Consider the following 144,179-nt stretch of genomic DNA (forward strand, 5'->3'; position numbering starts at 1 on the left):
ACTGGTATTCCTAGTAACAGAGTGGTCTAGTTCAGTGCATTCAATGAGTCTTGATTACAAAAATATTCTGAGGAATGATGAAACCAATAATTTAGCCAAAAACAATGTTTTAGAAACTACATCTAAGTGTGAAAGGAAATGAAATTAGAAAACTGAGAGGTTGCGTCAGAACTAAACATAGATTCTGGGGACTGCGGCTACCCTTGCCACCTCTGTGTCCCAATTTTATCTAGTTCTTTGGCCTTGCCTCTTTATTTCCAAGCAGAACAAAGGGAAATATTGTTACAGCCTGTTTTTGGGTAAAGCCTGCATGGAGAACAGATCTCAGACTTGTAAAAAGATTTTCAGTTTCAACTCTGCTGGTTGGCTCTGTCTTACATCTCAAAGAGATATAAGTTTTCTACTTTGTTTTTCATCAAAAGCACACTCTGAACTAATGTAATTGTGTCATGTATGTTCATAATAACTGTTTTCATCTAGTTATTACTATTGTTATTGAAATAAATGATAAGCAGCACTGGTTATGGTGCTGGTTACTGCTCGAAAAGGTCATGAGCCACGGCCACACTACCTGGTAGCAGAGAGCTTTATTAGGAGGAATGGTGGGGTGGGGGAAGAGGGAGCAGAACAGAGAGACAGAGAGAGAGGCTGGGGTCTGAGTCACGGCTCTTTAAGGCGCAGATGGGCTTACAGAGCCATGGCATGTATGTGCAGATTGTGCGACCACACTGTGCGTACGTGATCACCAGGGCATACTGATGACATAAGACACAAGACCCTTTGCTTAACTCCTGAACTGTGCATGTGCGGTCATGCAGCTGGAGTGAGAGCAGAATTCTAACAGTTATTATTATTATTATTATTATTATTATTATTATTATTATTATTATTATTATCTTTTTTTTTGAGAAAGGGTCTCTTAATGGAAGTCTGGCTGGCCTGGAACTCACTGGCCCCAAACTCAAAAGAGATCCACTAGTGCTGTGGGATGGACTGTATGTCAAATTGTTCTGATTGGTCAATAAATAAAACACCGATTGGCCAGTGGCCAGGCAGGAAGCATAGGCAGGACTAATGGAGAGGAGAATTGAGAGAACAGGAAGGCGGAGGGAATCACTGCCAGCCGCAGCAGGACAAGCAGCATGTGAAGATGTTGGTAAGCCACCAGCCACGTGGCAAGGTATAGATTTATGGAAATGGATTAATTTAAGCTATAAGAACAATTAGCAAGAAGCCTGCCACGGCCATACAGTTTGTAAGCAATATAAGTCTCTGTGTTTACTTGGTTGGGTCTGAGCGGCTGTGGGACTGGTGGGTGACAGAGATTTGTCCTGACTGTAGGCAAGGCAGGAAAACTCTAGCTACACACTAGTGTCTGCCTCCTTAGTGCTGAAATTAAAGACATGCATCACCATGTCTGACATTCATGAAAATGTTTTTGTGTGTCATTTTGTGTCTGGGACATCATGGGACAAAAATCACTCTGCCCTTAAAATGACTTAAAGTAACTGAGCTGTGTGTGTTCATATGTGCATGTTGTACGAGGGTACACATGTGCACTTGCATATGGTAGTCATAGGTCTATGCCAGATGTTTTCTTCAGTTACTTGTCACCTCAGTTTTTGAGTCAGGATCTCCCACTGAATCTAGACTTGCTTATTTGGAGAAGATGGTTGGCTGATGATCTCTGAGGATCCATCCATTCTCTCTTCAGAGCTGGGGTTGGGATTAGTCATGTGCTGCAATGCTTGACTTTTATGTGGATGCCGCAGTGGGGAGGGGGAATCCAGTTATGTCCTCATGTTCACACAGCAAGCACTGTGCTGACTGAGACACAGCCCCACTCCCCAGTTTATATTTTCTAAACTGACTTCAAACTAAAATCACTATTTCTTGGCATGCCTAATTTGAGATCTGTATGTTGTGAATATAAACATCTGTGGGGTATTTTGATATGTATGTGGCACACATGGGTAAATGCATGTTTACATGTGTGAGTGTGCACATGCATATGTCTACACAAGTGTAGCGGCCTGAGGTTGAAGCTGGAAGTTTTCTATGACCATTCTCCTTTGAGCAGGGTCTCAGTTGAACTTAGAATGCATTCACATGGCTAGTCTAGCTAGCCACTTGCTCCAGGAATGTCCCCCTTCCTGCCTTCTGAGTACCGAAATCACAGGCTGCCGCATGAGCTGGCATCATTTTGGTTGGGTTCTGGAGATCCAAACTATGGTAATATTTTATTTGTGCTGAAATGTGATTTCGTTTGTATGTTAATAAATAAAGTTGCCTGGGAATCAGAGCTAAAAGCAAGCCATTTAGCAGAAGTCTGGTGGTAGTAGCACTCACCCTTAATCTGATCACATGGCTGGCAGAGTCTCTATGTGGTCATGGACACAGCCAAGCAGTGACATGAACTTTCAATCCCAGTACCAGCCACAAAGACCTGGAGGTCTGTATAGACAGGCAGTGACAAGGAAGTCACGTGGTTGGGTTTAAAGCCAATAAGAAGGCAGAACAGAAAGGCAATAAAAAGATAGTCACATAGAAAGAAGGTCTCTCTCTCTCTGGGGAAGTGACAGCAGCGACTGGTAAGCTAAAGGCTTCACTAGTGCTCTGATCTCCTGGGCTTTTAACTCTGTATTTGGCTCTGTGTTTCTTATCTAACAAGACTGGTTACAGCCAGGCGGTGGCGGTGCATGCCTTTAATCCCAGTACTTGGGAGGCAGAGGCAGGAGGATCTCTGTGAGTTTTAGGCCAGCCTGGACTACAGAGTAAGTTCCAGGAAAAGCACAAAGCTACACGGAGAAACCGTGTCTCAAAAAACCAAACAACAACAACAAAAATAATAATAAGACCATTTAGAATTTCATCTACATTTGGCACCCAATATGGGGCACAAACCCAGGACCCTGAGATTAAGAGTCTCATGCTCTACCGACTGAGCTAGCTGGGCAGTGGTGGTGCCCAACATGTCTTTATTCTTTTTTTAACATATTTTTTAAATTGATTCTTTGGGAATTTCACATCATACACCCCAATCCCACTCATTTCCCAGTCCCTCCGTATCCACCCTTCACCCTTATAGTGCCCCCTCAAAAGAAAATTTAAAAAGAAATACAAATAAAACAAAATAATAAAAAAATATTAAAACAAAAACCACAAAACAACAACAAAAAAGCAAAACAAAATGAACACAAAAAACCCACTTTGCTCTTCCATCTTTCCGGCCTCTCCATCACCTCTTCATTCGTCTTAGGGGCACTGGGAGCTGCTGTGTATCATGCAGTATATCCTTTTATCTAAACAGCTTTGCTTGCAAATGTTCATTGTGTAATGTGTTGTCGGTCTGGTTCAAGGAAGGCCTCTGGCTTCTGATTCACCATCAACACTGGACCCTCACTGAAACTCCTCTCAGACATCCTGTTGTTGCCCTGTGTCATGGAGATCCTGCAGCCATGGTTCTGCAGGACCAGTCTCTTCATATGCTGCAGCAGACATAGATGTGATAGATGTCCAGGAGGCCAGCTCAAAGCCCTGGATGTGTGCCTGAGTGGTAGCTGAGTTGGTCAGTCCGGGTCACAGGAACCACCCCCCTCAGGTGAGTTGGATCCAGATCTCCCACACCTGTGGTAAGGGGTGGAGCCAGCTTTCTCAAGTGTGGGGTAGGGGTAGGAGGGTGGAGAGCAGTTCTCCTATGAAGGACAGTGCTAGCTCTCCTGTATGGGCCTGGTGGCAGCATGGTCCCTAGACTCCAACAGTAAGTAGCCCAGACCACAGGCATCTACATGGCCTTTGATGGTAACAGGAGCCATGGATATCAACACAGACCCTGGCTGTGCAGGACCACAGACCCAGACATGGCTCGCAGCCACAGCTCTGGCCTGGATATCACCATGGCCCTGGGTAGCAGCTCAGGCTACTCAGATTTGTATTGCCCTGGTGGCAGCATGACCCCCAGACACCAATATGGCTTCAGGTGTCAGCCTAGATCCTGGGCATCTGCATGGCCTTTGATGGTAACAGGAGCCATGGACATCAACACAGACCCTGGCTGCAGTAGAACCATGCCAGTCTTTATTTTTGCACAGCAATCATTTTAGCCACTAAGCCGCAGGATGAGGTTTTTACTGCTACTGCCACTTTTGAAAAAAACAAAAAAACAGGTTTGTCAGGTATGGTGGTGCATGCCTTTAATCCCAGGACTTGGAGGCAGAGGCAAGCCAATCTCTATGAGTTCAAGGTCATCCTGGTCTATATAGCAAGTTCCATGACACCAAGGCTACATAGTGAGACCCTGTTTCAACAACAAACAAACAAACAAACAAATATTAGATTTGCTTAAAATCTGTTTTAGTTGAAGTTTCTATTGCTGTGATGAAACACCATAACCAAAAGCAACTTGGGGAGGAAAAGGGTTTATTTGACTTGTGTTTCCAAATCACTGTTCATCATCGAAGGAATTCAGGACAGGAACTCAAGCAGGGCAGGGACCTGGAAGCAGGAGCTGATGCAGAGGCCATGGGGAGGGGGCAGGGTGCTGCTCACTGGCTTGCTCCCCATAGTTTGCTCAGCTTGCTTTCTTACAGAACCCAGGACCACCAGCTCAGGGATGGCTCCACCCACAATGGGCTGGGCCCTCTCCCATCAGTCACTAATTAAGAAAATGTCCTACAGGTTTGCCTATAGCCCAATAATATGTGGTCATTTCTTTAATTGAGATTCCCTCCTCTCAAATGACTTTAGCTTCTATCAAGTTGACCTAAAACTATCCAGCACAGTCTTTATCTTGTCCAACCCTAGATAAGATGCAATGCTAAAATAATTGGGACCAAAAAAAAAAAAAAACCATCATTAAAAACCCTGTTTAGGCTCCTTAAGGCTTACAAAGGCATCATGAGTTTTACAGATAACTCTAATGTATTTCATTAAATCATAAATATGGTATTTGTTATAATAATTTATCTTTGTGTCTTCAGATTTAAGGACGGATAAAATAATTTTGTAGCTATTTGCTAGATGATGAACATCCTACTACAAAAGAAAACAAGTGACCCCAAAGTAAAGGAGACTAAAAACAAGAGGAGACAGAAAGGCCAGACTTAACCTTCCTTTTGATTGCTTTGGTGATCCAAAGGAAAGGATCCTTGTTGGCAAGAGCAGTTTTGAGGTGGCTGTTAAGGTGTCTTAAATCTTTAACAAATAGTTCATTTGAGAGAACACAGAAATACCTCAATATTTTGCCTATATTTATGCTTAGATATTTAAGATACAGAGTCCATGTTTACTGGACTCTTCCTAGATTTTAACTGAAGTATAGTTATTTTATTTAGGAAGCATATTTCACACACACACAATCTCTTAGGTTTGGGATATATCCATTTGCTGAATTAGAATTTGTGCTACATCAGCTCTCTCTGCTTTGGTTTAAAAAAAAACACAAAACTATTTTGTGTGTGTGTGTGTGTGTGTGGTCTTTTTGAGACACAGTTTTACTGTGTAACACTGGCCTGGAACTACTATGTAGACCAGGCTGGACTCTAACTCATAGAAATCCTCCTTCTCGTACCTACAGAGTTCTAGGATGAAAGCTATGTGCTACCACCTGACAAAACTAATTTTGATGAAGGGTGTGGTGGTATTCTAATTGTATTGAAATGTGATTTTGATTGTATGTTAATAAATAAAGTTGCCCGGGGTCAGAGCTATTAGAGCCATAGACAGAGTGTGGCAGTGGTGGCACACGCCTTTAATCCCATAGATCTCTGTGTGTTCAGGGATACAGCCAGCATTGGAGACATATGCCTTTAAGACCTAGGGGGCTGTACATTCAGACAGTGACGAGGCAGTCACGTGTTTGGGTTTACAACCAATGAAGGCAGAACAAAATACTTAAAAAGACGAACAGACAGGATATAGCTCTCTTTCAGGAAGCTGGGACACCGCAGGCAGAAGGGTGAGATTTTAGCTCTGAGCTCTGACCTCTCGGCTTTCTCTTTTACATTGTTTCTGTGTTTCTTATTTAATAAGACGGTTGGTTACATCTACAGAAGGGTAAAGAAATGTCTTTTTAATTTAAAGTATTAATTTTTTATTTTTATGTCTATGAATGTCATGCCCACATGTATGCCTGCTGAGGCCAGAAGAAGATGCCAGATCCCCTAAGACTGGAGTTACAGGCAATAATGAGCTGCCACATGTGTGCTGGGAATCGAGCCTGGGCCCTCTGGAAGAGGAGCCAGTGCTCTAACCATTGTGCCTTCATTCCAACCCCACAAATACCTTAGAAAATTTTTTGAACTGGGCATGATGGTGTATTCCTTTAATCCCAGTGCTTGGTGGGGCACAGAGGCAGTTGTATCTCTGTGAGTTTGAGGCCAGTCTGGTCTGCAGAGTGAGGCCAGGACAGCCAGGACTGTTACACAGAGAAACACTGTCTCAAAAAATTTTTTAATTTAATGTGCCTGAGTGTTTTCTCTGCATGTGTGTTTGCGTGCACTTCACACGTGCCTGGTTCTTGAGAAGGCCAGAGGGTGTCTGCTCTTGTGTTGGTAGTTTTTATCACCTTGACACAAACTAGGGGCACCTGAGAAGAAGGAATCTCAAGTGAGAAACAGCCTCCACATGACTGGCTTGTTGGTGTATCTGCTGGACATTTTCTTGATTATTGATTGATGCTGGCAGATCATCTGTGGCGTTGCCACTCTGGGCAGGGGGTCTTGGGTTGTATAAAAAAGAGAGCTAAACAAGACAGTAAGCAGCATTCTGTCATAGTCTTTGCTTTGAGATTCCTGAGGTGGATTTCTTCAGTAATAGACTGTAATTTTGGGCCAATAAGAAAAATTAATAATAATAATAATAATAAATTTAAAAATCCCCTTTCTTCCCAAGTTCCTTCTGGTCATGGATTCATCCCAGCGTCAGACATTTAACTAGGACAGACCTCTTGCAACTGGAGTTACAGGCTGTTAGGAGCCATTCTGTAGGTTCTAGGAACCAAACCCAGGCCCTCGGCAAGAGCCATCTCTCTAACACCAGAAATGCTTTTAAGTGTGAAAGGATTTTAGATGAACTCTGTCCTTTAATCCCAGCACTCGGGAGGCAGAGCCAGGCGGATCTCTGTGAGTTCGAGGCCAGCCTGGACTACCAAGTGAGTCCCAGGAAAGGCGCAAAGCTACACAGAGAAACCCTGTCTCGAAAAAACCAAAAAACCAAAAAATCAAAACCAAAACAAACAAAAAAAAAAAATAAAATTGTTCCCAAATGGAAAATGAAATATGAGGAAATATTTAAAGTTAGTGGCTGGAGAGATGACTCTGTAGCTAAAAGCACTGGCTGCTCTTCCAGAGGACCCGATACAATTCCGACAACCTGCTTGTTGGCTGGCAATTCTCTGTAGCACTAGTTCCACAGAATCCGACTCCCTCTTCTGTCCCCTAAGAGCATTGCATACACGTGGTGCATGGACTCACAGGCCGGCAAGACATCCACACACACTGGGAAATCTTGGTTGTCAACTTAACGACATTCGGAAGCAACTAACCAACCCAGCTGGCCAACCCTGTGAGGGAGTTTCTTTATTGGATTATTTGTGCTGGGAAGACCCACCTAAGTCGGGGTCATACCTTTTGGCGGCAGCCCACATAAAAGGATGTGGAAGAAGGAGGCTTTTGATTTTTGCTTGCTTACTCCTCTCCCTCGTCACGGCAAGTTCTTCTATACCGTTGCTGAGGAACTCCTTCACTGCTCATAGAAATACTTTGAAATTCCAACACAGACTCAAGACCGGCAGCTTTCTAGGAATCCTCCAGATCGCTAACACCATGTTGGGACTGCTGAAACAACCATACTCGTGTAGACTAACTACACAACTACCCAATTCTTGGCCTTTTCATCACAAGACAAACATTGTTGAACTACTTGAAGCACAGCCTGTAACAGACTCTAGTAAATCCCGTGTGTGTAAGTGTGTGTGTGTGTGTGTAAAAATCAGTTCTCTTCCTTCATAGAACCCTGAGTAATACACACATAAAAACAGTAATAACCAGATTTCCGGTTTTTGAGTCCTTCCTCTGCTTTGCAGAGGGTCTTCTCTGTATGTATGCGGTGTGCCTGTTTCCTTATCCTCAATAAAATGCCTTCTTTAACTGCTGATTCCGTTTGCAGTGCTTGAGATTTCTCTGCTGCTACCTGTGTGCTTCAGATTTTTCCTGCTTTTTCATTTTTTAACTGGAAGAGAAAAATGAACCCAACCAAGACCCACAGACTGTATTGTTTCTAGACTGTATCATTTTGGGGGTTTGTCTACAGATTTCTTCTGAAGATGGTATCATTTTGGGACCTCATTTTAGGATTCCTTTTGAGGACCTCATTTTAGGATTCCTTTTGACTCCTCAAAATGGGGATGAAATACTCTAGGATTCTCTCAAGTTCCTCTCTGACTTGCCTCCTGAACAATTAGAGCAGGTTAGACCCTCAGGTGTATGACGATCTTAGTTTTGTTTCAACCCATGCATGGCCTAAATATCCTCTAGGAAATAATAAAAGTGGCCCGCAGGGGGAGCCGTTAACTGTGCTGTTGTCCTTTAATTAGAGTTCTGTGAAGGAGAGAAAAAGTACTGTGTTCCCCATGTTCAACTTTTCCTTTATTTGCAGCACCACCCAGGTCTTGCAAAAACCTGCAAGATGGGCAGTTTTTTACTTTAGCTATAATATGTGATATGTAATATGTGACCTGGGAGGGAGCTTGTACACAAGGCCGACAGGGTCTGCTGGACATCCTAGTACAAATGGGATCTGAATTAACTGTGGCCAATGGCCCATCCTTCTAAATGTTGAGGCTAAATCTAGCCGTATTTTCACTAATTATGGTACCCCACTCCTTCAGAAAACAACCTCCAATAACTTCAAGGCGACTTTCTGTATTCTAACCACCCAGTTTCCTTGATTAAAGGAGACAATTAAATATCCTATTGACAAAGTCACAGGCTTAGGAGAGATTATTCAAAACAAACAACAAACCAACAAAAAACGGGCTGTACCCACGGAACACTGATGGGCAATTCTACAAAACAAAACACAATGGGACTATATTTTTCTTTCAGACTGTCAACTGGAAAATGGCATCTGGCTTTGCCCTGAACAGGCATGGGACCCAGACTTCACCCAAACTTGGCATCCATTACCATCAAAAATTATGTATAGTACAAAGGAAATGGTATTTTTTTTTTGTTTTTTTTTGTTTTTTGTTTTTCGAGACAGGGTTTCTCTGTGTAGCTTTGTGCCTTTCCTGGATCTCGCTCTGTAGACCAGGCTGGCCTCGAACTCACAAAGATCCACCTGCCTCTGCCTCCTGAGTGCTGGGATTAAAGGCATGTGCCACCACTGCCCAGCGGAAATGGTATTTGTTATTGGGAGGGACTCACTACAATTACTCTCATAATTTCTCATTTGAGGTTTCCAAACACTCCTTCAATCCTACAGGGCTCAGCCAGTCATAGTCATATAGACAAAACGCATGTTAATCATGGCATAAAGGGACATTCCTCATTAACCTTGTCTCTTAATGTTCCCCATGAGGTTATAGCTGACTTCTGAATTTAAATTGGCTGATGAAAGGCTCTGTGAACTCTTGAATCAGACAAATGGTGTCCTGCATGGTGTACATCTTACAGTAGACAATGGTGGCAGAGAGATCATCAGTCTCATTGATAGCCACGACAAAGCCTGTTCAGGATTCTTGGGATGTTTTTCTTGCCTGTCTCTTGCTCCAATAAGGGCAAAACTGCTCCAACTATTTTCTAACTGCACTCTCAGTAGTAATTACAACAGTAACAGTCTCACTTTTTGTGTTTATAGATGTTACCACACTTGTATGACAAGCTCCAAAGATACACTCCATCACCAAATGGCTGTCTTATGCTCTGGATCATCACCGCCCATTAAGTTGTATCATGGCTCCTTAGAGGGCTCCTCTGAGGGACTCTGACTGCTGACCCCCATTAACCACTCTTTGCTGGCTCGAAGCATCTAATAGTGGCCATTGTCTTCAAACCCCCTAATAGCAGTTAGAGTGACCTCTGAGAGGGGGGATTGAGAGGCTAATGAGAGGCTAGGAGTTAGACAGACTCCCTGGTGGGCAGATATCTAGGGAGAGGGGCCATTGTTAGGTAAATAAAGGTGGTAAATTTTCTTTTTTCTTTTTTTTTTCATTTTATTAAGAAAATTTCTGCTGGGCGGTGGTGGCGCACGCCTGTAATCCCAGCATTCGGGAGGCAGAGGTAGGTGGGTCTCTGTGAGTTCTAGGCCAGCCTGGTCTACAGAGCTAGTCCAGGACAGGCTCCAAAGCTACAGAGAAACCCTGTCTTGAAACCCCCCCCCCAAAAAAAAGAAAATTTCTACTCACTCCACATGCTATCCACAGACCCCCCCTCCTCCCACCCCCCAGCTCTCTTTCCCAAGCCACCCCACATCCCCAGATCCCCCAAATCAAGGTCTCCCATGGGGAGTCAGCAGAGCCCGGCTCACTGAGCCTAGGCAGGTCCAAGCCCCTTTCCACTACACCAAGGCTGTGCAAGGTGTCAAGGTGGTAAATTTTCAAGCTAGCCAGCTTCTTCCTCAACCTCCTGACTTGACACAAAAGCCTGGCAGCTTTTGTCTCTCACCAGGAGGCCCTCAGCTGATGGACTGGTTCACCAAGTTCAGGGCCAGATCAGGACACATGGGTGATACAACAGTTGCAGGCCAATCAACCATCCTATCTATCCGACCAACCCTAAAATAGGGAGGGAGACTCTTCAGAGGCTTTAAGACCCCCCCCTCCCAGGCCCCCAGATGAGACTGCATTTTCAGCTTTCTGAGCCCCCCACACCCCTTTGCAGAGGGCCTTTCCCCCATATGTCTGTTCTGTATACATTTCCTCAGCCCCAACAATGCCTTCCTGTAACCGCTAAAACATGAAATGAAAAAATAATATTTAAAATATCTTAAAGGTTATAAAAAGGTAAAAGTTAAAATGTAAAGAATGATGGTACAGGTGTGACAAAGTTGTCTATAATTAAATGTATTAAAATTCCCAAGTTCAAAGTCAACACCCTAATTCCAATGTAGCCCGAGTCTCTGTTTACAATGAGATTTCCTTAAAGCAGTGGGAAGAATAAATAACGATGTCCAGTGACCCACCCACACCCATCTTCAGGTATGATATGAAGTCTAGGTTTAGACATAAAATAAGAGATAAATAAGGGGTCTCACCCATCACTGACCATCATAGTCTGGGCTCCAGTCTCTTTTACAAAGGAGTTGATTGGCTCTCAGAACTGTGTGATATCTCGGGTTCCTTCCTGGGCTGGACCAACCTTTTCTTTCTCCCAGCATGACACTCCTGGGGGAAGCCCAATTCCTTAGGGTCTGTCTGTCAACCCTCTGATAGCTGAAGGGAGTGTCTTTCCTCAGACAATCTTTGCTTCTGCCAGGTCGTTACGTTAGTAACACTTCCAAGAAAACCAGCTTAGAGAACAAGAAGTTTATTTTTTGCAAGTGTTGGAGGAATTTAATTTTTGTTTTTTAAGCCCCGGAAACAGTAGTGATTAAATAACAACAACAACGGTAAAAATACATAGAGTTTATTACTACTAGTTGATTCACATGACTTGAAATTTGAGACAGTGAGAGATAACCAGGTTGCAAACAACCTCCTTTAGGAAAAATTGCATTTGGAGTCCGCTTCATAGTTAATGCTATCCTTTGTACCTTTATTAATGAGAAGAGGTCAAACAAATCACATGGTCCAGGATGGCCTCCATGAGGCATCAGCTTCAATACCAGCTTTCAGGTAATTTATACATCCAAGTTCCAAGACTTCCAAGTCATGGATTTCCAGCGCAGCTAGTTATAGGTTTGTGAAAGTTTATGGGGTTCTTCAGTGTAGAATACATATGAATCGCTCTCTGGCTATATCCAACTCCAGGAAGTCTACCTTGGATGGAATGCTATTAATAAAATTTCATTTGACAACACTGTATGATCAGAGAACAAGGATTCTATGTTTTATCCTTTTACTGAATGAGCCATTCAAAACTCTGGTTAGATTTTATACAAATACTAAGTTTATATTTTCACTCTGGGCTAATACCTTCACCTGCCAGACACATACTGCCTTAGCAGTAGAAACACTCTATTAGAAAGAATTATTCTTACTTGAGGGCATTTTTGCTAAATTATACAGTAAGTAAGAAACTTTTTTAGTGGATAGATATTTAAACCCATTTGTAAAGTTGTCTATTGTCTGAGATTGTCATTTAGCCTATGGTCTTCAACCCTCTAGATTGGTGGCCAAATAAACAAAGACAGTAACTGAAAATTGACTAGAGCTTTGGCTTCCTACTTAGCCGAAGACATTCCCATTAGTTGGAAATTTAAGATCTACTCTTTTGGGGGCCAGCCACTCAGCTACATAGCAAGCCATGGAGTAAGAGTAAGATTTACAGAAGTAAGAGGAAAAGCCCAGAGCTGACAGGTAGATGGGATAATTTAAGTTAAGGAAAGCTGGCAGGAAATAAGCCAAGTTAAGGCCAGGCATTCATAAGCCTCCATGTATCTTTACTTGGGAGCTGGGTGGCAGGCCCCCCAAAAGAGTGAAAAACAAACAACAACAGGAAAGGTCTTGCCATGTAGACCGACAACCTGCATTCCATCTCTGGAATCATATAAAGGTGTAAGGAGAGAATCTATTCCATGAAGCTGTTCTTTGACCTTCACTGACACACCACGACTTACATGTATGTACTGCCCCCACACACATAAAGTAAAAAATAAAGTAAGATATACTTTGAAATCTTTTAACAGATATTTTAAAAATTATTAGAGATATTTGCAGTTTTCTTTGCTATATTTCTAAATGATAGAAATAATGCAAATCTTGGCTTTAGTGAAGCTACACATAAGGATGTTATTATGTTGTTTCAATAATCAGACCTAACCACATCAAGTGGTTGTCTGTTTTCTTCCCAGTTCCAAACCTGATCCAAGGTCTCCTAGGTTCTTTGAGAGAACTGGGTGGAGAGAGAAAGGAAGGGTGAATACCATGCTAGAGGGAGGGAGGAGGGAAGGATAGAGGGTGTGTGTATGATAGGGTGTTAGACTTGGGTTTAGAAGGTAGTTTGTATTGTTCAACCTCCCCTTAGTCTGATCAGGGAGGTGCATATATTGAATGGGGTTGGGCAGCCTCTGGGCCAGGAAGAGGAATCCCTGTCTGGGGGAATCTGTGTCTTTTCCTTGGAGCTCAGTTTGGCCTAGTTAGTTCCCATTCTGATCCTCAGTGCTCAACCCCCAATCTCTAAGATTTCTATACTGAAATTGATAGTCACTAGTCCCTTAGGGATGAGATATCACACGGATGTCCCAACACCAAGGCTTCTTACCTTGCTTTGTGCACAGTTTCCTGGCCACCATTCTCTCCTGAATTGTAAAGAAACATTCTTTCCTGGGCTTGGCAAATTCAAAAGAGTGTTATTTGTCCAAGGCCCTGGAAGCAATGTAATGGGACTGTGGAACCTGTCTCCACAAGGGGGGTGTCTTCGATAGGGTTTCTTTTCTTTTCTTTCTTTCTTTCTTTCTTTCTTTCTTTCTTTCTTTCTTTTTTTTTTTTTTAAAGATTTTATTTATTTATTATGTATACAGAAGAGGGCACCAGATCTCATAACAGATGGTTGTGAGCCACCATGTGGTTGCTGGGAATTGAACTCAGGACCTCTGGAAGAGCAGTTGGTGCTCTTAACCTCTGAGCCATCTCTCCAGCCCCTCGATAGGGTTTCTATTGCTGTGAAGAGACAACATGACCATGCAACTCTTATAAAGAAAAACATTTAATTGGGGTTGGTTTACAGGTTCAGAGATTTAGTCCATTATCATCATTGCTGGAAGCATGCCAGCATGTAGGTAGATGTAGTGCTAGAGAGGAGCTGAGAGTTCCACATGCAGAATGGCAGGCAGCAGGAAGAGAGTGAACCACTGGGCCTGGCTTGCGCCCACCCCAATTAATATACTTCCTCCAACAAGATCACACCTTCTCATAATGCTTTTCCCTATGGGCCTATGGGGACCATTTCATTCAAACCACCACAAGGAGTGATCCAGGCATTCTCATAGTTGGGCTTGAAATCCTGGATATGCCTCCAAATTGTTAGAAACAAAGGAAGATATGAAGTGAAAACAGCTCTGCACCTTCCCTGATATGTGTGCATGTATTTAGTTTATGTTGACATGACACAAGCTGGAGTCACTGGGAAAAGGAACCTCACCTGGGAAAATGCCTCCATCTTATTGGTTGGTAGGCAAGTCTATAACAGCATTTTCTTGATTTATGATTGATGCGGGAGAGCTAAGTCCAATGGGCAGTACCCCCGGACAGGTGTTCCTGAATGGTATTAACAAATCAGACTGAGCAAGCCATGGGGAGCAAGCCCGTGAGCAGCACTCCTCTATGGCCTCTGCTCTAGTTCCTGTGTCCAGGTTCCTGCCCTGAGTTCTTGCCTTGGCTTCCACAGATGATCAATTGTAACCTTCAAGGCAAATAAACCCTTCCCCAAAAGCTGCTTTTGGACAAGTTGTTTTATCACAGCAATGTAAAGAAACTGAAACAAAAAAAAGGGACCACGTTTGTGAAGGTATTGTTATGACAGCCACGACTACATTGTTTTGGGAAGACTCCAAAAGTGTTTGGAACTTGAGACTGGAAAAGCCTTGCCTGCTCAATAATTATGTATCGGTATGTCAACAGCTCAGAGCTTATTGAGCTGTTATGGGAACTTAGAAGATAATACAGAAGATGGAGGCCTGGCTTGTGAAGTTTCAGAAGCAAAGACTCTCTTTGCGCTATTTGTATATTATTTGTGCATTAAGATCTGTGGGTAAGGTCAGTTGGGACTGTTAATCAGCTGTGATTAACAAGAGACCAGCACCCCTGAAGTGTGAAACCTTTGCTTTCCTGGGAAGTTGATGCTGTTTAGTTGGAGCTGAGAGATTAGTGGTGATCAAAGAGAGACCAGCATCATTGATGTGAAATTTTCTGAGAGTATTTCCTCAGGGTCAGCATACAGAAACTGTGGTCTAGAGCTGGCCAAGGCTGCATCTCATGCTGGTAGCCAAACTGGTAATCTGTGGGTGTCTCCCATGATGTACTGATTTTGACGGTATGAAGGGAGTCATGGGGAGCAGGTAAGGACCAGGAGAGGCCGTTGGTGAATATGCAGCCTCAGTTGCAGTGGAGACCCCAGCATACTGGAGGTGCCAGGACTATGGGATGACTGCCAAGGACAGTGGCAGCTGTGGAATGGAGCTGGCCTGAGACTGAAACAAACTGTGTGTTCTGTAGGTGACAGAGCAGGCAAGTGGAGCTGCCCAGGACCTTTGTAGCCTAGAGGATGATGATGGGTCCCAGATGTCAAGAACTGAACTTTTTACACTGTTGAATTTTGATTTTGCTTTAATTTGATTGTGACTGTGCCCTAGTTCTTTCCTCTTGGAGTGATAAAGCATTTAAATTATTTTTAATTTTATAGGAGGAAACAGCTGAGAGACATTGGACTTGTAAAGAGATGTTGTATACTTTAAAGTGTTTTAATGACTGTGGGATTTAAAAAGTTATCTATATTCTATACTATAATATTGGTATTATGAGATATTGGCGATAAACAAGAAAGGGAAGGTTATAGTTTAATAATTATGTATTGGTATGTCAAATTGACAAGGGATTTGTTGTCCTGGTTGTTTTCTTGTCAACTTGATGCCAGCTAGAATTATCTGGAAAGAGGGACCTCAACTGAGAAAATGCCTCCATCAGATTGCCTGTTTGCAAGTCTGTAGGGCATTTTCTTGATTAATGATTGGCGTGAGAGGGCCCCGCCCACTGTGGGCTGTGTCCACCACCCTTGGGCAGGTCCTGAATTGTATAAGAAACGGGCTGAGCCGGGCGATGGTGGCGCACGCCTTTAATCCCAGCACTCGGGAGGCAGAGGCAGGCGGATCTCTGTGAGTTCGAGGCCAACCTGGGCTACCAAGTGAGCTCCAGGAAAGGCGCAAAGCTACGCAGAGAAACCCTGTCTCGAAAAACCAAAAAAAAAAAAAAAAAAAAAAAAAAAGAAACGGGCTGAGCAAGCAATGCAAAGTAAGACAGTAAGCCCCGTTCTCCATAAAATCTGCTTGAGTTCCTGTCTCAAGTTCCTTCCCTGGCTTTCCCCAGGGACGGGCCCCAAACTGAAGGCTGAAATAGACCCATTCATTCAAAAGCTGGTCTTGGTGTTTTATCATAGGAATAGAAAGCAAACTAGGACAGCGAAGCAATTTCTTTTGGCAAAATGGGTGTACCAAAACCCCAACTGGGTAACAAGCATGCTAGGACAGGAAGCTCACTTGATTTTTATCTTAAAGCAGGTGGTGACTGTGTCTCTTCCTCCATTGGCTGGGGTCTGACATCACAGCCTTTCATGAGTAACAAATTTTAAAAATAATCAGTGCAAAGAAAATAAAGGAAGAGTGGGAAAGGATAGGTGTTCCAGGCCACCAAGTTCCAGGAATGCAGTGGGGCCTTTTTCTATACAAAAGTTTTACCAAGTGATAGAGATTAAAGGTGGGGGAGATTTATGGAATACTGGCTGTTGGCATGCCAGCTGCTTTTTTTGTTTTACTCAAGACAGAATCTCTCTGTGCAGTCATGGCTGTCCTGGAACTCACTCTGTAGACCAGGCTGGCCTTGACCTCATAGAGATCGGCCTGCCTCTGCCTCCTAAGTGCTGGGATTAAAGGCACGCACTACCACCGCCTGGTTTGCAAGATGCCTTTGATAGGAAAAAAAAAAAACCTCACAGTATTGAAATTTTAACAATATCAATATTTTTCAATCCATGAACACATTTCCAATTATGTCTTTTTAAGTATTGTTACTGGTGAGTTTGCTGGGTCCTTGTGCTGTACCCAGATAAAAGTTATGAGTAGGCAATGGCTTTTCCAAAGCTGCCAACCAAGGGCCCTTGAGTGCTGAAGACCTAAGGGCTGGACTGGCAGACCCAGGGACTTACAGCTCCAAACTTTGAGGGTCAGGGGCAATTCTATGCTTTAAAATCTAGAGACTTCAGGCTCTAGGCACTCGGGTTGAAGGCTTGTTGCTCAGGCTGACCCCTGGCAAGTAGCCCTGTTCATAGATACCCTGTATTGAGTGTACTGAACGGCATTGCTTGGCAATGGCAGACAGGAGTGAATGGTACCTCCTAATGTTAAAGTTTTCCCTCAGACCTAGGGTAACAGCTATTATAGCTCTCAGGCCTGGGCTATCTGAAACCCTTGAAACATAAGGCTTGGCAGCTAGCTCGCTGGACCTCACCCAGCAACTAGGGCCTGTAGATTCTCATCTCCAGCTCTCCAAAGCCTACTACTTTTGTTCACCTTCATCTCTCCAGTCTCTCTTGCCTTTTCTCTGTACTGCAACTGTTCCTTGTTTCTACACTTCTGGTCCCTTGCACAGACCATAATACATTAGTGATTAACTCAAAGTTACCAATAATGTGTCAGCCAGCCTTACATAAAGGAGAGAAATAGAACACTTCCCCTCAGAGTCCTTTAACTAGGAGTGGGTCCAGATTTGGATTCTCTACTTCAGTTCCCCATGTCTTCTGTGTCTCTGTGTGTCTTTCTGTGTGTATCTCTACCCCCAACAAAGAGCTTCACTCTGTATTTATTGCACAGCACATGAGGAAGGGATGGGATATTTTACAGAAACCCTTAACAGAGCTTTATAAGGGATTAAGTTGCTGGCTCTACAGACCCCAACTGACTCCAGACAACAAACATCCACGATCTATCAACCAATATCCATAAACGGTTGCTTTCAAACTTTATAGTAGATTTTAGGAAATTGCTTTCAACTTCTGGATTTGCTGCTTTCAGCCAATGATGCACGTGCGTTGTGTGGGTCAGAGGCATGCAGAGCATATACTTTCAGATTGCAGGTGTGCCCTAACTTGTGTTGTAAAAGCTGATTACACGAGAAATCCAAGGCAAATAAGGTTGGTTGTTACATTGTTCTCCTAAAGATAGACTGAGAAAAGCCGGGCAGTGGTGGCGCACGCCTTTAATCCCAGCACTCAGGAGGCAGAGGCAGGCGCAACTCTGTGAGTTCGAGGCCAGCCTGGGCTACCAAGTGAGTTCCAGGAAAGGCGCAAAGCTACACAGAGAAACCCTGTCTCGAAAAACCAAAAAAAAAAAAAAAAAAAAAAGATAGACTGAGAAAACAGCTGGAGGACCCAAAGGCTGGCAGTATTAAGTCTTAAGTGACTTCTAGACGTATTATTCACTTGTCCACGTGGGTACAGCAAAGATCGCAGTCTCTTAGAATCGAGACGTGCTTTCGGATAACTGCACCCGCCACTTTCTGGAACCACTCTGCTGCTTTCTTGACAATATTGTGCCATTGCCACAGCTGCCACCGCTGCTGATCTTGCTCTTTGCCACCAGTGTGGCTCCTCTGCAGCTTCTGTCATCCTCTCTTCATGTTACCAGCTCAGTGCACGCTAATAATGATAAAGATCAAAACTAGGCAAGGTTGTTCCCTCGTAGTGGAGGCCCCAGCTCCAAATCTTAAGATTCCAGTACATAGCCTGCAGTTAACTACAGGATCCAGGAAGGTAAAATGGGATCATTGCCAGGATTGGGGCGGGGGGTGGGTGGGTGGGTGGGGGAGGGGGAGGAGAGAGGCTCAATAGAGAGGGGAATAGCAGGGTGCAAATAATCTGATCAGGAAAGTGGGAAAAGGGGGAGCTTGTTGTGGGGAGGGATGCTGTCTTAGTTAGGGTTTCTATTTCTGTGAAGAGACATCATGACTACAGCAACTCTTATAAAGGAAAACATTTAATTGAGGTGGATCACGTATAGTTCAGATGTTTAGTTCATTATCATCATGGTGGGAAGCAAGGCAGCATGTAGGCAGACGTGGTGCTGGAGTTGAGCATCTTTACATCTTGACCCAAAGGCAACAGGAAGTAAACTGTCTCACTGGGCATGGCTTGAGCAAAGGAGACCTCAAAGCCTGCCTCCACAGTGACGCACTTCCTCCAACAAGACCACATCTACTCCCACAAGGACACATCTCCTAATAGTGCCACTCCTTTGGGGGCCGTTTTCTTTCAAACCACCATAGATGTACATACAGAAGAAGCTGGGAAGAGAGTAAGGGGGAATGGCAGGATGCACGGGATCTGATAGGGGAAATGGAGAAAGTGGGGCTCCTTAGGGAAGGGGGAGGGCGGTAAATACAGGAAAAGGAGGGAAGTGGGTAAAACAACAATAAAGATGCCTGAAAAAGCAACAGGAATTAAACTATTAACTATTTACCTTAAAAATACCCATAATGCATATAATTGTCAATCTATCAATATCTATCTATCTATCTATCTATCTATCTATCTATCTATCTTTAATGAACTTTTCTTATCTGGGTTGATAGTTCTTCCTCCAAGAACCAAAGACCACCTAACAAAAACCCCAATACTACACATGAGAAACCCTCTTTTGAGTTGTTGGCCAGGGCTGTCTAAGGTTGTATTAGGGTTCTCTAGAGGAACAGAACTTACAGAATGAATCTTTCTATATATAGAAAGCAGACTTATTCGACTGGCTTACAGGCCAGCTAGTACAACAATGGCTGTCTACCAACACCACACCCAAGAATCCAGTAGCTGGTCAGTCCATGAAGCTGGATGGCTCAGCTGGTCTTCAGTCTATGCTGGAATTCTGAAGAAGTAGGCTCTAATAGCAGTGTATATTGCCACTTCAAATTGTTTAATTAAGAAAAAAACAAACCTCACAGGTGTACCCAGCTGCTTAGGTTTTAGTAAGTTTTGTCCCTCACGAAGAGACTTTCAAAAAATACAATCTATTGCCATAGTCATTGGTTACTCTAAACAAGGTAGAAGGTGAGTCCCCATTGCCAAAGACCTCATGCACTTAGAGACAGGGCCTAGAGATCCCTGAGCCAGACCTGCTGAATGGAACTCCCTGAGACTAGTTTTCCTGGTACCAGAAGGCATCATGTAAACTTCCAAAGGAGGGAGAGGCACCAACAGTCTTACTTAGCAATAATGTTTATGAACTAAGTCAGTGGTGTGCATGGCACAATACCTCTAGATGTGTGTTAGTGGCTATGGTGGTTTGTATGAAAATGGCCCCTTTAGGCTCATAAGGAATGGCACTATTAGGAAGTGTCCTTGCTGGAGTAGATATGGCCTTGTTGCAGGATATGTGACTGGGTATGGGTTTTGAGGTTTCAGATGCTCAAGTCAGGCCCAGTGTCACTTTCTTCTTCCTGCTGCCTACTGATCAGGATATATAACTCTCAGCTACCTCTCCAGCACCATGTCTGCCTGCACGCTGCCATGCTTCCCACCACGATGATAATGGACTCAACCTCTAAACTGTAAGCCAGCCCTGATTAAATGTTTTCCTTTATAAGAGTTGCTGGGTTCATAGTGTCTCTTCACAGCAATAGAAACCTTAACTAATACAGTGGTACACATAACTTGGCTCTCTAGTTGGACTCAATAAGAGGGATACCATACCTGGTACTGGAAGCCTAGCTAACCATGATTCAGTACTAGTGAAATCATGGTTGTTGGAGGAGAATCTACACTCACTAATTTATCAAGTCAGCATGATCCCTTACAACAATCTATAAACATTTGTCCTTACACAGACAGATGAGTGTAATCTTTACTCTTCATCAAGCAAACTTCTCTTTGCAACAGATGGAGACTGTATATAAAACCACAACAGTCAAAATGTAGAGTTGTGGAGCCCAGTCCCAATGAATATTTCTAAAAAATACTCCCATACCCCAAACCTAGGGGAAAATAGAGGGGACTGAAAGACTGTAAGAGCCAGAGGATCAGGGAGTTTTCTGTGAGATCGTATCACCTACTAACATCAGAAGCTCTACCTGTAAAGTCTCACCAACATGACTGTCAGAATGTGAGCTGAACAAGGATGACATCAGTGAACACGCCCTGGACAGGGAAAAGTCTATGAAACTCAACACTACACAAAGAACTATGGGCAACTGAGTAAAGCGAGGAGCAGGAGGTGGTCCTTTGTGGGAGCCCGTTCTGGGGTTCCTCGTGGCTTTACCCAGCAGGTCCGAATAGAGGATGATCAGGACCACGGGCCTGAGTGCAGGTGTCTGAGATGGCCTGCAATTGGCTGTGCTGGGGGAGGAGGTCTTTTGCTCCACCCCTTGGCGTCTCTATAAAAACCCTGGACCAGAGACAGTCCAGGCCCGTTGGAATAGGTTCCAGGCCCTCTCGAGGCTATCCTTTATTTTCTATCTGTTTATCTCCGCAACATTCTCCGCTATAAATCCTTCTATCTAATATTTCCTGCTGCTCGCACTCAAGAAAACTCTGGGAAGCTGTGGGGGTGGTGGGTAAACGCCCCACAGAATGGCGCCGTGAACAGGGACTAAAGAAAAAAGGGACTAAAGAAAAAAAGGGACTAAAGAAAAAAAGGGACTAAAGAAAGGGGGAAAAAAGGGACTAAAGAAAGGGGGAAAAAAGGGACTAAAGAAAGGGGAAAAAAGGGACTAAAAAAAGGGGAAAAAAGGGACTAAAGAAAAAAAGGGACAAAAAAAGGGGGGACTAAAGACAAATGAACAGGGACTTAAGACAAAGTAATAGGGACTAAAGATAAAGGAAAATAGTTTTATTACAGAGTTTTTGGTGAAAGTGCTGAGTCAGCCCTGCCAGTGGAAAGGCATGCCGGTGTTATGGAATATATATATTTTTATATATATATATATATTTGGTGAGGCAGGGGTTTTATCCTCGAGAGAAAAGGAAAGCGGACTGGAAGGATGTCCGATGCTGCAGCGAAATTCTCTTCTGTCAAAATTTTCTATCTTCTATCCCTTTCTCAATTTCTATCTGTGATAAGTATAAGATATAGGGTAGTAATATAGTTTAGGAAAAACTTAGAAGTATAAGATTGTGTAGGAAAAAATAAGTAAGGCAACTAGACAGAAAAACTCAATTTTCTAACTTTAGGGGCTTTGAAAGCAAACTGGGGAAAAAATCTTTCTTTGGGCTTTTTGGGTAGTAAAAAAGCTCTTCTTGGAGCTTATGGGGAAGGAAAAGTTTCCTATGGAAGCTTTTGACCTGGGGACAGCTGAAAAGCCAAATCCAAGCAGCAGGAGAAAGTAATTTCTCCCTGAGGCAAAAATGGGGGTGTAAGAAGTCAAAGTTTAAAGTTGGGAAGTTTTGGGAAAAGTTGGTCTTTCTCCTGGGGAAAAAAAAACCTTTCTCTTAAACTATAAAGCTTTTCTTGAAAAATTTGGGGGGAAAAATCTCTCTAAAAAGCCTTAATCTTTCTCTCTTAAGAAACTTAAAAACTAAAGCCTCTAACCTCTCTCAGAAAGAGGAGAGTAGAATCACCTGAAGATATTAGTATGGGGACCACCTGTGATTAGCTCTAAGGGAAAACAACAAACTTAAGACAGCAAAACCTCTCTCTAAGTTCTCTTTCAAGCTTTAACAATCCTCCCTGCAATGCAGGAGGGAAGGACAAGTTCCTAAAAACCTCTTCTAAGCTCTGTCTCTTCAAGCTAGTAAAAGACAGTGGGTCAGAGTACTCTGAGGGAAACGCTTGGGAGAGTGTGGGTGAAGAGCTACAGAGAGCCCAAAAGGGCAGGAAACTTTACCTGAGAAAAGCAAAAAAGCCAAGCTTTTCAGTTACAGCTGAGCTGAGGCAGCAAAGGTTCTGAGTGAGCATTTCAGAAGGAAAAGGTGCTCCTAATCGTCCAATGCAAAGATTCCCTGAAACGGTTAACATTGTATCCTCGCTTCTGAGCAAAAACCCAGAGGTGACTGGCCATCGTCTCTGAGTTGGAGTGCATTTCGGGGATACTAGGGTTCCTACAGTTGTAAACTTCCTGGAGCACAGAGCTGAGGCAGGAAGGTGCAGGACCCAGGGGAAGATTGCTAATGAACAAAACAAAACTAAAGCCTGTGGGAACGGCACAGTTGTCCACCTACAAGTCCCGGGTTGTTAGGTCCACAGCTGCAAAAAGAAATCTGAGAAAAAACCTTTCCTATCAGAGAAAGGACCTTTCTGGGAAAACAGTAAATCTGAACTGTGTCTGAAGCAGTTGTGCTGCTGAGTCAGAACGCTGTCTGGGGAAAGAGCCCAGCCAGGGCAGAACAGAACTATCCAGGAGTAAAGCTTTCTTTCTGTCAGAGAAAGCATCTCTTTGAGAAAAGCTTTGTTTCAACTGACTCCCTGAGATGAGGGAGTATAGCCCTGAGGGGTGATTGCCTCTGACATAAGCTCTGTCCTTGAGCACCCAGACAAGCAAACACAACCCATTGGGGGACTGGGCCAGGTGAAGGCCTGATGATACAAAGCACCTATCCTAATGGGAGTTTAGAAATGGCAAAAACCTCCCTTGTTAGATTTTCAGTCTGTACGCAAACCACACAGACCCTGAAAACAAACGGACAAAAAGCCCCTACCTTCAGTAACAGGGAAAGCCGCCACTGTAGTGTTGGAAACACACGTTGTAGTGTACTGTTTCTGGGGAAGAGGGGATAAATTGAGACCAAACTGGGAACTGTCTGGGAGAAAGACTCTGAAGAAACAGAGAGGACAGAATCCTCCCCAGAAAATGCATGACCTGACAAAGCTGCTGGAGTTTGAGGCAGATTCAGGGGGAGAAAAAAAAGCCCCTACCTCCAAAGGCAGCTAGCAGAGGTACAGAGCCGCAGACAGATAGCTGAAGCTCTGTATCTGGGGAAGGAAGGAGCAAGCAAAATGAGATAAATCAGTGGGAGAAAATCTCTCTGAAGGAGCTATGGAAAAGCTCTGTTGCAAATGTTTTTCACTGACTGGCTAAGGCAAACACAAGCCCCGAGGAAAGTTGCTATCAGAAATGCCAGCCTCAATGCCGGCTACCGAGGCAGGTGCGGTTCTGATCCGGGGGCCAGTGTCTGATGAAGGAGAGACACCTGTTGAAGCCAGCTGAGGAGAGACCAGAAACCTCCCAATGCCCCATAATTGAAAATGTAAAATGCTTGTTCAAATCTCCCACTGCAAAAGCAAAAAACTTTGTTCAAACCTCCCGGGCAAGAATTTGTAAGCAAGTCTGGTAAAAGAGAACCAGTTGACTCTCAGACCCAAAAAGAACTATGGGAAATGATATAAGGGACTGATATGGAACTGATATTATTATGGACTGATATAAGGGACTGATGTGGGACTGATATTATTATGGACTGATATAAGGGAAATGCATTCTGGGAAAGGTAGTTTTTCCGCTAAAGATGGCGACATTGCCCTGAAACACTTTTGTCAGCTCAAAAATACGTTCATGGTAAACTTAAAATACAGCCTTTAAAAAGAATAAGGAGGAAAATCATCTAAGGGTTTAAGTGTCAGTTCCAATGAAAAATTGAAAGGATACGGAACTAGGTGCTTCATGGTTTTGGGGCGCTGTTGGTAAAATGCCTTATTTACCCTAATAGCTGTGCAAAGTTTTTACGGCAGTTGGATGACAAAAAGCTACCTATAAGAGCAAACAAGTCACTTTAAAATCCTTAAAATACCACCTAATAGCTGTGCAGTTTTTGGTGAAGAGCTTTACAGCAGCTGAATATGGTAATTTCACCCTCAGTGTGAAGTGAAGTTTTTCAGTAGAGCAAACCAAAAGTACTGCTGTGATAGAAACGTTTGTTTGAATTGAAGTTCTTAGGGGAGCCATTATGAATTTGGGTGAAGGGACAGCCTCTAATTAAAAACTGTCTACCGCTGACAGTGCATCTCTGCCGGTTCAAAAAGGCCGACTTGCAACTTTGGGGTGTGGCTTTGTCCCGAGAATGTTACAAACCTCTAGCAACAAGTATCACAATTCTATAATGACAACACTCACTAAATCCCAGTGCTTTATAACAAAGCTGACTATAAACTCTAAACTTTAGAAATGATGTACGTACTTCCTGTCTAGTTAAGAGAATTTTTCTGATAGATGGTGATAATAATTAAGAGTAAGAAATAGAAAGACAAATATAAGATATGTGAGTTTATAAAAATTCTGCCTTGTTAGATCTGTTAAGAAATCTTTAGGTGTTTGCTAAGTTAGATATATGCTAATGGTAGACTATATAAGTTTGTAAAATAGATCTATAGAGTTCCTTTAAGAATATAAGCTTGTAAGAAATATCTAAGGTAGTCTTAAGACATGTAGTAATAAGCTTGTAAGACGCTAGTTGTAAATGTAAGTTTAAATAAGAAATAAGATGGAATGAATATAAGTATATAAGAATTAATAGAAAATATATTTGCTAAAGTAGTTCTATAAAGTATAGATAAGTAGATGTTAATATGTTGTATGTGAGTTTGTAAAAACGTGTAAATGTTGAATGAGTCTAAATGCTTTGCAAGGCAAAAAAATGTTATATGTGAGTTTGTGAAAAAGTGTAAATGTTAAGTGTGAGTCTATTAATGTATATGGTGAAAACACCTGAGACACAGGAGAATAGTGTCCTAGTAGACTGCAAGGTAGGCAGTCTGAATGGTTTCAAAAGCTCCAGAAGCCACTAAGAAGCTAAGAATGGCGGATGCCAGAACCAGCACAAGGCATCTGCAGCTGAGATCCGTGGAATATCAACGCAGCACAGAAAAACCTGAGCTAACAGCAAAACGGTGCGGTCTAAAATATTACTATAACTAAAAAGGTCTGTCTGTGAGAACAAAAGTTGCAGAGACGCTTGTTTGAACAAAAATTATTAATTGCAAAAAGTTTTGGTTAAAAAAGTCTCTTCATATTTGGAAGTAAAAGCCTGATACCAGAATTTATTTCTTATTTAAACTTTTTGAACTTAAAATGAGATAAAATTACAAAAACATTTTGGTTATGGATTTCTTCAAATTTGGAAGGCTAGTACCAATATTTATCATTTGAATTTTGGTACTTAAATGAAATGAACAATAGAGATTTCATTGCAATGGGACAATTTTGAGCTTACTTATAGTAATGACCTAGGAACGGTTTTCTGGAATTGGGTTAAAAATGAAACTGTTTAAATGAAGAAATGTATTTCTACTTAGAATCAAGATGCAATTTTGTGTATGCGTATATGCTTTATTAACTGGAGATTTATGAATTGTTTTGTGGAACTGTTTATGTAAAAATGGAATTACTTATGGAACTGGTTTTGTGTTACAAATGGAACTGTTCAAACAGATAAGTTTGGGTTCCTCTAACTAGGTTTGAGACTTTGTTTAAAAAATTATAAAGAAAAGGAGGAGTTATGAGATTGAATTATGTTCGCAGAAACCTATTGATATTAATGCACCCTGGTTTTGTGGAGTTAAGAAAATGTTTAAGTTTGATGTGAATACATCGAAGTTTTTCCTATGTTCTGTTAACAAGAAAATTCAAATGAGTGAGTTAAAGTTGTAAGACGGAGAAAATTGTTAACTCTATATAGCACCATATATGCTAATTCTAATGGTTCTGTTAAGAGTTTGCTTTGAGTTGTAAGATTGAGAGAATTGTGACTATGTATAGCAATATTTATGTTAACCTGTTAATGGTAATGATGAAGCTAAGGGATTCTTTAAGTTTGTAGTCGCCTTAAGAGTTTTGGTTTAGAAAGGGCTTGAGGCAGCTAAGACTGCTGTGGTCACCTTGGACCTAATTCAAAAGATAAATGCCATTTATATCATCCTCTACTCCCATACTGGGAGGTGTAACAGCTATGGAGATTGCTGTAAGCCATTAATTATTTTTTTATATATTAAGAAGGGGGGACCTGTGGGAGCCCGTTCTGGGGTTCCTCGTGGCTTTACCCAGCAGGTCCGAATAGAGGATGATCAGGACCACGGGCCTGAGTGCAGGTGTCTGAGATGGCCTGCACTTGGCTGTGCTGGGGGAGGAGGTCTTTTGCTCCACCCCTTGGCGTCTCTATAAAAACCCTGGACCAGAGACAGTCCAGGCCCGTTGGAATAGGTTCCAGGCCCTCTCGAGGCTATCCTTTATTTTCTATCTGTTTATCTCCGCAACATTCTCCGCTATAAATCCTTCTATCTAATATTTCCTGCTGCTCGCACTCAAGAAAACTCTGGGAAGCTGTGGGGGTGGTGGGTAAACGCCCCACAGTCCTTCCCGGGGAAGAGCACACCAATTGGTTGTCCAGTGTCTCACAGTACATACATACAAGTAACATATGGTTTCAGCAAGTTATAGATATTTATATATAAATACATATATGCACTCAATAACAATTAGTGAAAAAAGAGGCCATGGATTTGAAGAAGAGTATTTAGGATTCCATGGGAAGGTTTGGAGGGAGGAAAGGGAAGGGAGAACTGTTGTAATTAAAGCATAACCTCAAAACAAAAACGACAACAACAAAGCTGTTGTCAACTTCAGTTGTAGTCAAGAAAAGCCTAGTAGAGGTCTTCTGCTGGGCCCAATACCACAGTACCCAGGACTAGTAGAAGAAGGTGTGTGATGGGATTTTCAGAGCTGAGCTAAACAGACTGAAGTGGGGTGTAGCAAGGGATGGCAACAATCCTGGTGGTACTTTATGTAAATGAAGGGCTGTGTTTGCACCAATCACAGGCCTTCACCTGGATCACTGGGTGGGGGTAGAGGTCCCCTCTGGCTAGGATTAAAATGGCTCCAGAGTCACGTAGAGTTCACACTGTAGCCGGAAGTTTCTTTGGTCCTGCCTGGCCCCTCGGTTGGGATGAACCTCTCCCACCCACGTCCCACAGGTGCTTAGTCCCAAATAAACACACAGAGGCTTTTATTATTTACAAATTGCATGGCCTATGGGTCAGACTTCTTGTTAGTTAGCTCTTACAACTTAACTCATTTCTATTAATCTGTATGTTGCCACGTGGCTGTGGCATTACCAGTCTGCTGGCATCTTGTTACTCCTTGGGTGGTGGGCTGGTGTCTCTCCCACTCTGCCCTTCTCTCTCTCTCTCTCTCTCTCTCTCTCTCTCTCTCTCTCTCTCTCTCTCCTTGGATTTCCCACCTGGCTGTAAGCTTTCTTGCCATAGGCCAAAACAGCTTTATTTATTACCCTGTGGAGCCATACATACTCACAGCAGACAGAAAGACATCCCACAGCAGTTCACCAAGGCTTGTCTTTTGTAGAATGATGCTTTCCGCAGCTGGGTACAGTCTGTCTATAGCATGTCTTCAGCCATACTTATGCTGTTCCTGTACAGTTGCTGGAGTGTCATGAGAGTGACTGCAAAGTATCCAAACAGCTGCCATGAATGCAGTTCTGGCAGTTGCGAGTAAAGGGGCTGCTTGAAGGTCAGTTTTTTTTTTTCTCCTTTTTTTCGAGACAGGGTTTCTCTGTATAGCTTTTTGCGCCTTTCCTGGAACTCACTTGGTAGCCCAGGCTGGCCTCAAACTCACAGAGATCCGCCTGCCTCTGCCTCCCGAGTGCTGGGATTAAAGGCATGTGCCACCACTGCCCGGCGAAGGTCAGTTTTTTATTTAACACCATTGCGGTACTAGAAAGGGTCTAGTTAACAGGGGTTAATTAGGGAATCAAATCATCCTAGCCCCAAGAACTTAGCTTATTTAAAGGACAAATGAGCATTGAAATACTTATCTTAACATTAGCAGAGATTTAAGTGTATGTGTGTGTTTAGATAGGGTCAAGGCTGTGCTGCAACTCTTTATGTAGAATGACCTTGAATTTCAGATTCTTCTTCCTCCACCTCTGGATTACTGGGATTACAGTTGCTCCACTACACCCTGTTTTTAATGCTGGAGGTCCAATTCAGGACCTCTTACATATTAGGCAAGCACTCATCAACTGCACTAGATCCCCAGCCTGAGTTAACAGTGTATAACAGGGTTCTAAAAGTACTTACCTCCTGCCCCAAAGTCTCAGGTACAGGATACCTCCTTATGAGCCATTGGTCAAGGTCCCAGAGTCACGTAAAACAATACAGGGTATTGCTTTTGTCTTGACTACTTTTGTAACTAGACGGCAAGACTCTGTTGCTGAAGATACCATTCACTGTGGTTGCAGGACACAAAGAAATCAATCTTGAACTGATACAGCGACCTATGTGGTCTTGGACCTGATAAAATTCTGACTTTAGCTTCAGTTTCTGTTCTTGACCTGACCATTAGTAGATTCTAGTGCCCCCTCATTGATGTTGGCTGATCTTCAATGCTCCAGATGGCAAGAACATAACCTGGATGTCTCTTGGGACAGGAGCAAAGTCTTCCTGATTTCTCTATCAGTGTATTGTTGGGATGGGGGTCCCCAGTGATGTCATGCTTCAATAGCTCTTTTTTTTTTTTTTTTTTGTCTTTTCGGGACAGGGTTTTTCTGTGTAGCTTTGCGCCTTTCCTGGATCTCACTCTATAGACCAGGCTGGCCTCAAACTCACAAAGATCCACCTGGCTCTGCCTCCCAAGTGCTGGGATTAAAGGTGTGCGCCATCACCGCCCGGCTTTCAATAGCTTTATATCACCTGGGAAGGCTATGATAGTTTGCCTGGATGTGGAGATTCAGCAGCATTGGGTCTTTGTTGATTAGGAAGTCTTTCAGTACCAGACTGTACTGCTAAGACATCCAGCCTTGTGGGTTGAACAATTAGCCAGCTACAAGGTTCTCAGCCTCTTCAGTGTAGAAACAGTTTCAGTTGTCAGCTTAATAAAACCTAGAGTCAACTGTGGCAATTCAGTTGAGGAATTGCCAGATTAGATTAGTTGATGGGTATGTCTGTAAGGGCATTGTCATGACTGATGTGGGAGGACCCAGCTCACCTATCTGTAGGCAGATGGGTCTGAGCTGTATAAGAAATAGATCTGAGAATAGATCTGAGAACACGTCAGAAAGCAAGGTTAGGTAAGCAGCTTTTTGCCATGGTTTCTGCTTCAGTTCCTGCCCTGACTTCCCTTAGTGATGGGTTATGGTCTGAAAGTGTAAGCCAAATAGACATTTTACCCGCCAACCCCCTCCCAGCTGCTTTTGGGCAGTGTTTCTTTTTGTTTGTTTGTTTGTTTAAAATCACAGAATGACAGCCATTGTTGGACCTCCCAGAATGTATTGTATAAGCCAAAAAATCCCCTTTTAACATATATTCATTCTGTCAGTTATTGTGGTGGTTTGAATAAGAGTGGCCCCCATAGACTCATAGATTTGAATGCTTGGTCAACAGAAATGATTAGGAGGCATGGCCTTGTTGGAGGAAGTGCGTCACTAGGGGTGGGCTTTGACGTTTCAAGGGCCCAAGCCAGGCCCAGTGTCTCTCTCTTCTTGTTGCCTGTAGCTCTGAATGTAGAATTTTCAGTTACTTCTCTAGCACCATGTCTGCCTGTGTGCCACTGTGCTTCCCGCCATGATGATAATAGACTAAACCTCTGAAGCTGTAAGCAAGCCCCAATTAAATGCTTTCTTTTCAACAGAACTTTGACTAAGACAGTTCTGTTCCTCTAGATCTGTCCCATACAGATTATGATACTAGATGTGATTCTACAGAGACAGAATTGGGGTGGAGTAATTGTGATGATGAATGCTAATTGTCAATGTGACAGAGTCTAGAATCATCTGGGAGATGGGTCTCTGGGTTTGCCTGTGACAGACGATTTCGGTTGTGTCAAGTGAGGTGGGGAAGCCTGCACACTGTGTAGTGTAGCATCATTCTCTGGCTGGCATCCTAGACTGAGGAAGGATGCCTTTAGTTCTTAGGCAATATGAATCCTTACACTAGGGCTGTCCAGATTCTGCACCAGAATCTATTGCTTCTCGAAAGGAAAAATTAGAATCATTATATCTAGGGTAAAAACTAGAATGAAATAGTTGTTTTCACTGTATCTAGGGTAAACTACAGAATGAATACTTATTTTCTAGGAGTACTTAGACCCTGCAGAAATTACTGTGGAAAACAGTGATTGCTGTTATCTGTGGAGTTGCTTTTCTGAAGGAGCTGTACAGTCCTTGCATGACTTTGGTCACAAGACAATCCTGGCACACCTGGATGTCTTGGATTACTGGGTACTGCAGACAGTATATAAGGAGGACTAAAGTGGCAGAAGTGTGATGCTTTGCTTCAGAAAACATAGATTAGATCAGGGGTTTGGTACAAGGAACTTGTTTTACCCAAAAAACAACTTTTGTGTAACAATCAATAAATATGCCTTTGTACGGCTGTTTGAGATTCAGGCCATGGAAACTGTTCCCCCGCTGCTGCCAGAGAGCCTAAAATTCATCTTGGAGTGATCCTCTTTCTTTGACTACACAATACAAAACACCTGACATCTTCAGATGAACCTTACAGAAACCCAAAGGGTGTTATGAAGAAACATGCCATAAAGAAATTGGAACTCATAGATTAGGGTGTTGGCCCACAATCAAAATGGTCTGATTTCTAGCCCAGGATGTGTCATGGATACTGGAAGTAGGAAATGCTCTTGGTCTTGGGGGGAAAAGAATAGGGAGTCACTGAAAACAAACTTCCCTGGACTGTCCATTGACCTCGGCTCAGACAGCTGTTTTTCTTATCATCTCTTTAGTCATGCTCAATGAGAAGGCTAGAGTTACAGCTGACCTGGCTTAGCTGCCACTGTTTGTTGCTTCCCAAGCTCAATAAAATGAGGAATTCTTTTCCTTTGGTGACCCACTTTACTCACTAGTTTATGTTTGATTTCCTATTAACACTTCAAATCCTGTTTATTGCTGGGGCACAGGTGGAGCCTAGTTTTCTGCCTTCCGCTCATTGCTATCTGTTTAAAGTACCCCCTTCTCTCTGGTGAGATTTCGCTGCACTCTGAGGTTGCTGGCTTCCTATTCTCTCACTGAATCTCACCTATTTTTACATTCTGATCAGCTTTCTCTCTCACCACCTCTTTTTATCCCAATATGAAGTTTTCTTCCTTTCTAGAAAATATTTCTCAGTGCAGGAGACCAGCTGCCATCATAAATATCCACGTGGACTTCCTTCCTATTGCTCACTGTGATGTCAGGCCAGTTGTTCTGATTTCCTAGTCTTAGCCTGGGGACCCAGAGACTGCACAGGAAATTGAGCCAAAGGTTTCCCCATTTGCGAGAGAGAGGGTACAACCTAACCCACATTGTCCCAGCACCATCCACCCCAGGTGGCCCTGGGCTTCGTGGACCACTGCCTGGAGTAGGGGGGGTATCTGATCTCAGGCACTTCTTAGGAAGGATCAAGGCTGCAAGAATAGGTGTGCAACCATCTGCACCATCCAGGGGTGACCTGAAGATCCTTGTCAAAATAGCTTCTCAGAACTCAGCTAGAAACTTTGTCTCCTTAGACTCTGCATTAATCCCTGGCCCTCAGAGCCCCCTGCGGGAGCACAGGGACTTTTTCAGGGGACAAGGGGCATCATAAATCTAGTGACTCAGCTCTGGTGCAGCTCCCCATCCTTGCCAAAGACATCCCGAGACTCTGTTCCTCGAGGTCCTGACGAATTTGCCTGAATCCACCTTGATGCCTGAGGTTACACCTCCAGGAAAGGAGGGATTGTTGTTCCCTTGCTGGTGTCACCCTGGAGTCCTCCAACCAGCCTTTGTCCCAGGGTGGATTCATTTGTATAATAGCATTTAATGCCAATAAAAAGAAAATATTTAAAAATACACCAAAAAATAAGAATTGCACAAACTTAGCCGGGCGGTGGTGGCGCACGCCTTTAATCCCAGCACTTGGGAGGCAGAGCCAGGCGGATCTCTGTGAGTTCGAGGCCAGCCTGGGCTCCCAAGTGAGTCCCAGGAAATGCGCAAAGCTACACAGAGAAACCCTGTCTCGAAAAACCAAAAAAAAAAAAAAAAAAAAAAAAAAAAAAGAATTGCACAAACTTATGGGCTACAGTGCAATATTTCTTTTTTTTTTTTCTTTTTCTTTTTCCTTTCTTTTTTTTTTTTTTTTTTGGTTTTTTTCGAGACAGGGTTTCTCTGTGTAGCTTTGCGCCTTTCCTGGAACTCACTTGGTAGCCCAGGCTGGCCTCGAACTCACAGAGATCCGCCTGGCTCTGCCTCCCGAGTGCTGGGATTAAAGGCGTGCGCCACCACTGCCCGGCACAGTGCAATATTTCAATACATATGTACAGTGTACAATGATCAGTGTGGTTGGGTGTCATCTCAGACATTCATTATTTCTCCAAGTTGGAAACATTCCAAATGCATACCAGCTAATTTGAAATATTTGACTTATTTTTGTGCAGCTCATTTGTCCTATAGTCGTAGAGAATGCACCTTTGTGAAGTGTGAATTAGGACCCTCTGTGGAGGCATGTAACTGAATATGGGGCCTAACTTGTTAGAGTGACTATTGCTGTGATGGAACACCATGACCAGAAGTTACTTGGGGAATTTGCTGGCTAGTTTTATCAAAGTCAATAAAAGCTGGAGTCATCTGAGAGGAGGGAACCCCAGTTGGAAAAATGGCTCCACAAGATCAGGCTGTAAGTAGATAAGCTAGTAGGTGTGGAAGGGCCCATTGTGGTGGGGGACACTCCTGGCCTGGTGGCCTGGGTTCTATAATAAATCAGGATGAGCAAAATATGGGGAGCAAGCCAGTAAGCAGCACCCCTCCATGGCCTCTGCATGAGTTCCTGCTTCCAGGTTCCTGCTCTGTTTGAGTTCCTGTACTGTTTTCTTTTTCTTTCTTTCTTTCTTTCTTTCTTTCTTTCTTTCTTTCTTTCTTTCTTTCTTTCTTTCTTTCTTTCTTTCTTTCTTTCTTTCTTTCTTTCTTTCTTTCTTTCTTTCTTTCTTTCTTTCTTTCTTTCTTTCTTCCTTCCTTCCTTCCTTCCTTCCTTCCTTCCTTCCTTCCTTCCTTTCTTTCTTTTTTGTTTGATGATGAACTATAGTGTAGAAGTGTCAGCTAAATAGACCCCTTCCTCCTCAAGTTGTGTTTGGTCATAGTGTTTCATCACAGCAATAGTAACCCTAACTAAGCCAGAAGTTGGTACTAGGACAGTGGGGTGTCACTGTGACAGACCTGACCATGTTGTTTTGGGGAGGATTATGGAAGGACTTTGGAACTTTGGGCTAGAAAAGCTATTGAGTGTTGAAGCTTGGTAAGCTGTTCTGTGGGAGCTTGGAAGATATGAGTGTTGAGAGAAATGCAGATGATGATGGAGGCCTGGCTTGTGAAGTTTCAGAGGGAAGTATGAGAGTCACTCAGAGACTCTGTTGGGGCTGTTGCATATTCTAAGTTACTCTGTTGGGGCTGTTGCATATTCTAAGTTAAGAATATGTGATGTAGTTGAAGACTAGATAGTTATAATTATGATTTTCCCTGGTTATGATAAGAGATAAATTAGACATGAAACTTTAAACTCACAAATATAGGATAGATAGAATATTTTCTTTAATTTTGCCAAATATAAATAGACTAGATATTGTAACTGTAATTACTGCTTGATAACTGTTCTATTATATGTAATTTTACTATGTTAAAGTTAAAACCTTCCTTTTTGATTAGGCAGAAAAGGGGAGGTGCTGTGGGATGTTCTGTATGCTGTGAATGTGTTGCTCTGATTGGTTGATAAATAAAAAGCTGATTGGCCAGTAGCCAGGCAGGAAGTATAGGTGGGATAAAGAGACAAGGAGAATTCTGGGAAGTGGAAGGCTGAGTCAGAAGTTGCCAGCCTGCTGTCCAGGGAGCAGCATGTAATGGCACACAGGTAAAGCCACGGAACATGTGGCAGCATACAGATGAACAGAAGTGGACTGAGTTTAAACATAAGAGCTTGTCAATGGAAAGCCTGAGCTAATGGCCAGACAGTTTTAATTAAAAAAAAAAAAAAAAAAGAATCTGTAGTTCTGGCTAGCTGGGGCTGAAGAATCAGCAGTGATCAACAAGATACCAGAACCACTAAAGTGAAACCTTTGCTTTGCTGGGATAATCAGTGCTGGAGCTGAGAAATAGGTGGTGATTAAGAAGAGACCAACAGGGCTGGAGAGACAGCTCAGAGGTTAAGAGCACTGCTTGTTCTTCCCAAAGTCCTGAGTTCAATTCCCAGCAACCACATGGTGGCTCAAAAACCGTCTGTAATGAGATCTGGTGCCCTCTTCTGGCCTGCATGGATATGTGCAGACAGAACACTGTGTACATAAAAAAGAAGAAGAAGAAGAAGAAGAAGAAGAAGAAGAAGAAGAAGAAGAAGAAGAAGAAGAAGAAGAAGAAGAAGAAGAAGAAGAGACCGACATCACTGAGGTAAAATCTTCTGGGAAATGTTTTCTTTGAGTTAGCACACAGAAAGTTTCCAGAAGTGGCCAAGGTTGTACCTTTTCTAGAGGCTGAACTTGGGTAATGTTCACCAAAGTGGTATTGGTTTTGAAGGTCATGAAGAAAAGCTGAGGCTTGGCACTGCGTGGTAGAACTGGAGTCCCTGAGGAGAACACAGGAGAAGCTATTTGTGAAAGTGCAGCCTAGCTGCAGCAGAAGACCCTAGCATTTTGGAGATGCCAGGACCATGGTCTGACCACCAAGAAGAGCAGCAGCTTTGGAGAGGAGCCAGCCCGAGTTGAGGGGACAATCTTCATTGGCTGCAGAGAACGGAGCTGGAGAAGTGACTCGGGACCTTTGGAGGAGCCCAGAAGATCATGAGTGGATCCCAGACACTGGACACCAAGTTATTTACACAGTTGGAGTTCAGTTTTACTATGATTTGTTTGTGACTGTGCCCTGGCTCTTCCTTCTTAAAATAAATTATTTGATTTATTTATTTTATAGGACTTGTTGTATGTGGAGTTGGTACAAATCCTGTGGCTGGCAGAGGAAGGGTAGTAAGAGGCAAGAAGGAAACCTAACACAACCTAGGTAGCTGGTGCTGGTTCAGACCTAGAGTCTGACATCAGGAGGTTTATTATGGGCATATTTAAGTATAGTACAATCCGGAAAAAAGTTTCCCAGTACAATCAATACAACTCCCTGTGCACAATGAGGCATAACTACACTGAAACTCTTCAAAGTGCATGTCACTTCATCTATGAAATTGAGCAGAGATAGGCTGCATGTGTTATCTTAAGGGCCTAGGGGGGGACCTGGTGTGGTCTCAGTCATACAGATAGCACAGAGGTCATCTGGACTATTAACCACTTCCAGTTCTGGAGGTGGGAGCTTGGGGGAACCCCTGACCACACAGATAGTGCAAAGGTCACCTAGACGATTAGCCACTTTTGGTCCTGCTTGTAGGAGCTTGGTATGGCCTGGCCCTACAGATAACACAGACCATCAGGTTATTATTCACCTCCATTCCCAGCCTTCTGGGTGGAAAAACTAGTTAAACACATTTTCTTTGAAAAGACAGCCCTACTTGTTTAGCATTCCTGGCTTCCCCAGAACTATCTGTGAGTGGGAGCACCTTTGGGCCCCCAACAGTCGAGAGACTACATTTTTAAAGAGACTGTGGATTTCAAAAGAGACTTTGGATTTTTTTTCCTTTGGTTTTTTGAGACAGGGTTTCTCTGTGTAGTTTTGGTGCCTGTCCTGGAATGCACTCTGTAGACCAGCCTGGTAATAATAAGTCTCTGTGTCATTTTATGTGAACTAGTGGCCCAAAGAAAAATCCGACTGCATGTAGAACTTCTTAAGTCTGTAAAAGGCTTTATTTTGTGATGTTGATATAAATGTGTGATCTTGGGGATGAACAGGAAAAGAAAGCTCGTGGCTTAACAGTGATGTCTGTGTGTCATGTTGACAAGGGGTCCATTGTCTTACCAATTTGTTTTTGTTTTTGGAGACAGGGTTTCTCCGTGTAGTTTTAATGCCTGTCCTGGATTTTGCTCTGTAGACCAGGCTGGCCTCGAACTCACAGAGATCCACCTGGCTCTGCCTCCCGAGTGCTGGGATTAAAGGTGTGTGCCTATGCTGCCCTGCATCCTATCTAGTTTTATGTCAGTTTGATACAAGTTATAGGCAGACCTATAAGGTATTTTCTTAATTAGTGATTGATGGGGGAGGACCCAACCCATTGTGGGTCCCCCTGGGTGGGGGGCAAGTGGTCCTGGGTTCTATAAAAAAGCAGACTGAGCATGCCATAAGCAGGCTCCCACAACCTCTGCATCAACTCCTGCCTCCAGGTTTCCTCCCTGCTGGAGTTCCTGTCCTTACTTCCTTTGATGATAAACTACAATGTGGGAGTGTAAGCTAACTAAACCCTTTCCTCCCCAGGTTTCTTTTGGTCATGGAGTTTCATCATAGCAATAGTAACCCTAATTAAGACTGCAAGGAAAGTTGTATTTTGCTTATGTTTCCACGTCACTGTTCATTATTGAAGGAACCTGGGAGACAAGAGCTGATGCAGAGGCCATGGAGGGGTGCTGCTTACTGGTTTGTTCCTCATGGCTTGCTCAGCCTGCTTTCTTACAGAACGCAGGACCACCTACCCAGGGATGGCTCCACCCACAAGGGGCTGGCGTGTCCCTCATCAATCACTAATTAAGGAAATGCCTTGATCTTATGGAGGCATTTTCTCCTTCGACTTTCCCTCTTCTCAAATGACTGCAGCCCATGTCAAACTGACATAAACCGGCCAGCACAGGGCCCTTGTAAAACTGTGTAACCGGCAATGTTTTGTGAACGTGACCTACCAAAAGTCAACTAAATATCCAACACATAGTGAACCGGAGGTGTTTCTGGAAGCACCTGGGTTCACCACTTAATGTCGATGCAGCCAGGGTTCAGAACCTGCCCTGTGTGCTCTTCGCCTTGCCACAGCGAATAAATACTTTCTGAAACAGACTAGACGTCACTGTCTGACATGAATTCCCGTGTTTTTACTATATGATGCTTTTTACTCTCATAGAAACACAATGGTTTAGTTATAGAAAACAAAGACTTTCGCTGTTTTCCTACCGCCGTTTCTCAGCACGTAATAATTACTCTTTTTTCAAAAAATTTATTTTAACTTTATTTTATGTGCATTGGTGTGAAGGTGTCAGATCCTGGGGATCTGAACTTACAGACAGTTGTGAGCTGCCATGTGGGTGCTGGGAACTGAACCCGGGTCCTCTTGAAGAGCAGCCAGTGTGTAATAATTGAGTTAGTATGTTTTTGGATAGTATGTATAATAATGTTTGCTTGTGTGTGGCTGTGGCACTCTTGAGCTTATAGCAGCTAGTGTTACCTGCACAAGTCTGTGTCATCCACACTTTATCATGGATCAGGGCGGGGCTCTTAAGGCTCCGCCATTTCCCTAAGGAACTACAGGCAGTTATGCTGCAGTGTCAGTATCAACTAGTCATTGTTGTGTGAAAATTCTTATTGTGAAAACAAGCAAGTAACACCTCATTATTCACAAACTTGGTTTCATTTCTAATAAACGGTAAAAAATACATATTAAAGAATTGTTTTAAAATAAAACTCTTTATGATTTATCACCAGTAAATATTTGATTTATATACCTATTTTATATATTTATATACCAGAGGTGAAAGGGATTATGTGTAGGAAAAATTTAAGAATCTCTGTTACAAAGCATCTGAATTCATATGTGTCCTTCCAACTGCCCCTGGCCCAGTAATTTCCTCTTTCCAGTCCTTCTCTCTTCTATTCCCTTCCCAGGTTCTGGTGACTCCCCTTTCCTCTCCTCCTTCTCTTCCTTCTTCCTCTTCTTTTTCTTCTCCTTTTCCTTCTCTTTCTGCTGGGCATTGGATCCAAAGCCTTGGACAGGTTAGGCATGCACTGATATATATGTACATATATATGTCTACATGTAGATATACACACACATATAAGTATATACATCCACACCCATTTTGAGTTGACCTTTGTGTACAGCAAGAGATAGGGTTCTAGTTCATTCTGCATGCAAGAATGTTCAGCTCCCCAGCACCACTCATGGAAGAACTGGTCCTTCATCCGAGGCGTGTTCTTGCTGCCTTTGTTGAAAATCAGACAGCTGTGAATATGTGCCTGCTGGGGAATGAACTCTTGTCTTTCAAATGCTTGGTAATGGATGCTAGGTAAAGGAAGGCCTTCTCAGAGTCTCAGGTAGCTGAGGGTAAAGAAAGGTTTTGGTTGATTCTCAGGTTGCTTGATTCTAAAAGTAGAATTCGATGTGGTCTTGATCTTCAGGGTCCAGGGAAGGAATGTGGAGCATTTTTTTTTCTTTCTTTTTCTTTGTTGATTTAGCTTGAAGCTCAGTTAGTATGGATTTCTTCTTTCCTCTATCCTTTCGTTTGTAACTTAATTTCAGGATATACTAGAATTTTCTGAAACATTAGAAAAACTGACAACATTAGAAAAACTGACAACTAACATGTTTTTTGAGGGCCACATGTAGCTTCTTATCAGGTTGCTGGACTTTAATCATTAGCTCTATACTATTTTGTAAGTATCCTATTTTCAGTTTGCAGATGTCTCTGAAACTTTTTTTTAACTCAGCTCCCTCAGGTTTAGGCGAGTTTGCTTTTTTAACAAAATAAACTTGTTTGTTGTCCATTGTTTACTTTTTCTCTTTTGTTATTGTTTTTTCTAGGGTTTGGTATCTGGATTATTTGTTAACATTCCAAAACAAGTTAAGAAAGCCCTGGTGACTGACTGACTTTTAATATTCTGAAGTTTTAATTAATCGAGGGGTGTATTTTAAGTTTTAATTAATCGAGGGGTGTATTTTAACTAGTGAGTAGCTTGTGGGATCCTACACACGCTTGCCCCATGTGTGGGAACTTAACGTTCACTGATCACATTAGCTCACAGCAACTCAAAGACATCCCCGGGGATGGTTCCAGCCTGTTTACTGCGTACACCCCAGTAACTAAGTTTTTAAAAAAGACTCAAGTTTCCTTCCTTTCCCATAGCAGCAAGGGGAAACTGGATCCGCTGCCACGTTGGACGCTCCGAACGTCTCCTGGGACCTGCAGGGCTCAGGCGCCCGGGCCTGGCGGTCCGAGCGAGCGCAGCGGTCCTCTCCGAGCTTCTGGCCGCGGGGAGGGCAGAGGAACTCCCGGGAGCTCGACCCCCCTGCGCCAGGGCGCGGCTCCTCCCCTCGGCCGGGCTGGGGGCGGACGCGGGACGGCGGGGGGCGGGCGCTGCGGCCCGGGGCGAGCCGGGAGACCTTTCCACGTTTGCAACGCTGCTGCGGCGCACCCAGCCTTACCCCTCGGCGCGCTCCAGTCCAGGCCGTGCGATGGCGTTCGGGGCCCGGGGCTGGCGGCCCCGGTCGCTGCTCCTGCTGCTGCTTTGGGTGACCGGGCAGGCGGCGCCCGTGGCGGGCCTGGGTGTGAGCTCGGAGCTTCAGATCGAGCGCCGCTTCGTGCCTGATGAGTGTCCGCGCACGGTGCGCAGCGGCGACTTCGTGCGCTACCACTACGTGGGAACTTTCCCCGATGGCCAGAAGTTCGACTCCAGGTACCCCGTGCCCCTTCACTCCCCAGGGACCTCCGCCGGCCCTCCTCCTGTCCCCGGAGGTGGGCTGAGCCTCACGCTCGCGACCTCAGCGGTAGGTGGGACCTGGAGACTGGGGTCCCGACAGTCCCTCCCTCCCTCTCTGACCCGTTCAGCGGCACATGCTTTCACACAGTCATGTAAAATGGCCACTCAAGGAGACCTCCAAGATGAGTGATGCCCGCCCGCTGCCTCCCTGACGGTCCCTCCCTCCCGGCCCCTGAATCTCATCCCTTGAGTATCCAGTCAGTGGTAGCTCTGAGGACGAGGAGGAGGAGGAGGAGGCGTTTGAAATTCGCAGCCACAGTACTACACTGTTGAGGAACTAGACACCGATCTGTTTTGTATCTCTATAAATATGCATGAGCTCATTATAATGTGTTTGGAATTCCAAGAAGAATCTTGCCTTCATTAAAAAACAAAACAAAACAAAACAAAATCTAACGAGGTAACCAAGACCAGCGAGGCCTATGCAAACGGTGGAGACTCAGGCTACGGGAATTCAAATGCAGTGCCTGTGTGTAACGTCCTGCGCCTTCCCCTTCCGGCTTCACAAAAGCTGGGAGAGATGGCCAAGGGCAGCCCTGTGGGCTTGCCCACATAACCTGTCTTCAAGTCTTGCGCTCACATCCACCTCTCCCAGGCTGCTGTTACTAACCTTGGGCTGTGCCCTCGTGGTGAGCTACTCCGCTAGGCAGGGAACTGTTCGGCCTCTGCTGTGTGCCTGAGTGGGCTTCCGAACACATACAAGCAGCCACCCTTGTTTTTTTTGTTTTTTTGTTTTTTTTTTTTTTGAAATTGCAGGTAGTGAGTGTGTAAAAGCGACTTAGTTTATCGGTACTGTGTGGCACAGAGCAAGTGCTTAGATTTGGTCATCTTTACCATTAGGTATTTTTTGGGGACACGCAGGGAGATTGAACACAGGGCTTTGGATATTCGAGGGAAGCTCTCTGTTACTGAGTTATAGCCCAAGAGCTGGTAATGCAGTGGTTTCTGTAGTAGCTTTTATACCAGCCAGCTTCGCCGAGGTATTCGCATGGCAGGCAATTCTCCGACTGTCGAGGGCTGGTGAGGTAGCTCAGTGGTTAAGGTACTTGCTGCCAAGGTTGATGACCTGAGTTCAGTTCCTGGGACTCACATAGTGGAAGGAGAGAAATGTCTCTCACAAGCTGTCCTCTGACCTCCACATGAATGTCATGGTACCCCCCCCCCCCCATAAATGAATAATGTGTTAAAAAAAAAACACTGGAAAAAATAGGTTATACAATTTGGTGAGTTTTAATATGGTTATAGAGTATTGTATAAATACCACAACTATCTAGTTCTAGAGTGTTTCCTTCACTCCAGGAAAATGCTGGGCATCTCCCACCTTCCATCTCCTTCCCCCCATCCAAGCTCTCTGGAAGCTACTTCTCTGGACATTCATATAAAATTGAGTTATACAATAATACAATACAATTTATGGTGCTCTGTGTCTGTTTTTTTTTTCTACCTCCTGTAATGTTTCCAAGTTTCACCGTGGTTAGCATGTTGGAACTTTACTCCATTTAGTGGCTACAAACAAACACACACACACACACACACACACACACCCCTTGTGTAGATACAGCACATTTTATTTGTCACTCGGTGAACATTTGTTTTGTTTATAGTTTGTAGCTGTTGTGAGTAATGAAGTTGTGAACATTTATATACAAGATTTGTTTTGAAGATACATTTCATTTCTTTTGGATATATACATACCTAGGAGTGGAATTGCTGAATCACATGTATTTGTGTCTAGGTTTTTGAGGTCCAGTGTTTTCCATAATGCACTGAACCGTCATTCCTTCCCTCTGTGTTCCTGTTTCTTCATGTTCTTTTTTAACATTTTTATTGTCTTTAAAAATGACATTTTCGCCGGGCGGTGGTGGCGCACGCCTTTAATCCCAGCACTCGGGAGGCAGAGGCAGGCGGATCTCTGTGAGTTCGAGGCCAGCCTGGGCTACCAAGTGAGCTCCAGGAAAGGCGCAAATCTACGCAGAGAAACCCTGTCTCGAAAAAAAAAAAAAATGACATTTTCTGGTCATGGTGGTGCAAACAGCAGGCAGATTTCTGTGAGTTTGAGGCCAGCCTGGTCTACATAGTGTGTTCCAGTCCAGGACAGCCAGAGCTGCATAGTAAACCCTGTCACAAAACAAACAAAACAAAACAAAACAAAACAAAACACATGCCACCGGGCGGCAGTGGTGCACGCCTTTAATCCAAGCACTCGGGAGGCAGAGCCAGGCGGATCTCTGTGAGTTTGAGGCCAGCCTGGTCTACAGAGCAAGATCCAGGACAGGCACCAAAACTACACTGAGAAACCCTGTCTCGGAAAAAAAAAATCCCCAATCCCCAAATCACATTTATTTATTTATTGTGCACACACACACACACACACACACACACACACACACACACACTCACACTCACACTTGAGTTTACGTGCACGTGCATGCCACAGTACAAGTGTGGAGGTCAGAGCTCAGCTTGCTGGCATTGAGTCTCTTCTTTCACTGTGTGCATCCTGGGGATTATGCACAGGTTGAACTCAGGGTGTTGGGCTTGCTGGCAATCTCTGTTCCTGACTGAGCTGTATTGCTGACCCATCATCAAGGTTTTGATCCTCATTTCCCTAAAGATGTTGGGCATCTCTTCATGTGCTCATTGATGATTTGTATATTCTTTGATTTGTTCCTCTCATCATAAAATAGGGAATGATTTTTTTTCTTGAACTGAAGGTAATTAATAATTTCCATTAGAACAGGTTCCACTCTCTGGGGGTAGCTGCCACTGTGAGGCCGTATAGGACAGTGGAAAGAACACCTTGGTACTACCATAGCATTTATGCCCTGTCTACCCTCAAGAGGTCTAGTCTCTTACGTTTTTCTCTGATCCTGTCATTTAGCTTAACCAAGTAATTACAAAATGGTGAGCTAGGCACGGTGAGAATAGCCCGGCCTGCGCTGTCTTACAAAAGGCCAGACCTAGTTTTACCCTGTGCCTTACATCGTTTAATTATTTTCATCTCAGAAGAATGCATCTGTCCTCACAAGACAGTGAGGAAGGTATCTCATTACAGATGAAGAGAGTGAGCCGAAGAATGTCCAAATGACGTGCCCTAGACACCTAAGAATCAGTGGTCCTGTGGGGATTTCAGTGCAGGCAGTTTATGAGCATAGTCTGTGTTCTGTAGTCAGCCCATAAATGCAGTGGAAAGAAAGAGAGAAGCGATGGATTCACATGGAAGGGTTAGCTATATGTTGTGTGTGTGTGCAAGAGGGAGGTGTCAGGATGGAGTCCCTAGACTGCAGGGGAAGACCTAAGGAAGACTGAAATGTACTAGTGAGGAGCTAGAGAGGAGGGTTTGGTGGGGGAGGGGTATGGAGGTGGGTGCATGGTGATGCAGAAATGAGGTCTGAGGAAGAATTGAAGGAAAAGTAGGGAAATGACAAGAGGAAAAGCAAGAGGAAGCTAGAGGTGAAGATTTAAAAACAATTAAAAAGACTTTAAAAACTTTTAATTCTGCATACTTATAGGAAACAATGTAGTAGCCAGGACTGGTGGAATATTGCTTTCTGGATATGGACCATGTCTAAGGTAGAAAGTTCGTGAAAACTGAGTCCTGGGCTCAGGGAGCACATTCACCTTTCACAAGTGGCTGCCGATGGAAGACTGAACGGGAAGGGCAAGACACTGAGAAGTGGCTTCATTGTTTCCCTCTTGGGTCTCTCTTCCTTTGGAATTTGTGGAATGTTGGGATATGAGTGTGACAGTCTCTCTTTTAAAAAAGATTTTTATTATTTTTATTTGTGTCCGCGTATGGATATGGACACATGCAGGAGCCCTGAAAGGCCAGAGATTTTTGGATCCCCAAGAGCTGGAGTTCAGGCAGTTGTGAGCTGCCCAACGCGAGTGCTGGGAACTCAGCCGGTGTCTGTTTAGAGAGCACTGTGAAGGTTTCCACGGAGCCATCCCTCTAGCCCCTAACTGTGGTAGTCTTACGCAAAGTGTGTGCAGACAGGAGAAATCTACCAGTTTGAACTTTGCCTGCCTGGGGCGTTTAGCCAGAAGAAAATGGTAACTGCTGGCCTGATGAGATGGCTCAGTGAGTAGAGAGGCTTGTGCCATGCCTGGTGACTCAAGCCCCACCCCATAAGTAACTGTTAAAAAAAGAGAAGAAATTGATGACTTGCATTCCGAGTAGACTCATAAGCCATCAGGTGTTTTTTGTGCCATGAGTTTTTTTTTTTCCTTTTTCTTTTTCTATGTCTCTGTTGTCTTTTTCTGCATATGGACATCCAGTCACCAAGATGACCAGACCTTCAGCCCTTGGCCACTGCTTTGGATGTGGCTTTGTTTAAACTCTGTGGGCTTGTGAATATGCTCCCATGTCCACTGTTGCAGATGCAGGCAGATGGCAGCCTCCACCCGCTGGGGCTGTGGAGCTCCTGGCCAGCCTTCCCAGGTTCATCTTAGGAGTGCCATAGCATTCCTAGGCATGAGAGTAAGGGGAACAATATTTTCGGGAGCTCTGATTTCCTTCTGGGGCCAAAGTTGAATATGTTTCCATTTCCATTGTCCTGGCAAAAGGTGCCTCGCACTGGCTCATTCACAGCCTTCAGGCTTATCTGCAGACCTACTTGACTGATGGTACCATGTGCCCTCCCACTGATTCCTCGGTGGGTAGCTCAACTTGTACTCCTCTAGCTTCCAAACTAAATGCATCAAAATCACCTGGAGAGATCATTACACCGTTTCTGATTTGCTAGCTTGGGGGTTTGCGTCCAAGAAGAATTTGCATTGGTGACAAGTTCCCTACTGATCCAGCTGTCCTGAAGACAGGCCTTTTGAGAACCCTTGCTCCAAAAGAACCATAGATTTTATGGACCTCATTTGGCTACATTTTCATTCACTCACCCATTCATGTATTCATTAGACAAATACTTATTGAGAGCCTACTTTTCCAGGTACTGGAGATGTAGCAGTGTGAAGAAAACAGAATCCTGACTTTATGAAGCTCACATTTCTAGTGGAAGGACACATACTCTTAAGTTACACAGCAAAACAGAAGTTGGTGAGAGCTGTAGAGACAGAGCAGTGGGAGGTTCTGAGGCGGGGATGTAGCACGAGGCACAGAAAGACGTGATGACATTGGACATCCTGATAATAACTAATTCCTGGACTCCGTGGTAGACTCTCTGTGCCTCCTGTAAGTCAGCTGCCTGCAGAGTGCTGTGTGAGTGGGAGACATCTAGGCCTCTGCAAGTTCCAATGAGAAGTGATTTCTGTCTGCTGGGGAAGACCCGATGCTTGATGGGATTTTATTTCTTCAACATAGAGAGTGTCTTTAAGAGAGAAAGGGGTACAGGCAAAGCCTGGGCATGAACAGTGTATGCCCAAGGAACAGAAAAAGGAAAGAAAAGCAGAGGAGAGAAAAGAAAAGCCCGGATAGTTGGACCAGGAGGCAGAAAACCCAGAGCTGGTCAGGTGTGGAGGGGCCATTCCATAGAAGCCTTGGTAGTATTGGAGGTTTTTGTGTAGAGTATCCAGGAGGTCTTCAGTGGATAGATTATGAGTAGGAAACCCTAACCTTGTTGCAAATTTATTTAGCATTAATTATTCAATTCAGTTTCTAATGTTGGGATATAATAGAGAAAAGTACCCAAACCTTTTCTAGAGCAGAGAGCAGAGGGATTTATTGGAAGAATCTCCGATGACTTTCTCCAGACCCCCACGGGGCTGCATAGAAGCTTTCCTCAGAGGAGAGCCAACTTTCCATGCTAGACTCACGACTAAGCAGACTCTATCTCAAGTTCAGGTGCCTGGGAGACAATTTGGTTACCTGAGAGACAATTTGGTTGGTCCCATTTGGGTGAGGTGTCTTCTGCATAGGCATTCGGTTATAAGTTTGTTGAAGTTGGGACTCAGGCACATCCCTTCAGTAGGCCCGGTCCTTAGAGAAGAGCCACTGGGCTGGGTAGCACCTGGGATAGAGTCGGGGTGGACAGGGAGAGAGAAATGATGAGCAGCTAGTCAGGCCATACTCACAGGCAGGCAGAATTTAGAGTGTGAGTGTAGTGTGGCAAGAGCAGAGACGCTGGTGAGTATGAGTATGAGTATGAATATGAGTATGAGTGCAGCTGGTGAGGTATTGAGCCTTGGGATTCCTTCTGACTTAGGGGAAAGTACTCTTCCTATGAGGGTCCCTGGAGGCTATTGGCAAGACACCCCACCCTGGGAAGATTTATTGGCAGGACTTTTGATTCTCTTGGTGGGGCATTGCAAGTTACTATAGATTCATAAGAATAGTTTGATTTGGGTGTATTTTTCTGACTGAACCCTTGTTAAGAATTATCTATAGGAACCTAACATTTTAATTGGCAATTGTTTAAGAGGAATACTCTGGAACATGACAGCTTGACTTTGCTTTGAAGTGTTTTCTTTTAATAATTTAATGCGCTGGAGGTCATCCCAGCTCCCGCCTGCTCACTCTCTCTGTTCTCCCTTCTTTTCCTTCATCACAACCTTCTTTCATTTTTCCATCTGGGCAGCAGACAGGTAGCTTGCCAGATCACTTACTGGTGTCTTAATCCTGCCAGGTTCCATTAGCTGCTGGTAGACGTGGCTACTTGAGAGAAATGCTCTTGCACAAAGCATCTGGGAAGGCCAGCCACCTTTGGGAGTGTATGGTGTGGAGGGTGGGAGGCAGGGAAGGCAGACCTCCCCTGTCCGCCTTTGAGTCTGCAGCTGGATCCATTCTTAGTGGAGGGATGTCACCAGGGGAGGGGGCCAGTCACCCTGCAAGGAGGAGAGTCTTAGTCCCCTGTAGTAAGGGCTGCTATGTCAGGACCACAGTTCTCGTGTGAAGCGGATCCCAGGTGAGGCAGCCATCTTGAGTTGTCGTGGGGGAAACTGAACTAACTTGGAGGCATCTCAGGTGGCTTCCATACTCAGGGCTGCTTTTTCTTGTGTATTTTCCACAGGTTTTGGATATCCTCTGTGTGTGTGTGTGTGTGTGTGTGTGTGTGTGTGTGTGTGTGTGTGTGTGTTGTTTTGAGATAGAGATGGAGGGACTCCCCATGTCACCCCAGCTGGGCTCAAACTTGACATCTTCCTGCCTCAGTCTCTTAAGTATAGGGATTGGAAGTGTTAGCCACCATGCATGTTCTGATTATTTTTTGAGACAGGATCTCAGTGTTGCCCAGAATTGGATCAAAGTCATGGGTTCGGCAGATCTTCCTGCCTCAGCCACTGGAGCGGCAAGGGCTGCCGTACTAGCCTTGGTAGTCTTTGTCTTCGTCGTTGAAAACATTGTCTTCAGTTTTTGAGTTGTCCAAACAGAATCTTAAACTAGAATTTGAAGCAAGCTGACTCTTTTCTTCCTAGCTGATGTGTATAACGGAACTGAGAGGAGAAATGACTGTCTCCTCTGGGATGGTCATTTTTCTTTTGTCTCTGGATCTGAGATAAGAGTAATTTAAGCAAAGGATAGTCTAAGCATATGCCATCTAATTTGAGTTTTTAAAAAAACATTTTTTATTCTTATGTGCATGTGAATGTGCCCGAGTGTTTGGGCACCATGTGCATGCTGGAGCCTGTGGAGGTCAGCAGAGGGTGTCGGGTCCCTTGGAACTAGAGTTACAAGGTAGTTGTGAATGGTCATGTGGGTGGTGGGAACCGACATGCAAGCATAATGAATTCTTGTAACTATTAAGCCTTCTCTCCAGCCCCACCAATTTATTAAAAAAAAAAAAATTAATAGGAATGTAGGCTGGGGTTTTGTTCAGTGATAGGAATGTGAGGCCGTGGGGCTGAAGAAATGGCTCAGTGGTTTAGAGCACCACTGCCCTTCCAGAGGACCGGGGTTCTATTTCCAGAACCCACCATGGAGCGTCATAACCCTCTGGAATCCCAGTTCCAGGGGATCTGATGCCCTCTTCTGGTCTTCACAGGCACCAGGCATACACACAATACACAGATATACATGCAGGCAAAACACTCATACACATTAAAAAAAAAAAAAATTAAAAGTACGTGAGACCATGGATTCAATTCCAGGTACAACAAATAAATAATAGTGATGTAGTTGCACTGGTTAGGTATTTCAAACTTAGAGTTCTAGCTGCCCAGCTGCTAAGAATTGAGAAGGCGCTCTCAGGCAGGTGTGGTTCTTCCTGTTGCCCTGCTCTGGCCTCTCCAGGGTTAGGAGGCCCACCGGATGGGCCTTTGGCCATATCTTGTGTTCCACGCTCTCCGATCTGTGTCTCCTCATTTGGATCCACTCTGTTCTCCTAGTTGCTTTTAATTTTTTCCAGAGTTTTATTGTCATCCCTGGGCTATTTTGGCCATTTTTACTGTACCTTTAATCCCTTTGGAGGGGAAGGCGTGCGAGGCTTTATGGATTCATTTCACTATTTGTTCTCTTATTTTTTTTTTTAAAAAGAGTTGTTTGTTTTATTTTAGATGATACGTGTTCACTTGGATATGGCCATGTACTGGTAGGTACCCAGAGAGGCCAGGTGTCAGACTCTCTGGAACTGGAATTATAGCTGGCTGTGAGCCACCCAGCGGGGTCCTCTGCAACAGCAGTATGAACTCCTCTTCACCATGGAGTCATCTCTCCATTCCTCTTCTATTTATTTTTATTAACAGTTTTCTTTTGGAGGGAAGATTTTGCTGTGTAGCCCAGGCTGGCTTCAATCTTCCTGCCTCAGTTCCCCCAGTGCTTGGATTCCAGGCATGCACCAGCCCACCCAGCTTGACATTTCTTCCTTCAGATGTTCTTTCCGGCTGTAGAAAAACCTGTATTCAGAGGCACAGCCTGTTATTTACACTGTAAGAATGGAGACGCCGAGTGCTTACTTAGATTAAGTGATACGTTGCAAAATAATGTGCTTGTGTGTAGACAGTGTACTGAGTGGAGTCTCACGGGCTTTACTTGCCTCCAGCAATAGTATCCTGGCTGAATCTACTGTGTGTCCCATCCCCCCCACCCCCTTTTCTTTTTTGAGACCGGGTCTCAAACTTGCTGACCTTGACTTCTGATCCTCCTGCCTCCACCGCCTGAGCATTAGGACACAGATCTGAGCTGTCAAGGGGTCTTGGTGTTGGGGATTGAGCCCAGGGCTTTGTGTGTGTTAGATAAGCACCCTACTCCGGAGTTACGCCCCCTAGCTAAATTCCCCCCCCCCCACTTTCTTAAATGTTAACTTCGTTTTGCAGTTTCAGTCATTTATAGAAAACACCTCAGATCTCCTGGAGTCAGATAACTTTCTAGAACCATCCAGCGTGGTTTGGTGTTTTTGTTTTTTGTTTGTTTGTTTTTTGTTTTTTGTTTTGTTTTTTTGTACAAATGAAAAACAGTTCCATGAAACTTCATCTATGGAACCTAAAATTATTTTTATGTACGATGTCTCATGAAGTATAATCCGACATCCTCATATGCTTCTCTTTTCTAAGTGATTCTAATCAAAATTCGGGGTCTTACTAAAGGACAAAAATCTAAATCTTGTCTAAAATACCTTATAATGTTTTTAAAAATACAGAATATTTTCATCCTCAAAATCCACTGTTTCTTTTTTTCCTTGAGCTTGTTTCTTTTTTTTTTTTTTTAAATTTTATTGCGATGTATTTTGATCACATTCACCTCCACAAGCCTTCCCAGACCCACTCCTCTTCCCTCCCCACCCAACTTTGTGTCTTCTTTCTTTTTCTCCATCGACACAAATTGGTGCTGCCAAAAGGTTCATGGGTGTGTGGCCTTCCACTGGGCATGGTAGACATACCATGGGAACTCTTAGAGGAAACTGACCTTTCCTCTCCTGCAGCCAAGAATTGGGAGTGGCCGGCATCTAGAGCGGAAAGTTCTTTTCTCTCCATGTTGGGATTTGGTTTGGACTTGCATAGGTCTTGTCCTAGATATCTTGAAGAATGTCACTGGGAGGTACTACAGATCCCATCACCCTCTGGAGGCATTGACAGAAACTAGCAGTGAGTGAGCCATGGAGAGGAAAGGCAGGGTGTTAGATTAGATTAGATGTGTTGTTTCCCTTGACCTACCTACCTTCCTTCCTTCCTTCCTTCCTTCCTTCCTTCCTTCCTTCCTTCCTTCCTTCCTTCCTTCCTTCCTTCCTTCCTTCTTTCCTTCTTTCCTTCCTTTTTTTTTTTTTTTTTTCAAGACAGGTTTCTCTGTGTAGCTCTGGAGATTGTCCTGGAACTCACTCTGTAGACCAGGCTGGCCTCGAACTCACAGAGATGTGCCTGGCTCTGCCTCCCGAGTGCTGGGATTAAAGGCGTGTGCCACCACCCCTTGGCTTCCCTGGGCCTTTCTGGGCCCACTTTTTAGCAGCTTCACTGGCGATTTGCTCTGCAAGGCTCCCCTGTTTGGACCATACATTCCAGACCACATGTCCTCTGGCTTTAGTTGGGTTCAGCCGTAAGACATAAGGAAGGGCCCTTCGAGGAAGTGAAGTCGTCATCTTTAGTCCCTGTCTGTGGGGTTAACAAAGTTTGTGTCTTCAAACCAAAGGTCCCAGCCCTAGTCATGTGTCACTTAGCTACCCAAACTCCCGGGGTCCTTCCTGGCACAAGTGTAATAAAGACACCCCCTTCTCGGCCGTGGGCTGATGCTCTGTCCCCCGAATTACTCTGCATCAGCCCTGTGCATGCAGCCCCTTTGCTAAAAGAAAGTAAAATTTACTTTTGTAACCGTTTAAAAGTATGTAGTAGTAGTGTGAATTACATGCATGTTGATATGCGATTGATCTCTAGGACGGTTTTTTCTTAAAAACTTCTAACTCCAGATGCACTAATAATTCCTCCCCATTTTCCCTCTGCACCCCACTTTCCGCGTGACTACATTTTACTTTTTTTCCTATGAGTTTCATTTTTTTTTATGTTTTATTTTTGAGACACGATTCCACACTAGAGCGTAGGCAGTCCTGGAGTTCACTATGCAGCCCAGGCTGGCCTCAAACGTGGTGTCTTTCTGCCTTAGCTGATCAGGTACTGGGATTATAAAGTCCTGTGCTCATGTCTGGCTCATGTACTTTGTGGAATCATACATGTTAATCTTTCTTGACTAGTTCATTTCACTTAATGAAGTGTCCTCAAGTTACTTTAATAATACGTAGCAAATCATACGATTTCCTTTATTTTGTGTATTTTTCCCGTTTGTTAGTTATTGGACATTTAGCTTGCTTCCATTTTTTAGGCATTGTGGATCATGCTTTAGTGAACATGTTTGCACAAATATCTCTGCAAGTCTCTGTTTTTAATTCTTTTGGATAAAAAGGGTTCTTGGGTCTTCTTTTACCTCTGAGTTAAATTTTTTGATGAAATTCCTTTTTCCATAGTACCTGAACCATTTTGCATTCCCACCAACAGTGCACAAGGTTTGAGTTTCTCTACACGCTCATCTACACTGGTTATTTTCTGTGTTTTTTAGTGGCCTCCCTGCCTGACCCGAGGTAATATTGCTATCATTGTTTTTTTTAATTGAATTTTAATTATTAAATTTATTCTGTTTAAAATAATTACATATTTCTGTGTGTACCTGTGTGTATGAGCATGTGTATGTGGGTGCTCACAAAGGCCAGAAGAGGGTGTTGGATCCTATGGGACAGGAATTATATATAGGCAGTTGTGAGCTGCCCAGTGTGGGTGTTGGGAACCGAACCCTGGTCTCCTAGGAGAGCAGCAAGCACTCTTGACTGCTGAACCACCTCTCCAGCCCCCTTAGTTCTGTCTATAGATGAGGAAACTGAGAGGCCTGGAGAAGAGCATTGACTGGCTTGAAGTGAGAGCTGGGATTTAAGCCTGGGTTTGTCAACTGCAGAGCCACTGAGGTCAACCTAGGATTCAGGACTGAGGAAGGAGAAATAGCAGTAGAGGGAGTGGATATGGGCAGATTCTTAAAGAAAGCCACAGAGAAGGCAAAGTTAGAGTTTAGGGGAAGAGGGTAGTGGGCCAGCATAGCCCAAGAGGCAGGAGAGGCTACCTATGAGTGTAGACAAAATTCTAAACAGTCTTAGTAAATAAGAGACACAGAGCCAAATACAGGGGTAATAGCCAAAGAGATCAGAGAAATAGCGAATACCCACGACTAGCCTTAGCTTATCACCTCACCGTTTCTTCCCCAGAGAGACCTTCTTCCTGTCTAACCTGCGCTTTATTGTCTTCTTGTTCTGCCTTCTCATTGGCTCCAAGCCCAGCCACATAATTTCCTCATCACTGCCTGTCTATACAGACCTCCAGGACTCTATGGTTGGTACTGGGATTAAAGGCGTGTGTCACCATGCTTGGCTGTGTCCTTGACCACACAGAGACTCTGGATTAAGGGCATGTGCTACCACTACCTGACTTATGTTTATGGCTCGCTATGACCTCTGATGTCCAGGCAAACTTTATTTTTAACATACAAATAAAATCACATTTCAGCACAAATAAAATATCACCACATATGAGAGTAGCATTTGAAGTCCTTTGGTATGGCTTCCAGATGGTTCATTTTCTGCTCCCTAATCCCTAGGTAAAAATACCTGCTTTGGAGCCTGGTGGGAAAGGGTAGAGTCTGGGCTACTGTGACTTCATGCCCTGACTGTGTTCACCCCCTTGGCGAGGAAGGGCCTATCCCAGACTCTTTGACTTGGCTTCCAGTGCTGTCCATGCCCATGTTCCAGTGGGTCTTGATTTCTCTAGGGTAGTGGAGACAGTCTTTGCGTTCTAGAGTGGGTCCATCTGTGTAGATCACAGCAGAACCTGGAACCCAAGCTGCTTGAGATTCATGTTAGGCTGTGTGGTTTAGATCCTGGTTGGCAGCACATCCCTGTTCTGAGTGCTCAGTTGCTACATGTGGTTAGTGGCTACTATATGGACAGCACAGGATTCGACACATGCTTTTATTCATTGTTCTGAGTCAGAATGATAGGTAAGGAAATGAAGGCCAGTGATTGTGCACTGGCTGGTACTTAACTCATCGAGACCTGAGTTGTCTCCTTGGGAGTACGTTGGCCACCTGCACTTGCCAGAGGAGGGCATGCAGGTGGTCAGTGCTCTGAAAACAATTATGGTTTTAATTTGTATTTCCTTGGTGCTTGGTAATATTGAACATCTTTTCATATGTTTATTGGTCATTTGTATTTCTTATCTGAAGAAATGTCTATTGAAATAGTTTTCTCTTTTTTTTTTTTTTTAAAGTTGGGTCATTTTGTTGTTGTTGACTTATAAGACTTCTTAGATTTTTCTAGATATGACTCCCTTATATGGTGTATTACTTATTGTTCTTGTCACTGGGACAAAATGCCTGACAGAGGCATCTTCAGGAAGGAGAGGATTATTTTGTCATGTGCTGTGGGATGGTCTTTCTATGTGCTGTGACTATGTGTTGCTACCATTGGTTAATAAAGAAGCTGCTCCAGCTTATGGCAAGACAGGTTATAACCAAATGAGAAATCTAAGCAAAGATACAGGGAGAAGAAAGATGGAGTCAGGGAGACACCAGCCTGCCGCCCAAGGAGCAACATGCCAGCAGACCGGTAACACCATGGCCACATGGCAACACATAGATGAATAGAAATGGGTTAATTTCAGATGTTAGAGCTAGCTAGCAAGAAGCCTGAGCCACAGACCAAACAGCTTGTGATTAATCTGCGTGTTTACTTGGGACCAAGCAGCTGCAGGAAGCAGGAAAACTTCCGGCTACAGTCATGTAGTTTAGAGATTTTGGTCCTTGGAGGCTGGAAAGTCATGGTGGCTGGAGCAGCTTGTCCTATGACAGCTGGAGCTTGCAATGCAGCTGTTTACATCACAGGCTTGGTGACAAGGGTCACTGGATCAACTGCCTTGCCAGCCCTCTTGAAATTCTTTCAGCAATATTTCTCTTATTTTTCAGTGCATAGTTCTTTGGGGCCTTTGCTTGGTTTATTTCTAGCAGTTTCGTGTGTAAGCACAGTGATGCTTCCCTTTCTTCTCTCCAGCTCAGATGCCTTCTACTTCACTTTCTTGCTGGATTGCTCTCACCAGTTTTTCCAGGACGTGGTTGACTAGAGCTGGGAAAGTAGGCACCGTTATTTTATTTACGAGCACATGGAGAAAGCATCCGGTCTTTCCCCCGTTGAGTATAATGTCAGCTGTGCACAGCCCCTTCATTAGGCCTCCCTGGAATGGCCTGGCTGGGTGAGCCATCTGTTTCCTGTAGGACCCCAACTGGGACATCTATAAAAGGTGTGAATGAGCTGGACAGTGGGACAGGCTGCATAAGTGCTTATTCTAGCACTGCAGAAATGATTTTCATGATCAGTTCTGGGCTTGATGCTTCGCGTGAGTTTGTGCCAGTTGCAATGATCAGCACAAATCTAGAACAACCTCAGTTTTTCCAGATGGCCAGCCTTTTAAGCAACAGATAGCATTGGTTTCGTATTGTTAGAGCTTTATGTGTCTGGGTGTGTGTGTAATACATTTTTGCATCATTGCTCACAGTGCTGTGTGACCATCAAAGGAAGGAATTAATACTGTGAGGCTGATCGTCAAAGGAATTAATAATACTGTGAGTCTGCAGAGCCTCCAGAGGCCTGTGCCAGCCAGGAGCTGAGTCCTGGATTAGACAGTCCTGGATTCTTACATTTTTGTTTTTTCCCACTTGGCTAAATTTTAAGCTTGGAAAATTTTTTTTTAACTACCAGGGAGACTGAATGTCTGAGTACCTACCTGCGTTGTGTAAAGATTATAAGGATTTCAAGGATTAGGAGGATTCAAGCTCTTTGTGAAAAGCTCACTTTGCTACCGGACCTAACGTATAAGAAATGTTCTGTAAATAGTAGTTACTATTGAAAATATGCATTAAGTTATATTGAGTGAGGTCAACCAGACGTGGAAAGAGAAGCACCATGTGCTCCCTCTTCTTTGTGGACACTAGCTCCGAATCTTCAGATTCGAGTACGTAATCTGAAGGATCTGAAGAACCCATAAGAAAGCAACTATGGTGGGATGGAGACGGAGGAAAAGGAGTCTAGAAATGGGCATAGTAGGAGAGGAGTGCTGTGAAGGGTTGTCTGATTTGACTTGAGTCCTGCTCAACAGGAGGGAAGCATGCCTGGTACTGTAAACCTAGTCAACTACCCACGGCTGGAAAGGTCATAGACCTGAGAGAAGAACCTACTACCACCATTTTCCTAAATCAATATAATTCCTAACTGCATTCTAAATGATTATCTTTACACCCACAGAAGACCGTAGTCCTCATGCCTCATCAAAGAAGCTTCTTTTTTACAGCATTATAGAGACCCACGACTGGCCAAAAGTGCAGAGTATAAGTGACTATGTGGTGCCCAACCCGAACTGATACATCTGTGATGTAACCCCTACACCTAAAGCTCTGAGAAAAGCATGAAGAAGGATTGTGAGAGCCAGAGGCCCAGGATGCCTGCTATTAAATAGTGTCCCTTAGGTATGACAGGAAAACATATCCATGAAATAGCAACAATATGGTTGCCTGAACAAATTTAGCATAATGACAATATCAGCTGACATGCCAGTGTTGCTGGGGGAAATTCCACGTAGTCTCACACATGGTCACTGCCTGCTAAGAGCATCAGTTTCTTCCATGCGTGAGCGTCCAATCCCAAGTGATCAGCCTGGGGATTGCATAGCATATGTTCATATAAGAAGTGCTAGATGTATAAACATGCATATAATATATATATTATATGTATGTACACATACACACACAAAGGAGTGTTGGGGTGAGTCATGGTCATCTAGGGAATCCACAGAGTTTACTCTCTGGGATAGCCAGAGCATTGGACTTCTGGGAAAGGTAGAAGACTGAATCATGAAAAGGAGGAACCACTTGGCACATGCCAAGAAAGTAACACTTGGGAGTCAGAGGGCTGCCAAAGTGGAGAACTTGGCTGGAGCCCAGATAGTAAAAGTGATAGGTGGGGATCTCAGTGCTGCAGATGCAGAGAAAGAGTTGTGAGCTACACAGAGAGACAGAAAGAACAGGAAGACAAACCTTTGTTTGTTAGAACAAACCGCTCCCATCTAGGGGGTTGAAGGGGCCCTAGAGGTGAGAGCCCACTCAGGGACTCTGGGTCACCCTTTTTAGAGGTTCCGTAGCCTTCTCCCTCCTGCACCCTCTTTCCTTCTCTCCCTGAGTGGTCTGACTAGGATCCTCACCTGAGTAGACTTTTCCTTCCCTGGCCCTCAAACCCCTTGGAGCAAGAAGCAGGCCCTCTGAAAGGGTCCCACACCTGGTTTCCTCATCAGCTTCCGTTCTCTTGGCCCTCCTTCAATATGTCTATACACAGAACAATAGTAGTTAAATAAGGGAGAATAAATTTGGCGGGACCTGGGAGGGGGGGGAGGGGGAGGGGAGAGGTGGGAGAGAAGTAGATGCAGTGCTCATGTCTGAAGCTCTTAAAAATAAAATAGGGCCAGAGAGATGGCTCTGCGTTAAGAGCATTGGCTGCTCTTTGGGAGGACCCAGGTGTGAGTCCCAGTACCCATGTGGTGGTTTACAGCTGTTCATAACTCCACTTCCAGGATATCTGAGGTGGGCACCAGGCATGCGTGTGGTACACAGACATACATGCAGGCAAAGTGCTCATACACATAAAATAAATTCAGTTAAAGAAAAAACTTAATAAAGACTAGTAAATAAAATAAAACACAGCCCTAATCTACTCTCAATTTAATTTGCAAATTCTGTATACTCCACGTGTAAAGATGTGGAATGATTTTTGATCTGTTAGCTGTGCCTACAATATTCTTCTGTCACCAAAATGATTGTTTGAATATTTTAGTTTAGTTTAATGGACTTTTAAATAGGATTCAATGCCTTTTTATTTCTAAGAATGTTCAATTCTTAGAAAATGAACTAGCATCATTAGAACAGAATGTGTGCACTTAAAAAAACTGCATTACACTTGGGAACTGTTGACATTCTACAGACGAGGAATGCATTTCTAGCGCCCCTCCCTGTCTTGGCGATCTTGCTGCTCCCACATATGCTGTCCCTGGGGAGCCTTGGAAGCTTTGCTTTCAGATTGGCTAGCGTAATCTTGAGGGTGGCTCCGTGATACGGCCATGCTCAAGCAAAAGTAGAGCTGGCCTTCCAGGAGGTGGCATTTGTGCCAGCGTGCAGGTACAAGGTTGCCGTGGGTAGAAGCGGCACACGCTCCTTTGTGCTCCAGTGTGGTCTTGAAATCCTGCTTTCTGTTCCCTGGCCTTGAAGAAAGGAAGGCAGCGAAAATGTGGTATAAGACTGGGAGGAGATGGGGAAGGGGGCAAGTCTAGAGGAAGCTGCTCCACCGCTTCAGACTGTTAATTAGGAGAAAACGAGGAAAAGGCAGGAGGTTCACAAGGAGGGTTGGTACGGCCTCATGAAGTGAATGCTATTACTGTCTTTCTCTCCTTTTTGGATTTTAAAAAGTAGATCTTTCCATATCATCTATATATGAGTAAATGGAAAATGGTACCATTCTACACTGTTACCTATAGAGTGTGCATGCATGTTTATCAGAGCACACACATAGAGGTCAGAGGATGTCTTGGAGCAGTTGGGTCTCTCCTTCCATCTACCATGGAAGTCCTGGGGACCCAGGTTTTGTCAGACTTGGCAGCAGGTGCCTCTGCCAGCTGAACCACCCCATTGTCCCTACATGTCACTGACTGTGACTGTCATTCTTGTGTGAGTGAGTAGGAATCCGGAATCTGGCCATGGAACATTTCATGGTACATCTGAGTAAAATGCAGCCAGGGCCATACCCTGGAGTTGTTCCCACTGTTTACGATTGTAGCCCAGGGTCTGCAGCGAGTTTCCTTTTGCTCATTTTTCTCTATTTTGCAGTCATTTCCCCTAAGGCGACCCTGTCTCTTTTCTTTGTTCTGCAATACTGGGGATAAAACCCAGGGCCTTGTGGTACTAGGCGACTCTACTACTGAGCACTATCCCCAGACCTCTTTCCCTTTAAATTTTGAGACAGTCTCATAAGGTTGGCCTTGAACTTGTGATCCTTTTCCCTCAGCCTTGCTTGTAGCTGATGCTCCATATAGGCTGTGTCTTTTTTTTTTTTTTTGTCTTGGACTTTGATTATTTATCTCTCAAAGCACGTGTCCATCATCTCCTAGAAGATGAAAGTGTTTCTGAATTGATCATGAAAAAACAAGGGTGTATGTCCTGGCTATGATTTGTTATTTATTGTCTGACCTGTCAGCATTTAACAGTGTGCATCCCCTCTCCTCTGCATGTGCCTCGGTGTGCTTAGGACATCAGAGGGACAGCTTTTAAGTCTCAACTCTTTGCTTCCACTGTGGGGTCGGGGCGGGGGGAATCAAACTCAGGTTGTCAGGCTTGTGTGGCAATCATTTCTAAGTGGATTTGTTGGCAATATTCAAGTTAATATGAAAACCTCAACTCTGCAAATACTGCCCAGTGAGAACATTTCCCGGACCAGTAACTTTTTGGTAGGCCGTTTCCTTTACTGTGACCTTCATGCAACTGCTTTCTTTATGGGGGTAACGATGCTTTTGTTTCTCTCTCCCTTCCTTCTGGATCTTCAGCTATGACAGAGACTCCACCTTCAATGTGTTTGTGGGAAAAGGCCAGCTGATTGCAGGGATGGACCAAGCCCTGGTCGGGATGTGCGTAAACGAGAGGCGTTTCGTGACGATCCCCCCAAACCTCGCCTATGGAAGTGAAGGAGTTTGTAAGTTTTCACTCTTTTTATAGACATATTTGCATGCAGGCTCCTCAGCCGACCTGACTGGAGAATTTGGTGTCTTTAATAGGGGAAAAAGAAAGGCTGGACACCCACAGCTAGCATTTCCATTGTAGATTTATCTCTTGGACATAGAAGAAAGGGCCAGCACAGGAATATCTAGTGAACTCTTGATGAGAGGAGACTCTTTCCTCTCTCTCACTTACTTTAATTTTATTTGGAGGAAGGATGTAGGAAGAGCGGGCCTTTTGGAATTGTACATCAGTGATGGACTGGAATTCTTTTAACTTCTGGTACATAGCAGTCTTCAATGGACTTTTTCCTTGTGGGATGTGAAGAAGTGTTTATTTAACCCACTTAGGTCGTTGATAGCAGACCAAGGATTCCCACCTAAATCCAGCCTGGTGAACCAGTGAGTTTTTTTGGAGTAACTTACAGAGCATGGCAGAGGGGTTCAAGGGGTGTGAGTGACGCAGAAGCTCCAGGATCAGTCAGAAGCCCACTGTACCATGGGTGATGCCACATAAAAGCTGCATCTCTGAGTGCCCTGCACACCTGAGAGGCAGCTCTTCAGAGCACAGTTCCCCTCCGTAGCCACTGTTCACACCTTTACAACGCTGGGGAAAAACCAAGTAAATCTTGTAACCTTTTCATTAGCTCCCCCGGCCGGCTGTCCCTCCTTTCTCCCACCCCTGGAGGGAGGGATTCAATGGAGAAAGGAGCCGGTCCTGCTTTCTAGGGATCTCTGTATCGCCAGGAGATGGCAGCCTTGCAGTGTGAATTCACTTTAATTTCTAGCTGGTGTGATCCCTCCAAACTCGGTACTTCATTTTGATGTGCTCCTGATGGATATTTGGAATTCTGAGGACCAGGTTCAGATTCAGACGTATTTCAAGCCCCCGACTTGTCCTCGGACTATCCAGGTGTCTGATTTTGTGAGGTACCATTACAACGGAACGTTCTTGGACGGGACACTGTTCGATTCCAGGTAAGTCCCACTGTTGGTGGCAGGCAGTGTGTGAAATGCCGTTTGCCTCCTTCTGGTTCCTTCTGTCATGTCTTCTTTCTGTGCCCATTTGGAAACCAGAAAATGTACCCGACCAAACTATGCCCAGTACCAGATCCTATCCCATATAATTTTGGTTAGTGTCTGATTCTCCGTGGTGCCAGAGTCAAAATTTAACACCTTAGAAAAAAATTAAAAATGATCTTGATTTAATGTAAACCATATCTGAAGATCTGCACTTAAGTGAAGAGCCACATTTCCCAGTGAACTCATGGGTGTTTGACTCATTCATATAGTTCTCCCATGAAAAGAGAAGGGGAAAAATGAAACTCCAGGGCAGTATGAGGCTAGGATAAAAACCGGGGAACTTTCTGGGGTTTTCTGTGATGACAGAATGTTCATGAGTGGGATAGCTGTTGACTGCTGCTATTAAAATACGAGCTTTTCGCTTCTTCCTAATATCAGGGAGCAAAAATGGGAAATGCCTGTCACTAGGGATGCGTGTGGGCTCTTTGTTTACCTGAGACTTGAGAAGCAAAAACCCCGAGGGCTGAATTAGAAATGGTATGGAACTTGCTTCCTCCTGTTTTTTTTTTTTTTCTTTTAGCCACAATCGCATGAAAACCTATGACACATATGTGGGAATTGGATGGCTGATTCCGGGAATGGACAAAGGGCTGCTGGGCATGTGTGTTGGGGAGAAGCGTATCATCACCATCCCTCCTTTTCTGGCCTATGGAGAAGAGGGAGATGGTAAGTCCTCTTTCTCAGAGCTTCTCTCATTCATCTTTCTATGTTTATTTTTATTTATGATGAGTATATGTGTGTTCCTGCTTCTGTATGTGTACCACATGAGTGCATTGCCCTCAGAGGCCTGAAGAGGGCTTCAGATCCCCTGGAGCTGGGGAGACAAGCTGATGTGAGGTGCCTGATGTGGGTGCTGGGAACCGAACCTGGATCTTCTGCAAGACCACCAAGTGCTCTTAACCACTGGGCCACCTCTGAGCCATCTCTCTAGCTTCACTGTTCTTACTTTTGTTTGTACAGTTCAGTTCTTTTCATCCCTTTGCTGTAGACCAACACTACCACCATGTTAGCCACTAGCTACCACATGTGGCTGTTTACATTTAAGTGAAAATGAATTAAAATTAAAATTCAGTTCTGGTCACATCCTTACATTTCAGATATGCAAGAGCCACACATTGCCGAGGGTTCCTGAGTTTCTACACAGTTACCTTTCATTCCCATCATTGCAAGGGTTCTGTTGGAGAGTGCTAGTCAGGGTGACCTTCTGTATGGAACTTGCCTTTGCTCATGGCCATTGGTGTTCATGTAAACACCGTGTCTCTCCTCCACCTTGCCAGCTGCAGCCTGGGGCACCAACATCTCTTACTTTTTATCTGTACGCAGTATTTGATCCAGACAGTTTAAAAAGATGTAAACATCAAAGTCAAGATTTAGCCACTGATGTCTGAGCTGGCGAATTTCCCAGCTTTTCACCTTTATTTGCTTTATGAGTATGTGTGTGTTCTGTCCAGACAAACTCAAAGCATCACATTGGCTGTGGCTATAGTGGAGTTGATAGAGTGCTTGCCTAGCATTCATGAAGCCCCCGGTTTGATTCCCTAGCACGTGGGGGTGCATGCTTCTAATTTCAGTACCTGGGAGGTGAGAACAGGGGGATCAGGAGTTCAAGGTCATCCCTGGCTACATAGTTGGAGGACCCCATCTCAAAGTAAAAGAAAATAATTATTTTATTTTACATTAAGAGAAGTAGAGTGTTGGCTGATATATAAGGTTTATTGGTTACTCATATTAAATTTCACACATTCGATCATTCCGACAGTTGGACACAACAGAGACCTTTAGGCATTTAAATAGTAGGCATACATGGAGGATGGAATAGAAATGAGAGCAGGGCATGCTGGCATACTCCTGTAATAGCAGTTGAGAGGCTGAGCTGGATGAGTTCAAGGTTGGCTGGTAGGTAAGACCCTATTTAAACACACACACACACACACACACACACACACACACACACACACACACACAATACAAATGAAAACATAGTGCTATTGAAGAAGTGGAATGGTACTCAGCTGACTATAATCAGTGCAATCTTCTCCAAGCTGTTTTCTGCTTCTGTAGTCTGTAGGGCAAGGGAGAAGTCTGAGGGAATGGGGCTCAGCCTTTCCCCATTTTCTGTTTGCATGCTTGAGATCTGCAAGCAGCTCTTCTGGTGGTACTTTTCTGTTACTGTGATAAAACACCATGACCAGAAACAATTTATAGAAGGAAGGGTTTATTTGGGCTTATAAATCTGGGGAATGAGTCCACCATGGCCGGGAGACATGGCAACAAGCCGCAGGCCTGGTAGCTTGAGTGAGATGAGATCTCTCATCTTCAAATGCGTGTACAAAAACAGAGGCAACTGGGAGGTGCAAGGCTTTTAATCTCAGTGTCTGTCCCCAGTCACAGACTTCTCCAGTAAGGCTTGACCACCTAAACCTCATTATCAGTATTACCAGAGGGGGACAAGTGTTCAAATGCCTGAGACTATGGGGGACACCTCTCATTCAAACCACTATAATGTCTATTTTTGTTTGTTGGTGCTTGTGGTCAGACTTGTGCATGCAGAAATGTGCTATCCCATTGACTACAAACCCATTTATGTTCAGGTTGTCTCATTCATGGCCAATGGGAGTGCATTCATTTTAGCTCCTAAATCTTTTGCTTTGTAGCCAAATCTGGCCTTGAATTCCTGATCCTCCTGCCTCAGTCTCCCAAGTGCAGGCAAAATATTTTGGATATCACCTAAGTAGCAAAACAAGACCCCCAGCCTAATATGAGAATTGTATTTATTCATTTAAAGTAGATGACTAGTGCTTAAATATTTAAAATAACAATTTAAAGGTACTTTATATTTATGCAATACTTTACTCTGCTCAGTTATGCAAGTATACTTTAAATATTTGAATTTTTTGGTATATAAATTATGTCTCAGGAAAGCTGTGAAAATATTCAGTGAGTATATGTTAGTGCTAGGAACATTTAAACTCTGCAGTTGATTTTGATGCTTTCCTTTGGGGACTGGAGCAGTAGTAGGTCACTCTCTTTGGACATGCAGGCTTGGGCCTGATTTTTAACAGCACAAGGAAAATGAAAGAAAAGAAAAGAAACTTCTTTTTTAAAACATTTTTTTTCATACAACATATTTTGATCATAACCTTTCCCTTCCCCAACTTCTCTCAAATCCTCCCCACCTGCCTACTCACCCAACTTCATGCACTCTCTCTCTCAAAAAAGAAAAAAAATAAACAAACTGAAAAAAGAAAGAAAGAAAGGAAAGAAAACCAACAAGACAAAAAATACCCAAACAAAACAAACAGTGGATGAAAACATGTAGTCCATTTTGTGTTGGCCGACTGCCCCTACGCATAGGGCCTGCCTTTAGATATGGTTGATAATCCCACTGACACTTCATTTGAGAAGACTGGTTTTCCCTTTCTCAGTGGGTATCAATTACAGATAGGTTCTTGGTTAGGGCAGACTTGGTGTTCGCTTCCCCAATTAGGCTGGGATTTTGTCTGGTTTGAACCTGTGTGGGTACTGTGCATGCTGTCAAGGTTTGTGAATTCAGATGTGCATCAGTCCTGTTGTGTCTGGAAGACGCTAAAGAAACGTACTTTTATCCTCTTTATCCAAAAGCATAAAATATGTGGTTTGTTTACCTTCCCACTTTGGAAGGAATGTTTCAATTCCAGGGGAAACTGCTATACAACATATGTAAATAATTATCATTCTGTATAGTTTAGAGAATAATGAAAAAAAAATAGAAGCATATGTGTTCAGTACAGATTTTTTTTTTTTTTGAGCAAGGTCTAATTTAGTGCAGGCTGGCCTTGAGTTCATTATGTAGTTGAGGATAACCTTGAATTCTCATCACCCTCCACCTCCCCAGTGCTGGGATTACACTTGTGTGCCACCCTGTCTGGTTTTATAGGCATCATTTTTTGTCTTCCATGTTTTTGTTCTGAGGTTGGTTAAATCCGGAGATGTAGAACCCATGAATACAGAGGCTAGACTGTGTCCAGTGCATCCTCTCTTAGAAACCTCCACGAGAAACAGTAATGTGCAGAAATGAGATGTAGAAAGGATGTAAAGACTATTTTTGGATTATATGTATCCTTCTTTTCTTTGTTATCTAACTTCTGTCTATTTATATTTTGTTTTGGATAAAGAACTTTACATTTGCCAGCACCTGGGAGGCAGAGGCAGGAGGATCTCTGTGAGTTCGAGGCCAGCCTGGTCTCCAAAGCGAGTTCTAGGAAAGGTGCAAAGCTTCACAGAGAAACCCTGTCTTGAAAAACAAAACAAAACAAAACAAACAAAAACAAAACAAAACAAAACAAACAAAAACAAAAAAAAAACCTTTACATTAAAATAAAAGAAGTGGCTCTTGGTTTTAAAGAACAAGACTGTTTAGTGTTTTCCAGGGCAAAGTCAAAGGTTTGGAGTTTGCACGTTTGAATGCTTACAATGCATTTGTGCAGACAGAACCCACAGGAGGTATGGATTTGGATGTGGATGCACACTGCTCACAGAGAGCGTCTCATTGCCATCTGAGCATCTGAAGTATGATCATGGCGGTAGTATGCAGCCATGTTAGCTTGTTCTCCCCAAGTCAGTCAGGCGTTGTGCTGTGCCCACTAGCTCATGATTGGACACCAAGGTGAGACACTCGTTACACAACACAGAGAACGGAGCATTTGTTTCCTTGGCTTGAAAACTTCAGGAATGAGGAATACCAACACAGAGGGCATGAGTGGTGGTCTAAGCACTCCCCAAATTTTGTGTCTGGAATGAAGGGTTCTTTCATTTTACTCTAGGGAAAGACATCCCTGGGCAGGCATCCCTAGTCTTTGATGTTGCATTGTTGGACCTCCATAACCCCAAGGATAGTATTTCCGTTGAGAACAAGGTGGTCCCAGAGAACTGTGATCGAAGAAGTCAGAGTGGGGACTTCCTCAGGTATCATTACAATGGCACACTTCTGGATGGCACCCTCTTTGATTCCAGGTAAGGAAACTACTTTTCACTCATGAGAACATCTTCTGCCTCGTCAGGGAAGTCTAACTGACCATGGTTGACCATGGTCTAAGTATACCATCAGTGCTGACTCTTATTTTCATCCTCAGTCCAGGTCTCTGTTTTCAGATTCTGAATTTGCTCTAAGGTAGTTACAAGGGTTTCCTGATTTAGATGTCCCTGAAAGAAGATGGGAGGGACTTACCCTAGGTACCTATTGTATTCCTTCCCACTCTGAACCCCACTGTGGACTCCAAGAGGTAGGGTGGTCAGAAGCGAGGTCACAGAGAAACAGTGGACAAAGAACCAACCCTCTGTGGTGCCCGAGCGTCCTGACATTGGATAGTGTTGGAGCTCTCTGAACATCAGTTCAGGTTTATTCTTGTTTCAACACGTTCTCCGAGCTGGTTCAGTTAAGGTATTGGAAAGGCTGTGTATATGTTAAAGGATGACCCGCTGGAGGAGACTGCTGGATGCCTCCAGCTCCCTGTGGAATGGATGCTGCAGAGGGTAACTCCTCTGCCACTTCATCAGCAGTTCCACACACGGCTTCAGTGCACAATGCCCGTGGCAAGCTGTGGCATGTCTTGTTCATTCAGGTGGCAGGTTAGTTTTGCAATCACTCCTTCAGCTTCCTATAAACAAGTAGCAACAGAACCTTTGTGTCTCTGAGGTCATAGATTCTAATTTGTTTACACACCCAAAGCATCAAAGGAGGACTTTTCTTTGGTATTCTTTTTATTGGGGTAACTCATCCTTCTTATTCTTAAGATCTGTTCCACCTTTTTTTTTAGTTAAATTTTTTTCATGCAGAAAATAGTACTCACATGGTTCAAAGTAAAACTAAGCAATAAATTAAGATATTCAATATACCTGTCTGTTTGCCTCATTTGTCCTAGTCTTTAGAGTTAACAATCTTAATTAATTAATCAATTAATTTAGATTTATTTATTTTAGGTATGTGAGTGTTTTGCTTGCATTTATGTGTGTGTACCTCATGTGTGTCTGGTGCCCACAGAGGTCAGAAGAAGTCATTGCATCTTTGGAACTAGAGTTATGGATGGTTGTGAGCCACAATATGGGTGCTGGGAACTGAACTTGGCCCTCTCCAAGAACCATCTCTCTAGCCCCAATTTAACCATTTTTATAAGTGTCTCTCTTACTCTTCCTTTTCCTCCCCCATCCTTTCTCTTCTTTCTCCTCCTCCATTTCTCTCCCTACCTCCTTCCTCTCTTCATTCTTTTGAAAGTTTGTAATTTGGGATCAAACCCCAGGGCTTCATATTGAGCTAAAACCCAAGCCTTTTTTAATTTTTTGAAGTGGGGTATTCCTGTGTAGCTTATACTGGTCTTGAACTCCTGAACTGAAGGTGATTCTGGTAGAGTGGTATGTGCCTGTGTTCCCAGCTGCTTGGGAGCTTGAAGCGGGAGGATTACTTGAGCTCAGATGTTGGAGGCTAGCCTGGGCAACATAGGGATTGCCCTACTCAAGGAAGGGAGGAGGGAAGGAAGGAAGTTGACAGATTATTTTCTGGGCATATTATATTTCTGCCCACATGAGAGAACTATTGTTTCTGCAACTTTTGAGTAGTTTTTCAGCTTGAGTACAGTGGGATCTTGCCTGTCCCAACCAACGTAGTATTCCATTGTATAGATTTTGTCATAAACTTGGACAATCAATCCTTTTTGGGGACCATTTATGGTTTTATTACCCTTTGACATTTAAAAGTTGTAATTATTTTTGTACTTAAGTCTTTGAGTATATAGTTGTTTCCAATAAGAATCTCCAGGTCAAAGCTTATATGTATGTGTGTGTATATATTTAATTTTAATGTATTCTTAATTGAAATAGAATTATATCACTTTCCCCTTTCATGTCCACCCTATTATATATATTTTTATAGCTTTTGATATCCATTCTCTGGGTATCATTTAGAAGTAAGAACCAGATTTGGTTTCTTATGTATTCAACACTTGGAAGGCTGAGGCAGGAGGATTGTCTCAAGTTTTGATGCTAGCCTGGCCTCAAAACACAAAGCAAAACAAATTAAACTTTGTTAACTTTCAAGAGAAAAATCATGCCTATGGTTTTAATCTGCAGTTCTTTGATTATTGTTTCCAAATATGTACTTGGATATCTTTTATTATTGTTTTTGCCTATTTTATATTGATGATATTTAATTTACCCTTTTCTTATTGATTTGAAGAAATTAATCCTTTTATGGTTGATATTGTTGAAAGCATTTTCCTCTGTTTACATTTTAATTTTTGTTCTATAGTTTTAGTATTTGGACTATAATACAGCATGGGAAAGTTCTCTGGTCTGGCATTTGCCTATCTGATTGGCATTCTAAATAAAACCTATTTCTGGGTACCTTTCCCCCTAGAACTGGGGAAGTTTCTGATATGATTTTATTGAAAATGTTTTCTATGCCTTGAACGTGAAATTCTTCTCCTTTTCCTGTAGCTAGATTTGGATTTTAAATTATATTCCACAGATCTTGAATAATCTATTCATATTCTATTACTTAATCTGTCTTTGATTACAATTCCTCTACCTTGTCTTCAAGCTCTGATACTCTGTCTTCCTGTTGATCCCCTCTGTCGGTGAGTCTCTCAACTTAGATGACATACTGAAATTTTCATTTCTTGTATTTCAGTTTTGATTTTTTTCAGTATTTTTAAAAATTACACGTATGAATGTTTGTGTGCACATTTATGTACACATAAGTGCAGGTGTCTGCAGAGGCCACATTCCCATGGATCTGGAGGTACAGGAAGGTTTGGGCCAATAGTCTGGGTGTTGGGAACTGAACTGGGATCTTCTCTCCTAACCACTGAGCCATCTGTCTGACTCCTCAGTATTTCTCTTTATTAAATTCCACTTTTATATGTTGTATTGACTTCCTTATTCCCGCTCACTTATTTCTGTTCTCTCTTAATTAATTCATGAGTTTGTGTTCTCTTTGATTTCCTAGAATATACTTACAATTATTCTTTTTAATTTTTTTCCTGGGATTTCATCTAATTCATTTCTTTTCTTTTCTTTTGTTTTCTTTTCTTTTTTTTTTTTCTGAGACAGGGTTTCTCTGTGTAGTTTTGGTACCTGTCCTGGATCTCACTCTGTAGACCAGGCTAGCCTCGAACTCACAGAGATCCGCTTGGCTCTGCCTCCTGAGTGCTGGGATTTAAGGCGTGCTCCACCACCGCCCGGCTTAATTCGTTCTCTATGTAGGCCAGCCTGTGGAATTGGTAATTTTCGATGGAGTCAGGTTGTATTTGTTTTACACAGTCCTTACGTTCTTACACTGGGACTTGTGCATCTGGGCTTGGGTTATGTTTTTGTTCCTGCTCTTTTCACCTTCACCCCTATTTTTTTAGGGGAAATGTCTGCAGTGCTCAAGAGGGACTAGGCTTCAATAGCTTGAGGTGTCACTTTTGTCAGCTAGAATGGCACTGAGGGAGCCAGGCTCAGTCCCCAGTACTTCTAGAGAGTAGAATACTGTCTCCCCAAACAATTACTGTTAAAGGGAAGGCCCATATGAAATTACAAGATAAACAAAACACATTGTTTAAACATTAATTATTTTAGGAGGTTGGAAACATTGATAGTACTTTGTATGCTGTGCTGTGGGTATGAGTGGGAAGGGCAAAGCAGAGGAAGACTAGTAGTATTGAGTTGATTGAAAAAAAAAAAAAGATAGAAAAGAGAAATGTAAATACCAGGAACAAATAGGGAACTGGGAAGGAGATAGGCAACTCCCGTCAGCTCTGTTGTGTGTGGCTGTTTCTCACCTTTCTGTTCCTTTTATAATGTGACCATACAGGTGGTAAGTACAATATGTTGTTTCTACAGATGCTCACGTGTTCTGCATTCCAGGGGAGCATATTCTTGGGCTGTGTCCTCAGATTCTATGGCTTAGCTGTGCTGGGGTGTGGTGGTGCCTATGGCCCTTTGGCATTGGGATGCTGAGTAATTCCCACAGCTGCTGTGGGTGTCCCTTATGAATGACCTCATCTTTTCCTTCTTTCTTAGCTACTCCCGGAACCACACCTTTGACACATACATTGGGCAGGGCTATGTGATTCCTGGGATGGATGAAGGCTTGCTTGGTGTTTGCATTGGGGAGAGGCGAAGGATCGTGGTCCCTCCTCACCTGGGCTATGGAGAAGAAGGAAGAGGTGCGTATTTCCTGCCCTCCTCACTAACTGGTTGCTTCCGCCGTGGCTCAGGTCAACACTTCTCGAGGCAAAACCAGGAAGCCAAATGCAGTAGCGACTCCACCCCACTGATGGCTTTCATCTCCAGAGCTGCTTGGTTGCCCCCCACCCATTTTCTATTTCTTTCAGACAAATTTAAAATCTACACCAGTGTTGAAAGGATTGCACAGTAAATTCTACTTTGTTTCACCAATTGCTAACATTTTACTCTATCGGTCTGTGTGTCTATCTATGATTATTATATATTATTATATATATTTATTTTTATTTTACATGTATGAGTATTTCACCTGTGTGTATGTAAGTGTACTCTGTGTATGCCTCTTGAGGAGGCCAGGAGAAGACACTGGATCCCCTAGAACTAGAGTTAAAGTTAATGAGCCGCTGTGTGGGTGCTAGGAGCTGAACCTGGGTCCTCTGGAAGAGTAGCCCGTGTTCTTAACTGATGGGCCATCTCTCCGGCCCCAACATTTTACTATAGTTTGACTGCCTTTATATTTCTTCATTTATTTTAAATAAAGCGGTTGAAAGAAAGTGGAACTTCACCCCCGCCGCTTTGGTTTTTATTTTGCACACTAAGACACCCCCTCCCCCCCATTTAACCTCACAGTTCAGCAGCATTAGTGAATTTAGTGAGTTGTATAGCCAGCACCTGAACTCGAGGGACATTTTGTCACCTTAGGAGCAAACTTCCTTTAAAAAAAATTGTAGAAATAGCTAAGTGTGGTGGCACAGACCTGCAGTCCCAACACTTTGGGGGTAGAAGCAGGAGGCTCAGGAACATAGTCCTTCTTGGCTACATAAGGAATTTGAGGCTAACCTGAACTTAATGGGACCTTGCTTCAAAACCAAAAACAAGCAAACAAACAAACAAAACACTAACAAAAAAACAAAAAACAACCCAGACAAAGCAGATGCAGATAGTATATTTTATCTTTGGGATAAAAAAAAAAAATAGATAAATAAGACCTCTAGATCTCCCTAAATCACACCATGCGAAATTAATGCTACTGTGATAGATGTTAGGGTCCTAGAGAAGCCACACAAAAGGCCACCATCCATGTATGCAATCAGTAAGAGGGTTATTATTCCAGGATGCTGGAGTTGACCATCCCACACAAAGGCAAATTGGGAAGTTAGGTCATCTTTGATCTCATTGGCTTAAGGAAGTGGCAATCGTATTAGTATGATCTAATTGGCCAGGGCTAGTCAGGGGCTGGTTAAGGCTATAGTTTTTCCTTTTTTGGGCAGGCCTGGACAAGTTCCACGCTTTGTCCTTATTTGATGATCTGCTGACGCTGGCTCAGGCCTGGCCTGGCCTGGTGTGGCATATACCAGGCCTCCTCGTCCTTGCTGTTGTAGGTGTTGTTGGAGGAGACTCATTGTCCTTTGTTCGTGGCGCTCTCAGAAACTGCTTGTTCAGTCTCAGGAAATGGAAATTGAGGCTTGATTTGTGAGAGAAGACTAAGCAGCCTGTTATGGCATCTGTTTGGTCCTCTCCATAGACATACTACGTAAAATGTGTCCATGGATCTCTGAATATTTCCTTATTAAAAGGGTATTTGCTGGTGGGACCTTGAAGGACCTTGAAGCAGGGATTGTGTTCTGGATTATCCAGATGGCCCTGAAATGCTTTGAGGGTCTTTGAGGGAGGCAGGATGTGAGCTGGATGGGAGTTAAGTAAGCTTGGCTCAGACAGAGGCCATGGCCATGGTCACTGATGCAGGTCGCCTTTGGTCAGGGGAGAAACAAGGGAACTCTCTCTCCTGAGGCCTCCAAAAGGAGCATATCCGCGGCCGGTGCCTTTAAATTATGCCTCTGACTTCCAGAGCTGCATCTGTTTGCTTGTCCTCTTTCCCAGTCTCTTCCTGTCACCTTCCCCCCATCTCTCTGTCTTCCCCTTCCCTTCTCTCTCTTTTCCTTAACAGTGCTGGGCATGGAACCCAAGGCCATGTGCAGCCCAGGCAAATGCTTCACTGCCGGCTTCATCCCCAGCTCAGATTTTGTGGTTTCAAGCCCCCAAATTTGAGGTCATTTCTTATCCTAGTAGTAGACATTTCTGTACATTTGGGTATATCTGTAAGTTTAAAAAAAAGTGTATGTGCTCATTATGGGATATGTATCTATATTCATGGCTCTTGGGAGGTAGAGGCAGGAGAATTGAAAGTTCGAGTCCAACCTGGACTATGTAGGTAGGCCGTTTCTCAAAGACAGAGGGGAAGAATAAAGAAATATCTACCTATACTGATATATACTGAAAGAGGTTATCTTTTCATCATATTGTGTTGTAACCCCTCTCGTCACCCAGGTTGATGTGAACAGTTTTATATGTCAACAGGTATTTTTTGGTTGTGCACCTAGCCTTTAACAGCCAAGTCATCTCTCCAGCCCATCAACGGATACTTTTAATAGCTACCTAGTATTTAATGTTTGAAATCATGTTTATATTTGTTTTTGTTATTGTGTTTTTTTCCTCTTGCATTAATTCTTGATGACTTGCTTAGACTTCCTTAGGGATAATTGATGCAGTTTTTTCTTTTTTTTTTAAATCATGGTTTTATATTCTTTTTGCTGCTGGAATTCTGGCTGTTCTCATTGGCTGAATATACTCACTTTGTTAGCCCTCTTCCTGATTTCTATTCACATATGATAGGGATCTTGGGAATTTTCTTAGGAGATTTCCTCACAGAAGATCCAAGATGAATCAAGCTGATTGGAAGCTAGAGGGTACGACTGAGAAGTATTTCTCTTCCTCTCTGACATAAACTTCTGATTTTCTGGGCCATAGGGGATCATACTTTAAGAAATCGGAGCTGGCAATGTATGCTGTAATCTCAACACTCAGGAAGCAGAGGCCGAGGTCAGAGACTTAGGAGTTATAGGTTATCCTCAGTGTCTTAGTTACTTTCTATTCCCGTGATAAGACGCTGTGACCATGGCAACTGGTAGAAGTGTTTACTCGGGGCTTTACAGTTTCAGAGGGTTGGAGTCCGTGATGGCAGAGCAAAGGTATAATAATGCAAAAGTTTGGTGACATGATAGCCAAGAGCCTAGCTCTGTGAGTAGGAGGCAGAAAGAGTTAACTAGGAATGGCATGGGCTTTTGAAACCTAGTGACTCACATCCTCTAACAAGGTCACATCTCCTAATCCTCGAATGGTTTCACCCACATGGGACCAAGCATTCAGTATATGAGCCCATAGGGTCATTCTCATTCAAACCACCACACTCAGCTAATAGTGACTTTGAGGACAATCTGCGCTACATTAGACCTTGTTCCAAAAAAAAAAAAAGGAAAGAGAGAGACAGATACAGAGGGAGAGAGGAAAAAAGATGAGGGATATACCTCAGTGGTAAAATGCTTGCCTAGAATACATGAGGCCCTGGGTTCAATCATCCATCATGAAATTAATGAATGAATAAATGAATGAATGAATGAATGAATAGGTAAAATAGGTCTTGCTTCATGTCCTGTTTAGTGTTTTGATACTACTGTTTTAATAGTGCCAGCCAGGTTTTAGTTCTGGTCAACCATACACAGAAGCGGATAGTTTGAGTATTCTTATTTCATTATGACTTGAAGAATAATCCTTCCTGTCTTTAAAAAAAGAACACACTGATGAAAACCATTTGCTTAAAGCGTTTTTTTTTTTTTTTTTTCCTTTTGGCTCTCCATCAAGTATGAGACTGAGGTCTGCACAGAATTAAATGGGGCTCTGGGAAACCTCCAAAGAATCATAAATGTCATGAGCGAGAGGCTGCTCCATCCTGAATCCCATGTTGAAGTGTAAAACCCAGGTACTCTAGGGGGTTTACTGCCTCGGTGCTCTGGATTACCACTTTTCTGCCTTGCCGTGTTCCTCAAGGACAGCTCCGGACTGTGGACACTTAGAGTGTTTGCGGCTCTGAAGTGCGGCTTTCTTGTTAGAGAAGCGAGCTCCCTTGTGGTTTGCTGGGTAACTGTCTTTTAAGCACTTTTTAGGGAAAAAGAAAGTGAACAAAATAATTGCTGTTTTGCCCACTTGTGTCTGGGATTGTGTGTGTGTGTATGTGTGTGTGTGTGTGTGTTGTTGTTGTTGTTGTTGTTGTTGTTGATGTTATAGATATGTGTGCACATAGGTGTTTGTGCAAGTGTGTGCACATCGGGTGGAGGCCTGCGCTTGATGTCAGGTATCTTTTCTTGATTGCGCTTCCTTCTATTTTTTTTCAGACTGAGTTTCTGTGAACCTAAAGCTCATCCGTTTAGTTAGCTGACCGGCCAGTGAGCTTCAGCCTAGGGTTGCAGGCATGCAGTCTGTGCCCAGAGGTTTACATATTCTGGGGATCGGAATTCAGCCTATCATGCTTGCGTGGCAGACACTTTTGCTGAATAATCTGTGTCCCCAAACCCTCTGGGACTTCTTGGACAAAAGCTCCTGGAAAACTGGAAACAGTTGTGGACACTGTTACTATAATAAGGCTTGTCATATAAACTTGAGGGCCAGATGTTTGATCCTTAATACTCACATAAAACAGCCAGATGTGGTGGTTTTGGTATATACACTGAGGAGGCAGAGACAGACGGATCTCTGGGGCTCCCTGAGTGAGCCCAGATGACTTGTTGAGTTCCTGAACAGTGGGAGACCGTGTCTTAAAAAGAAAAAGCAAGCAAGAGAAGTGGGCAGTGCTCGTGGAACAAGACCAGAATTTGCCCGCTGGTCTGTATACTTGTGCATATATATTTACACACGCACGTTACAAGTGTCACTATAACCACTGTTGGGATAAGATGGTAAGACCCATACGTGTTGAGCACTTTGCTTAAGGCCACAGGATGGAGCCACAGTTGGACCCACAGCTTTCTAATGTGTCTGTGTCAGAGGACAAGTCCCACTAGGTAGTGACTTGTTGGTTTCCATATGTTGTGAACTGAGAACTCAAACCAGAAGTTCCGGAGATCTCCAGGGGACTTAGTAAATACCAGGATGTGGAAGAGTGTTCTGCTGGGCCAGGCAGCCTGCTAACAGCCTTTGTGTCCGCCTTGCTGGCTCTTTGGGGGGCTCAAGACTAATCCGTAGGGTTCAAGGCCTAGTCTCTGGTTTTATAGGTGAAGAAACTCCACTGAGATGCACTGAGTAATTTCATGCCCATGTTCTGCGTAGGTGTTGGGAACTCATCACAGTAAGAGAAACAATGACTCCCTGCCTACACAGAACCTAGATCCTCATTGATACCCTCACTGGAATGTTTGTGTCTCTGTGTTAACTGGGCACCTGGGAGACTGAACCACATCAGCTTCCTAGAACCTGACAGGCCAGCCCACTGTTAATACAATACTCACTGAGTGGGTGTGAGTCTGTCTCTCAGCTGACAAGATGTTTGTGTCAAAGAAGTTGACTTAGTCATCAGCAGAGTGCTTGGCAAACTAGTAGCAGATCCTGTGCTGGTCTGGGACCTATTCTGTTTTCTCCTATAGAAGGCTGTTTCTCAGTGCATCGTGAAGGGGGCATTTTATTTACATTTATCAAGTTTAGTACCTTGCTGAGAAATGTTAGTCAATCACATGCCATTAACATAGTCTTTCTTTCTTTTTTTTTTTTTTTTTTTTTTTTTGAAAGTGTCTCACTGTGTATCCCTGTGGCCTGGAACTTGCTATGTAGACCAGGCCGACCTAGAATTCACAGAGATCTGCCTGCCTCCTGGGTTCTGGGGTTAAAGGCATGTACCACCATGCCCAGCCATAGTTTTTCTTAAACATAGTCACCTAGGAAAAGAAATCCCTGGTCCTTCTCAAGCCAGAGGTTCTTGAATGCTGGTGCAGCTGAGAATCACCTGTGATGTACAGGGGGTTGAGTGGCAGTGGACCACTTCCCAACCTTGTTCTCCATCCAGACAACATTGAGAGCCAGCGCCCTTAGAGCCCCAGAATAAGGCTGAGGCACTGACATTTTAAGTTTTCTTTTTGAGACAGGGTCTGTCTATGCAGCCCAGGATGACTCAAGAACTCAGAATTCTTCTGCCTCAGCCTTCCTACTGCTGCTGACATTATTTTTAAGGCTTTCATGTGATCAGTATACCTTTTTTTTTTCTTTTTGTATTCTTCAGTGGTGAAGTATTACATTATTTGATTTTTTTAACTGTCATGAACACATACATATAAACACATGAGCAACATTTTTACCTTTTTTTTTTTTTTTTTGAGACAGGGTCTTACTGTGTAACATTGGCTGGCTTGGGGCTTGGGATTTTTATGTAGATCAGGGTGGCCTTAAACTTATTTCTCTTCTTGCTTTTGTCTCCCAAGTGCTGGGAGTAAAGAGATTGTGGTTCATGTCTTTCCCATTTTAACCATTTTTAAGCTTACAATTCAGAGAAATTAAGTATATTCACAATATTATTGGAGTTGTTGGGGTCAAAGCCTGGGCTCAGGAAGCCCTATGAAGTTCAGTTCAGACTCATTCTCGATGTACCAAGGAGAGAGGTAATAATAAATAATTCATCACTTCCCTGATGAAGAGCGGAGAAGTCAGATTGACTCCAAGGGGTCACTCTGGGCAGATGAAGTAGTCTGATAACCCCTTCCCACACGTCCACCTTCAGTGAATTGACAGGGAGAGGTACGTGTAACTGAGCAGTCCTGGTCATGATGTGGTCCTGCCCATCACTGACTTCTGTCTTGGCTACAGCCTCTTCCAAAAGGCCATTTATTTATCATCACTTTTTTTATTATTAACTTTATCAATAGCTGTCCTGAAGAGCCACCTGGCCTGGCGGGCTGATCAGGGATCCTTTATAGACGGGTGGCTGTCTCACAAGTGGAGGTTTGTAGTCTGTGGACAGATGACCACAGAGAGATCCTGACCCTAACTGGAGTCTCCTCACCAGGCCAAGAGATGCTGATTTCAAAATCAAAGGTCATTACCCTTTACCCTGTTCTTATCTCTGAGAAGATGATCACAGAGGCCATCTGGCCAGTGACCAAGCTCATGGTTGATAATAAAAGAAGCTACTTTACCTAACAACTATGAAAAGCAAGGTCTGAGTGAAGTTAAATAGGGAGCTGGCTGGAGGTCTGCTCTCAATGCTTGGCTTCAATTTTGTGCTGTTTTTAAAAGATTTATTTATTTTATATTTGGGAGTGTTTGCTCCATGCATGTATGTGTGCCACATGTGTGAAATGCCTATGGAGGCTGGAACCAGAGTTGTAGATGGATGTGAGCCACTATGTGAGTGCTGGGAATGGAACCCAGGTCCTCTTCCAAAGCAACGAGTGCTCTTAACTGCTAAGCCATCTCTCTTATCCGTGCTCAGCTTTGATGTTAAAGCTTACCACTTAGTGGTTTTTTAGTGTATTTACACTGAGGGTGCAGACCTTTGACAAGACCTGTTACAAAAGCCCAAACCAAAAAAAACCACAAACACAACAACAACAGCCACAGATGCGAATATCTTTGTCTTATTATAAAGCACACATTTCTCTATGACTCTTAACTTTGGGCAAACCTGAAATTATGCACTAGTTTCCCTATCTGTATATTGAAAATATAAGATTATGACAAGTATTAACTAATATATATATATAAGTAATAGGTGGTTATTAAATACCAGGCACTCATCCAAGTGCTTTATGCCCTGATTACGCCCATCCTGTGTGGAGCAAGCTGGGTGCATTGTAGACACTCTCTGACTCTTAGTACGCTAACATAAGGGGTGTGCATGGTACAGTCTGTTTTTCTTTTATGAAATTTATGGTAGTTTTGCTTTTCTTGAGTAGGAGGTTGGACACTGACCTACTGTTATTCTACCGTTCATTTCCCATGCTACTTCTTCTGTTGGGACAGGGCTAGCCTTCAGTTGCATGGGCATGAGTTTCCTGATCCGCGTTTCACTTAGCCATGCCCCTTTTCATGCTTAATAATTGGGGCAGTGGGTTTGTCTTAAATTTGGATTCAAAGTGTACCCATAATTAGTTTCGTGAATCCTATCAACTGTGCCTCAGTTTCCTCAAGGGCAAAATGAAGATTAGATTACTTCTGACATTCCCTTTGGCTTCTTTTTTCCTAGTGCTCCTGCGATTTCATGCCTGGATCCCTGTGTTCTTTGACAAGACACAGCTGCTGGTCCTGGGGAGGCAAGTGTACCGTGACTTGGTGGGCTTATTCATGAATGCCCTGTGTCTCCCCTTCAGGGAACATCCCTGGCTCAGCTGTGCTGGTGTTTGACATCCATGTGATTGACTTCCACAACCCTTCGGATTCCATCAGCATCACTTCCCACTACAAGCCTCCTGATTGCTCGCTGCTGAGTAAGAAGGGGGATTACTTGAAATACCACTACAACGCCTCCCTCCTGGATGGGACTCTGCTGGACTCCACGTAAGGGTGCCTGGGAACCAGATGTGGAGGGAGCTTTTGATAGTAGTTTTCACTGTCTTCCCCTCTTCGTCAGACACTGGGTAGGGATTGCTTGGTCCAACCCTCCCTAATGTGTAGTGTAAGCCTTCTCAGTGCTCAGTGAATCATTCTGAGAGTTTCCTACCAAAGATCTTCTTGGCTGTAGACTGTTTCTTACCTGGTGGAACTTTCTTTCTCAAAGTCAGATCTAGATTTAATAACCAAGCCCTTGGAGCCAGATGTAGTGACATCAACCTGTAATTCTATTGCTTGGAAAGCTGCCATAGGAGATAAAAGGTTAGAGACAAACAAAGATGCATACTGAGACCCTTGAGTAAGTGTTGTTTTTAGATAAGATGTTTTATTTACCAATAAAGACCCGGGAGTCAGATGTTGGGGTGAAAACCTGCTAGATCAGAGAAGCTGCAAAGCAACCAGCTGGCCTCCCCTTTTGGCTGGAGACCCAGCAAGAGAAGCAAGTGTCTCTCTACTCATCTCAAACCAAAAAGGCCTGTGAGTTTCTCAGTCCCTCCTTACTTCTTCCTGTGCATCCTTCTGTCTTCCTGGATCCTCTGTACTCTATGGCTAATTCTTGTCAGCTAGTCACTGACTGCGCCCCCAGATCCAAGGTTAATTTTATTAACACGGTCTTGGAGTTTCACAGTGTGATTAAATATCCCACAAGTAAGAGCTAGTGTTGGGGTCTGATGCCCAGGGCTTTCTTTGTCCTAGTCTGTTACAGAAGCTGTGTCCTCACTGGGGTCCCACCCTGCACAGTGTGGCACAGTCTACAGACTGTATGGCCTCTTTGCTGGCGAACATGTGTCGCTACTTACATGTCCTTCTTGTTCTCAAAACCATCCCTGAATTCCTGGGAGGAATCACTGGTCCTGCTTCTTCAGTCTCCTAACACTTTCTGTATTTTTCATCCCCTGGCTTTATTAGTGTGTCTGTTATGATCTGAATACTGTAGGGATACGTGGTTTGCTTATTGATATTTTTTCTTTTGTGTACCCAGTATCTGTAACACAAAAGGATCATTTTATAAATGTTAGGTCATAGAAATAAACCTGAAAATAATAAAATAATGTAAAAACAGGTTTGCTTACTGTGACTCTGAGTTCCAAGTGAATCTAGAAGTTCAGCCGGTCTCCTCTCTGGGAAAGGACCATTGTCAGACTTTATATTTCTGTAGAAGAACGTCTACTTTTGTGCTGAGCCTGATTCAGATCCCTGAGTCCCAGAAAGGGTTTCTGGATTCAGATCCCAGAAAGGGCTTCCTTCATATAAGTAAGGGTTGCTGTTTGTTCCGGGCATGGAGGTGCCTCTCTTCTACCTGTCCCTCAGCCTTCTAGCTCTGACAGTCTGGCTTTGGACTATGAGGTCCTGCATGCTGACACATTCGATGTTGTTTCATCAAATCTAAATAAAATGCATTCATTGCTGGAAATGCTACTTTATGTAAGAACACAGAAGTGTTTTGCCAGGAAGTAATGATGCTCTGTCTGTCAAAATCACAGAGATGCTAAGATGTATGTGTGTGTGTGGGAAGTCCACAGTTTAGAATTGATGAAATATATCCTTAACTTTGGTGGCCCTGATTCACAGGGATCTGGCTTACAACAGGCCTTGCAGAGTAATTCCGGCCAGTGGTTGTGGGAAGTATTCAGAGGTAGTGGGGGTGCCTAGTGGCCTGGAAGGTTAGCACAGTGGAAGTCCCTGCTTCTGTCCCTGCTCTACTGTTCAGACCGAGCAAAGGGGAGTGAGGGTGAGAGATGAAGGACCTCTTCCTCGTTGGTGCAGGATGTGCTTCTGTGGCCGGAGATCAGACTTCCCACTCTCTGATGTGTTGGACGGAATCACTATATTCTTACTGAATGGGAACCACAGGATGCAGGGAGCCTTTTTTTTCCCCCCAAGATTTATTTATTTTTTATGTATACAGTGTTCTGTCTGCATGTATGCTTCTTTTTAAGAGAAACTTCACTTTGTGCCTCCACAGTCGTTTGTGTTACATGTAAATCCACAGGCAAGAGCAGTGGCCATACATCCTTCCTGGTCTCTTTAGTGTGTGAGATTACAAATGAAGGAATCATGGGAAGGCAGGCAGGCACCTGCCTTCCTGGTGCTACCTCAAACCCTACCTGGGTACAACAGATACAACCACTTTTCTGGTGTAGGTGCGTGTTAGGGTTTCTGTTGCTGTGCTGAAACACCATGACCAAAGCAATGTGGGGAGGAAAGGGCTTATTTGGCTTACACTTTCCGTATGGGTGAAGAAAGTCAGGACAGGAACTCAAACAGGGCAGGGACCTGGAGGCAGGAGCTGATGCAGAGGCCATTTGAGGGGGACCCTGCAGGTGTCCAGGCAGGGAAGTGAACTACGGAGAGATGAGAACTTGGTTCAAATTGACTTTGCCACCCTGGATCCAGACTCCGGGGAGTCTGATATTAGGCTGTTTATTCCCAGCAAATTTAAACACAGTGTCATCTGGGAAAAAAAGTTTTCCTGGCTATAAGACAATTCCTGGTGTGCAAGGAAGCATAATTACATAGAAACTTGATTCAGGGTACATGCCATTTTTTCCAAGAAGATAGGTTCTAGAGATAGGCTACCTGTACTAGCTTAAAGGCCTAAGGAAGGCTCTGGCCTCATCTTGGTCATATAGATAGTGTAGAGGTCATTTGGGCTATTAGCCACCTCTGGTCCTGTTTGTGGGAGCTTGGGCGAGCCCCTGGCTATACAGATAATATAAGGGTCATTAAGACTATTAGGTGTCTCCAATCCTGGTTGTGGGGGCTTGGGGAGTTCCTAGCTGTGAGGATCATTTAGATTGCTAGCCACCTTCCAGTCCTGGTTCTAGGAACTTTGTATGGCCTGGCCCAACAGATAACGCAGATCACCAGGCTATTAATCACTTCCCAGCTTTCTGGAAAAACAGGTTATATATCCTTCCCTTTGAAAGAACAATCCTGGGTACTTAACATTCCTGGGTTCCCTGGAAATCTGTGGGCACAAAGACCTTCGTGTTCCTAACAGCCATGGTGGAGGGGTGCTGTTTACAGGCTTGCTTCCCCATGGCTTGCTCAGCCTGCTTTCTTATAGAACCCAAGACCACATCCCAGGGATGGCACCACTCACCATGGGCTGGACCCTCTCCCATCATCCACTAATTAAGAAAATGCCTTATAGGTTTGTTTGCAACTAGATCTCATGGAGGGATTTTCTCAATTGAGGTTCCCTCCTCTCAGCTGACTTTAGCTTGTGTCAAGTTGACATAAAACTAATCAGCACAATGCTGCTTCCAGGAGACATGGAAATTCCAATGGGAGACTGGGCAAGGAGCCAGAATGCTAAGGAGACTCATGACAGGAAGCAGGAAGCCTGGGGGCGGGAGAACACAGAAGAATGAGGCTGGTGTTTGACAATCCCACAGAATAAGTAAATAAACAAAAATAAAAAGACCCTAGAGAAAAGAAGTAATGGGGTTGTTTGCTTAGAGGATTCTCTTAATGTCTGTGTATTTCAGTTGGGCATTTGTTACGGGGTAAGCAAGGTCTTGGCTGTTCTGTAAGCCGCAGAGACCTGTACTGCTTCCTGCTGGAACCTGGAGAGAGGCAGGCAGCATGGAGATGATTCCTGGTTGCTAAGAAAGGCTGACAGCCAGTGGGTCAGAGGTGGCTCCTCTACAGGCCCCTCCTGAGGACATCCTTGTCTGTGCTGGCTTTGTCCTTTTCTTCCTAGGTAGGGGAAGCACAGGGTCTCCTTGGGTTTGCTGGCCTGGGGAAGGAGGGAAGGAAGTCCTGGCCTGTGGAGGCTGGGAGGCCTGGGAGTCTGTAACCCTAAGGAGACCTCTGCTCCTTGTCACCGCCTGGGGATGGGCACCAAGGGAATGAAGAGCACACTAGCTGTTGTTTGCCTTTTGGGAAATGGTAGGAGTGCTGTTGGTTTTGAAGTAGTAGACTGACTTTCAGTCTCGGCTGAGGCTGTGGGGCCCACTTCTTAGCTGGGTCTTATCCAGGATCCCTGAACTTTGTGGTTAACGAAATTCTCAGTGGGATCTGTGGAGTTGGAGATGGCACAGACTGAGGTGCCTCACACCTCTATCTTTGCTTTCCACCATGTCAAGCGTATTTATTATTGACTATTATTATCTACATTATAGACAGAGAAACCACGGTTACCTTTCCCAGGTCAAATGAAATGGCAGAGCCAGGATTCTTTCGAGTGCTCTTAATGGCTGGGCCACCCCCATTGTCCACAACCAGGATTCTACCTCAGGCTTTGAATCTAGAAGCCATGTTCCTAAGCTTGGTTCTTGCCTCAATGTTAGCACTTTGGAGTCTGAGGCAACAGGATCAGAAGTTTGAAATCATCCTGGGCTACATGGTGATTTCAAGGCCATCCTGGGCTACATAGTGTTTCTAAATAAGTCAGTAATAAAATAAAAGTACAGGCTCCTAACTACACTATGCATAATATACTCTTATAAAATGCCTCTTTAGATACAAAGAACTTACTTCTAGGAGCCACTGGAGAGCCAGTTGTCGCCAGGAATATATCCATGTAGCTCAGTGCTCCCACTTCATTTGTACCAGAATTCCTGTAGGCTCCCTCATCTCAGTAAGATCCCAAACCTGCGTGCTCCTGTACTGTGGAACAGCCATCTTGTCTTGATTTTCATGCCTTTGTCAATTTAGAAATGGGCAGGCTGGTTGTTTTGCAGCATGTCTCGCTGTGGGTCTCTCTGACATTTCTTCAGAACTGTACATGTTGAGCAGAATACCCTCCACCACCGTTGATAGGCACTCATTTCTTCTCTTTTTAGGTGGAACTTAGGAAAAACGTATAACATTGTGTTGGGATTTGGACAAGTCGTGCTGGGGATGGACATGGGTCTCAGAGAGATGTGCGTGGGAGAAAAGCGAACAGTGATCATTCCACCCCACCTGGGCTATGGAGAGGCCGGTGTAGGTAAGCGGGGTGTCCGGGAGTGCTGGGAAATTCCCGATGGGCTTTTGGCGCCATAAGTAGAACCATGGCAGGCTTCTTCATGTCAAAACCGAAGGGTTGGTGGGTTTTGGGGTTTTGTTTTCTTTTTTAAGTATTGAGCATTTTTGTTTAAAGACCCTGTGAATTTTGTTTAAAGACTCATGTCACTGCCCTGTGACTGCCTTGAGAAAGATCAAGCTTCAGGCAAACATACCATCTGCCAGGCTTTGGGTGATTTGGGGTCAGGCTGCCTGCTTCTGTAGAACTGTTACCTGGGCCAGGTAGCGTGCTGAAGGCCATTGCTGTTCACGGCTCTCTAGCCTAGAAGTCAAGGAAGATGCTGTATGCTAGAGATTGCTTTTGAGTTCTGGGAAAGCCAGCCACTGCACCCTTACAGGGGTGACGACATTTTACTTTATTATTTCGTGATTCCAGAACACTCCTTTCCGGTGTTTTTATAGTGCTGACAGCTGGCACCGAAGGGTGCCAGCTTGTGAAAGTGATTGGCATGCTGGGTTGATTTTCTTTTTCATAAAAACAAAAATCATTAAGAAAATATATCAAGTGCTGTCTGCTCCTCTCACTTATCCCAGGAGACGCTTGACAATTTGTGTGTGTCCTTTAAGACTTTGCTTATGACGTATAACTATATTATATACTGTATGTAAAATATAATTTGGTGGAAAAGCTTGTGCTTGACATGCATGAGGCCCTGGATTTAATCTCCAACACCAAAAATAAAAACAAATTTCAAAAATATAATCTATAATTTTTAATAATTATAGTACTTCCTTCGAGTCTTCTTGACCTTGAATTGTGTATCATTTTCAGGCATTGTTATTGTCCTTAAAGTTCTGCTATTAAATTGATCCTAAAATTCTTTAATTGGGGTTGGGAGTATATTTCAGTGATAGAGTGCTGGCTGGACATGTGTGGGGCCCTGGCTTGATCTCTGGCACCTCAAAGGAGAAAAAGATTCTATAGGTGTTGTTTCCTGTCAGTGGCTTACAGATGTTTTGTTTTTAACCAAAAAATAAAGCAAGACATACTTTTTTTTCCTGTGGTTTTTACTGTTTTGGTTTTCTGAAGCAACATTTTACTATGTGTAGCCCAGGCTGGCCTCAAACTTTCAGTCTTCTTAGCTCAGCCTCCTAAGAGCAAGGATTATAGGCATGGGCCAACATACTTGGCCTAAGAATTCCATGCTTTCATTTTTGTATTCCACATAAACATAGAATTGATTCATTTATGTGTGTGCATGTTTGTGTGGGTCACGTGTATTTGTGAATGCATGTGTGTGTATGTGTGGGGCCAGAAGACCATTCTGAGCGTCTTTTCTTAGGTGCCATCCACCTTGGTGGTTGAAACAGGGTCTTGCACTAGACTGGGACTTAAGTGAGCCAAGCTGGCTGGGCTCAGGGATCTCCCTGTCTCTGCCTCTACCCTGCTTCCTCAGTGCTGGGGTTCTGAGTGTGTGCTACTGTGCCTTGCTTAAATGTTTTGTTTAACTTGCATTGATTGATTGATTGATTGATTAATTGTGTGTATGTGTTCATGTGTATGTGTGGAGGTCAGAGGCCAATCTGTGGCATCAGTTTCCTCCTACCATGTTGGTCCTGGGAATCTTACTCAGGTTTGGTGGAAAAACACCTTTTTTGCTGAGCCATCTTTGCCTGCCCATGCCTGACATGGGTAATGGGAACCAAGCCCAAACTAACTTCCCAAGCCTCTACATTTAGTTTGCATATAAACTGAGACCCAGGTTTCAAGAAATGATATACATCCTTCCTGTATAGGATATTCAGGGATCTAGTTTATTTCATTCCTTTAAGAAAATACCCGGTCATCGTCCTTGAAGCTGATCTCATGCTTCTATGAGGGGGCACCAGCAACAGCTGGAATTAGCAGCCTCCTTGGGTATGGCAGCTGGAGACTGGGGAGGGCAGCACAGCTGGATGGTCCCAACCACCGGCCCGTGGGCTAACACTGTGTTCTACCTCGTTGAATAGATGGAGAGGTGCCTGGCAGTGCCGTCCTAGTGTTTGACATTGAACTGCTGGAGCTCGTGGCTGGCCTCCCGGAGGGGTACATGTTCATATGGAATGGCGAAGTGTCTCCCAACCTCTTTGAAGAAATCGACAAGGATGGCAATGGGGAAGTCCTCCTGGAGGAGGTAAATGGCCTTTGTAGGAGTTGTTCAGGGGCCTTCTCGGGGGCAGGAGTCCATTCAGTGTGCCCAGGACAGGACTGGCTATGCAGATCTCTTGTGATGGTGGGAACTAGCACATGTATGTACCAAGGGCTTTTACACACATCCCCACGCACAGGAACAGAGCTCCTGAGAGATGGAGGGATGTCTCAAACACGCAGATCTGGATTCAGTTCCCAGTCACTGGGTGCTCACTGCAGGTCTGCCTGGACAATTGTTCTCCAGCTCCACCCTCACAACCGCCATGTGAAAGGCATGCTTATGTTTTAGAACAGTGGTTCTCAACCTGTAGGTTGCGACCCCTACAGAGTCTTCATATCAGAGATCCTGCGTATCAGCTATTTACATCATGATTCATAGCAGTAGCAAAATTACAGTTGTGAAGTCTCAACAAAATAATCTTATGGTTGATTGTTATGTCACCACAACATGAGGAACTGTATTCAAGAGGCACAGCCTTAGGAAGATTGAGAACCACAGGTTTAGAAGAACCTGCAGAGAAAGAAGTGGCCCATGGAAGGTCTCAGCTACCCAGTGTTTGAGCCAGGGCCACGGCTTCATAGTGAAGTCTTTTGTGCTGTCACGGTGCATTGAGCTAGAGCTCATGGCGTACTCCACTCAAGCCCACGCTCTAGCCTTAACTCTGTCATTTTCTAACATCGGCTTTTCCTGGACCTGGAACGTTCCTTTTACCTTTTGCTACCATTTCTTGTTGTTGTTTGTTTGATTGTTTTATTATATGCATTCCTTTTTTTTTTTAAATTTGTTCTTTTGTTTTTGAGATGAGGTTTTGCTCTGTAGCTGAGGCTGGCCTTGAACTCATGGTCTTCCTGCCTCTGCCTCCTGAGTGCTAGAAATATAGGTATGCACCATTGTTCCTGGACTTATTTTGCTTTTATAAGATGGGTTCTTCTTCTCTTACTCAGGCTAGCCGTGGATTCTCGAGTTCAAACTATCTTCCTTCTAAGTGGTAGGGACTTGAGCTTTCCACGGTGACCAGCTTTTCATTCTTTATTTTCATTTTATGTGTATGGATGTTTTGCCTGCATGTATGTCTGTAGCACATGCATGCGAGCTAGAGAGGGTATCAGATCCCCTGGGATTGGAGATACAGATGGTTGTGAGCCACCATGTGGGTGCTGGAAGTCAAATCTAGGTCCTTTAAAAGAGTAGCCAGTGCTCTGAAGCACTGAGCCATCTCTCCTGCCCCATCCATTCTTTTTATTTTAAAGCTACGCTTGTTCAGCCTTTGTACCTCCAGGCCACTGGCCGTGGTCCTGCCTCTTCAGCATGTGCTGATATGCACTCCTGCAGGACCAGGACCCTCTTTTGCTCCCATCATGCCTGCTTGTTGGCAGTTCCTTCTCAGACCTCTTCTCGGCTGTGTCTTCCTGTGGGAGGGTGTCAGGCTAGACCCTGGACTGTGTTCCTTCTTCTCTCTGCCTTCCTCCTGTCCTGGTGTTACCCCATCCCTTGGCTTCATGTCCTCCTTAAGTCTTCCAGATTTGGGGCTTCAGCCCTGGCTTATCTCCCCGCTGCGCATTCATATATCCAACTGCTTGCTTTACTTCTTCTTTTATTGAACCTCGATCCTTGTCCTAACCCCACCCTAAGCCTGCCTCACCCTGAGCTTCTCCATGACAGTCACTCACAGCTCCTTCCTTCCGAGAACTGCAGAGGCCCATCTCCAAGGCCTTTCTGTGGCTGTCAGGGTCCTCTCCATCTGCTGCTGGTTCCCACCTCCTCACCAGTCACTCTCTGTGTTTTTGTGGTCCAGCACATGTTCTGAGGACCCACCAGGCAGGCTTCCTCCCGGGGCCTCTGAACCAACTAACTGCTCTCTATGCTTAGAACAGACTCATCCCAGACAACTATTTGGCTCGTTCCCCGACTTCCGTGAAGTCTTTGCACCCTGACCTCAGAGGTTCTACCCTGACCACCAAATTCACTGCTTCAACTCACTCTGCCTGCTTAACCTTCCCTTGCTTTCTCTCCCCACCCTCTCTTTGTAAGTTCAAGTGTAATTTACTTATTATATTCAGGAAGAATATCAATATCACAAGGGCAGTTCTGTTTATGGCGTGTCCCGTGAATTTAGAACGATGCTTGGCACATGGTAGATGCTGGTAGGTTTTTATTGTGAACGAGTGAATGTGTGGATACGGCACATCCACTGCTTTGGGAGTGGTCAGCCTCGGGTGGGAAGCTAACACTGTTCACGTGCCTGAAGCTGGATACCTGGATCCTAAGGATTTGAGGTCCTTTAGGTAAGGGATTTAAAAACAGTTAAATATTTATCTTTATTTTTTAAATTACGTGTATGTGTGTAGGGGGATATGTGTATGTACATAACAGGTGCCAGAGGAGCCCAGGAGAGAGCATCAGATCCCGTGGGGCTGGAGTTCCAGGTGGTTGTGAACGACCCAACATGGGTGCTGGGAACTAAGTGCTCTTAACTGTGGAGCCATCTCTGCAGCCCCTAGTCCAGGGACTTTCACCTGCATCTCGGGGAGAAATCCCAGGTCATGTAGCCGTCAAGAACAACTTGGTTTGGAAACACAGACTCTTATTTCACAGTTCCCCCCGGCTTTAATGCCACAACAGTTCAGGCTTGGTTCTGCATTCTCAGCTCTGCCATTTCTCACGTGTGTCCTGTCTCCTTTCCAGTTCTCAGAGTATATTCATGCCCAAGTGGCATCAGGCAAAGGGAAGCTGGCTCCCGGCTTTAATGCTGAAATGATCGTGAAGAACATGTTCACCAACCAGGACCGGAATGGAGATGGGAAGGTCGTGGCTGAGGAATTTAAACTCAAGGACCAGGAAGCCAAACATGATGAACTGTAAGCCTGACACGAACCAGTTTGTGCCAAGGCGTGCATGACACCAAGTGACCTGTCATGGCAGAGCATGCTGTTAAGGTGTGAAGGTTTCTAGGAAGGTGTGACATTAGCAAGTAGTAGGTGGGCCGTGTAGTACCTGGTGCATACATTGGGGTGGGTTGATGTCTGTGGTGAGAACTTGGGCAGATTTCAAGTGATAGTAATTAGAATCTGTGCAGAGGGCCTTGACATGGGGAAGTCTGTGCTGACAAACTGTATTTATGGGTCTTCTGGGAAGTTGTGTCACTAAAGGAACATTATTTCATAGAAGACATAGCTGTTATGGAGGAAACAGAAGTACCAGGTGTCTACCTAAAGAGAATTTTTTTTTTTAATCTTGCTGGTGTCTTAAAAAAAGGTTCACTCCATGGGCAGCAAGAGAGCATGAATGCTCCTGCAAGGTTCCCTGACAGCAGCCAGTGCTCTTCTTAGTGCCCTGCACAAGGTCTGGTGATACCAGGCCCTGTCTGTGTATCACCCCTACAAATCCCCATTTCATGCTTTTCCAGTTCACGCCCTACACTGGCCGCTCTCTAGTTGGTAGTGTAACTTGAAGGTTTAACAGGAGCTTCCTGGATAGGAAAAAACACAGACCAGGTGGAAGCTGTCTTAGCCCACGAGTAGAGAATTCGGCCTGTATTTGCTCTGTAAGAGTCTGTGCTTGGCTCTTCCTTATCTTTGTGACACCGTCCTGTCGGGCTCTCTCTCCACTCTGCATTCCTTGGTTAGATAGATCCATGTAGGGCTGACGCTGGGTCTCACTGCTCAGCCAACAGAAAATTCTACTGTGACTCAAGTGGATGTGTTAGCCCAAATGAAGGTGACATTTTTTTTCTGCCACTCATTTGTGTCTTGGAGGGCAATTTGAGGTCTCCTGCTGTAGCAAAGTACTAACATTGTTCAGGCCAGACCGTTCCCACGCCATGTGGTAGCCATGTTCCTGCCTTATGTCCTGTTCCCAAGTCCTGTTGGCACTTATCCTAAAGTAATCAAGGTTTTTCCTTTTGAAATGGCTTTTTAAACAAATTGAAACTGTTTTGTACTGATGTTGCCCTGAGATAGTTCATGCAAATGCTGTGCACTTGTTCGATGGAGTTAATGTTGGAAACCTGACTTTTTTTTCCTGATATAAAATGTTGAATCTTATCATCTGGCTTTGTGGTGTTTTATTTGAAAATGGAGAGGATTTTATGAGAATGCGGTCTGTGGTCAGTCCAACCCCCTTGACAAAAACCTGACAGGACAGCATTGCATTTTTTACAGAGTGCTGTGTGGGACACTGGGACATCTATGGTGTGTGTGTGTGTGTGTGTGTGTGTGTGTGTGTGTGTGTGTGTGTGTGTGTCCCGACAGGAAACACACTAGATAAACTATTGAAAGGACTGTTTACAGGTGTGTGGGCAGGGCCCAGAGGAGCAGAAAATGGTGAGATACTGTGAAGATAGGTTGCTTAGCAACAGCTGGAGTCTATTTGCCACTCCTGGACATGGAGGTTAAGGTGAATCAAGTGAAGAATGAGAGGCATCATCTCTTCTCACCCCGTCTAGTGCCTGGCTCCCATCAGGTGAACCCCTACCTAAGCCAGAAGGAGAGGACCTCAGGGCCTGGGTTTCTCAAAGGTGGGCCTCATGGAGTGGGCAATTTGTGAAGAGTGAAGTTCGGGGCGATGACTCAGTTGGCAAGGTTCTTGCCATGCAAGAGAATCCGAGTTTGATCCCGAGAACCCACAGGAAATAGCTGGGCGTGGTGGTGAGTGCTCACAGTCCCAGTGCTGAGGAGGTGAAGCAGAGCCGCCTGGAGTTTGGAGCCATCCTGGGTTACAGGGTGGGTAGTACCAGGCTAGAGAAGGCCACGTAGCAAGACCCCCTCTAACCCATCTAAAGAGATGGGGGAGCGATTTTATTAGCTGGCCTGTCTGAAGGACTGTAACCCTGAGCACTCACCGGCTACTTTACTATAGGCTTCCTGGCACAGATATTTAAAGTTCTTTCCCCTTGGCTCTCCTAAGGAACTTGAGTCCTTTCATTTAATAAGGAGAGTGCTGTCAATTATTTAGGTCCTGTTTCAGCTTATATTGCTCATATTTAAAATGCGGGTAAAGTTTGTGGGTTTTTTTTTTTTTTTTTTTTTTTGAGACTAGGCTTTTACGTCTCTAGTCTATTACCAAACTCTTGCACTCAAGCGATCCTTCTACCCCAGCTTCCAGAATAGTTGGGATAACAGACATCCACCATCACACTTGGTTTAGCTTGGATTTTATTTATTTGTTTTAATTCATGAATCTCTAGACTAGGCTGGTCTTCAGCATCTCCTGCAGCCGAGGGCTGGGATTACAGGTCATCACACGCAGTTAATGCAATGCTGCATAAACCCAGAGTCTCTCATCAACTTCCCAAGTGCTGGATTACAGGCACGTGCCATCACAGCTGGTTTGGTGGGAAGCCTATAGGCCTTGGGAGCTTGCCCTTCAAGAAGACTGGAATTCCTTTATTTCCTGGCTACAAGGTGTAAGTTTTGCTTTGTTATGTATTCCTGCCTCTATGGCCTACCATTTCTTCCTTTTTTTTTTTTTTTAAATAAAATATTTTTTAAAATAATGTAATTCTTTACTGATTCTTTGGAAATTTCACATCAAGCACCCCAGTCCCACACACCTCCAAGTTCCTCCATATCCTCCCCTCACCCCTACAGCACTCCCCAATTAATTAAAAACAAAAACAATGCCTCAGTTCTCCCTCTCTCCAACCCTCTTCATTCATCCTAGTGGCACTGGGTGCTGTGGTACGTCACAAAGCTCTTTTGTCCACTCAGCCCCACCCACATATTTATTGCACTGAGTCATTGTTGTGGTTCAAGGCCTCAGGCACACCATCATCACTGGACCCTCACTGAAACTCCTTTAGGATATACTGCTGTTGCCCCGAGTCATGGAGATCATGTGGTTAGGGTTCCAGAGGACCAGTCCCTTCATGCACTGCAGGTCATAGATGAGGTAGATGTCAGGGTGGGCCAATCCAAGGCCCAGGATGTGGGTCTGCAGGGTAGCTGAGCTGGTCAGGCAGGGCCCCTGGGGCCACCTACCTCCAGTGAGGGACAGAGCCAGCTCTTCTGCTGCGGTGTCCAGCGAGACGCAGGGTATGGTCTGCCTTTTCACAGGCCCAGAGGACGAAGAATTTTGAGCCCAAATGAACTTTCGCCTTCATTATCTAATTGTTTGTATTGATGGAGAAGCTGACTGCACAATGTAATGAACAGCCAAATGTATAGTTTCTGTTGGAAGGTCTCCTTTGTATTTGGTATCTTACACAACTCAGATACTCTATGGAGCATTGAAGGTATGTTTCCATTTTCAAATGCTTCTGTGATCCTGTTCCATTCCCAGGGCTCCTTATGCCCATTTGCAGGTATCAGGCTCCTCTAATCATCCACCCTGCATATTTCTTCAGCAATTTGAACTTCATTTCCTAAGACTGACTTTCTGTTTTATTTATTTCTTTGTCTTCTTTGAGTTGCCCGAACATAGCTGTAACCATTCTTTTGAATTCTGTCTGGGAGTTCCAGGTCATTTTCATTAGGGGTCATTATTATGGAACTTGTATTTTTGGAGATATGTGTACTTTTTGCATGTGTGGGTTGTTTTTTGTACTTTGTTGAGATCTGTGCATTTGAAGCTAAGTTTGGTGCTTGAGTTTTTCCTTTCTTTTTTTTGTTCAGGTCACCTTCTTTCAACAGAGGTGTATGCAGTGTTTCCTAGTATGGTGAGGCTTGTGATTTCCTGGTGGGATTCAGGGATACAGTCTCTAGTCCAGGTCCTGGGTCTTCTGTTGGTCATTTAGTCAAGTGCCCGCAGTGGCTAGGTCAAGGAGGTTGAAACAAGTTTTCCCAGGTAGTGTGGACCGGTCATGGGTCTCAAGCCTGGAGAGGACAACTGGAGGGTCATATGGTGGGCGTGGCTCCCAGGGAGGGAGGAGACTGGGTCTCAAGACCACAGTTGGTGGCTGGACTTGCTGGTGGAGAATGGGCTGGGGACTGGACCCAAAGGAAGTAAGAGAGGCTGGGGGGAGGGGGCATGTGGTCCCTATCAAGCCGCTGAGGGCTTGGGCAACCTAGATGGAGGAGGGTCCTGAAGACGACGACTAGGAATGGAATCTTCTTGGGTCTTAGGACAACTTGGAACAGATGGCTCATCCAGCACATTTAGTTACTGTGAACCATTCACCTTTTACCTCCATGGCTCTATCTGCACAGCTTACCATAATTTGTTTTAGATCCTGTACCCAAAAGGTTTTCTCAGTTTAACCTGCACCTACCAATCCACTATCCATGTGCCAGCATTTTGATGGGGCGCTTGGCAGAGATCTGCACCTCACCTTTGCAGAAAAAAAAAGCCCATTTGCTTTTCTTTTTTTCTTTTTTCTATTCTTTTTGAGACAGGGTCTTGCTGTGTAGCTGTGTGGCTTTGAACTCATGATTCTCCTGCTTCATCCCAAGTTCTGAGGTTATAGGCATGTACCACTGTACCCAGCCCCAGCTTCTGATTTAAAAAGCTCTGCAGTTTTACCTACAACTGATGCAGTTCTTTCCTTTTAACATGACACCATTGTGTGTTCTCAGTCCCCTGACCACTAAACTTTCTCCTGTAACATCTCCGCACACCCATCTCCTTCCTTGGAGAGCTGTTGCTGCTTTCTCCTTAACTCTTACAGCGGGCATCTGCCTCCCCATAGGCTCCAGCTTCACTATCACCCCCTCAAAGAAGCACTGATTCACATTACTGTGATCTCCGTGACATGTACACGTACACATCATGTGTGTGGGAGAGAGGGGATGGGGTCTGTCTGGGCACATAGCCTGTATGTGGACGACAGAAAACAACCTGTGGAAGTTTCTTCTCAACTCCTAGCCTGTGGGTTTCAGGAGTGAACTCAGGTTGTCAGACCAGGTGACAAGTGTCTTTACCTGCTGAGCCATCTCCTCAGCTCCCATAACTCGGTTCCTGATGGCTACATGAAGAAACTGAACTCTGAAAACCAAACTTGAATGCAAATACCCTGAGCTTCAGGAGTAATCAGGTAACAGTGAGAGGTAGGTGATGGGTTACAAGCCTGTAGTAGCAGGGCCTTGGAGAATACCAGTTCTCAGAATGGCCCCGTTATGGCTGACAGAACCTGACGAAGGGGGGGGGGGCGGGGGAAGGCTGCTGCACCCTGCTTAGAATGCAGATCTCGGGATCAGAATGTTCCAGTGATAGAGTACTTTCCTATCCCGTGCAGAAGCCCTGGGTTTGATCCATAGCACTTAAGAAAAAAGAAGGTAGATCTTATCTTTGTTTTCCGACACAAAGTTATTGTGTAGCCTAAGCTGACCTCAAACTTATTATGTTCCTCCTCTCAGGGTCTGAGCACACATTGTATGTATCCATTCCCATGTCTGCCCCATTAACTTCAGTATTCTTTAGAGGCAATGTATGTTATTTATGGGGACATATGATAAAGCCCTTTGTAAACAGCCAGTAGGAGAAGGTGTGGGGAGTGGAGGAAAACTCCAAATGAAGTGGAAGGAGTGGATGAAGTCCTGAGTGAAGGTCTGTTATTGACAAGGACCCCCATGCCCCGGACCCGTGGGAACTGGCGAAGTCTTCCCTGGTTGGAGTGCAAACTGACAGTTTATAGTATCAACTGCATCTTCCTTCTCCTGGATGTTTACAGCCAGGGACTGCTCCCCTGCAGACACCTCCTACTGAGACTCGCCAGTTCCTCTTCCCTGTGCTGTACATAGAAACAGCTGAGTTATGGCTTAGTAGTAGGTGTGGCTCCAGCAGAGTGAGCACAGTCCACTTGACCCCATCTTTCCTGTATGTGTGTCTGTCCTCTCACTGTTCTTTCTTCACCCCAGTCAGGTTTCTAGAACCTAGCTGTACAGCATCTGGCGAGAGGCCTTGACCATGATACAGGCGCAGAGTGTTATCATTAGATTATTGATTATATGTGAAAAGCCTTCCGAGAAGTCCTGATAGGCTTATATTAGCTACAATTTTACTTTTAAAAAATGTGGTTGTGGGGAATGAAGTAAGGGCCTTGTAAATATTAAAAATGTTAAAACTGAATAATACTTGGAGCCCATAGGTTTACATTTAGAAATTTTTTATTTGATATGGGATCTTGCTATGTTGCCCAGGCTGGTCTTGAACTTGGTAGGTTCAAGCGCTTGTGTGGGCCCAGCCTTCCAAGCTGCTGGGACTGCCCATGTTTGCCACCACATCAGGCTTACCATTTACTCTTGAGTTTATTTGGAAGTACTTCATATTAAATACTTTTGCTCTTTCATATGTTGTTTATTAAAAAATTAAAAACACCAAAGGAGGATAAGGATAAGAGGTTTTCTATCATTTAATCTTGCCTTTTTTCTCCATCTCATTGGGCTAGAGACTGCTCTTCACAATGAATGGCCAGACCAATCAGATCCTACCTGGTGACTGTAAGTCAATCACTTGGTTGCCCTCAGGAGCTGAAGTTCAAATGGTATAGTCAGGATCCAGTGTATCACGGTGGGAACTAAACCCTCTGGGATGGAGCCTGGAGAAGGCCCTCACTTTGCATTACCTAGGCCCCAAGGGACCCTTGTGATGTCTGATGAGATGTCCTGGGCATTTGAATACTTGGTCCCCAGATGGTGCTGCTGTTTGGGGAGGCTTAGGAGGTGTGGCCCTGGAGGAAGTGGCACTTGGGGAGGCTCTTGCTAGTCTGTTCCCTCTGCTTTGGGCCTGCTGTCCCGCCTGCCACCCGCCCCTGCTTCACCATCTGAGGCCTCTCTCCCGGAACTGTAAAAGCCAAACCCGCCATCTCTTCTCTAAGTGGACTTGGTTGCGGTGTTTCAACACAGTGATAGAAAAGTAACTAATATATTCATCTATACTTGGTCTCTGAAACTCTGACAATGAACCCTTTTCTTGTGTTCAAAAAAAGAAAAGAATTTTCATGGTCCTCAGTATTTTTGAAGGATGAATTAAAAATTTTCCGGTAATTTTTTTTATGCATAGGCTTACTTATGTATTTTGAAAGTAGGAGTAACGTAAACATCTACTATGACAGAGATCAGGAATGAAGAAAGGAGCTGAGAAGAAAAAACACGACAGTGCTCAACAGATACAAATATGTGCGAATAGGTGTTGTTGTTTTTGTTCCTCTGTCTCATGGAGCCGAGGCTGGTTTGACTTGCGACCGACCTCTATTTCCCATGTGCTAGGGTTACAGGCATAAGCCACCATGAAGGGATGAATATGGTCAACACTAGAATTTAAAAAAGCTTTCCATTTCAGGTTTATTTTCAGAGTTTCACACAGAATATCTGCAATGTCAGTGATACAGACACCAACAGTTTTCACATACTAAGTGCCGGACTTCCCTGGCAAGTATTCTTCCAGACAAAAGAACCAAAGGAAACACAATTTCAGGAGATGGTCTCATCACACTCCACCCAAAGTACAAAGCTGGCAGTGGTTAAAATCAGAGACACCATCAACCGAGACAGTGGCCTCTGAGCCTCCACACTCACCTGGTAAAGATGCCCAGAAACTGCACAACACCAAACTACAAAATCCACTTTGGAAAAGGAAGTTAACTTTCTAATTTTTGCCTTAAGATCATTTTTAATTGCTTTAAAAAAAATCTGGTGAGTATCATGATGGAGGCGGGAAGAAGGGGCAGCAGTTTATAGGTTCAACCCGTCTGCGGAGGAGAAGGCTCCCATCGGGAGGGAAGGGAGACTGCCAAGAGCAAGGATGTGTTATAAATAAGAGTCTTTCCTCAAGCTGGCCAGTGCTGGTTTCAGCTGCACCCGTGGGCGACGTCCTCTCACAAACGGTTTGTTTATAATGTCTTTTGTAAAATCGAGTTGACGACCTCCAGTGATTCTTCTTTTACTAAAACAATATCGTAAGAGTCCATGTATTTTTCTAAAAGCTCATCTACCTAATCAACAGAAGAACAAAAAATAAAATTAACATACAGAGAAAGGCAAATAATTTCAGTTTTAACCCCATAATGTTAGATCTGTAGGATACAAATCTAATTTCAAGAAAGTTTTGAAATACAAACATTCTCAAATTCTGTATAAAGGCAATCATTTTGTTTCCGATGAAGATTTGAAGTTTCTGAGGCAGGGTCTTGCTGTATTGGCTCACCCTGGCCTTCAGCTTTGAGTCATCCTGCCTCAGCCCCCTGATCTCTGGGACGACAGGCCTGCATCACTGTGGCTAGCTTACTCTCAGGCCTGACCCCGGGCAGGAAGTTTTCAACAGGTACTTTTCTCCCTAGATAGTTTCTTTCCACTCCAGCGGTTCCGACTTTGGCAACGCACGGAGACATTTTTGATACTCATGTCCAGGGAATGCTGCCCACTGCCACTCTGAGAATGTGACCTGCATGTATCACACAAGGCTGTGCTTCGTGTCTCCTCTATTCACTGCCAAAGGAGGGCAGTAAAATGACTTCCTCACGTGCCTTTGGCAATGTTTCATCCTAAGTTTTTAAAAAGAAAATTCAGCTACAGCACTGCACACTCACTCTGTCATTCAGATATCCAATTTTCAGAATGTGTTCAACGTTGGCCACGCCGTCTGCCATCCTCAAGTCCCCCTGGGAGTCCCCCAGCAGAATGATGTTGCTGTTGTCCTTCAGCTGGCTGAAATAGTCTGTATTCTTCAAGGCACCGTCGTGTTTGTTGAATACATGAATTAGTTCTCCTTTGAATCCTTTCAGCACTCCCTATGAAAATAGTTTAAAAAACAGCTGAAGAAAAACTTCATCATACTCATTGATGGTGTGTTTATGTATGCAGGCACACGTGGCAGTGAGTATTTGGAGGGTAAGGGACGACTTGGAGGAGCTGGCGCCCTCCTACCCTGTGCAGCTGGGGACTGAAATCCGTTGTCAGGCTTGGTGGGAAGAAGCACCTTTTGAGTACTGAGCCGTCTCTCTGGCTTGAAATAATGGGTTTTACATATTCTACTTGTTAGAACTTTTACATTTTATGATTCTAAATAGACGCCACTATTTATCTTATCTTTAAATTGGTCTTTGACTTGATTTCAAAACACAGAAGTCCATCACATGACAGGTGGGGCGGGCTCCAACACACAGCACATTCTCTACTTCAAATGGCAACTCAGCTAATCACGAATTCAATTTTTACTTGGCATTTTGTTCCTAGCCGAAGGATTCTACTTTATGTTTATTTTTACTGTTTTGGGTTTTTATTTTATTTTGCTTGAGGCTATGTGGCCCAGGCTTTGAACTCATGACCCTACCCTCAGCCTTCTGAACGCTGGGGTTGCATCATTCTCCAACATGCCCACAACATTTTACAGTTAACTCATTCAGAAAATGCCAGTATGATTCACTTTTCCCCACTTAAGATGTAGTCTTCAGGGGTGCACAGTTAAACTACTGTCACGCAAGTTTTGTGAACTTTAATATTAACTTATTAATAAGACTTTAAGGAGGGCATAAAACACACATACAACACTGAGGGAGCAAATGAATGAATCCCATTAATAGCCTGTCAGCATCATCTAATTTAACGACCATCTATCTGATATTATTAAAGAACATGTGAATTCACATGGCTAAAATACTTCAGATTGGAGAGTAGCCTTAAGGAATGAGTTCATATTCTTACATTTTCATCAAAATCCATGAAGTTGGATACTACTTTGACATTTGAATGATAAACTCCAGCTTGACGTATAACTTCTTCAAGCACGTCACCGATACCAGCCGAAAATATGAACACAGGGATGCTGTGCTGTTGAAGTTTACCAAAGAAATTCTCATATCCTTCCCTGCGAGAGGAGGCAGAGTGTTAGTGAGCAAGATCTCTCTCTCTGTCTCTCTCAGTCTCTCTCTGTCTCTCTGTCTCTCTCTCTGTCTCTCTCTCTCTCTCTCTCTCTCTCTCTCACACACACACACACACACACACACACACACACAAAGATATAAAGCAAAATATTTCTACCTATTTCTACAAATCATATTATCATTCGAAAACAATGACCAAGTCAAGAGCTGACTCTTTACCCTGCTATTAGTTCTAACAGAACAAGTTAGATGGTTTTAGACTCACAGCAAGCATGGATAAAAGCCTACAATTTACACCATTTAAAGGCAAGGGTCAAACCTGCAAAGGTCCCTGGGCGAGCTCGAAGGCCGCCTGCCCGAGGCCCTGCTGCTCTTCCTCCCTCCGCAAGAGCAGAGCAGCAAGCCTGGCTGTGCTCTTCCACCCGTCAGGGCTCCTTTCCAGACTGGCGAGCCCCACCATCCTTCCTTCTCTGGACGACCCGCTTCCCTTCACCAAATAGTTCATCCACTCATGTCACACATACAGTTAAATTCAGACGGAAGCAAGGCTACAGTGTTTTATCCCTCCCCTCTTACTACTGTCCTGTTCTTCCCCTTCCCTCCATTTATACCTCTTCTTCCCCATACCTCTATGTTCATATCAAATGTAGGTTTAAATGTAAATACATATTTATACTTAAGGCCACACCCTGAATATGAGAGAAAAGGTGTGGTATTTGTCTGTCTGAGCCTGGCTTATTTCTCTTAACATGATTATCTTCAATTCTATCCATTTTCCCCAAAATGAAATAATCTCATTCTTGTTTGTAAAACCTTAAACTCTCCTCTTTCCTTTCCACTCTCTACCAGCTCCAGGTTCAGTTAAAATCTTGGTACTTATGAGTGAACCACTCAATTGTCCTTACATTTCAACCTTTTCTTCTTGAAACATAATCACTTTATCACCCCAGGGGAAAAGGGATTGGGGGTAGTTTAGTGAGAGAGCGATTGCCCAATGGGGAGGCCCCAGGTTCAATCCCAGCATGGAGGGAAGGAAAACAACATCACCCTATTTGCCAAACAAGTAGAAAAAACTTAAGGCTGGTTAAAATACTGAAGTAAGTGTGATGATTTTCACAGTTATAACCTACACATTACAAATACTGTGTGTGGTATGCAGTCCTTGCTAAGCAGACCAAGTTGGCCTTCAGCTGGTTGTGATTCCCCCACCTCTGCCTCTTAAATATTATAATCGCAGGTTTTGACACCATGCCAAGCCTCACAAGTATTTTACCTATAAACTAAAAAAGTTTCCTTCCCTGTAAAGTTTTCAAAGCATGAGAACTCCGAAGGTAGATTCATGTAACCTTAGAAACAATTCTTAGTTGAAACCTTTCTAGCTTATAAATATTTCCTTTAAATTTCAGATCTTTCAAAACTGATTTCCTAAAGAACTTGAAAACAATAGTTACATCAGTCTCTACATTATTCTTAATTTTTTTTTTTAATTTTGGAGAAAGGGAATATGGAAATACAAATCATTACTTAAAACTTTTTTTTAAGATAGGGTTTCATGGCCGGGCGGTGGTGGCGCACGCCTTTAATCCCAGCACTCGGGAGGCAGAGCCAGGTGGATCTCTGTGAGTTCGAGGCCAGCCTGGGCTACCAAGTGAGCTCCAGGAAAGGCGCAAAGCTACACAGAGAAGCCCTGTCTCGAAAAACCAAAAAAAAAAAAAAAAAAAAAAAAAAAAAAAAAAAAAAAAAAGATAGGGTTTCATGTATCCCAAGCTGGCCTCAGACTTGCTATTTCATTCAGGATCTTCCTGTCTCTGGTTCCTAAGTGCTGGGACTACAGGCATGAGCCGCCATGCCCAGGTTTTAAAAAAATGATTTCAAATTTTATTTTATGTGGATAGGTGTTTTGCCTGCATGTATCTCTGTATATCAAGTGCATTCCTGGTGTCCATGGAGGCCAGAAAAGAGTGTTGGGTCCCCTGGAACTGGGGTTATAGATGGCTGTGAGCTGCCATGTGGGTGCTGGGAATCGAACCCTGGTCCTCTGGAAGAGCAGCCAGTGCTCTAATCAGCTGAGCCATCTCTCCAGCCCCTTACCATGCCAGTTTTACTCAGTGCTTGGACCACACAAAGAGCTGTGGGCAGGCAAGACAAGCACGCTGCTAACTGAGCTATACCCCAAGCCTAACAGCCCTAACCTACAGTTCTTCTTATCTCACCACTATTCATTTTCTTACACTGATGTGTTTTAATTATTTTATGGAATAATGCGGTTGCTTATCTTAATTAAAACACATAATTGAATATATACAATAGTAGTTAATTCTGGAGACAATAAAAACAAAACCCAGGAGACTTACTTGAGCATGACATCAGAGTCCGCCACAATCTCTTTAAGTTTGGCTTTTGGTATGCCTTGTTCAACAAGCAAACCATGTGATTTAGTATACCTGGAGTTAGGACCAAAAAAGGGGAGAGAGACAGTTAAAATATTGAAACGATTATCTTCATTGCAAAGCGTTCCTGTGTGGACTTAACTCTGAGACTAAGGAGCTTAAAATGGGTGATGGTGTTTCCCCCGATGTCAGATCTCACAAACCCAGGCCCCCTGTAACTACGTCAGTGAGGCAAACCAGGAGACAGCTGCAAGCTTTCCTCCGAGAGTCAATCCAACCTGGGCCGGCAAGCTCCTTGCTCCTTTCATCGGCTTGCAGTTTACATTTCCCTGAAATCTCTAAGTACGGGAACGCTGCCTAGTGTAAGAGAGAATTCCTTGGTAGGAAAGTGTTCTGCATAGGCTGGCCTGCTTCACTCTTACACAGATGGCCACAGCAGCACAGGATGATGTGCCGTTAGAACTCAGCTCCTTACGATGGAACTCCCTTCTCCCATGAAGAACGGGAACCTTCACCTAGTAACTGAGCATGCCCAGAATATTAAAGTGATTCCTTCCTTTCTCCAGCTCTCCCCCTTTCCCCTTGTGAGACAGCTTAACGCTGGAAAGCCCTCCTGGGCCGATACTCCCTGTGCAACCTGGAAACAATCCCTCTGACTCAGCTTTAAGTTCTGGGATTGCAGGTGCACACACTATGCTGTCTCAGGAACCGGAGCTTATTCCACCCCCAGATAAACCTAACTGCAAACAGTTCTTTCTCCACCTAGAAATCTCTCTAACTTTTCCAAACCAGCTCCAGTTTTGATCCTGCAGGTAGGTAGAGAAAGTCTCTCCCCAGCATTCACTACCACACACAGGTGAGCTGTCCATGCTCCCCGTCAGCTACCGGGAATATTCCTGGCCTCTTTAAAATTTCAAAGCAGTGTTGCCACTCAAATCAAAGCACTTTCCACTTCTGGGAATGCTTCTCTGCACCTCTACATTTGCCGAGGTTTATCTTGTCCAGGAGCTCCACACAAAGCCCTCTCTGAGGTCTACTCGGATGCTGCAGCGTGATGAACACAGTCAACACCAGAGGCCAGGGCTCCAGGTTGGGGCAGGCGTGGCGTGACGCTTTGTGCTTAGGTCATGTCTTGTCTAAGATGCTTTAAAGTAAAGACCTGGCTTTAAGACTTACATGCCAGGCCTTTTATTGACTCTCACTGCATGCCGTCTTGAGACCAATCACAAGCTGTTAATTCACCGTGGCGACTCTAGGTTTTCTGTACTCACTGTCGTGTGTCTAGCTGCACACATTAAAGAGGAGAACGGGCCACGACTGGGCGTTCTGCATTCCCAGCGTTAACTGGGCGGCTGCATTCCCAGCACCGCAGTGACCCACCACCCCAGAGGCACTCACCACTCTACCATATAAGGGAACTTCTCTTCCACAGTGAGGTCAGGATCAACTTCAATAGCGTAATATCGCTCCTTCAGCTGCAGTAACTAGGAGGAAACAGTAACTTAGTTGTGAGGATTACAGAGTTCTGTCACTTACCTGACTATTACAGAAAACAATGTAAACAATAAAAGACAATGGGGGCCTTTAAGCTACTTTTCAGTAAAGATTAAAACTGGAGATGGTTTGCTCTTCGGTTACATATAATTAGATACAGCCGCGGAAACCACTTTACTTCCAAGTCAGCAATTCAGAATGTCGTTAGAAAAAATGGGAGGTTTATTTCCAGGCTTGGCTCTGCTGGTGCTGTGGACTGAACGTAAGGCATCGGACATGCTCGGCAGGTGATCTCACCGACCTGCCACTGAGCCATGGTCCAGCCCTAGCTTACTTTCTATTTTGGGCCAGGTTCTGTGCTAAGTTACCCAGGTGGCTTTGAACCTTCAAATCCTTCTGCCTCAGCCTAAGTAGCAGGATTACAGGCCTGAACCATCAGACCTGACAACAAGTTCAGTCCTGAAATCAAAGTAATTAACTTCGATAGGCACCCTGAGTTGCCCTGTTAAGATGGAGGCAGGCACCCCAGGAACACCCTGATCAGTTTAAGAAGGGAAATTAGCACGAGACTAAAGCACCTTTGCCTTCCCAGTTAATGTAAGGACCCAGAGTATTCTAATAACAACTTCTAACACTGGTTGTGCTGGTGATGGTTGCACACCCTGTAATCAATCCTAGCACTTGGGAGGTCAAGGAACAGGAGCTCCACGTTTTCCTCAGCTAGCCAGTGAGTTCAAAGCTAAATGAGACATCCTGTCTTGAAGAAAAAAAACAAAAGCCAGGATAGAATTCTTACAATAAACCTGATATTTATTGACTGCTTACTATGTGCCAGATATGACTATAAGCACTTAGCATTCATTTCAGTTCTTTCGGGGGCTGAGGGTGGTTGGAGGATAAGGTCTCACCGTGTAGCTAAGGCTGGCCCTCAACTTGAAATCATCTCCCCTCAGTACTCTAGTCTGGGATTATATGTGTATGTCATTGTGGTAATATATTGTGTCCCCCAATATATTGTGCACCCTAATAAACTTATCTGGGGTCAGAGGACAGAACAGCCACTAGATAGACATAGAGGACAGAAAATGGTGACACTCACACCTTTAATCCTATCACGTGGGAGGCAGAGATCCATGCAGATCTCTGTGAGTTCAAAGCCACACTGGAAACGGCCAGGCATGGTGACACATGCCTTTAATCCTAGGAAGTGATGGCAGAAAGCAGAAAGGTATATAAGGCATGAAAACCAGGAACTAGCCTGGTTAAGCTTTTAGGCTTCTGAGCAGCAGTTCAGCTGAGATCTATGAAGCTTCCAGTCTGAGGAAACAGGATCAGCTGAGGAATTGGTGAGGTGAGAAAGCTGTGGCTTGCTCTGTTTCTCTGATCTTCCAGCTTCACCCCAATATCTGACTCCAGGTTTGTTTTTATTAATAAGACTCTTTAAGATTTATGCTACATGCCATCATGCCTAGCTTTTGACATTCATTTCTGTCTGAGTAAAACTAATCAGCTGAGACAATGAAGGATTAACTATGCATTCGAAATGACTTGATACTTACCTTTCTACGACATTCGTCTGTAACAAGTTTACAGTTGTCAATGATATCTGGAGGGGGGAAGAGGGGGGAGAGAGAAAGGGGGGAGAGAGAGAACAGCATAGGCATTAAAGAAAATATTCTGGTTGATACTACCACTAATAAAGATACCTTGCTTTTTTTATTTTTAAAACCCAAGTCGATTACTGTGGTTACTGCAATTGTTGGTCTCAATGCTGTAATTCAAATGGCATTGCTACAGGAGGTAATGGTTTCAAAATGTGAGATTTAGTAATTCTTCACATACAGTACTGAGCTAGACAGTTCAAGACCTTCAAACAATCTATTATGTTTCCATTTTCATCTTCCTTTTTAATACACAGAAGCAGCAAATACATCTTGGCATATATCATTTTCCTTTTCTTTCTATTTTGAGACAGGGTGTCCTGGTTAGATTTAAACATAACACAAACTAAAGTCACCTGGGAAGAGGGAACATCAATTGAGGAATTGCATCCAACGGACTGGCCTGTGGCCATGTCTGCGGGGCCTTTTGCTTGATTAATAAGTGATGTGGAAAGGCCCAGTCCACTGTGGGGGATTCTACCCGACAAGGTGGTCTTGGGTGGTGTAAGAAAGCGAGCTGAGCAAGCCAGTGCGCCTCCCTGGTTTCTGCTTCAGTTCCTGGTGTGATTTCCCTCGGTGATGGGCTGCAATCTGAAAGCCAAATATACCCGTGCTTTCCCCAAGTCGGTTCTGGTCTCTGTTTTACTGAAACAGTGGGAACCCAACTAGGACAGAAGGTCTCATGGAGCCCAGGCTGGTTTTGAATTCAGGATCCTTCTGCGTCCACTGCTCCACTGCTGGGATTATAGGCACAAACCAGCCATACCCAGTTTATGCCGTCTTAAAGAGACTGAACCTCTAGGGCCTCATGCATGTAAGGCCACCACTCTTTTGAGCTACATCCCCAGACACGAAAGATACCATTTTTTTTAAAGGATGATACTTCATGTAAAATATTTCCTCTCAAAGTTTTATTTATGATTAATAAATCAGGTAAGATAAGATCAAGTCATATCTGTTTTGAGTTCTTTTCATTTAATGTTATGCTCTGTATTTTTCATATAATTAAAGCTCCATAAATACCACTCACAATGGTTGTACAATTTTTCCAGTGTTAAATTGTTTTCAGTTGCCTTCTAAACTGTTGTCATTATAAATCATTTCATTCTGTGTTGTCACAAATCAATGTCAAAGCTTTGTACATGCCTGGCCAGTGCCCTACTACCGAGCTACATCCTTGACCCAGAGTGTGCCTGCTGGTTTTCTGTCAACTCCAACACAAGCTGGGGTCACCTGGGAAGAAGGAACCACGGTTGAGAAAATGCCTCCATCAGACTGGCCTGTGGGCAAGCCTGTGGCATTTCTTGATTGACGGTTGATGTGGAAAGCTCACCATGGGTGGTTCCACCCCTGGCTGTGTAGGCTGAGCAAGCATCAGGAGAGCAAGCTGGTAAACAACACTCCTCCAGAGTCTCTGCCTGAGTTCCTGCCCTCCGGTTCCTGCCTGAGCCTGTCTTAGCGTCCCTCTACACTGGACTGCAACTGCAAGCAAAATACCACCCCCCCTGCCAAGTTGCTTTTGGTCACAGTGTTTACAATATCAATAGAAACCTAACTAATAAACAACATTTGATAAATGTCACTTTTTAGGTTATCCCAAAATTTAAAACCTTTTCAGTTATTTCTTGGGTAATAAATAGACTATATAGTGAGAAATATTTTGAAGTCTTCATCCATTCCCTTTATTTCCAAAAACATATATAAAAATAGCCATTCACCTAAGATGAATGAGAACCATTCCCCAAAACCTAACAAGAAAAAGCAAGTCTCTTCACTTTTAACATCAAAAAGAGAAAAGGAAAAACAAAAACCCCCAGTCATCTCATTGATAAGTATTTACCATTACATTCATTTACTTAAGAGTATCACACTTACTATGACATGTTGGGCATCTTTTTCCATTGTAGGAAAACCTACTTAGTGTCATATCAAAGTCTGTTATTATCTGTGAGAAAAAGAAGGCAAAATGTAAGTAAGTTCACCACAATCCTAAGCTCACTGTGCTAAGCAAATACACATCCTGGAGCCTTTCCACTGAGGTCCCTGGGAAGTTCCTCATCTAACCCTGCAACACACTGAATTAAATGATTATATTTTTCAATTAAAAATTATGTGTGTGCACACACCATGCTCTGGTGTGTGTGTGTGTGTGTGTGTGTGTGTGTGTGTGTGAGAGAGAGAGAGAGAGAGAGAGAGAGAGAGAGAGAGAGAGAGAGAGAGAGAGCAAGTGAGCGCACATCACGATCTGGGTGTGTGTGTATGTGTAGTATGTGTGTGCACACCATGCTCTAGGGTGTGTGTGTGTGTGAGGACATCTTCCAAGAGTCGAGAATTCTCGCCTTCCCCCTTGCTGAGGTGGGGTCTCCTTTGTTTCTGCTGCCCTGCTCTGGATTTCACTCAAAGAGATAATAAATTAGCTGTTGGGCAGTTCAAATAGCAAAGGATTTCTTATAATGAAGTTGGACTAAATAACTTCTTCATTCATTTATTTGTTTATTTTTATTTTGTGTATACCAGTGTTTTGCCTGCATGTATGTCTTTATGATGGTGTCCAATCCCCTGCAACTGGAGTTACTGACAGTTGTGAGCTGCCATATGGGTGCTAGGAATTAAACCCAGGTCCTCTGGAAGAGCAGTCAGTGCTCTTAACCGCTGAGCCATCTCTCCAGCCCCCTCCTTCACATTTAGTCTGTAATTCTCTCCTTTCTGGGATGATACATGCTCATGATCTTGAGAGTTGGAAACAAATAAAAATGTTCCAAACAACATCAAACCATAAAAACCCCAGACCAACAGTGAGAGAGAAATGTGTGAAACTCAACTATGCCCTCATAAAGTTTCATTTTAATTTGACAATGACTCAGTTAATTAAAATATAGAATAACTTGAAACTATACCCTTTTACATAGTATTCCTGAAATGGTTTAACATCTGTTATTAGTATTAGTTACCTTAGAACTTAATACTAAAAAAAGGCCCAGCCGGGCGGTGGTGGCGCCACGCCTTTAATCCCAGCACTCGGGAGGCAGAGCCAGGCGGATCTCTGTGAGTTCAAGGCCAGCCTGGGCTACCAAGTGAGTTCCAGGAAAGGCGCAAAGCTACACAGAGAAACCCTGTCTCGAAAAACCAAGAAAAAAAAAAAGGCCCAAGTGAGAGGTCTGGCCGAACTCAATGGGAGAATTAGTGCTTAGCTCCACAGGTCTTGGGTTTAATCTCCACCACGTTTGATCATGGCTCATGTGCTGTCTCTGTCTCAAGGCATTCCTTTTTGTTTTCAAATAGATTATTCCATGTATTTAGACCAACTCTAGATAACAGTTTTTAGATTTTACACTCCCAAAGTATAGGCAACAACAACAACAAAAATCCCATTACTAAGGTTTTATCAAAACAGGAGATTAATAAGTTTGCTTCCCCCGTGCAGTTGCTAGGGACCGGACCCATGGCTTTATCCAGGCCCTGCCACACTCCATTGCTAACCCAGACAGATGAGTCTGCTTCAATTTTTCAATGTGGCTTAAAATTTCTATACAATATATTTTGATCATAATCTTCCACTTCCTTAGCTCTTCCTAGATCTTTCCCACCTCCATGCTTTTGTGCTCTCTTTCTCAACAAACAAAAATAAAAATAAAAACGAAGAAACTAAAATATCCAACCCAACCTGAATATGGAGTGTGTTTTATGTTGCCAACTACTTCTGGGTGGGGGCTGCCCTGGAGTATGGCGGACAGACCCAGAACCTTCCACTGGAGAGCACCGACCCCCCCCCCCCCCAGCAGCTATCAATGGCTTCAAAAGCGTAAGTCACCTGGAGTTTGGCAGCTCCTCCTTTAATGAGACCACAGATAATTTCTTCTACTCTTGTAGGGTTCTTGATGCGAACTGAGCTTTTCTGGAATTCTGGCATCTAAAAAGTGAATAGAAATGAACTACTTCACTTTTCCCAATTCATTTACTATCAAGAAGCTTGTATTAAAAAGTATAAAAATGCTGAGACATTATTTTTTAAAAAGTCACCATATAAAACTACCATTATTATATACACACACACAAAAATTAAAACACATAACTAGTTTCCATGTAGAAAATTAAGATAAAATTACGAGCCAGGTGGTGGTGGCGCACACCTTTAATCCCAGCAGAGCCAGGCAGATCTCTGTGAGCTCAAGGCCAGCCTGGTCTACAAAGTGAGTTCCAGGACAGGAAACCCTGTCTTGAAAAACAACAACAACAACAACAACAACAACAACAACAACAACAACAACAAGCAAAATAAGCCCCTCCTCCCCAAAGGCCAGAACATTTCCCAAAGACTGGAAGATACCAACAGAGGCACACATGACAGGGAAAGGGAACTACATTCAGATACTGTTCATGAAATACCTACATTTAATTGGACTCCTCCCTCTCCCTTTTTTTGTAGGGGAAGGAAAGACACTGGGAATCAAGTCGAGGGATTCTCAAATGCATGTGTTCTACTCCATCTATAACCATTACACACTTTAAAAGCCATATCTTAAAACACTATAGGATCACCTGCAATGCACCAGATCTTGGCACTTTTAACTTAACGAGACCTCATTCGTCTTAAGGAGGGGGAGATGGCTAAGTCCATAACGTACTTGCTGCACTTTATGAGCTGGGATCCCTGGGCGTGTTCATTAGGAAGCCCAGTAGCTTCAGATTTAGTGAGGAGCAATAGAGGATGGTATCCAATGGTGATCTCTGGCCTCCACATGTACCAGCACACCAAGACCACACCCTCAAGCCCCAATGGATTAAGTTTGAGACAAGAGTTAATTGGCACATATCTTTCTTTCTTTATTCACCCCGACATTTACAGAATAAATACTGTGTGTTTACTTTTCGAAGCACACTCCTGCTAGAGACTAGATGTGATGTGGGCTGATACTTTCTTTCCTGCTGAGTATGAAGGACCACTGCTGCTTTAGAGGACCCCTTCTGCAGCTCCCTTACAAAAACCTTAGCTGAGAAGAGCATATACTTGATTCAATAGCTAAACCCATTGGAGCTGCTGAAATGGCTCAGTGGTTAAGAATGCTTGCTGCTTTTGCAGAGGACCTGTGTTCCCAGCAGCCATGCTGGATGGCTCACAACTGTTTGTAACTCCTCCTTCAGGGGATTTAAACCCTCTTCTGGCCTCTGTACCTGTACTTACATGCAAGTACTCCTTCTCCTACATACACATAATTAATTTTTAAAAAATCTTTAAAAACACCGTAGCTCATTACAGTGAGAGAGAGTAAACAAAGCATTATGTTGCCACAATATTTTCACCAAGAAAATGGAGCATTTTATTTTATACTCAATATAAATCAAGCAAGTCATGCTCTCAAGGTTTAGCTAACAAGAATAGCAGTGTTTCATATCTTTAATCCCACAGCACTTGGGAGCCAGAGGCAGTTGGATCTCTGACTTCAAGGCTAACCTGGTCTACAGACCAAGTTCCAGGGCAGTCAGGGCTACACAGAGAAACTCTTGTTTCAAAACCAAACAAACAAAAAAATATTAACTAAGACCACTTGGTGGCGCCCATCAACCACCCTGATTCTATCAGGTCTTCCCCTACATTTTACATATGGTATATTATAAAACGTTTTTCTTTTTAAAAAATCATCAATTATGATAATTGCTAGCCTCTTATTTATTTTCAGTAACAAGCAAATTGAAAACTCAAATTGCTTTAGAACTTTTTTTTCTTAACCATTACACATCAAAGAGAAGCAATGGCTCGGGGGCATCATCCTTGCTGGTAACGGAGGATAAACAACCATTCATTTCAAGAAGGCAATCAGGGAGCACTCAAGTGACTCTGGAGGAATGGACAGGTTACGACAAAAAAACACTGGCAGCTCCGCCCTTTCGAGAACAGAGAAGGGTGGACGATGCAGGTGGGAGAAATACAGAGGCTGCGGCTCATGGGTAGAGTCCTAACCTAACATCTACAAAACCCTGGGTTCAATCCCAGCAAAAGAAAGGCAGAAACACAAGCAGACAAAGTCATCTATAGATTCACCCCACTCCGGCTGAAACACACAGTTTAACCGATGTCTATTGAATCAAAGGTTACAGGGTTCACGGAAGTGTACATTTTGTGGTATTGTGTACTAGTTAAAGAATAAAAGAGTGTTTACTCATTTATTTTCTTTTGATTATTCTTTTAAAGACAAGGATCTCCTGTCTAGCCCTGGCTGGCCCAGCACACCCTGTGTAGCCCGTAAACTGGCGTTGAATTTGTGGCGACCCTCTTGGGTCAGCCTCCAGGAAACTGGGATTACAAACAGGCACACGCTACCACGACTGGCTCCAAGGAGCTGTGTCATGGGGACTGTGGAAAGCTGATGGTATGTTTTCGCCAATGTACCGACATATGTCCCTTCCACGGCCTCAGTACCACTATACATAGAACACGGCTGCTTCCCGGGCATTTTCAGGAACCTCACACACCTTTTGTCATGCATAAAGTTGGTAGTTTCACACCATTTATTTACACAATCATTTTTTACATAACAGTCTCACTAGCTTCAAACTAAGTACGTAGCCAAGATGACCTTGAATTCCTGATCTACCTGTTTCCACTTGGCCGGCAATGGGACTACAAGTGTAGACCACGTTTGGGTTTTATGTGGTGTTGGGGACTGAACTGAGAGCTTCCAACTGACCTACATCCCCAGCCATTTTGCCCCCTTTCTTTTTCTTAAATTCTTTTTTAAGTCTGCTTGGCTGCCCTGCCTGACTCCATCCATCCATCCATCCATCCATCCATCCATCCATCCATCCATCCATCCACCCACCCACCCATCCATTTCTCCATATAGTCGTGTGTGTGTGTGTGTGTGTGTGTGTGTGTGTGTGTGTGTGTGTGTCTGCGTGTGTTAGAGGACAACTTTTAGGAGTCAGTTCTTCCCTTACACTGTCATGCTTGGTGGCAAAAACCCTTACCCACTGAGCCTTTTCACTAGTCCTGAATGTCTGCTCACTTTAAACTACACTTAGAATATTTCGTTCTGCATGGCTTACACAGGAGAGTGCCAAGGAATACAGAAAAGAATGGGAATCCAGCTGAGGTAGAGCATGCCTGTAATCTCTGCCTCAGGAGCCAGAAGCAGAACCAGGGGTTCAAGCTCATCACTAGCTACAAAGTGACTTCAACTAGCCTGAGTCACAGAGACCCAGTCTCAAAGAACAAAATCCAAACCACACATGTAAAAAGACAGGAAGGGAATAGGCATATGTAGTGCACTGTAATGTAATCTCAACATTACCCCTCGAAGGGCTGAGACAGGAGGATCTCACACCCCTGACATACAAGCACAACGAGACATCATGTTCAAAAAAAGGAAAAACAAAACAGCAGCCACAGCAAACTCACCAGAACCTAGCCATCATTTTATGTTAAGAACTACAAAATGTATTACATTTCAAGCATAATAATTTCAAAGATATTTGAGAATCAATTCAGTAGGTACTTGAGATTTTATCATTTGTGTGCCAAGCATCATGAAGAAAGTCCCGTATAAAACTCCAGTCCCACAACTGTATAGCTAAGGAGGAAAAATTGGAGAAGATTCACCGTTCACAAGTGGAGCTGCAAGTATTCACATACCCACCATTGTCAAATGGACGGCAGACTCCTGATTAGTCATTTCTTGGTTATCCAGTCTTCTGGATTTCCCCAGGTGATGTCACAGCAAGAGAGGGGGAAAAAAGGTACACGTGACACACTTACATTTGAGGCTCTTAATGTATGCTAAGGACATATGAAGATGGTATTTTAGTATGATTTAAATACCAAGGAATTTGCAGGCTGCTTGCTCAGCAAAGGATTTCCTTTATTAAGTAGTTTTTTCTAAGAACTAAAGTAGTACTAATAAGTTTGAATAAAGAGGTAAAATGGACTACACGTTTGCAATAAGACTTTACTACAAGATTTGTTAAAAAAACAAAAACAAAAACAAGACAGGGTCTCCCTCTGTAGTCTAGGCTTGCCTTGAACTCCTGGGTAACCTCCTGCCTCAACCTCCTTCTGTTGTGGAATTATTGGTGTGAACCATCATGTTTGGCTGTTGTGGATATCGCTTTGTATAAATAAAACACTGATTGGCCAGTAGCCAGACAGAAAGTATAGGTGGGACTAAGGAGAATTGAGGGAACAAGAAGGCAGACAGGGAGACACTGCCAGCCGCCACCATGACAAGCAGCATGTGAAGATGCTGTTAAGCCACGAGCCACCTGGCAAGGTATAGATTTATAGAAATGGATTAATTTAAGATATTACACTTGATCTTAGCTAAAAGGCCGAGAAGCGATGGATTAATTTAAGATATAAGAACAGTTAGCAAGAAGCCTGCCACGGCCATACAGTTTTTAAATAATATAAACATCTGTGTGTTTATTTTATAAGTGGGCTGTCAGACTGCCAGGGCTTGGTGGGACCCGGAGAAAAAACTTGAACTACATTTGGCTTTGCAAGTATATATTATCAACACTTATTGTACAAAAAGGGTAAGAAAAGTGTGTTGATAGTGCCAAATCTATATAGGAATTAAAAGAAGAAACATAATATACAAAAGTATTTTTCCTTCAATATTTATTCACCCACTGTGTCTATTTAGTGTTGCCCAAATGTGCATGTGCATGAGGTCACCCACTGGAGTGTGGGAGCTACCAGTGGTCAAGTGTGTATGTGCATGAGGTCACCCACTGGAGTGTGGGAGTCATCAGTGGTCAAGTGTCTGGGGAAAAGTGACCTCCTCCAGCAGCCATCAACTGTAAATGGTTCCTCAGCTCGAGGTGAGTTTGAGGGAGCCCTTCCCCCTCCACACTCAATTTTCTTACATTAAAATTTTTCTCTGTGTAAGTCTGTGTTGTGTTTGCACTTAGCACAGTGTCTGCGACAAAGTCAGAACACGTGTCTGTCAAATGAAATGAGCATTTTTTTTAAGGAGGCTGCTGGGTAAATTTTATATCCACTAAATCAAAAGAAAATATCTCTTATAATTATTCTGGTTTTGTCCTATAGTACAAATCTTAGAGAAGATTACTAATTTTCCCCACAATGACTTTAATTTTACTTTACTCCAGGTAAGCAAAAATTTAATGGTCAAAACCCTGTTTTAGAAGAGCTGGAGATGTAGCTCAGTGGTAGAGGACTTGCCTAGAATGTAGTCCTGGACTTCATCTTCAGCATGACACAAAAATAGAAATCAATAAAGATTAAGAAAAAAGCCAGTGGGAGCTGGAGACATCTCAGCCATTAAGAATGTGCACTACTCCTGCAAAGGATGGAGTTCCATGTCCAGCACCCACATCAGACCCTTCCCAACTGACTGACAGATAGTGCTGATCGCCCAGTGGCAATCCTCCTGCCTTCTTGTTTCAAATGCTGGGATTACAGGCAAACAACCATACACTCAGCAGCTGCTGGCTTTTAGTACATCACATATGCTCCGCTAAGGTCAACCCAGGAGCTTTCCTTCTTCCGAGTGCTCACCAATGTGACCAAATTTAACCTCCACTCTCTGAAGTAAACCCGTGTGAATGGGATACTGCAGTGTCCACACCTCGTCTTGAGACCTGTACTGTTATAAAAGTGGAAACACACAGAGAAAGACATAGTGTCAGCATTCTGGGACTCTCTGAAAGAAGATACCGAGTATCAGGGCAGAGTATTTTTAACCAGCAGTGCTGTAAGCCTACACCTGGTACATATAAAGTTCCAGCTTGTTCTGCCAACAGTCATCTGTGGCAGACGCTTCAAGAGAAGAGCTGCTGGAGAACACAGCCAGTGCAGAAGACACACTCAAAAATAGAAAGCTCTACCCTTGAACTATGAACTCTCTTTGAAGGAAGTTATAAAGTCTTTAAATTTGGAACCTTGAAATATGAACTAGAAAAATTTGCAAACCAGAAAACAATTACTTTGTGTACTTTCAGTATGAACTTAGGGTTTCTAAGGTCGTTAACACAGAAATGTGTAGAACAAGGCTAAAGAATGAAGCAAGAGGTAAGAACTTCACTTAAATTTGTTATGTAAGAATTTTAGTTACCGTATGTCATTCTGAGGCTATAGTTTTTAAAAATCAATAAGATGGGCAATCTGTCTACAATAGCAATTTATTTGGTTTAAAAGAGACTTTAAAGTATCTTAGTGTAAACTGAGTATCTTTAAAGGCTTGTTGCACTGTCTCATAGGAAAGTAGAAAAAATAAATTGATTAACATGACTTATAAATAGTGACTCTTTAGTTTTGATGTTTGCGGAAACATGAAAATTACAATGATAAGGTAATGAAACTTTACATGGTACACCGTGTTGTGTCTCTTACCCGAGAAAATGTACATCTTATTATAATAAGGAAAGGGCTCCTGCAACAGTATTAACTGTTCCTGGTAAATTCATTGTTTTTTACTGCACCTCTCTCAACTAACCAATATTATTTGTCTTAAGTTCAGTATATTAAGACTGATATCAAATTTTGAGGGTGATTATCATGGAAATATAAACTATATATTCACTTTTAATGGAAGATTGTAGGAATTTCCTTGTTGCATTTAAATAATTCTCTCTCGATAGAAATAAACATACACAGACTGGAAAGTGAAACACTCTCGACACAGACAATAAACAAAACTGAAACTGAGCAGCTGAAGGTGTAGGAGGAAACAGGAAAAATAAATAAATTCAGAGACTGTCTATTTCAGGATGGGCAATTTATGCCAATTTCCTTAAATGAGAAAATGCAGTCCAAATTTTATGGATAATTGTGAAAACAAATAGTTTGTAAGCTCAGAATGTAGTCCTCCAGCTCACCACCCACGTTGGTTCTAATACCCAACAGTATTTTTCAAGAGAGTAAACTATGGCCCACAGAAATCATGCTGCTGATCCCAAACATACTTTGACTTCTTCCTGTCCTGTTCTTTCTCCTAGAACAGCAGAGGTGACAACAGCACCCAGCAAGACTAAGCAAGCTGCTCACACACAGTCTGTTGCATGGTCGACTTTTAAGAAGCTATACAAAGCTTGGAAAACTTAATTATTTAAATGTAATGCAGAACCAGGTATGGTGGCACCTCCTTGCAGGAAGCACTTAGGAGGTTAGAGGCCAACACAGACTATATCATAAGACCTTACCTCAAAAGAAATCTGACACAGCCGCAAGTATTCCAGAGCTTACTGTAGTATGCATGTTCTGTTTTAAGGATATGTGTTTGGAGGTGCTGAGTTTCCAACCTAAGACTTATACATGTTAGGCAAAAGGTCTACCATAGAGTTACATCCCCAGTCCTACCATGTCTGAATCTTAATTTTAAATATGCGAGGTGTTACATTAGAAATCTAGCCTTTATCAATTCATAAAATATACCAGTATAACTCCAGTCTATAATGTCCTGGGTAAGGCTCACAGGCATAAAAATTAATCTTTATTACCAGCCATTACAAACTCACGTGACTCTGTGCAAAATTAAGTCACATAGCAACGGAACATGTTACCCTTGACTTCCAAAAGTACTTTGCTTTTGCCTAACATCCACATGTCTAAACACAAAATGTTTAGAATCAGAGTGTAAAATTTAGTTGTTGAGCCTAAGACATCTGAAAGTTTTACACACTTAGACCTTTGCAAACTACAAAGAATTTTACATTTCGCTGCATTTTAGTCTACTTTTACCTCCTACTCTGAACATTTACATGGCCCAAGTTTCAATAAGAGACAGAACCAGACTAGAACCACGACAAGTTAAGTACCAGAACTCATGTCTTCAGGAACAGTGAGCACTTACTCTGAAGGTAACCGGACACGCTACGGCAGCACCAGCAAAAGAAAATTCTTCCTGTCTGAGAAGCACTAATATAGCACAAGGTGCATGGGAGGGCGGCTCCCAGAGCCTTGACTAAGCCTTATGCAAACAGTCTTGTGACGCAAGCGGAACCCTGCCTCACTCAGCTATGGGTGACAGGCTCGCTGGCTCGCAGCTCGATACCATTCAGTTTACAGAGCATAACTAGCTGGGCAAACACGCCGGCTGCGAGCTGCGAGCTCTGCAACCCAAGGAGGAACGGCTCCGTGTCACTCTTCAGCCGCCCCTTCCCTGTCTCTGACTGCACTGCACCGTGGTGTGTACACTCATCTGGTGGATGCTCTACTTCAAGACAAAGTGGAACGAGGGAGTCTGGCCGCTGGAGCCGGGGAGGGGGATAAGAGGCCAGGGAAGGGGGAGTAGAGGCCGTCGCTCAGTTTGGCAGAGTTCCAGCTTTTAAACGAAAATAGTTCTGAGGGTGGTGTGCTGTGGTGATGGGACACAGCAACGGACATGCATTCGGTGTCACCAAACTGTATCGTTAAGTGTGACTAAAATGGTACCTATCACATTATACATATTTTACTCCAGTGGGATTTAAGGTGGCTTTTATATTTTCTTTATATCTTCCAGAAATTTCTGGTCAATTTTAATAAAACCAGGCCGCAACTATGAAACTATTATAAAACTGGAAAATACAGGTATAACAGTGTGTACTTGTAGTCTCAGCTACTAAGGATCTGAGGCAGGAAAATCGCCGAGTCTATGTGGGTCAGCCTGGGGAACACAACATGAGAGTTTTTGTCGTTGTTATTAAAAAGGGAGCTAAAGAGATAAAATGTTTTTACTTTAAAACCAAAACCAGTCTGGTTTTTTAACTGAGCAGCAGGATGGCAATATGCTAATGCCGTGCCAGGGCCTGCTAGATAAGGTAGAACATGGGCTGTGGGGAGCTTTATCATCAGGAACATGGTTAAGCTGTATACATGTAAATATTTTTTTCTATCAGCTCGCTCTACTGTGCTCAGAGACAGTGAATGCCAGGCTGTATTTTAGTAATGAAACTTCGTGAAATAGCAAGTTCTTTTTTTTTTTTTTTTTTAGAGAAAAGATCTCAATAAGTTGTTGCTCAGGCTGGGCTCAAGCTCCTGGGTCCAGGTGATCTTCACGCCTCCTCTGCCTCCAGAGTGGTGGGAACTGTCCACTACAAGTCCCCAGTTCCACAAGAGCCCTTGGACTGCCTTGGGGAGGGACGGGGGGTGGGTGGGTGGGGGAACGACAGGTGGGGAATTACAGGGTCCCACTACATACCACTGGCTGCCCTGACAATTGCTATGTAGAAACTTGCTATGTTTGGCCTTGGACTCAGAGACATTCCACCGCCACCCGGCTGCTGTGTGCATATTCACATGTGTGGTGGTGGTGGTGGGGCTTGTGTAGCCCAGAGGTCATCTTCAGATGTTCAAATGCTCTCCTCCTTACTACTGAGACAGACTCTCCCACTTAAACCCAGAGCCTGACTATTCAGCGAGGTGAGCTAGCCAGCTTGACCTGGGCATCCCTGTTATCTGCTTCCTCGGTACTGGGATTACAGGTAGGTCACCAAACCTGCTTGGCATTTCCATGGGTGCTGGGAATCCTAATTCCAGTCTTATGTGGCAAGGGCTTCACCCAACGAGCCATCTCTCTAGCCCCAGGCACTGCTATCTCACTGTAATAAGATTTAATAAGGTTCATTAACAAAACATTTCTCCAAGAGGAAGACCTATTATATCTAATTAGTGATGGGAATTCAAGGACAGCAAACAAAACAAAACAAAACAAAACAACAACAACAAAAAAACCCCGCTAACTTCTCTACCCTAATGATTACCTCCTTTAACAGAGGACTTCGGGAGTTACACCTCCACACCTTCTTAGACAAATATTTAGAAATATTCCTGAAAGCTGTAGATAGAAACATTCCTTCCACATACCACTTGGTGTCTAGTAACTGATCTCAAGGAAATATGGTTGTGCACAAAGATACAGTTGAAAAAATACAGACTAAGATCTAGTTGATTCTTAACACAGGAGAGGCAGGCTCAGTGACACACGCCTGTAATCCAGCACTTGGAGGGAGAGGCAAGAAGATTAGGAATTCAAAGTCATCTTCTTCTGAAGAGCTGGAGACCAGCCTAGGCTCCATGAGATACAGTCTCAAAAACAAAACAAAACACGGAACAGTAACAAAACATGAAAGTCCAAAACACAGGCCAGGTAAGGGACAGGGCTGTGGCTGGGAAGCAGAGTCTGTTGAGCATGTACAGAGCCCTGGGCTCTGGTCCCAGTACCACAAACACATCAAAACAGCACCAGCAGTGAATACACGCTGACACACACATGAAACACAGACATATAAAGCTCTTAGAAATGATCATCCTGGATGTGGCGCTTCAAGCCTATAATCCTGGCACTCAGGAGGAAGGAGCAGGGGCGTCACTGTTCTAGGCCATTCGATGCCACACAGTAAGACCCTGTCTTAGAAACAATAAGAGAAAATACTGTAAGTAGCCACAATTTACCAGCTTCTGTGTGAGTGTGGCTGAGTACACAGGGTGATCACACAGAATACTTGAGGCCCTGGTCTGATTCCAAGAAGTGAAAAAATAAGTAACTAAATGACATGAATAAATAAATAATTTTACAAAATTCTAAGTGTGCTGACATCCTTCATCCAATATCCCTGCCACCCTGCCTATCATATGCCACTGTCCTTCATTTCCTAAGTGAGTTAAGGCATGCAGCTGCTAAGGAGCAGCAACAGATTCAGTATGGGAAGCACAGGAAGTCTAAAATAGGACCCATGATAGCACCCACGGCAGCACCAGCAGCCCACTTTTATAGCCTGAGTTTTAGAAAAGAAATGATTTCCTTGAGAAATAAATGGTGTGTTTAAAAGTGAGAGTCAGCAGCAAATAGCATCAATCTTGTCCATAATTAGAAAAGTTGAAATGCATCCCGACAAATAACAAAGGAAGACCTGTGTTGGGAGCCAGGGGCCCACAACACACCCAGGAGCAGCAGAATTGTCTCAAGCTCCAGCCACAAAGGCTACATAGCAAAACCTTGTCTAAAACATAGGAATAAAAACCCCTCCTTGAGGAGCTTAGACTTAACAAAGACCGAGTAATATCTGTTGAGGGCTTCTGCATGGCCAGTCCTGAAGCATGCAAATGACCTTGACCAGCACTCTAATCCAATCAGGTTAGCCGGAGAGAACTCCATACACCTCCCCTTCTTCACAGTGAAGCAATACGGAATCCAGAGAAACTAAGATATTTATTACCTTTATGTCATTTTGGCCTTTTCTGGTCTTATTGGTCTTTTTCTCGTTTGTTTTGATTTTTTTGTGGGATTTTTGTTGTTGTTGTCTTGTTTTTTGTTTAGAGATAGAAGGAGAAAGAGGGACAGAGGGAGAGCATGGATGAGAATGATAAGAACCAAGTTGAGTGGGTAGGAAGTGCAGAGGGTCTGAGAGGAGTTGGTGGAGAGCAGTGATTGAAATGTATTGTATGGAAAATTTTAATTGAAAACAAACAATTTTGGCCACTGGGGATGTAATTCATCAGCCTAGCATCCATGAAGCCCTGAGTTTGAACTTCAGGACCACAAAGCAAGCAACACAAACCCGGTTTCGTCTAAATAGCTTTTCCAGTGTTTCTGAGAAGGCCAGAAAGAAGCTGGAAGCCAGAGGTGGCTCTTCAGCAGTGGAGTGGACTTTCACCTCTGCACTGTTACTGGCCTGACCGAAACCACCCATACCCCTCCTAATGGCAAGTACTACCTCAGGAATTCAGATGCCAAAGGGCAGAGGTTTCTACACAGGACAGGACTTAACTGTCTGCCAGGTTTTTTCTCCCACTCTGAACCAGTAACAGGATGTTTATCTTACTAGCAAGAATGGTTATCTTTATCAACGGAGAAAGTGAAATCCATTTGTGTGTTTGAGTAACTACTCAGAGCCTTTAGCCTGTCAAATTATTTAACTGAATCAAAACAAAAACCATTACTTCATAGTTTGCCACTAAAAAGTTTCTTAGGACTTGGTCAGCAAATACAAGGACCCGAGTTCAGTCCCTAGAACTTCCATTTCAAAAAGCTGGGTATGGTGACGCATACTTGTAATCTCAGGAACTTAGTGACCAGCCAGCCTAGCCTACTTGGTAAACTGGTTGGTGGATTATAATGTGCACGCAGGGGAGGGTAGGGGAGGGGAGGGTAGGGGAGGGGAGGGTAGGGTAGGGTAGGGTAGGGTAGGGTAGGGGAGGGGAGTCTACAGACTCCATCTCAAGAGATTACAACCTTCCCCCAAATCTCAACTAAGTGGCTTCAGATTTCAATCTTCCTTTGATAAGCTCAAACACAGTCTTTAACATTTTACATCTTTTCTCTTAGTTAAAAAGCTCTCTATGCTTCCTGCTAAATGCACCATGTCCTGGTCTTTCAAGATTTGCATCTCTCAAAATGTCTCCATTTTAGTGCAGCTGAGTTCTGCCTGACACAGAACAAGATGAAAGCATTTTTATATCTTGGACTTTCCACAACACAGTTCGGACTCTGCTGAGAAGAACCACTGCTGCTACAGACTGCTATTTTGTACAGGGCATATTAAGTAAAAACGGTGAGGTAAGCTGTTCCTATTGGTGCACTGTAGTGGGATATTTGTACGCTGTGAAGAGGGATTGCTGTGATTGGTGTAATAAAAAGCTGAATGGCCAGTAGCTAGGCAGGAGAGATAGGCAGAACTTCCGGGCAGAGAGAGGAAGGGGATAATAGAGGCGAAGAACAAGTCAGACACACAGAGAGGGAGAGAGGTAAAAGCCACGTGGTAGAATGTAGATTAATAAAAATACGGGTTAACTTAAGTTATAAGAGCCAGTGGGACAAGCCGAAGCTAAGGCCGAGCTTCCATAATTAATCGTAAGTCTCCCTGTCGTTATTTGCGGGCTGGCTGTCCCCAAGAGAAAGCATACTTCAGGGCATCCTATCTGACACACCTGAATGGAGAACACAAAGACAACTCACCACACAGCAAGATGTTCACGCCTAACAACGGCAACAACACAGAACAAGCATGGCTAACTGGTTATGGGTGCGGCTCAGTGGAAACACACGTGCTTCAGTTAGTTAGCAGGAGGCCCTGGGAAGATCCCTCACACACAAAAAAAGACAATTTAAGCCTGCAATGGAGGCTGAGACAGAAGGATCACTAAATTTAGTACAGGTTAGCTTGGGCTACACAGGGAGATTGTCACAAGAAAAACAAAACAAAAATTAAAAAAGCACAAGAAGATGGAACAGGACTAATTCCACTTACAGATTCTAAAGTCTTCGATGCTCTAGCTAGAAACTAAATTGAACGCTCTAATAGCCAATACAAGCCAGATCAAATATCGATTAAGTGATCAGAGGTGAAGGGTGGGATCGCAGATGATTTTCTTGCATTATTTTCTGTGGTGACTTTGTCACTAACATTACCTGGAAACAGCAATTACCTGATTTTCAGGCAGCCAGACTCAGCCTAAGTCAAAGACAGGTATGCTAATAATTAGAGCTAGATGTACTGAGTTAGGCAGGTAATGCAGTATGTGCTTGATGCTAAGTCCATGCTGTCAACCCAAAGAGACTGAGCTGCTCCTTCTAGGGCTTTCCAGTCCAGTGCACTGTAGTCTCCCTTTTCTTTCTGTCTTCTATTCACTCCCTTCCTTTGTTCTTTCATTTTTTCTTTTCTTTTTTCTTTTTACAGACAGGGTTTTGCTATGCAGGCGCAGGCCTTGAATTTACCACCCACCTTTCTTAGCCTCCCAAGAGCAGGGATTATGGTGTGCCTTATATCATACCTGACTTGTTTCTTTTTCCTTCTAATGCTAACTAACGTCAGGAAGTTTCAGTTTTTACATTTCAGAATGCTACAAGGCTTAGAGGTTTTCAACTGGTTCCTCTCTGCTTCTGTAAGAATCTGTCTAGTGACTCATTTGTTCTTTTAGCATTATAACAGTTTGACAAGACCTTGGAGGATGTACTAACTGATCGCTGTTCCCGAGGAAGCTGGATATAAGAACATGGTGATTTGAAGGCTGTAGCAATGGCTCAGTGGGTAAGAGCACTGGCTGCTGTTGCAGAGGACCTGGCTTCTCTTCCCAGCACCCACACAGCAGTTCGTAACCATCTCGAACTCCAGTTCCAAGGGATCTGATACCCTCTTCTCACCTCCCTGGGAACCAGGCACACACATGCAGGCAAAACTTATATGCATAAATAATACTCATATACATAAATAAATCTTTAAAAATATGGTGTTTGTATTATTGTTATGACATTTATTGTTTTCTCAAATGCATTGGCTCAAGAGATCCTGTATCTTAGACTCTCAAGTAGCTTGAACTACAGGTGGGCATACCACAACTGGCTTTGACTACGGGGTTCTCTTTTTATTACTTTGACCACGGGGTTCTTTTTTTTATTACTATTATTTTATTTTTCTTTATTAAGACATTTTCTACTCACTCCTCCTGCTATCCACAGACTCCCCCTCCTCCCTTCTCCCACCCCCAGCCCTCTTTCCCAAGCCACCCCGCATCCCCACATCCCCCAAACCAAGGTCTCCCATGGGGAGTCAGCAGAGCCCAGCACACTGAGCCTAGGCAGGTCCAAGCCCCTTCCCACTGCACCAAGGCTGGGCAAGGTGTCACACCACAGGCACCGGATTCCCAGAAGTCTGCCCATGCACCAGGGTCGGATCTGACTATAGGGTTCTTAATGCTGTCTCCAATGTAACTTCCCAAACAGAAGGGCACATGGGGCCATACACGAGAGGCACTGTGATGGGACAAGGCAGAGGAGACAAGGGAGAACAGAGAACTTTTCAGGTCACACTATCTGCTTCCACCTCCGTACAAGAAGGAACTTACCAAACCGATTAAGCAACCCCTCATCAACTGCAAGACAATTTTGTATCTTTCTTATTCAAGTAGACTAAAAAATAATAATGAGAGGGAGAGAAGGCAAAGAGCATGTAAAACAAAATGACCAAAAGACAATTAAGTTTGCCATAATTGTTGTCACACTTGTTAAAAGTTTATAGCTTACTTGTTAAAGTAACCCTGAGGGCTTACATAAGAGCACTAACCTGCCAGGCATGGCGGCTCACCCCTTCATCCCCAGCACTCAGGAGGCAGAAGCAGGCAGATCTCTGTGAGGACAAGGCCAGGCTACACATTGAAATCCTGTCTTTAAAAAAGAGCACATGCCCTTCAGACAATGAATATATACTAAGGAAACATTTAAAGCACCTAACACCAGGGCCAGAGAGGTAGCTCAGCAGACAGCTTTTGCCTCACTAGCAAGCCTCGGCTTCTGGCTCAATCTCCAGCAACACATATAAAAAGTGCATCAACACTGTGTCTACTGCAGGAGAAGCCTGCCACCTGCTGACAAAAACCTGCACCTTGTACATCTTCCTGACTGCTGGGATGTTTTGGGTTGTCTGTTGTTTTTAATGACTTTTGCTTGTTTAATTAACAATTATTTATTTAGAGACAGAGAATCTCACTATGTAACCCTGACTGGCCTGGAAGTCAACAGAGTTCCATTTGTTTCTGCCTCCTGAGGGCCACCTGCCCAGTCATGACTGACACTTTAATGGGAGCAAAACAATCTCTCAGGTATGGTTTTCATTTAAATAAACAGTGAAAATGCCAATGCTGTGGCACATGCCTATCAGCCCGAGGCACAATATGCAGTTAGATTAGAAGACACAAGACAAGAGAAAGGGCTGCCTTATTCTCTTGGTTCTGGTTTGAACATTTTGCTGGCTGACACCCATTATTTTCAACATAATGGACCATGCCACCTGCTAAAGGACTGTAGTCCTCCCTCTGAGAGGCACCACAGACCGTTAAATGGTTAATGAACCACAGTGCAACTCCCTGTCACCCATGCACAGGTAAGGGTCCCTTTCATCAACTACAGTTAACTCTCATCACCCATGCACAGGGAAGAGTCTTCCTGCTGTTTTGGTTTTACGGCTCTGGTTCTGCTTCCTCTTCCTCCTCCTCCTCCTCCTCTTCCTTGTTTTACATTAGGACAGGAGTTCATGCAGTAGCTGAGGCTAGCCTGCAGTAGCCCACAGTAGTCTAGACTTTGTAGAAATTATCCTGCTTCAGCCTCCCAAGTACTAGGATTATAAGCATGAACCACCAACCTAGCCTTGAGAAATGTCCCTTATCCATCTGAAAGCTTGCACAACGTACCTAGTAAGTCTCCTCTTCAAGGACAGAATTCTTTGGATAAGGAAAATGACTAGAAACAAAGAAAGGAAAAGAACTAGAACAGCACACACACCCATTCTAAATTTAGTTGCAGACTAACTAGCTCTAACGGCCCCAGATCAGTCCCAGTACTTGAGAGTCTACCAGGATTGCAAGTTTGAGGCCAGCCCTGACTACAGTTTTCTACACCACTTGAGGGTACATAGCAAGAACCTGTCTTTTAAAAAAAGTTTCCCCACCCCCAAATCACAATGTACAGCTATTGCTGAGGTACCTGTGGCCCGAGCAGAGCCCTTCAGGCTCTGAGGGGTTCCTCAAAGCTGCACTGCTGGCAACAAAGCCAGTCCTCAGGAGGCTAAGGCAGGGAGATTATGAATTTGAGGTCCTATGTGGCTATATAGCAAGACCTTGTTTCAAAATAATACAATCAATCAACAAATAAGGATTAAAATTAGATAATTATGGGGACAAATTCCCAATGGGAGAGTATTTGCTTAGCATACGCCAGGCCCTGAGTTCCATTTTGGTCCCAGCAGAATCAAAATTTAAAAATACATGTTCTTTTATGTATCCTAATTATCTCTAAATGATTTCAATGCTTAAATTAACTTTAAAGCAAGAAAAGGTAAATAAAGGATTTTACACAAAACCATATAGGAAAGATTTCAACTACTATGAGAATTAAGGCTAAGCCAAAAACCTTGTGAAATTTTCTACAGTTCTACAAGTTGAAGCTCTGTTCGTTTTCTCTCTCTGTCTCTCTCCCTCTCTCCCTCCCTCCGTCCCTCGTTTTCTGAGACACAGTTCCATATAGCTGGTGATGGTGCTGAACCTCGGATCCTACTGTCTGGGACTCTGAGTGCTGATGGGGTGACAAGTGTGTGCCACAGCACCTGGTTTATGGGATGACGGGGATTGAACCTAGGGCTTCCTGCATGCCAGGCAAAAGCTCTCCAACTGAGCTACAATGCCAGACCCCAGGTTTATTTTAATCTCTACTCCCTAGTCTAGATTTTAGTAATGCCAATTTCTTGTGTGTTCAGAGATAAACATCAGTTTAATCATACAAAATTCATTCTGGATTTTATTAGCTATCTATTTTTTAAAAATCACACAAAGCCCCTTCAGCAAATTAACCACCACACTTAAACCATCTGAGAAATGCAAAATTAAAACTACACGTGGGGTGGTGGTGACGCACCCCTTAAATCCCAGCACTCGGGAGGCAGAGCCAGGCGGATCTCTATGAGTTCGAGGCCAGCCTGGTCTACAGAGTGAGTTCCAGGACAGGCTCCAAAGCTACACTGAGAAACTCTGCCTCAAGAAAGCAACTACATTGAGATTCCATCTTACCCCAGTCAGAACGGCAGTCATGATAAAACAACAAATGCTAGAGAAGATGTGTCCCTCTGCTGGAATTGCAACCTAGCCCAGCACTGTAGAAGCAAGTATTAAGAGTTTAAAAAAACAAAAAAACTACAACCCAATTACAGCCTAGTCCCTTTTGGACACTGCAAATACTTCCAATGAAGAATACAGGTGATTAAAAAGAAAAAATCCAACTAATGCCTGAACTCCAGATGCATAAGCCCCAATACAAAAACATAAGCAGCATGAGAAATCAAGGTAGCATAAATCTTAAAAATTACTAATCACATAGTAACCTCTTCCACCAAGAATAAATGAGATGAAACCCTGGAGAAGGAATTCAAAATAAACGTTTATCACTCCATTCCGTTGAAGAGACTAGGAACAGAAGAAACATCTCAACATAGCAGAGGCTAAATACAACGTGCCTATAGTCAACTTATACAAAAGGGAGGAAAAGTCAAAGCACTTCCACTAAAATCAGGACTAAGGCAAGGGTGCACTTTCTCCACTCACTAAATATAGCACTTTAAGCCTTAGCTTGAACAAAAGAAGGAAATAAATGGGACACACAAATAAGAAAGGAAGAAGTCAAAGTATCTTTATTTGCAGATATATGATTCTATGTATAAAGATCACAACAGCCCCATCAGAAAACTCTTAGCACTGATAAACACTTTCAGTAAAATAGAGGTATACAAAATTAAGACACAAAAAAATCAGTAGGCTTTCTATCCACATAACAATAACAAACATGCTAAGAAAGAAATCAGGGAAACTATCCCATTCACAGTTGTATCAAAAAGTAAAATACTGGTGGCTGAAGAGATGGTCCAGCAGTTAAGAACAGTGGCTGCTCCTCCAGAGGACCTAAGTTCAGTTCATAACTGCCTGCAACTCCAGTTCCCGGGGATCTAATGCCTTCTTCTGGCCTCTGAAAGCATCTGCACTTATGTGTCACACACACACACACACACACACACACACACACACACACACAATAAATAAATAAATAAATAAATAAATAAATAAATAAATAAAACATTTTTAAGTAAATATAATAAATCTACAGAATGAACTGAAAGTCCTGTACAACTTTAAAACACATTGTTTAAGCAGAAGGCTGGCTAGACCTGAGAGTTCATATCTGTGGGGACCCTTGAGAGACAAGGCAGGAGGATGAGTTGACCCCAACATAAGACTACAGTTATGACATTCCTTTCAAAAAACAACAACCAAACAGAAACTTCAGATTGCTGGTCCTTATCTGCAGATTCCTGGTTCAGTCTGTGTATATGAGATAGGGTTGCAAGTGGGAGAACTGCACTTAAAAAATAATGTTCCATATTTTCTGGTTGCCATGATTTCTGTAAGCAGCTTTTGCGAGCCTTAGCCAGGTGGTAAACACTGCTCTGCTGAGGAAAACATGCCTACCTTTCAACCCTCAATCAATGGTTATGCTGTTAGTACAAATACAGAAAGTAAAAGGAGAAAAAGAGTTTTTGAACTAAAAATGTTAGGAACTTGCTTGAAACGGGTCTCATCTGTCACACAGATGAATACACAATAAAAGAAACAAGAAAAAACAGTAATTGTTTCAGGAAGCAACTCCAAGCTCACTAGCTAGGATATCAAACTCATTAGGGTTGAAAGTGTGGTTAACTGTGGCATGAAGATAATGCAAAGGAAGCATGACCCACGTGATTTAGAAGAACAAAGTCATATAGCCTGCTACAAACATTTCTGGAACATTTGCTAATTTGGGGATTCAGGATAATCTCAGAGGCTGGGGATGTGGTAGAGCTCTTGCCTCGTATGCTCAGACAATTCCACAGAAAGAGAGTTAGCTATAAAGATAAGGTCAGTGTCCAAAGTTTAGCGTACTTACATCTCTTGTCTTAAAACACATTTTCTCCAAACTTGACTAACTGATTGCTGTTCCTCAAATTCTGCCATCAGGGTCATCTCTTACTTCCTTGAAGACAGGATTTCTCACAAATTAGATTTATTTATTTATTTTTTTAAAAGTCTGTGACCTTTGGGTTTAATTTTATCAGCACTTCCCTCTTCCTTGAACAATGTACCTCATAAACCACCTTCAGTTTCAAAAGGAAACAAGTTCATAGTTCTTACTTAATTTTCAAACTTTGCTTCATCTTCTAACTTGGTTCTAAGTTATATTCTCTGAAAAAACGTAATTAGAAACACACACACACACACACACACACACACACACACACACACACACACACACACACACACACACCACTACTGTTAAAACACTTAAACCTCTCTCAGTCTCTCCTCTCCTCCCTCCACTCCAACTGAAGTTTAAAGCATGGACTATCTTTTTTCTTAACAAATACAGCTCCTAGTTCCGGCTGAATCATGCTGAAGTTATTTTCCTTGATGTAAGATCCCACCTTCACATGAATCTCAGTTGAGTCGCTCTACCTAATCTGAAATGAATCATCATATTAAAAACACTCACAATGTAAAATCCTGGTACTTGAGGAGTAAACTGTCTTAGTTACTTTTTCTATTGGTGTGACACAACAACATGACCAAGGCAACTTACATAAGGAAAGTGTTTAATTTAGAGCTCACGGTTCTGGAGGGTTAGAGTCCATGACCATCACTGGGAACATAAGACAAGAGCAGGCAGGCAGACATGGCTTGTTGGAGCAGTAGTTGAGAGCTTACATCTGATCCATAGGCACAAGAAAGAGCTAACAGGGAGTGGCAAGGGTTTTTGAAACCTCAAAGCCCATCCCTAGTGACACACCTCCTCCAACAAGGCCACTCGTCCTAATCCTTCCCAAATAGTTCCACTAACTGGGGAACAAACATTCAAACATATGAGCCTATGGGAGCCATGCTCATTCAAACCACCACATAAGTTGGCATGGATTTGTTTGTGGGGTGCCCCTTCTTCCACTCAGTCCCCCTACTGGGTCTTTACCCTACTATAGAGTTAATCACCTATGTGGTAGTCCCTCAGGCTTCCCTGGGGTCCTGGTGGTCCCTCAGGCTTCCCTGGAGTCCTGGTAGTCCCTCAGGCTTCCCTGGGGTCCTGGTGGTCCCTCAGGCTTCCCTGGGGTCCTGGTGGTCCCTCAGGCTTCCCTGGGGTCCTGGTGGTCCCTCAGGCTTCCCTGGGGTCCTGGGGGTCCCTCAGGTTTCCCTGGAGTCCTGTGGTCCCCTGTGGCTCTTGTTCTACTGACAGAGTTTTCTGGTAGCCCATCTGGGCTCTTGCCTTACTACTGGGTTCTTGCCCTTCCTTTCTTAGTTCTTGCCTCATAAGTAGCTTAGAAAACTAAGGACCTGAAAGCAAAGGAGATCATGGTGACATCTTTTGGTATATCCAGTTACAAATGACCTCCTTAATCTTCATCAGATGCCAATCTACCTGGAAGGCACAATCTATTTAAAAGCGCTAATCTCTAAATCCTCTGTTACTAGGACAACACGTGTCCCTTCTCACTACCCCTACTTCTGCTAAGCTATCAGCCATCAGTTCATTTTCCAGGATAAAACCAAATCACAGCCTGTAAGGATACCACAAGGGACTAGAAGTTAGACATGTCTCTGAAAATGCCATGCTGTCAGAAATGCCTGTCAGAAAATGCCATGCTTTATACAGCTTAAACTTTCATTACAGAAAAACAAAGGCAACTTCCTAAACTCGGAGGAACGATGAGGTGAGGGTTTTGTTCTAAGGGTGGTCAACACTAGGGCTGGGGGTGCAGCTATAGAATTCATTCAGAAATAGAATGCTTTCCTCGAATACTGAATCCCCAGTGCTGGGAACAGCAACAGTAACACACACACACACACACACACACACACACACACACACACACACACACACACCATTTTTAAAATACAAAAAAAAAGCATAAAACAAAAAACTAATCTAGAAAAACACATTGTCTTTATCATTCAATTAAAAAAAAAAGATCTACTGAGGGAAGGGTAAAGGGTACAGAGAGAGTAGGTGGGGCTTCCTACGAGGCTACTTCCTTTCTCAAGGGAAGCACTGTCAGGGAAGACTGACTGCTCAAGGACAAACATTTGGGCAAGATGATAAGAAAATGGGAGCACCCAGGGGCCTCTCCCCGCCTCATTGCTGGCGGACTCCCAACCTGAAGGGAGCTGTAGCCTGAATAGAGCTTTTTTCCTTGGCTCTCTGGCATGCACGTCAGTCTTCGCCTGCATTTCAGTTGGTTGTCTTTCCCAACAATAAAACACTGGCTGGCAGGTTCCATCCGAGGACCATGACCATGACAAGTGTGACCTAGAACCGTCCATGGGGGGCTGCAGAGGAGTCCAGAACACATGCACAGGTACACTGAGCCAGGTGTATGGACAGTGGTGCAGGTGAAGTTGAAGGCCTGGCTATGCACACTCTCCCGGAAGGAGGGTTGGACATACCTACACTGGGCCTTCCCTGCCTTGCCTTTGGTCCAGACATAGAACTGCAGTCTGTTTGGATTTCCATCCTAAAGCCACAAAGGGCCCACTCAGCCTGTAACAGTACCCTTCTTTCACGGACATGGAAAACAATCCCCGGCTTAGAGAGAACTTCCCAAGTTACAGTTTGCTCAGGTGTAGTGAGGGCAGGCAACCTGGGCAAGGCCACACCACTGAGAAGTTGAAAAGCAAGGGTCTGAGTCCTGAGCTGTTTGACCCAGGGTTCTCATTCTTACTGGGCACTACAAGGGTAATGTAGTAATGCCACCGTGGTAATGCCTAAGCCAGGGAAAAGATACTGTACACCCACTTAGAAAACCACTTTGAGGCTGGGTGGTGGTGGCACACACCTTTAATCCCAGTACTTGGGAGGCAGAGGTAGGCGGGTCTCTGTGAGCTTGAGGCCAGCCTGGGCTACAGAGTGAGTTCCAGGGAAGGCTCCAAAGCTACTCAGAGAAACCCTGTCTCAAAAAACAAAACAAAAACAAACCAACCAAACAACAAACAAAAACAACCCAAAGACAAATATAATTTGACAACTCTGAGCAAATAGTAAAGCTGAAGCAGGAGCCAAGCAAACGTGTATGTGGTAGCAGGACGCTTTTGGACAACCACTCAGTTGTCTCTGCTGCCGGAGCAGTCTCTCTGTGGGCTGATTCTGAGTGGCACTTGTCCAAGAAACGGCCATCTAGAACTAGAGACACAGGCCCCTGCTCCAGGAAGGTGTCCGAATTTAAAAGAAAGATTTACTCTTGGGGACTGACGAGATTGCTAGTGTTTTAAAAGTGGTTGTAATGAAGCCTGGCTGCCTGAGTTCCACCCCCAGGTCCCATGTAAAGCTAGGAAAGAACTGATTCCACAGACATGTCCTCTGACCTCCATGATGGGCTGGGACATGTGTGCACAGACATACATACACACACATACAATAACAAATAAATAAAAGATTTACTCTTGTTAAGCACAATCTGTTAGATAATGCTTTAACCAACACCTCAAGCAGAAAGATGTTGAATCTAAAGTAAACATATTGTCACTACAGAATTTCTGCAGTTCCATGGCCCCAGGACAACATGACTCCATCACCAGCAAGCAGACTTTTTGCTTTGAGTCTTCTTGGTTTCTGGATCTTATTAGAGAGTGTTTAGGACATGGCAATGACGAGCATTCTCAGTTTAAAAAATGGCTTTCTGTCCCATATTTGGAAGGCGGAGGCAGGGCTATTCTGTGTTCCATGCATGTCTGGGCCTCATAGCAAGACGCTGCCTTAAAAGACAACACAAGGGCTGACAAGATGGCTCTGGAGCAAAGGCACCTGCAGCACACACCGAGTGGCCAGAGTCCAGGCCAAGGTGAAGGACGTCACAGACCCTCAAGCTGCCCTCTGAGCTCCATGAGCATGTGTGTGCCCCTCCCATATCATGCACACACACAGTAATTGTAAAAATTAAAAAAGCACAACCCCAACGTCTATTGGCTTGTTGAAATCCAAGCATCGTAAGTACGAGTTTTTAGATACAGGTTCTACTGATGAGAAGCATCAAACCTTGTTTTGGAGATTTTTGTTGCTGTTGTTTGGTTTGTTTTCTTTTTGGGTATTTTTGGCTAACATTTCACTTGGTTGTGATTCAAAATCATATTTCTTTAAAAAAAATTGGATTTATTTATTTTATATGTATGAGTGTTTTGCTTGAACACACACATGTGCACCGTGTGTATGTCTGTTGCCTGAAGAGGTCAGAAGGCATTGGACACTCTGGAATTGAAGTCAGAGATGGTGTTGAGCCATCCTGTGGCTGCTGGGAGCCAAACCCAGGTCCTCTGTAAAAGCCATAAGTGTTCTTAACCACTGAACTATCTCTCTTGTCCCAGAGTCATCATTCCTTATCAAAATCTATTGTCACAGGCTTACTGGTATACACATCTGTAACCCCAGCTAATCTGGAGACAAGGAAAGAGAATTGCAGATTCAGGGTCAGCCAGGGCAATTTATTGAAACTCAGTCTCCAAATAAATATGTAAATGGGCTTTTGTAAAGGGCTTGCTTGGCATGCAACAGGTTCAATCCCCAGAACAGGAAATTTAAAAATCTAATTGTAAATGCTCACTTGTAATGCTAACATATATTCACATTTCTACATACTCCGTTGAAAATGTTTTTTCACAGAGATACAGGACATGGTGGCACCTGAACTGTTGTCAAGTCGGTTGTGTGTCAAGCAGCAGGAAATAATTCACCTTGTCTCAATGACCCAATGCTGCTGCTGCTGCAGGAGACAACCCTGATGATATAGAAATTAACGACGACGACGACAATGACCATGTTGTCCTGATAGCGCAGAGAATCTGGAAATCTGGGCATTACAAGATAGAGCAATCCTGTAATCCCAGCATTCTGGAGCCTGGGGCTGGAGGACACTCAAGTTCCTGGTCAACCTAAGCTACACAAGGAGAAAGAGGCTGTTTCAACACACCAGCAAATCTGAGGACCACTGAAACTGATATAATTTCAAATGCCTCAAAATTCTATCACTAGAAAATTTTAATTACATCTATCATTTTATTTTATTTGGGGGAAGGGGGTGCAGGGCTGAGCATGTGGCCATCACAGGATAACCTGCAAGCTGGTGTTATCCCCATGCCATCATCCCACGTGTTCTGAGCATCAAATCCAGGTTATCAGGATAGGCAATACAGCAAGACTGTCTCAAAACAAAACCACCCGAAGACCTAGCCTAGTCTTGGTCACTCTTGCCACACCATTTACTGGGCAGCCACCATGCCATTTTCAGCTGGAAAACATTTATGGACTTGCTGGGAGTGTGACAAAGACAGAAGACCCAACTGACAGAGCTCTCAGGGTTCAAACGGGAACAAGATTAGCAACAAATAAAGCAGTACTGAATTTTAACTCCAAATAGAAGACAGCTACCTATGAGCCTGTATGACGTATAAATCAATGAGGACAGACGACTTTCCAGTACAGAATAATCCCAGGTAGTTAATGCAGATACTCTACCCCGAGGACGTGAACTGTAACTCTGTACTGGAAACACAAACTTACTTCTCCATGAGGAGGGATGGAAAACAACCGACCGTGGAAAATGCTGACAGATGTACCTCCCCGGGAGATAGCTACAAGCTAGCAGTTAGGGCAGGGGGCAGCATGAACCCTTGCAATGGGCTGAAAGTAACACTTCGCTAGTCACCCTCTGGGAAACTCACAGCCCTAGTTAATCATGAGAAAACCTCCTGATGAAATCCAGCCAAGGACATTCTACAGACTACCTATCGATAACAGCTTGAGACTGAGGGACAAAAAACAAGTCAAGTCGGAGAAAGTGCCCCAGTCAAGAAGAGATAAGGAGGCTGGGGGTGTAGGTGAGGGGTAGAGCGCATGTCCCGAGGTTTAATCTTGGGACCATTGTCGGGTAAGATAAGGAGCTATGATGACTAAGTGAGCTGTGGTACCCAAGATAGACTCTTGGAACAGAGAAGGACATGAGTAAAAGTGAAGGAAATCTGAGAAAACAAAACCAAAACCAACCACGGCCATTTAATGTGTCAATGTTTGTTCATTAACTGTATCAAATGAGTCATACAAGGCGTTAACGAAGGAAACTAGCATGTGATATAGGCGGAAACTTGTTCGTACTACTGTAAATCTATATTGTCTTAAAATAAAATGCACAGAGGAAGTGTTTGATGATGACAAGTTAATCAGTAATCTTAAGAGATTGTAGGTGTGAAAAAGAGAAATCCGGAGCTGGTCATGGTGGTGCACACCTGTAAACCCAACTGAGGCAGGAATGCAAATTCAAGGCAACGATAAACAATCCTTGGTGCACACCTGTAAACAAAGTCAAGGCAGGGATAAACAATTTAGAAAGACCCTGTCTCAGAAGGGGGCGTCGGGGGGCACTAATGAAGTAGGTATGCTTGCCTAGCTGGTGTAAAGCCCTGGGGTCTATACCCTGTAGAGAGGGTGTGTGTGTATGTTGAAAACTCCATGTGTAAGTAGAGGGAGATGTTAATACAGACTCAGGGAGCACACACAGGGATAATTAAATTTGGAAAGCACTAGCCAACTTTGCTAAACGGGTTGTCCTGTCTCTCTGAATACTTCTAATGTGCCTGCTAATTGGTTTTCTCTGGATAGCTAGGTTGCTATGGTATTGGACATTTCCACTATGGCATGCATAGCTCACCAGCAATTCCCTAATGTCTTCCAATTAAAAATGCCCTGCTCGGTAGGGTGGCTCATGCATGCAACCCTGCACTCAGGAGGCTGAGGCAAAAGGATTGCTGTGGGTTCAGAAGATCACAACTGGTGTCATTTTTTTTTTCTCCCTAGCCTACCTTGGCTAGGTAGTTATATATTATCTGTGACCAGAATATGGCTATCCCCAGGTTTCTACAAATTCTATAAAGGAAGGGCATAGAGGCAGGCACAGCAGACCCTAAGACTATTATAAGACTATTATAAAGAGAAAGACCCAGAGCTGGAATCCATATTTCAGGTCATTCTAATATTTCTACCATCTAAAGGAACAATCAACTAAAATTACAAAAGTAAAAAAAAAAAATCTCTTTTCACATTTTTTATTGAAAAGCTACCAGCAGGTCAGACACACATTACAGCTAATTTAAAACAACACACTATATGTACACACAAAGATGGACCTATTTGTACGGTACCAACAAGTGAAGCTGGCAGTCTTGATGGGCCTTCATTATTTTTCACAACGAAAGCAAACCCTTTCCTGAGATCTTGTGAAAAACCAGTCCATAGCTTAAGTACATACAGAAAGATACAGAAATCCACTTTCTTCCCCCGCCCCCACTGATGTATTATAAATTTTGAGTACAGAGCCATTTAAGTTCTTGATACAGGCACCAAAACTTCTGACACAAAGTGTTTGCAACCAGAAATATACAGAGGAAATAAGCTCCAATAACCCACAAATAACCTAAAATAGTGTTTAGAGTAGTAATAGATCGTCAACTTTATGTTTTGGTTCCGAAATGACACTCAATGCTCAACAAGTACCATCAAAACAAAAAACCCAAATGAAACACATCCAGCCTGGGGACAACAAGTCACTTTAAAATGTACCTCACATGGAATTCTTGAGACAAACAATTTTAACGAAGCTGTAAGCAATTCTTCAAAGAACATTTTAAGGATTCACGCAGGAGCTTTGGGGGACACAAGAATACTTCTTAGAGCACTAGACAAGGAACACCACTCAAATATTCGGGCGAGCCCAATATCCCACTGGTTGGCTGGCATTTCTAAAAACACTGAGGATGCCGTTTTCACAACATAATTCAAGGCAGCCCGGATGCAAAAATAAAAAAACAAAAAACAAAAAACCGACTCCTGAACAGAAGTCTGAATCGGATTAGCTGCACCTCTTGGAGGCGGGTGCGGATCTGAGATTAGCTCTGGAGAAACAGGTTTTGCAGCGAGAGGTCGTTGTCTCGGAGCATCGGTTCGTCCTATTCTTTCAGACACCGCCAAGCATCGGCACGCGTGCAGCCTGCCCTCGCAGGGCCGCGCTCGGCCCACGCCGCTCCGGCAACCCGCGGGCGAGCCGCCGCGCCGGCACTCACCATCTCGATGATCTTGGTCTTGCGGCCCGTCTTTCTCTTCAAGGTGAATATGTACTGGGCCAGCACCACGCCCGCCACCACCGCGCACACGCTGGCGCTCGCCACCGCGCCCACCCGCGCCACGGCCGCGCGGTCCATGGACAAGCCCCGCGTGCCGCGCGGAAGCCCCGAGACCCGCGGCAACGAGCCCAGGGGCGCGGCAGCACGCCGCACACCCGCCCGGAGCTCCGCCCCGCGCGGCGGAGACCCAGGAGGCCCCGCCCAGAAGAGGGGAGGGGCGGGGACCGCGGGGCGGGGACAACGGGGCCCGGGCCCGGAACCCCCCGCCCCTACCACGGAGGCGGAACTTCCTCTGACCCTGCCGCCAGAGCTACGCCGCAGAGACCCGGAAGGAAACCTCCACAAGTCGCGCTAAAAACAAGGAGCGCATAGGTAATCCAGAATCCCAGCGTTCCGGACGCTAGGCTCTGCCTATAGTACATAGTGAGGCCGTCCCAGACATACACGAGGCCACAACCAAATCCCTGCCCTAGTGAAAGAGACTTCAACCACTGCCCACTCAGAAACTGTGTCGCGACTCTGCCAACATGGACTACAACGCCCAGCAGCCTCAGCGGCGCCGTGTCTGACTTGCGCAGTAGCATCCCGGGTTGGAAGGCCAGGGTTTGGGCTTCCTGGGGAGCTCTGTGTGCTACGGGTCTTCCCTTCGCAGCCTCACCCTACTCACTAGTTTATCATACTTTCCTCAACAGTGTGAGCAGCCAGACTTGCAGTTGTTCTCACTTCCCAGTGTTTTTCAAGGGATTTGATAGCGTTTCCTCTGCCTCTCTCAGAATGGGTGTGTCTGGGGGTGCAAGAGGGATTTTTAGGATAGTCTGTGAGACTGACGCTGAGGCTTGGCCAGGCTCTCTCGACCTGAAACATGCAACCGAAGGAAGTCAAGAACTAATAACTGTGGAGGAGAAAGAATTCGTTTTTTCTAGGTTTTATTAGCTGGTCTAAAAGCAAATTGGTATAAGACATACTAACCAGAGTAAAACAATATTTATGTGTTGTGTAAATGGCAGTACCACAAAATTATGAGACTCAAGCTGGTCATGGTGCAGCATGCTTCTAATGTCTGCACCTAAGACCCTAAGGCAGATGATTGCTGCGGGTACAATGGCCAGCTAACAAGAGCCATGGGCCATGATTCTGGCTCAAACAAAACACTTCCAGGAAGTAGCCAAGAGAAGGAGGCTAACATGTACCATCCTGAAAGAAATATATATTACATTTGACAATTCTAGAGCGAGGTGGAAACGTAGGAGTGGAAATGTACAGTGACTAAAAGTTGCCTTGTGCAGATGGAAATCTTTCCAGGGGCTACGCCAGTGAGCTCAGTGATAGGGTACATATCAAGCCCTGAGTTCAAAAGTTGAGTTTGGGGGTAGCTCTTGCCCTGCTATGTGTACAAATGAAAAGTTCCACATATATTTCTTCTGCACAAAGGATGCTTAAAACTTTAAGGAATTTGTATTAATTGCTTTTCTGTTACTGTGATTTAAAAAAAAAATGACCAAAGGAACTTAAAGAAGAAAGAGTTTACTTTGGCATATGGTTCCAGAGGACTAGACTCCGTAATAGCCCGGTTAGCATGGCAGCAGGTGGCAGCAGGTGGCTGGCATAGCAACAGGAGGAGAAAGCTGTCAGCACACATCTCAACTACAAACTCAAAGCAGAGAGAGCAAACAGGAAGTGGTGCAGAGAGTCTCCAAACTCTGAAAGCAAGCTTCCGGAGACATGCTTCCTCTAATGAGGATGCACCTCCTAAACCTCCCCAAACAGCACCACCATCTGGGGACCACGTGTTCAAACATCTGAACCTAGAGGGAACATTCCCATTCAAGCCACTACAGAATTTAAAGGAAACCAAAGGGCATTTCCTGCTTTGACCAGTTTTCAGTATCTTTCATGTCAAAATAACTATTGCACCAAAGTTTCATGTTTTCTTATGGCATAGTCTGATCTCCTTTAATCATATTTTGAGGAGATGTGGCTTGAATCTCATCATAGTTAAAGCTAAGGATTGCTTTTTCTCTGTGTCATATGTTCTTCTCTGCCCCATCCCTGGGGCCCTTGCGTTCTTAAAGGGAAATATATAGAAAGATAATTACCAGAAGGTGGTTCAGAACCTGACATCTAAAGAAAACTATGTCTATAATTAAACATCACCTACACAGATGCCTGTCTTACTTACTTTTCTATTGCTATGATAAAGTACCACAACCAAGGCAACTCATAGCATTTAATCTGGCTTGTGTTTTCAGAGTGTTAGTGTTCGTGATGGCAGAGTGAAGGAACAGCTGAGAGCTCACATCTTGATCTACAACCAGAGGCAGATGGAGAGAGCACAGGGAATCCCATGAGTCTTTTGATATCTCAGACCCGACCCCTAGTGACACAGCTCCTCTAACAAGCCCCCTGTCCTAATCCCTTCCAAACAATTCCACCAAACAGGAACCAATTATTCAAGTATATGCACCTACGGGAGCCACCTCTTTCAAATCACCGTAATGCCCTTTCCACATTTGCTTTGTGAACATTTCTCTGATGTCATGTAATGCTTGTTGAGGAAATACAAGAATAATTAATGTGAAATTCTATGAGCATCTTTGAGAAAAGGGTATAAGAAATTCCAAATTACCTTGGGGAATGCCATGTGGATCTTAAGCACCCTCTGTCAGTGACCTCTACTACAACTGACAGAATTTGTTCAAGCAGATTTCAGACTGACTGAAGTAGGATGAAACTACTAATAATTCTTGCAGTAGGAATATTGTTCTCTATTCCTTCTTTAAAGACTACAGCAGTTTTGATTAATTGTGCTTGTTGTAAGACCAAAATTCATTTAAGTATTGTGGAAGGAGAATGAAAATGGCCCCTATAGGCTCAAAGGGAGTGACATTATTTGAAAGGATTAGGATGTGAGATCTTGGAGTGGGTGTAGTCTTGTTGAAGGAAGTGTGTCACTGTGAGTGGGCTTTGAGAACTCCAAAGCTCAAATCAGGCCTAGTGTCTGACTGTCTCTTCTAGATGCCTGTGGATCTGGATGTAGAACACTCAGCAATTCTCTAGCACGATGTCTGCCTGTGTGCCACCATGCTTCCCACCATGACAATAATGAAGCTATGAGCTATCTCTAGTTAAATGTTTTCCTTTATAAGAATTGCTGTGGTCATGGTGACTCTTCACAGTAATAGAAACCCTAACCAAGACAAATATATATATATATATATTTGTGTGTGTGTGTATGTACACATATACATACACAATGCTTATATTGACTACTATGTAAAAACTGCTGTGTAAAGCCAATAGTGGTAGCACATGCCTGTGATTACTTGGTAGTCCAAAACAAGTGAACCATGCATTTGAGGCTAGTATGAGCACATACGAATGACTTGTCTTTAAATAAAAGAAGGTAGACAGCTTATTGCTCTAACTAAGGCTTTGAGTACTGTACTGAGTGAATAGTCAGACTAGTAATCCTTGTCTCATTTCAGGTTTTAGAGGAAATGATCTGGTATTTCCCACATAGTATAATGTTAGCAATAGGTTTGCTGTATATAACCTTCATGATGTTGAGATAAGTTTCTCCTGTTATGTTTTCTCAATACTTTTTTAAATGAGGAAATGTTGATTTTTGTTGAAGTCCTATTTTCATCACCTGAGATGATCATGTGATTTCTGACCTTCAGTCTATTTATGCATTGAATTACACTTAATGATTTACAAATCTGTATTCCTTGTATTCTTGAGAAAAGATTAACTTGGCTACAGTGCATGAACTTCTGTATGTGTTCTTGAATTTGCTTTGCAAGAATTTTATTGAGAATTTTTGCATCTGTGTTCATCATGGAAGTTGGTCTATCATTTTCTTTTCTTGCCATTTTGGTGGCATGATAATACTGGCTTTGTAGAATGTGTTTGGCAGTGTTCCTTCTTTTTCTGTGTTGTACAACAGTTTGTGGAGGATTGCTGTTAGTTCCTTTTTAAAAGGTTGGGAGAATTCAGCATTCAATTCACCTAGTCTTGGGCTTTTTTGTAGATATATCTTTTTATTACTGTTTGATTCTTGCTAATTGTTACAGATCGGTTAAAGTGGTTTATATTTTCTGGATTTGATTTGGTGGTTCGTATGTGTCCAGGAATTTATACATTTCTCCTTGATTTTTCCAGTTATTCAGAATATGTTTTCAATGTATTTACTGATGATTCTCTGTGTTTCATTGGAATCTGTAGTAACCTCCCATTTCCATCACTAATTGTATTAATCTGGGTATTTTCTTTCCTTGTTTTGATTAGTATGGCTAGGGGATTGTCAAACTTGTTTATGTTTTCAAAGAATTCTTTTGTATTGTTCATCCATTTACTTCTCATTAATTCCTGCCCTAATCTTTGTTATTTTTTCTCTCTCTAATATTTTGGGCTTTGGTTTGTTCTTGTTTTTCAAGGACTTTAAGGTGTATGATTACATTATTTACTTGAGTTTTTTTCTGGTTTACTGAAAAATCTATCAGTAAAAAAGTTTTACTGGTAAACTTTCCTTGTAAAACTACTTTTATAAGCCGGGCGGTGGTGGCGCACGCCTTTAATCCCAGCACTCGGGAGGCAGAGCCAGGCGGATCTCTGTGAGTTCGAGGCCAGCCTGGGCTACCAAGTGAGTTCCAGGAAAGGCGCAAAGCTACACAAGAGAAACCCTGTCTCGAAAAACCAAAAAAAAAAAAACTACTTTTATGTCCCAAGTATTCTGGTAGGTTGCTTTCATTTTTTTATGAACCAAGAAACTTGAAAAATGTCCTCTCCAAAGACCCACTGGACATCCAAGAATGTGCAGTTCTTACTCCATACATTTGTTTAGTTTCTGTAGTTTTTTTTTTTCTAGTGATTTCTGGCTTTATCACACAATCATGTAATCAAATACAAGAGATTATTTTGATTCTTTTGCATTTGGTTAAGACTTACAATGTGGTCTATTTTAGATACGGTTCTAGTAGCTACTGACAAGAATGTGTATTCTGTATTTGTTGGATGTAATATTCTGTGTATACCCATTATTTCCATTTGATCCATGGTATAATTTAACCCTGATTTCTTCATTATTTTGGATGACCCATATAGAGATTAGCATATAGTATTGAAATCACCCACTCTTATGGTATCAGAATTTATCAGAACCTTCAAACCTGTTAGTTTAAAAATGAAATTAGGAGTCCTGATGTTGGGGGTTTGTATATTTATAACTGTTATATATTCTTTTTTTTTTTTTTTTTCTTTTTTTGGTTTTTTTTCGAGACAGGGTTTCTCTGCCTTTACGCCTTTCCTGGAACTCACTCGGTAGTCCAGGCTGGCCTCGAACTCACAATGATCCACCTGGCTCTGCTTCCCGAGTGCTGGGATTAAAGGCGTGTGCCACCACCGCCCGGCTTACTGTTATATATTCTTAATAGATTGTTTACTTTATTAATATATAGTGGCCTACCAGTGTGGTTTGAGTGAAAAATGTCTCCCATAGGCACATGTATTTGAGCATTTGGTCCCTGTTTGCGGGGAGCTCCACCTTAACCCCTGGCACCCTGGCATCCCCATACTCAAAGAGACTGGAATGTTCTGGTGGAAGATCCACCTCAACTCCCCTCCCCATCTCTTTCCCCAAACCTGCCCCTTCAAAGCCCGCCAAACACAGCTCCTCCCCCAGAGAGGCTCAAGACCACTCCCACAGGGTATATAAGCTGCATCCCTGAAAACAGACACATGGTTTTCCAGTCTTTCTTCCTCATCTCCTCTCTGGGGGGGCGGAGAACCACCCAGGAACGCTTTATCCATTAAACCAGGGCTTTTCTAATTCGGTCTGATTTGGTTTGATTTGGATTGCTGCATCAGCAGAGAGGCTTATTGGGGTGCCAAAAACTTATCAGTCCCCAGTTCGTGACACTGTTTGTGGGAAGTTGCGGAGCCTTTTGGAAGTTCAGCCTTACTGGAGGAAGTATGTAACTAGGGGCAGGTTCAGAGTGCTTATAGCCTGGCCTCAATTCCACTCACTCTCTCTGCTTCGTGTTTGATTTCTCAGCTTCCTGTTCTTGCTATCAGGTCTGCTGATTGCTGCCATGGCTCCTTGCCAGGACGAGTTCTTATCCTGCTGGAACCATAATCCATTATAAGCTCTTCCTTCTTTAAGTTGCTTTGGTCATGGTATTTTGTCACAACAATGGAAAAGTAACTGAATACATTCCATAGTATTTGAATGAATGAGAATGGCTCCCATAGGCTCATATATTTTAATACTTGGTCGCCAGTTGGTTGAACTGTTTGGGAAAGATTCAGGGATGTGGCCTTGTTGGAGGAGGTACGTCACTAGGGACAGGCTTTGAGGTTTCAAAGGACTTGCTCCAGCCCCAGTTATTTCTCTCTGTCTCCTACCTATGGATCAGGATGTAAGTTCCCAGCTACTGCTCTGTTGTCACGCCTGCCTGTCTATTGCCAGGTTCCCTGCCGTGATGTCATGGACTCACCCTCTGAAACTATAAGGCCAATAAACTCTTTTCTCAATTGCTGTGGCCTGGCTCCAGAGAGTCGCACCTAGCTCTAATCCATCTTCTGTTTAGCAGACACCTTTTGTTTCCCTTGTTGCCCTATGTGAATCTTGTCTGGGAGTGTCCCAAGAATACAAAGCCCTATGGAAAACTTGGTTCAGGAAACCTGTAAAACTGTGGCTTCTGATTGAGGAATTTGCACTTAGCATTGTATTTTTGGGAGCTTCTTTCAGGTTGTTTTGAACAGAGAAATCACCTGGCTAAACTGTAAACATAGAGAAAAATAAAAATGCCCTGGGTGAAGGGAAAGTGTTTCCAGTCCTTAGAGACTTAATCCCCCTGCAGCAGCAAAAGGCTAAGTTCATTCTTAAGATGCCTCCGGGTTTTCTTTCCTCAGATCTGAGTGAACACACTCACCATGCTGTGTCACTTCAAGGCATATTGTTGTGCCCAGATCGTGACCCCCAGAGAGACCACCAAAGACGAGCATGCCGGAATGCAAAAGCAAGGTTTAATTCTGGATATCCAAAAGCAATACAAGCCTAGGCAGGGACTTCGTCCAATACATCCAACGAAGTGGAGGCTGGAGGAAGCGCCCACCTGTCTGCAAGCTCAGTTTTTAAAGGGAAAAGTCACAAGGTTACATCAATTAGGGGTGCTAGTACGGGTACAATTCTGATTGGCTCGCTTCTAGGGACTTCTAGAAGTTACTTCTAAGGGAGTGGTTGCCCACCACCATTTCTCATTGGCTGCCCTCAGGTGGAGGCATTTCTGTGATCAGTTACCCTGGAAACCAGGGAGAGGACATTCCATAGTCTGGCAGGCATTACCTCGTGACTATCTTGTGGCTCTGTACTTTTACACTTCCTGGTTTCTGGAATCTGAACTGACTGGTCTCAGTAACTTCTGGCCTGTTCCAGTAACTTATGGCCTGTAGCTAAAAGGAGCAGTCTTAGGCCTTTAGTTTTGGGGTGAGAGCATTTTGGTCTTATTTTGGTTCCACAATATCACAGTTATTAAAACAAAACAGTAAGACAGCTTTATCTCTTCTCACTAATTTTACTTTGAAGTACACTTTATCAGATATCTAAAGGAACACACTGCTGTGGGATGTTCTGTATGTCCTGTGGGAGCCCTTCTTGGGTTCTTTGTGGCATTACCCAGCAGGTCCGTATAGAGGATGATTAGGACCATGGGCCTGAGTGCAGGTGTTTGAGATGGTCTGCACTTGGCTGTGCTGGGGGATGGTCTGTATGTCAAGTTGCTCTGATTGGTTAATAAATAAAACCTGATCGGCCGTGGCTAGGCAGGAAAGATAGGCGGGACTAACAGAGAGGAGAAATAAAAGGACAGAAAGGCAGAAGGAGACGCTGCAGCCGCCGCCATGACCAGCAGCATGTGAAGTTGCCGGTAAGCCACCAGCCACGTGGCAAGGTATAGATTTATGGAAATGGACTAATTTAAGCTATAAGCACAGTTAGCAAGAAGCCTGCCACGGCCATACAGTTTGTAAGCAATATAAGTTTCTGTGTTTACTTGGTTGGGTCTGAGCGGCTGTGGGACTGGCAGGTGACAAAGATTTGTCCTGACTGTGGGCAAGGCGGAAAACTCTAGCTACAAATGGCGCCCAACGTGTTGGCAAGAGTTTGTACCTAAAACCTGAGAAAAAAGATTCTAAAACGGAACTAAAAACAGCTTCTTAATTGTCTCTCTCAAATGAGCGGCAGCCGCCGGTTTGAGTTACTGGCGGGTTCCTGGCATGTGTGCTTAACCTGCAGTAAGGCGGAAATGAGGCCTCTGCAAGTGGCACATTAAGCTGCGTGGTGGATTTAGCCTTTGCTAGTACAAAACAAAAAAAGAGGTTTCTGGGCTACACGCTGCTTGGATAAAAGTGTAGACCCACTATTTCTGAGACTTGATGGCTCCCAGAGCTGGTGGAAAACGTACCACCGCCAAGTTGGGAAATTGAAGGGGGCGGAGCCAGCAGCCACAGAGCTGTTTCAGGCTTAGAAGGCTACAGTTTAAAGCAATAAGTTTGCAATAAGACAGATTCAGATGGAACAAGACTTTAAATGCTTTACAATGTGTGTAAAAATGTACATAGGCTTGGAAGAGAGAGGAAAAGGAACATAGACAGTTATATAAAGAAATAGAAAGTTTAAAAAAATAAAGTCTTTAAAGAGAAAGTAAAAGTAATATAAAAAATAAGCCATGTAAAGATGGATATCACACAGAGAGTTTGGATTATATTGTCTTTGGGATTTTTAACTGCAGAAAAACATTTGATCGTAAAAGATGTTGAGTTAAACCAATATGTATATATTAAAGATATCTTGACTTTAAAATTTGGATATAAGGATGTGTTACTTTGGAAAGGAGACTCTGCTTTTGTCTCTACAGAAAGCCAGAGGCTATGGATTTGTTCCAGATTAAGATACATCAGGTTTGACCAGCCAAGACCACCTGAAAGGTCTCCGATGACACCATGGCCCAGATGATCCAACATCCAGAATCGTTTCAAGGCAACTGGCTCAGACGATACGGTCTCACGGACTACTCCATGATCCTAAAATTTTCTTTGCATCCCCATAAGATACAGCGCCCCCCTCCAGCAGGAAGTAGTTAAGAGAAGCTACGTCCAAATTCCCAAATATACCAAGCTGACTTTGGAG

At 43.7% G+C, this 144,179-nt stretch overlaps 2 protein-coding genes across 5 annotated transcripts; one reads left to right on the forward strand and one right to left on the reverse strand.

Moving 5' to 3' along the window:
• The first annotated feature begins 40,051 nt into the window (after positions 1–40,051).
• Positions 40,052–89,082, forward strand: Fkbp9 (FKBP prolyl isomerase 9). The gene is made up of 10 exons (XM_006997014.4): positions 40,052–40,391; positions 59,013–59,158; positions 59,969–60,158; positions 60,784–60,929; positions 65,066–65,255; positions 69,300–69,445; positions 77,651–77,837; positions 82,685–82,830; positions 84,858–85,021; positions 87,725–89,082. Exons 1-10 carry the CDS (start codon positions 40,171–40,173, stop codon positions 87,899–87,901), a joined length of 1,713 nt encoding a protein of 570 aa, XP_006997076.1. The 5' UTR covers positions 40,052–40,170; the 3' UTR covers positions 87,902–89,082.
• Positions 89,083–95,231: 6,149 nt separating this feature from the next.
• Nt5c3a (5'-nucleotidase, cytosolic IIIA) lies at positions 95,232–135,168 on the reverse strand. 4 transcript variants are annotated; one of them, XM_042273412.2, is made up of 10 exons: positions 134,933–135,062; positions 110,973–111,027; positions 107,150–107,248; positions 105,214–105,283; positions 103,237–103,283; positions 101,582–101,667; positions 100,148–100,237; positions 97,615–97,777; positions 96,501–96,701; positions 95,232–95,906 (listed from the first exon to the last, which is right to left on the reverse strand). In XM_042273412.2, exons 2-10 carry the CDS (start codon positions 111,006–111,008, stop codon positions 95,805–95,807), a joined length of 894 nt encoding a protein of 297 aa, XP_042129346.2. In that variant the 5' UTR covers positions 111,009–111,027; positions 134,933–135,062; the 3' UTR covers positions 95,232–95,804. The 4 variants fall into 4 exon arrangements, with proteins under 4 accessions (XP_042129346.2, XP_042129347.2, XP_042129349.2 ...); XM_042273413.2 differs by lacking the exon at positions 134,933–135,062 and adding an exon at positions 115,149–115,244; XM_042273415.2 differs by lacking the exon at positions 110,973–111,027 and having other exon boundaries at positions 134,933–135,168.
• Positions 135,169–144,179: the final 9,011 nt, after the last annotated feature.

Source organism: Peromyscus maniculatus, chromosome 3 (assembly GCF_049852395.1).
Source record: "Peromyscus maniculatus bairdii isolate BWxNUB_F1_BW_parent chromosome 3, HU_Pman_BW_mat_3.1, whole genome shotgun sequence".
Lineage (NCBI taxonomy): Eukaryota > Metazoa > Chordata > Mammalia > Rodentia > Cricetidae > Peromyscus > Peromyscus maniculatus.

Bases quoted from the DNA above. Each gene is read 5' to 3' on its own strand.
- Fkbp9 (XM_006997014.4), top strand. From the start codon at position 40,171: ATGGCGTTCGGGGCCCGGGGCTGGCGGCCCCGGTCGCTGCTCCTGCTG. The intron at 40,392-59,012 runs GTACCCCGTGCC...CTGGATCTTCAG, and splicing joins GGCCAGAAGTTCGACTCCAG to CTATGACAGAGACTCCACCT. The intron at 69,446-77,650 runs GTGCGTATTTCC...TCTCCCCTTCAG, and splicing joins CTATGGAGAAGAAGGAAGAG to GGAACATCCCTGGCTCAGCT.
- Nt5c3a (XM_042273415.2), bottom strand. From the start codon at position 135,070: ATGGACCGCGCGGCCGTGGCGCGGGTGGGCGCGGTGGCGAGCGCCAGC. The intron at 107,249-134,932 runs GTGAGTGCCGGC...TTCACTTTTTAG, and splicing joins AGACCAAGATCATCGAGATG to ATGCCAGAATTCCAGAAAAG. The intron at 103,284-105,213 runs GTAAGTGTGATA...TCCCCCCTCCAG, and splicing joins AAGATGCCCAACATGTCATA to ATATCATTGACAACTGTAAA.